General features: G+C 54.9%; 2 protein-coding genes and 2 long non-coding RNA genes across 5 annotated transcripts; 3 read left to right on the top strand and 1 right to left on the bottom strand.

The window, feature by feature from the left end:
• Positions 1-19,565: 19,565 nt before the first annotated feature.
• Positions 19,566-35,755, top strand: LOC103352097 (uncharacterized). 2 transcript variants are annotated; one of them, XR_011379288.1, is made up of 4 exons: positions 19,566-21,672; positions 23,076-23,242; positions 28,467-28,584; positions 35,540-35,755. It is a non-coding gene; the product is annotated as an uncharacterized lncRNA (long non-coding RNA). The 2 variants fall into 2 exon arrangements; XR_519630.4 differs by lacking the exon at positions 35,540-35,755 and having other exon boundaries at positions 28,467-28,712.
• Positions 35,756-42,916: 7,161 nt separating this feature from the next.
• On the top strand, positions 42,917-92,065 carry ARL8B (ARF like GTPase 8B). The gene is made up of 7 exons (XM_051831924.2): positions 42,917-43,679; positions 81,260-81,340; positions 84,210-84,283; positions 85,035-85,128; positions 87,434-87,501; positions 87,785-87,855; positions 89,975-92,065. The coding sequence occupies exons 1-7, from the start codon at positions 43,557-43,559 to the stop codon at positions 90,022-90,024; spliced, it is 561 nt and encodes a 186-aa protein (XP_051687884.1). The 5' UTR covers positions 42,917-43,556; the 3' UTR covers positions 90,025-92,065.
• LOC138843994 (uncharacterized) lies at positions 90,496-96,622 on the bottom strand. The gene is made up of 2 exons (XR_011379289.1): positions 95,164-96,622; positions 90,496-94,803 (listed from the first exon to the last, which is right to left on the bottom strand). It is a non-coding gene; the product is annotated as an uncharacterized lncRNA (long non-coding RNA).
• A 93-nt stretch (positions 96,623-96,715) lies between these two features.
• Positions 96,716-117,620, top strand: EDEM1 (ER degradation enhancing alpha-mannosidase like protein 1). Its single transcript, XM_008273591.4, has 12 exons — positions 96,716-97,264; positions 99,753-99,825; positions 102,118-102,221; positions 103,171-103,342; positions 104,761-104,944; positions 106,339-106,513; positions 107,098-107,218; positions 107,555-107,725; positions 109,221-109,294; positions 110,613-110,709; positions 113,171-113,374; positions 114,492-117,620. The coding sequence occupies exons 1-12, from the start codon at positions 96,792-96,794 to the stop codon at positions 114,579-114,581; spliced, it is 1,938 nt and encodes a 645-aa protein (XP_008271813.4). The 5' UTR covers positions 96,716-96,791; the 3' UTR covers positions 114,582-117,620.
• The last annotated feature ends 21,334 nt before the right edge of the window (positions 117,621-138,954 follow it).

The following is a 138,954-nucleotide window of genomic DNA, read 5'->3' as shown; positions in this document are numbered from 1 at the left end:
CAGTGGAAAAATGAATTTCTAACCAGGTCTTTCCACTCACAGAAGGGCAGAAGGGGGGCTGACGTCCCGCCTGGGCCACAGAAGGGAGCGCAGACTCAAACGCCAGTGGCCTCTGGTGGCAGGAGCTGCCTTGCCCGGCTCAGTGGGGCCCTGGTTCTGCACTTGAACGTGTGGCCGCCACACCGGACTGAACGCCCGTGTTGTGCATCTGGGGAAGGTTGTGCGTGAGGAACGGCTGTGTTGTCAGCCACAGGTTCAAAGGAGCAGGCAGTGAGAGACGTTTGGGAAACAGGGTCAGAACACGGGCCCTGGAGGTGGGCGGCGGGAACCTGGGAAGAGGCTGGGGCCTGAGGAAGGGGGACAGGAAGTAGCTTCTGGCTACTGAGGCAGGGGTGGGGGCAGGGACTGCCCCTCCTGGAGGCCAGGGAGTTTGTGCAGGCGCTGAGGGAGCAGCAGAGGAGGCTGTGTTCCAGCACCTGGCGTGGGAGCCCAGCAGTCGGAGGCTGCCAGCCCCCTGCAGGGAGGGGCAGGGGGCACTCGGGACGGGCATAAGACCCTGCCATTGGCTAGGACGACACCACCACAACCCAGCCACTGCCTGGGGAGGTCAGTGCGGCCTTCGGGGATTTTGACATTTCCAGGGGGTAGGCAAGACCCCAGCAGAGACCCCAGGGTGAGGTGCTGAGCCGTTGTGCAGGGCTGCCCCAAGGCCACTGCTTCATGGCTTCACTTGAGGTTTGCATGGGGCGCAGCGGGGTAAGCCACCGCCTGCCATGCCAGCACGCCACCTGTCCGCTCAGCATCATGTTTAAGTTGGTGGTGACCCTGCGGCCTCTGCACACTGGGACACTGCCGAGGCAGAGGTGCAGAGAGAGCCCCACAGGCAGGGGCGCGGGCCAGCGGTGCGCCGGCAGCAGCAGCAGCTGTGGCTGCGCACTACGGCGAGCTGGGAGTGCGGCAGCACACTCTGACGGAGTCCTCACAGCGGTGATGGAATCCTGCCAGCCCCACCAGGCAGAGAGGAAAACGCGGTCAGACAAAGGACTTTGCCCAAGGTTGCTTGGCTGTGCCTGGACGACCGTGCACAGCGCAGCCTGCGATGCTTTGCGCTGTGTTGTTTGAGCACTCACTCTGAGCATGGTTCTGGCTGCAGAGTGGAGAACGTGCCTCCCTTGTGCTTCACAGAATCGTGGTGGGCTGGGATACAGCAGCCGGGCTTACGCTCCAGGGCTGGACAGTTCCGTCTGGGTCCTCGTGAAGGGCTCACTCTGTGTGGCAAAAAGGACAGAACTCAGAGGAGGACCTCAGGGAGCACCCTGAGCCCACGCCCTCATGCAAGTGACAGCGTAGGGACAGAGGGAAAGCGCCGTCAGCGACAGTCCCAGGGGTCTGGAGATGCACCCTGGGCTCTTGTCTGAGGCCCCAGGGTGCCCAGGGAAGGAGAGAGAGTTCCAGACAGGGGCTAAGCAGCAAGGGAGAAGGCCAGGAGTGGGAGAGGGCGTGCGAGGGGAAGGAGAAGCGATACTTCATGGTCCCCTGAGAGATTGGGGGCAGTGGCGAGCAGGCACCCTGGGGTGGGGAGACGCTAAGAACACATCTCACAGGGCTGAGGGTGGTGGTCAGAGGCCTACACACGTGCTTACTGTACACACTATATGCTAATCGTATGACAGGACCGTTCCCTACATGCAGCTACATGAGAATGCACTGTGTGTATGTGTATTTATATGCACATACCAGGTACTTCAAAACATCTAGAAAAATGGAACGAAAGTGAATTTATTTTGGTACGAAAAATCTTTTTCATAATCTGAAAAATACGTGTTCCTGAAAAATTCAAAGATTTAAAAAAGTTTGGCAGCACTGGGGTAGGCACTTGGTCCAGCAGTTAAGATTCCACCTCTTACTTCAGAGTCCATGGTTCAAGTGCCAGCTCTGATTCCTGTCTCCAGCTCCTGCTAATGGGGACCCTGGGAAGCAGCCGTGGTGGCTCAAGTGGTTGGGTTCCAGGCTCCTTGTTTTGGGCTGGCACAGCCCTGGCAGTTGTGAGCATTGGGAGAATGAACCAGCAGATGGGGGCTTTCTCTCTGTGTCTATCACTTCTTCTCGGTCCCTCTGCCTCTCAAACAAACAAACATTTTTAAAGATGTGCCAGTGGGGCCAGTGTGGTGGTATAGTGGGTATAGCTGTCATTTGCAAAGCCAGCATCCCATAGCAGTGTGCTGATCTGAGACCTGGCTGCTCCACTTCTGGTACAGCTCCCTGCTAATGTGCCTGGGAAAGCTGCACACGATAGACCAAGTTCTTCGGCTTCTGCCACCCACGTGGGAGGCGTGGAAGGAGCTCCAGGCTCCTGGCTTTGGCTTGGCCCAGCCCTGGTCATAGTGGCCATTTGAAAAGTGAACCAGTAGATGGAAGATTAATCTCTTTCTCTGTCTCTATCTCTGTCACTCTGCCTTTCAAGTTAAATAAGTAAATCTTTAAAAATTTTTTTGCACCAAAATAAACTCATACTCTTAATCTCATTTTCCCACAAGCTATTTAAAGTTCCCTCATGTATCTACCCATGTGTGGATACAGATGAGTAAATTTTTCCTTAAAAACTACACCACAATCATACAAAATAGTATTGTTTTATAAAAAAAATTTAGTGAGATACAATCATGATATAGCAACTGGCATTTACACACTCTGATGAGTTTTTACGACCATAAGTACCCATGATACCATCCCCACAATCCAGACAAGTGGCCCAGGGCTGGAGCTGTGGTGTGGCGCTCTGAGCCTCAGCCTGCAGCGCCGGCATCCTGTATGGGCACTGGTTCATGTCCTGGCTGCCCCTCTTCCAATCCAGCTCTCTGCTATGGCCTGGGAAAGCAGTGGAAGATGGCCCACGTGCTTGGGCCCTTACACGCATCGGGGAGACCTGGAAAAAGGCCCTGGCTCCTGGCTTCAGATCGGCCCAACTCAGGCCATTGTGGCCATCTGGGGCATGAACAAACATATGAACGGATGGAATATCTCTTTCTCTGTTTCTCCCTCTCTCTCCCTCTATAACTGTCTCTCAAATTTTTAAAAAATTTTTAAAAAGACAAGTGGCCTTCACCTGGGAGGTTAACTCATGCCCTCCGGGCACCCCTCCCCCAACAACCACTGCCCTGCCCTCCGTCCCACTTTCTCGAGTGGCGCTGGCGTTTTCTGGAACCGTGCAGCTGTGTTCTGTAAGCCACCTCATACAGTCTGCCCACTTCCATCTCGCCTCTCTCTGCACCCAGCACCGTGGTTTCTCCCTTTTCCTGGCTGAGTACCGCTCCACGCTGTTCTGAGGCCTGGCTTTTATGCGTAGTGCGTTGAGGTAGCTGGGCTCTGGGTCATACCGCGGCAGCTGGAAGAGCAGCTGTGACCACGGGCAAGAAGCCACACGCCGTGACCCAGTTTCCCAGCCCTCAGTGACCACGTCTGTAGAAATGGGTTAGCAGTGTGGCAGTCTGCGGGGTCAGCGTTGCACAGGCTGAGAGCGAGACAGTTGCTCGCTGCAGGTTACCTGCAGTGTCACTGCCGTTAGCACCATGACAGCTCAGACCTGGACACTTTGAAAGACCCACCCCCCACCCCATCAGACCCAAGGCTCGGAAGCAGAGACCAAGGGCTGCATCCCGCCTGGTGGCCGATTCACCCCCTGGCTCCCCAGATGTCCTCTGGCGTGACGGCACCCAGAACAGGGCTGAAGCGGGCAGCCTGCAGGCAGCTGCGGCACGCAGACCCTCGGACCGCCCGCTCCAGCAGCCAATGGCAGCGCCTGCCCCACGCAGCGGCCCGTTGGGCTCACGCAGGAGCTTCTGCGAGGCCTCATCCGGAGGGAGAGGCCTGTCTGAGGCCCGCAGAGATGAGCCTGCGAGAATTATCTGCGTGATGCTATCTGTCCCAGCTCCGTTTTATCGGCTTCCAGGCCAGACGGTCAGTCGCCAGGAGAGCTGTGTCTTCTGCTGGCCCCTGAGGCCCCGGCTTGCCTGCGGCCCCTCTGGCATCACCTGGTTGCAGTCTTTGTTTTTTTGTGTTTTTCAGGGGGGCAGGCCAGCGACTCAAGTGGGTCTCGCCGTGGGTAAGAGAGACTGGACTCAATGCCCTGTCAGCTTTTCTTTTTCTAAATCAAGTTTTACTTATTTACTTCTTTGTTTGAAGGAAGAGTGGCAGAGAGAGAGAGAGGAGAGAGGAGAGAGAGAGAGAGAGAGAGAGAGAGAGAGAGATCATCTGTTTGTTTACTCCCCCAGATGCCCGCCATAGCTGGTGCAGGGCCAGGCCATAGCCAGGAGCCTGGAACTTCACCACATCTCACACCAGTGGCAGAGGCCCAAGCACTTGGGCTGTCCTCTGCTGCCTTCCCAGGTCCATTAGCTGGGAGCTGCATTGGAAGTGGAGTAGCCGGGACTTGAACTGGCACCACATGCTGGCCCCCCTTGTCATCTTTCTCATGGAGGGAAAGAGTTCTCACTGGCCCACGTGCTGTGAGGGCTGAGGGCCGGATGGGCCCAGCTGGGCTGCACTGCTGGGCTGGTGTCACCAGAGCTGTGCTGTGCCGATTTCAGGCGTCTCACCTGCTGGCGGGGCTTGCCCCCTTAGCCAGGCCCTGAGTCAGCCGTGGAAATCAATCCTTGTGTTGAATTCGCTGCATTTCACATCAGAGCACAGGACTCCCCTCCCCGCCCCAGCAGAGAAGTGTGGAAAAGCAGGGGAACTGCCCAGGGTGCGGGTGGGCATCACAGCTGTGAACTGGGCTGAGGTCAGGGGAGGTGGGAGCAGAGGCCTGGCTCCCAGGAGCATAGGATGGGGCCCAGGGGCTGCCCTCTCTCCCAGCTGTAACAGCTCTGCCTCTTGCCTGTTCTGCACCTTTAGGCTCCTGGAGACTGAAGCAGGTGCTCACTATCTAAAGAAAAATGTCTGTCTTTCCTGTCCAGTTGCTGACCTGGATAACCCTTTGAGACCTCTTTAAACTCTGGGGCTGGGTGCAGATGATTCAGAACTGTGCCCTTGTATCTGTCGGGACTCTTTTGGGTTGCAGGTGTCAAAACCCGTCTCGGTTTGGCCAAGGTGAGAAGTTTGCAGGGCTGCTGAGGTGGGAACTACAGAGGAGCTGTGACAGCCGCAGCCTTGGGGACTAGGGCTGCTAACCGAGGCTGCCCCCACCTGCACATGGGGCTCCAGGCCCTGCTTTCCTCGCCCCACTGTGGGTGGGCCCTGGTGGTACTCGGCGGTCTGCAGTCCCAGTTCTGGGAAAGGGACCACTGCTAGCTCTTAGCATCTGTGTCAGCCCCAAGCGAGGGCCAGAATTGGCCCACATCCTCCTGGGGATGGGGTTCCAGGATTGGCCTGGGTCCTGCTTACCTTCCGGTAGCCAGGGACCAGCCGTCTTCCCCAGACCAGAGAGGGCAGGATGGACAGAGGAGAGCTCTGGTTTATCAAGTGTTGATTTTAGCCCCACACCCAATGTGCGTTACCACTGTGAACTTTAGTAACGACAAGCACTCATGAGGCTTCGCTGCTGTTCCACAGATGAGAAACGAAGGCTCAGAGATGCTGATGACCCTGACCTTGACCTCACGGCCAGACCTAGGAGAGCAGGGCCTGGGCCCAGGTGTGACAGCGTAGAGGATGGCAACGCGAGTAAAGGGTTTGGCACAAGGACTCGGGCCCAGCAAACCCTACTGTGAGGACCAGGGCAGGTGTGGACACGAGAGACACAGTGTTGAAGCTCACCTCTGCCTCTCTGCTGGTTGACTTAAGCCAGTGTGGTCTTTTAAAAATGTAGATCTGGGGCCAGCACTGTGGCACAGGGGTAAAGCCGTCACCTGCCACACTGGCATCCCATGTGGCCGCTCGTTCAAGTCCTAGCTGCTCCACTTCCGATCCAGCCCCCTGGCTAATGGCTTGGGACAGCAGTGGAGAATGGACCAAGTGCTTGGGCCCCTGCCTGGGAGACCGGATGAAGGTCCTGGCTTCTGCCTGGCCCAACCCTGGTCGATGCAGGAGTAAACTTCCAATAAATACCAATAAATATAGCTTTCACTATAACTACTGTTGTTAATAATTACTTTTCTTAAAAAAAAGATTTATTTATTTATTTATTTGAAAGGCAGAGTTACAGATAAAGAGAAGTCCTCCATCTGCTGGTTCACTCCCCAAATGGATGCAACAGCCAGAAGTGTGCCAATTAGATGCCAGGAGCCAGGAGCTTCTTCTGGGTCTCCCACGTGGGTGCAGGGGCCCAAGGACTTGTGCCATCTTCCACTGCTTTTCCAGGCCATAGCAGAGAGCTGGATCAGAAGTGGAACAGCCAGGACTCAAACCAGTGCCCACATGGGATGCCGACACTGCAGGCGGCGGCTCCACCCACCACACCACAGTGCTGGCCGCAATAATTAGTTTCCTTGAATCAGCAAATAACTACTGACTTATCCACCATGCACAGTGCCAGGCACTGAGACTTCTGAGCCATGTGAGAGATGCTTTGCATTTTAGAAAACCGCCAAGGTGGGCAGGTAACTGCACAATGTTTGGGGGCATGGGGCTGCCGCCTCTTCCTTGCCACATGGCTGGTGCCCCAGCTGGTTAGCCCAGGTGAAGAAGCACCTAGGCAGGGGTTGGGGCATGGGGCAGGTGATGTCTGAGGATCGAGAACCCAGGCAGAGCAAAAATGGAAGCATTTCCAATGAAGCTATGGCTGGGTGTGCCTGCCGGGGAAGGGCTGGCCGTTCAAGGTGTGGGAAGGCAGAGCTAGCAGGGTGGGGCAGGTGAGTGGCAGGTTATAAAGAGCTGTGTATCTCTCTTTAGAAAATGATGCTCATGGCAACCCACCAGGCCTCTCCTGACCTGTGGGCTTCACAGTCCTGCACAAGTAGGACCCACCGAGGAGTGAGGAGCAGATGTGGAGAGTTGGTGCTCACCCATGCTGTCGAGTACAAAGAAGGCTGAAAGATGAAGTCATGCCTTTAGTACATGGAAAGTTTCTCTCTCTCTCTCTCTCTCTCTCTCTCTCTCTCTCTCTCTTTAAAGACATTTATTTATTTGAAAGACAGAGTTACAGATAGGGAGAGGCGGGGTGGGGGGAGAGGGAGGGAGGGAGGGAGAGAGAGAGAGAGAATGAATAAATAAATCTTCCATCTGCTGGGTCACTCCCCAAATGGCTGTGATGGCTGGAGCTGGGCTAGTCTGAAACCAGGAGCCAGGAGCTTCTTCTGGGTTTCTCATGTGGGTGCAGGGGCCCAAGCACTTGGGCCATCTTCCACTGCTTTCCCAGGCCATAGCAGAGGTCTGGATCAGAAGTGGAGCAGCCAGATCTCAAACTGGCGCCCATATGAGATGTCGGCACTGCAGGCAGCAACTTTATCCACTATGCTACAATACCAGTCCCATATAGAAAGTTCTCTGACAGATTTGTGAACAGAGAAAGCCAAATGCGAAAGACTCCTGTCCGATTTGTGTGTGTGTGTGTGTGTGAACATAGGTTTTGAAGACTGCCTCACTGCATCCGAGTGCCTTCGTTTACCAGCTGTGTGGTCTCCCGCCAGTCCCCTGACTTTTCTGCATCTCAGGTTCCCACGCCGCAGATTAGGGCACCCGAAGCCACTACTTCACTTCACCCTGTACAGTGCTGAGGCCAGCACTTGGCTTCAGTGAGACCCCCAGCGCACAACACCTCGTTCCCTCGTTGCAGAGGGAAGGGGCTGGGTCAGCAAACAACAAACCGCTCGGCTGCAGGCAGGGCGCTGCCTTAGGGATGATTTCGGTCTACTCTGCACGTCTGCCACAGTGCACGCCAGTTACTCACAGATGAAAGAAGGTGGACCTTGCTCACTGCCCTGCCCCCGGCAGCACCGGGCACGTGGCAGGTGCACAGGAGCTGTTTTGGCAGAATAACTGAGTGGACATTCATGTGCCCAGGTCACACAATTCAAAGGGCTTGATTCACGTCAAAATACAGTTCTTCAATTTAGCAAGGATCACTGCCCCTGAAGTTTTAACAGTAACAGTTCCCTAAATGTTTTCCAAGTCACTTAGAACAGAGATTTTCAAATTGAGAAGCAAAAAGATCACATTTTATCTATATCTACCTATCTATTTATTTATTTATTTGACAGATAGAGTTAGACAGTGAGAGAGAGAGAGACAGAGAGGTCTTCCTTCCATTGGTTCACCCCCCAAATGGCTGCTATGGCCAGCGCTGCACCGATCTGAAGCCAGGAGCCAGGTGCTTCCTCCTGGTCTCCCGTGCAGGTGCAGGGGCCCAAGCACCTGGGCCATCCTCCACTGCCCTCCTGGGCCACAGCAGAGAGCTGGACTGGAAGAGGAGCAACCGGGACTAGAACCTGGCACCCACCGCAGGTGGAGGATTAACCAAGTGAGCCATGGCGCCAGCCCCGCAAAAAGATCACATTTTAAAGATAAGGCTTCCCATTGATGTGTGTTGCATTAGTCAGGACTCAGGCATTCAGACAAAACTGACAAAAGCCAAAAAACAAAATGGTTTATTTCAGTCTCATAAGTGAGAATCCCTAGGTGAGGGGACTTTTGAGGGGGTCCATGTGACTGCGTCATGCTTTCCCCTTTCTAGGCAGTAAATGAGGTAGATGTTGTCCCCTCACATACGCACATACCCTGTTGCAATCTGCAAGAAAGTGTTTGGTTCCCAGGCCTCTGGCAAAAGTCCCAAGGAAGTCTCTGATTGGTTAAACCTGGGTCCTATGACTACCCCTAGGTGGAGGCTGGAGGCAACAGACTGAGCATATTCCTATGGGATGAGGTGAGGGGTGGAGCCCAAAGAAGATGCTGCCAATCAGACCGAACCACAGCAGTCACTATCAATAAGCAACCAGGCCTCTCACTCCCAAGCAAGATTCCTTGTGAGGATCTTGGGCTTCCTTGGAAGACACTGTGATACGACATGCAATACATTGTGAGAGATCTCAAGCTTGCCAAGTCCCAGCCTTTCTGGATCACAGGGAGAACCAGTGTAGAAGATCTGAGCTGAAATAATGCCTCGTGGTTGGACACCAAACGTGTGTGGCCACAGAAAACCCGGCCCTTGGCTCCGTTCTGCCACCTACGGATGTCCGCAGGCCCCAGGGGCTGGTTGGTAAAGTGAGGGAGTCGCCGTGGGTCCTTGTAACATCTCTTTCTGTTTCAGGAAGCTCTGATTGTACCATCGCTACGCAAAAACAAATTCTGCCTAAATTTCAAAGTAATTCTCATTTATACAGACCTAAAAAAAAGTCTCAGTGGCCTTGACCTTCCGGGAGTAACTTCAAAGAATGACTTTGATTATTTAACTCAGTGGTAGAGGCGGCTGCTGTCTGTCGCTTATTTGCTGTGCCAGACACTGCCCTACACCAGCGCGTTTGGGCTTCACAACTCTGAGGCAGGATGGGAGGCACGATAGGTCTCCCCTCCCCCAGTGACGGGCAGGCACACCCCATTCCCTGGAGCGCATGTGCGTGTGTGTTAGGGTACCTGGCAAAGAGGAACTAATGCTGCAGATGGAGTTCAGTTGCCCTGAGAAGCGGAGAGTGTCCTGGGTGACTGAAATGGAATCTCCAGCCCCCTGTAATGGGGAGACGGAGGGAGAGAAGTGAGGACAACAGCAGAAGTCCCGCAGGGTCGCTGTGGGATGGCAGCGGGCAGGGGCCTCCCCGGGGCAGGTGGCCACAGCCCTTGCCCATACCCTCGTCAGACTCACGTTGGGCCAGACTTCCAGCACTGCAGGGTAACACAGGTGTGCTGGCACTTGCATTCGTGGCCCTGTGTTGCAACAGCAAGAAGAGCCTGATAGCTGTGTAGGGGCTAGCCGCGTAGGTGACCGCCATAAACCTGGCTGACTGAGGAGAGCAGGTTTGTGGAACACAGAGTGACCCAGCTGAGGTGACACAATAGGTCCCAGGGCGGTCAGAGCCTGAGTTGGGGTGGATCTGGCTTTCCCAGCCCAAGCCCTCTGCCCCGGGGCTGAGTTTTCTCAGAGCTGTGTGTGCGTGACAGTCGGGCTGTGCAGGACACCAAGACGCCCAGACGCACAGCCCCTCGCCTCGGGTGCTCTGGGAACCTGGAGCAGGTCCAGCTGTGCCTCAGCATCCGCTTCCTTATATGGGAACTCCTGGGTGCCAGGCCCTTCCCACAGGTACTTGGAGCACCTGGAGGGATCAGAAGAGTTTGTGGCAAATGGAATGAAAAGATAAGCTTATCTTGGTGCCAAAAAATAGAAGGAAACTGAAATCCATGCATAGTTTTTCATCATACACATCTTTCTGGGGCTGGTGTCACGGTGCGGTGGGTTAAATCACCACCTGCAGCGCCAGCATCCCGTGCGCGCCGGCTAAGTCCCTGCTGCTCCTTTCCTGATCCCGCTTCTTACTACTGCGCCTGGGAGAGCAGCAGGAGACGGCCCAGGTGCTTGGGCCCCTGCGCCCACGTGGGAGACCCGGATGCAGTTCCTGGCTCCTGGCTTTTGGCCTTTTCAGCCATTGCAGAGTGAGCTAGCAGATGCAAGATCGATCTCCCTCCCCCTGTCCCTCTCCCTGTCCCTCTCCCTCTTCCCTCTCCCTGTCCCTCCCCCTCCCCCTCCCCTCCCCCTCCCTCTTTGTGGGGGGCACAGGAATTCGGGGCCCAGGGCCTGGTCTGGCCCTGTCAGTGGTTTCCCTCCTGCCCCGGCTGTGTCCCTGGGTCGGTTTGGTCTCCTGAGCTCGCTCCCAGCTTTTCCACCCTTTGAGGCTCTCCATCAAGTTCCACCTCTGGACGGGGCCTGAGTCAGGGCAGGACGGAGCAGGCTGGGGATACCGCGCAGTGCTCTGGCCGTCCAGGGGACCAGGGAGAAAGGAAGCAGGCGGCTCAGGTCTTGAGCACCAGCCTTTTGGTGGCACGTTTCTCAGCGCTCCGTGTCCTCTGCCGGTCTCCTCCGCCGGGTGATGGGTTCCCCAGTGTGCACCGGGCAGCACGGGCTGGGACTTGCTGCCGTAACAGGCGACTTCTGCTTCCCAGTGGCTTCCCACAACCAAGCCCGTCGCTCGCCGTGCTGCAGGTGTAATGCGGCTCCAGTTGCACTTCCTGGTGGCTCAGGCAGGGAGCGAGGGTGTGGACCGTCATGAGGGCAGGAACAAGCTGTCACCTGCGAGCGGCAGGCACCACTCCCACACGTGTTTCATCTGCCGAACGAAGCGTGATCCTGGCACCTTCCTTCAAAGGAGGCAGGGGTGTGTGCGCTCCAAGCACGGGCCCAGACAAAGCATGACAATATTTGCAGACAGCCCCAGCAGCCACTGTGGGGGTGCCTCTGGCTACACGTAGTGACAGATCTTTCTAGAAGGGCTTTCACCAGCTCGGTCTGTTTCCTGGGCTGTGCACGGCATGGAGTACCCGGTTTCCTCCCGGTTCTGCCCTCCCTCCCTTGACTGCTCTGCTCGTGGTCCCAAGACGACTGCCTTCCTCCGCATGTCACACACACACAGGACAGCACCCAGGAACGCAAAGGGAAGCACGCCTGTCTCCTTTCTCCTTTTTAAAGCAATGAGGACTGTCCCAGCCAGAGCTGTGTCACGTGCTCGTGTTAAATCCAGAAATCAGGCCTCTGGGATTGGGCTTTATTCTGGGGGCCCGGCTTCCTGCTCCCCAACATGAAGGCTGTGGTTGCTTAAAGGAAGGTTAATGAAATGAGGATCCTGTCTGTCTCCAAGACAAGAGTCTATGTTGTAGCTGAGCAGAAAACTGACAGTGTCTGCCGCTCCCAGCCCCAGCCCCGCCCTAGCCCCAGCACTGTGAGGGGTGAGCCCCGTGAATCACAGATAAGCGCTGAGGTATAGGACACATCTGACGCCAGGGTCCCCCTGCTGCCTTGCCCTGGCTGTCTGGCTGACCACAGAGCCGACATCCGAATTAATCATTTCTAAAACGCCTTTGGGGAAGGCAGGGGAGGAAGAGGTGGCTCCCAGCCTTGAGCTCATCAACAGTCAGCGCTGGTGAAAACAGGAGTTCAGAGATTAGACAGCTCAATCCCCGGCTCCCCCGCTGACATCAGCCGCAAGGTGCTTTGAACAACGGACAGCGGCTGCTCGGAGGCAGCGTGATAAAGGGACCGCTCTGTGCAGGACTGAACAAGCCTGGCAAGGGAAGGCAGTCAGGCTGTCTGCTGCGACCCTCCAGGCTCAAGGCGAGCATCTCCCAGGACTCTCCTACCACCCCCTCCTTCCTCGGCCACACTTGGCATAAGAAAGGCACTCAGAACTCAGGCCTGCCCTCAGCCTTTGATGACAGAGGCACTGACCAATGGGAGGGTCAGAGCTGAACATGATTTGGTGGGTGGAGAGGGGGGGCAAGCGTCTCCCGGAAGGGAAGAAACACCCACCAGCCAAGGACCCTGGCAGCAGGCAGACCCTGGCCCGTGTCCAGAGGCTGCTGCCCACTTGCAGAGGGCACTTGATGTCAGACCTCAGACCACATCAAAAGCAGCCCAGAGCCTGGCCTTGCCCAGGTTGGGGGTGCGCCATTACCCTCTGCAAAGACTTTCCATGTGCCAGACACTGGGTGAAGTGCGTTCCTCACCCATCACCGATGGCGCCATCCTCGGGGCAGGTGGTTTTCCAGGGCCAGAAAAATGGAGGCTCCAGGAGGCAGCGTGTCCAAAGCCTCCGGAGGTGGTGTGAGAGGGATTTCCTCTCAGGTCTGACCACAAACGTCATGTACAACCACAGCTGCCCTGAAAGCCTTGGGTTTGTTTTAAAATTCCCAGGAGGAGTCTCCCCAGTGGGGGGGGGGGGCAGTCATGTGGCACAGCAGTGAAGTCACTGCTGGGGACATCCGCGTCCCATCGTCAGAGTGCCTGGTTCCAGGGCTGGTTCCTCCCCTTCCAATCCAGCTTCCTGCTCATCATACTCTGGGAGACAGCAGGTGAGCAGCCAAGTGCTTGGGCTCCTGCTGCCCATGTGGGAAACCCAGATGGGGTTCTGGGTTCCTGGCTCTGGCCTGGCTGAGTTCCCCCTGTTGTGGGCATTTTGGAAGTAAACCAGTGGATGGAAGATCACTCTGCCTGTTTCTCTCTCTTCCCCCCTCTCTATCTTTTAAATAAATAAAATGGAAATGCGTAACTAATTGGTTTGAATTCTTCCAGGTGGATTTGGCTATGGCCACCTTGCCCCAGATCACACACCAGTGCATGGTGGAGGCAGAGGTTGAACCAGGTCTGAATGGCCCCATGCCCAGAGCTGCGTCTGACCCCACACTGCTCCCCAGTATGCGGGCTGCTGGCCCTCGTGTCCCTGGTTTCTGAGGGGACTTGTGGCTGGCTAGCCTGCTTCTGTCTGATGCTGAAAGAGGCAGGTGGGAGAAGGTTCTGGTTGCCGTTACAAGTACGCGCGTCTGCGTTTTGTTCCCTGTCTCGGCGTCTCAGAAACAGCTCCGGGTTTTCCAGAGGAGACGTCTGCTGGGGAACACGCCCCGCCCACGTCCCCGAGGGCACTTCAGGTCGGCAAGTTTAAAAACAGAAAGACTTGCACTTGCCACTCGGCTCTGGGATGGTGTGCGTCACGCTAGAGTCTGGTGGGGAAACAGGCTTGTTCCAGGAATCGGTCACAGAAGGTGGCATTTGTCACCTTCCCAGCTGCACTTTAAACCCCACGCGGGTGCTTGCTGGAGACCCATGTGATGGTGCATCATTGACCTGGGGAGAACAGAGGCTTTGGGCGGTGACTGTGTCCGCACACAGGTGCCCACGTCACCGACCGAAGCAGCTGTCTCTGACGGTCCCCCAGGCGGAAGCTTCTTCCTGAGCTGGAGACAAAAATGAGGACTTAGGCAGGAGCAGCAAACGTTTCTGCTGACCGCCCTGCTGTCCTGTTCTCACGCTGTCACTGCGTGAATTGTCACACACACACACACCCCACAGGTAGCAGTCGCCCCCGCCACCGGGGGAGGCACCAGCCTGTGGAGGCAGAGGCCTGGGCTTTGCGCATGCTGGTGCCTCTTGCTGGCAGAGGGAATTTTGCCAGGCCTCAGTTTTGCTCATCTGTGAAATGGAGGCACTCGCGCTGCATATTCTGCAGAGTTGCTGTGAGGGTTTTTTGGGTCGTGACAGCAGAGCTCTCGGCTCTTAGGCTCAGGGCTGGGCAGTGGTCGGCAGCTGTTACTAGTGAGGCCCTGGGCAACTCACACCAGCTCTGCCGCATTTCTCCTCTGCCTGCTCCCTGCGAGGACCTCAGAGGAGTGAGCTTCCCATCGTAGGTGGTGTGGAAGGAAAACCAAAGGCTGAAGTGACCTCCAGAAACAAGCTAAGATTCCTGGCGTATGACCCAGAAAATGGGGCTCAGATGTCTTGCTTGGCAGATTTTGGTTTGGCCGGGGGTGGGATCTGGTTTTCCGCTTTCATTTCTGCCTGGGACTCTCACCAGCAGGACAAGCAGAAGGGGGAACGGTCAGGGGCACGGCACAGCTCACGACGCCTGCTGGATGGCAGAGGAGGGGACGGCGGCCCTGGAGGGCAGCGTCCGTCTGTGCTGTGAGCTGGTGGCCTGGTGTGCTCCGCTGTAGAGCTTGTCTAGGGATCCGAGGAGCTTTTAGGGCAAGCCTCGCAGCCCTGCTCCGTGCCTGGGCCCCTCTGCCTCCCGCCTGCCTCCCTCCTAGTGAGGCTGACCCTGGCCAGGCCCTGGGCGGCACCGCAGAGGGCAGGGCTCCGGCACGGGACACCGTACCCTGCACCTGCTGCTGCCGCACCCTCTGAACCGAGAGCCGGAGGTGGGCAGGAAGCAGCGGGGCGGAGTGCTGGCGGGTGTGGGTGGGAAGCTCAGCATTTCTGAGAGGTAGGGAAATGGCCATTGTGGCCAGCGGAGGGGACCAAGCGGGGCTGGGGGTGGGAGGGCGCCAGGCTGGCTCCCGCTGGGTGGGACGCGTCTGCCCTGAGGAGGGGCGGAGGCAGGCCCGCCGGTGGGGGCCTCGGGGCTCAGCAGAGGCAGCTCTTCTGAGGCTCCTGTCACCAGCGAGGGGGGCGTGGGGTGGGGCTTGCTGAGACCCCGTCCTGGCTGTGAAACCTCAGGTGCTTTCCCAGCGACTCCGGGGTTCCGGCTTCCTCTTGTGTCCTAATAAAGAAGCCAGGTGCCCACGTCCTGTGCCAGCTCCTGGAACCAGTTCCCGCCCTCCTGGGGCCACACTGAGTCCTGATCTACAGCAGCGCACAGGTCACCCACGCCAGACCCATGCCAGGCACCTGTGACCTCCCTGGGTCCTCCGTCTCCCTGTGCCCTGGGGACTATGATTCATGCCCATTTCACAGAAAGGTGAGCCAAGGACAGGTTGAACAATGGGCCAAAGGGCTGGGAGACTGGCTCTTCCACCACTGGGGCCTGTCCTGGGGGTGCAGCCCTCCACTCGCTCCCGGGGGGCCACGGGGCACTCTTCTGCTCTCGCGTGCCCTGCTGGTCTCACAGCAGCCATTTCCTGCCCAGATTCTCCTCGTCACCGGGTCTTTCCCCGCTGCTGCTGGGCTCAGCTTCGCCCAGTGCCCAGGGTGCACCCCCTACTCAAAGATGAGGGCTCAGTTCTCTCCTGCAGGTGCCAGCACCTCCCGCCCCAACCACCCATGCATGCCACTGGCCCCCGACTCCCAGCTGGGCGGCAGGTGGCCAGCCTCAGACCTGAGGTGACGCCCCCTTAGGGGTGTGTGCTTCTGGTGGTCACAGGACTGTGGGGGTGGGGCCGGGGAGGGGAAGTCTCAGGTCCTCCTGTGGAAGAACTGAAACGTCCCACCAGACAGTGGGGCCGGGAAACTGACTTTTCCTTGTCTGAACTGTTTGTTTCTATGTCGGCACAAACACTGGGCTTCCCAGAAATGCTACCACCGTGTGAGCCCAACCAGGGCCCGGGGCTTGACAAGGACGCCTCGGACCTGGAGCCGGCTGGGCCACGCGGTCTTTCTGTAGTCATCCGTGGTTACTTCATTCATGGAACACTTCTGAAGTTTTATTGATCTATTTTTATTTATCTGAAAAGCCAACTGAAAGAGAGACCAAGAGACAGACTAACAGAGAAAGTGAGCTTCCATCTGCTGGTTCACTCCCAAAATGCCCACAACAGCCAAGTCTGGGCCAGGCCGAAGCCAGGAGCCAGGACAGGTCTCCCATGTGGGTGGCAGGGCCCAACCCCAGGAGCCACCAGCAGCTGCCTCCCCGGCTGTGCAGGGGCAGGAAGCCGGATGGGAAGCAGAGCCAGGACTTGAACCAGGCACTCTCGTCGGGAACTTAGGCGTCCCAGGTGGTGACTTAACAGGGCCCCAAGCCTGGCCCCATGATTTTACGTGTACCTGTAAGTATTATTTAAAAGCAGGAAACTTCAAGGAAGAGGGTCCACGTCGCTCGGCTGCAGCCTGACTCACTGCTGGGATCCCCAGATGTGCTCGTGAAAAGTAGGTGGCAAGCGTGTGACCCGTTTCGCCATCTCCTGTACAGTCATCGTCACGCCTGAACGCTTCCGGTGAGAGCCACGCTGCGCTGCAGACTGGCGTTGCCCTCTGGGTGACAGCTGGGATGCACCCTGACTTGGAAATCACCGTGTGGGCAGGTTCCACCAGCTATGAAGACAGCGTTCCCAAAGCGTATCTTCTACGAGACGAAGACTGTCATGGAGCTCAGGATGACAGTGCCGGGGAAAGGAGACCAACGGGGGGTGCATGCTGGACTCACCACAGCCCCATCTTCAAAGGTGAGAGGGGTTTCAGCGTCCCCCGCCCCGCCCCGTGGCCATGTGAGAACTGGCCAGGTTTTTGTTCCCTGAGAGGCTTGCTTCTGTGAGGAGCTTTGCAAACCAAATTCCAGCCTCCCAGCGGGGAGAGCGAGCTGGGTGATGGTGCTCCTGGCCACCACTGGGGAGACCCTCGAGGCAGGGCAGCTGCTTCTGTCTCTGCACTCAGCGCCTGGCACAGTGGATGGCGGGCGGGTGGGCTGGAGGGGGCTGACACACGTGCATCACGCAAGCCTGAGCATGACAGAAGTGTCTACTGCAGCAGACGGGGACACCTCCTCCCCTGCGGGCAGTCAGAGTTGCAAGTCGGTGGGGCATGGGCCCGGAGCACTCAGTGTGGGCCCGGCTAGATGCACAGGTGAGCCCCCTCCAGGCACCCCAGAGTGGACGTGGCTGGACGGGCCAGCGAGCCCACACTGATTTCTCTGGTTGAACATTCCCCATCCCTCCCATCCCTCCCACCCCGCCCTGGAAGTCCAGTGTGCTGGCGTGACTGTTAGCCGTGACCATGGGTTTCCTTACACCAGACGCCGTGAACCATGTACCTGGCAGGTGTGTGCGGCAGGGTGGGGCGCGGGCTCACGAGCGTGTGACAAACTTCGGCGCATTTATTAAGCGTATGAAAGGAGGCCTGAGTCCCATCACTGCTCGGGAAGCCACTTGACCGTGTGAGCAGGTGTGGCACCGGCACGGCTCTGAAGGAGCCCGAGGCAAGAACATGGGGATGGGCAAGGAGAGGGACACGCACCTTCAGGTCTGCTTGTCTGCTTCGTGGCTGTGTATTTCCCTCCCAGACCTGCCTCCACAGTGCAGCGGGGAACAAGAGCTGCTACTGGGGCATGAGGGACCAACAGTGGGCAAGCAGAGCAGGAGGAAGCAGTGCCGGTGCCACCTGCAGTCCAGGACGAGTGAGAACTGGAAGGATGGAGTCAGGGTGCAGGCTTAGGCTAGGAGGCATAGGCCAGGGAGGGCCGTTCTGTGCACGTGACCCCTGGACCGGCTCCTGGATCCTGCAAAGGCCCTGGGGCAGGAGATGGCATTGACAGAGCCACCAAGACTCCAGGGCTTAGTGACTGGCCAGAGAGGCCTCAGGTGCCAGTCAGATCTGGCAGGGCCAGGCCTCCTAGGGTCCTGTGGGCCACCATAAGAAGGTCGGATTTCATTCCAAGGGGAAGGAGTTGCTCTCGTTGGGTTTCAAATGTTCTCTCTGTGGCTACAGTGAAGCGGTGATAAAGGGACAAAGGTCGAAGCGTGGAGACCAGACAGGGAGGAGCAGTGAACGACCGCGATGTCTCCAGGAGGTCGAGCCTGCAGGACGTGGCGGTGGGGTGACGGGGAATCCAGGAGGGCACCCACAGGTATGCGTGGTCACGGCCACGGGAGCTGGCAGCAGAAGGGGCTGTCTTCTCCAGGGGCAACACCCTCATCTGAGCGGTCGGAAAGAGAACCCAGAGGCGGGCCAAGGGAGAGAAGAGAGAGCACAGTTCCTGTCTTGCCGTAAAATCCCTTTCCTGGAGCCCGCGAGGAGACGCCAGCTGCGGACCCGTGGGACCTGCACGCCACCTGCTGGCCACTTCTTAGCATTGTCCAGCGCGCCCCGACAGCAGGAAGACGTTTCTAGGTGACCCAGAGCAGACAGCCCTGGACACACTATGCTTAGACGAGATGTTCAGCTTCACGGTGGCGTGAAAGCAGGAACACATTCGGCGGAACCCACGCTTGACGTTTGAATCTGGACCTTTCCCAAGCCAACAACACGCGGGCCGAACCCCCTCCTACGCCAGGCAGACAACCGGTGAGGCCCTGCGCTGTGCAGCACGGCTGAGCTGGGGCGTTCCGGCTTCGCGCATTTTCAGAGTAACTCGGTCCTAAGTCGAGGAGCTGGGAGTGAAGTGCCACGGAAACACCACGGACACAAGGGCCAGGGCTGACCTGCAACCAGAGATGCCGTGGGCGTGGCAGGAGCGTGGGCCGAGCCTGGCTTTGGAGCAGAGAGCCAGCTGGACTGGAATTCCCTCTTGCTGGAGTGGCTGGTGCTCTCCCAGTCTAGACGGTACAGCAGCGTGTCCAGTGAAATTTCTGCAGCAGCCTCCAGCCACGCGTGGCTGCTGAACGGTGGAAATGCAGCTGGCACGACTAAGTTTAAGCTCAAACCATTCACCCCCGGCTAGGGGCTTCTATGACAAAACACAGTTCCAAGGACTCACTTCCTCACCTGTGCAGCGGGGATGAGAACGCCACCTACAGTCTGCGAGCGACCACCTGGGAAAACAGCTCGCACCACCCACAGCTTGTACTAGGGAGCCAAGAAACGGGTGCTGGGGTCCACAACGCTCCCCCCGCCCAGAATTGTTCGTTACGCTTCTGCTGTGAGTGCAAAAGGGAAGACAGAGGAGACGCGGGGGCCTGGCGTGCTCCCTGCTTGCCGAGAGGGAAAGTCAAAGGCAGAGCGAGCTGGTGGGGATCGCGGCTCCGTCCCGGAAGCCACCCGCAAGCAGAGTGGAATCAACGAGCCCAGGCCCGGCAGGTGCTCACAAACCCTCGGATTGGTGAACTGGACCCTACGCTCCGCTTCACCCCTGCGAGGGTGACTGTGTCTTTCCAGGGAGCAGGAAAGGCCGGTCTGCTCTCTGCCCTCCACGCCTTCCCCAGGAGGCTGCCTCCTGCTCTGAGACAGCCACAGGACACCAGGCGGTCAGACCCAGCGCTCCGTGAGCGTCTCACATAGTGCCCCGAGGGGCTGTGGAGCAAACAAAAAGCAGCCAGAGCACACAGCACGGGGGACACCAGAGTGCTGCTTTTTTTTTTTTTTTTTTTTTTTTTTAGATTTTGTGTATTTATTTGAGAGGCAGAGTTACAGAGAGGGAGAGCCAGGGAGAAAGGTCTTCCATCTGCTGGTTCGTTCCCCAAATGACTGCAATGGCTGGAGCTGGGCTGATCCATAGCTGGGAGCCAGGACTTCTTCCAGGTCTCCCATGCAGGTGCAGGGCCCAAGCACTGGGCCAACTTCCACTGCTCAGGGGAGAGCTGGATTCGAAGAGGGGCAGCCGGGATTCGATGGATGCCCATGTCGGATGCCAGCACCACAGGCGGAGGCCTCACCTACTACGCCGTAGCGCTGCCCCGCCCCAGCAACTGCCCCGTATGAGAGTATCATCACTGTGGGAGGGATGAGGGGGTCAGCTGGGCACAGCACTGTCTCGGGCAGATCTGAGAAGGCTGAGAAACCCGGAATACTAAGTTCTGCCTTGAATGGCTGCCTTTAAGGGCTGAAGTTCCTGAATAAATAACGCAGGTCTCTCCTCCTCCTAACTCCTCTCCCTAGCAGTGGGGTTGTAGAGAACACAGCAGGAGCAACGGAAAGCCAGGAAAGGCCAGGCACCTCAAACGCAGGGTGGAGGGGACATGCCCGGAGCGTCCACGCTGCCCGTCCACGCTGCCTTGCCTGGTGGCAGTGGGAATGGTGGCCTCGCGTCTGCCTTTCAGACAGGAGCATCTTGAGATTTAGGGGCAGGAGATGGCATTGACAGAGCCACCAAGACTCCAGGGCTTAGTGACTGGCCCCCTGCTCCTATCCGGTTCCTTCCCTGTCCACCAGCTCAGGCACAAACCGGGGCACGGCCGAAGCCCCTACTCCACCCCCTCCATACCCGGACCCACCCCTCAGGCCTGTGCTCCGGACACTAGGAAGAACAGGAGACCCCAGAAGAGGGAGAGAGGTGAGTGCCGCGTTGGAAGGAGTGCGTGGGCGGAGGGTCCGCCCGTGTCCCTTTAGGGCACCAGGAAGAACCTGCAGCACCGCGCCATGGAGACGCACACTCAGCCCAGACCACGTCTGCCCTGACGTGAAAGAGGAGACCCATTCCAGGGGAGATCCGCGGCAAGGAAGGCAAGCAGAGGGAGAGGCCGGGGTGCGCAGACGGGAGATGGATTTAGGCTTCGCGGGAAGAATGTGCAGAGGTGCTGCGCCTGCGTGACAGCTGCCTGCCCTGAGTGTGTGCGTGCACGTGTGCGAGTGTGCATGCGTGTGTCCGCATGTGCACGTGTGTGGTGGGCACGCCTGTGTTTGCACACGCGTGTGTATGTGTGCATACATGTGTGGGCGTGCACGTATGCAGTGCCCACGCCTATGTGTTCACACGCGCGTGTGTGCTTGTGTGTGCATACGTGTGTGGGTGTGCACGTGTGCAGTGCCCACGCCTATGTGACCGCACGCGCGTGTGCTTGTGCATGTGTGCATACGTGTGGGGGTGTGTGTGCCGTGGGAAGCCTCTCCTGCGCTCAGCACATTTGCCTCCTGGTGGTCAGCCTAGAGTCCGCGCACAAGGGAAACACAAGACACCCTCTGCCGCACCCTGAAGAGTCCCCCGCCCCGCTTCCTCTTTGTGTCGGGAGGGGTCCATCCTCGCTTTGGGAGTGAGGGCGGGATCTGGAGACATTTTCTGGGTTGAGGCGATCGACTCTGACGTCAACCCTTGGAAGTCAGGGCAGACGGGAGCACAGCGCGCGGAGAGGGCCTCCGGGCCGCGACTCCCGGCCATGCGCCTCTCCCGGGGGCGGCTCCGGCCCGACACTGCCGCGTTAGCCTTTCCGAACCTCGGCGTGTGGACAAAGGAGGGGGCGCCCCGGACTCGCGCCGGCGGCCGAGGACAGCCCCGACGGAAGCGGGGGCGCCTGGCGGCGGGCGGCGGCGGACTCAGCAGAAATCGTCACGGGTGGGGAAGGAGCCGGCCAGGCAGGCGCGCAGGCGCTGGACCGGAAACCGGAAGCCGGCGTGGCGGCTCGGGGCAGGCGGACTTCCGGCCCCGCCCCGCCGGCTTAATTCGGGGCCGAACGTTCTCCCAGGTCCTGAGGCGTTCGCGTCGTCGTCTCCTTGGCAGCGGGGGGCTTCGCTGCCTGGCCGAGAGCCAGGTGGGGGACCCAGAGCACTCCCACCGCGCTCTGCCCCCGTGCGCCTTGGAGACCGCGGCTCCCGCCCATGGGCGCCAGGCGCGGCCGAGGCGAGGGACACTGCCCTCGCCCTCCCCGGGATCCTGTATCCAGCGGGGACCCTGGGTGTGGGCACCTGATGGAGCGTCGTCCTGGCCCCTCAGGCCCTCCCGCCTGGGCAGTGGCTGGGTGACGGCACTGTCAGTGTGGTGACGTCACCACACGGGTCGGGCGATGGCCGTTCTCTTTCCGCGCCCATTCTACAGGCGGGGAAAGCAAGGCCCGCAGAAGGCCTACTGGCGATCCCTGCTCTGGGCCGCTGCTTGTTGGTGGTGCCCGCTGCCCGTCTCCCAGCAGGCAGGAGAGAGGCGTTCCGAAGAGGGCCCCAACACTGGAGGGAGTTAGGGGGCGAGAGCTGGCCTCTGGGTCAGTTAGGGACGTGCTGGTCAATACCAGGATTGACCCCCAATTCTTTTTTCTTTTTTTATGTTTGTTTATTTGGAAGGCAGAGTTGAAAGAGGAGAGACAAAGAGATCTTCCATTGGCTGGTTCACTCCCCACATGGCCACAATGCCCAGGCAGGAGCCAGGAGCTTCCTCCGGGTCTCCGGTGTGGTCAAGGGGCCACAGGGGCTTGGGCCATCAGCAGGACCAGAAGTGGAGCAGCTGAGACTCGAACCAGCGCCCATCTGGGATGCCGGCATTGCAGGCAGTGGCTTTACGCCTGGGCCACAGTGCCAGCCCAGGCTCCCAATCTCGATGGTTCAGTGCAGTAGAAATGACTGTAGGAGTCCCCAGTTACCTAAGGAGAGGGGTTCCTGCACCAGCCCCACCCCATCCCCTGTGGATGCCAACTCTGAGGAAGCTCCAGTCCCTTCTGTAAAGGGCGTGATGTTTTCATAGAACCCATACCTGGCCGGCGCCGCGGCTCAACAGGCTAATCCTCCGCCTTGTGGCGCCAGCACACCGGGTTCTAATCCCGGTCGGGGCACCAGATTCTGTCCCGGTTGCTCCTCTTCCAGTCCAGCTCTCTGCTGTGGCCCGGGAGTGCAGTGGAGGATGGCCCAAGTGCTTGGGCCCTGCACCCCATGGGAGACCAGGAGAAGCACCTGGCTCCTGGCTTCAGATCAGCGCGGTGCACCGGCCGCAGCGCGCCGGCCACGGTGGCCATTGGAGGGTGAACCAACGGCAAAAAGGAAGACCTTTCTCTCTGTCTCTCTCTCTCACTGTCCACTCTGCCTGTCAAAAAAAAAAAAAAAAAAAAAAAAAAAAAAAAAAAAGAACCCATACCCTCTGGCTTACAACAGTGGGAGATTTTCCAACTTTATGATGGTGCAGAAGCAATCCGCACTGCATAGGTGCCGAACTTTGTTTGACCTTTTCCAGGGCCAGCCCTGTGTGGTACGCTGCCTTCTCGCGGTGCTGAGTGGTGGTGGCTGGGCACGTCTCCCTGTCAGCCCCACTGCCGGTCGTGTGCTGCCTTCAGCATGACAGGTTGAGTGCTGTTACAAGGTGGCCTGTGTGTTAGGTGATTCTGTCCACTGCAGACCAGGGTGAGTGTTCTGAGCATGTTTAAGGTAAGCGGGGCTCCGCCACGTGTTCACTAGGTGAGGCGTAGTAAATCTTTTTTTAAAAAGATTTATTTGTTTGAGAGGGTTACAGAAAGAGAGAGATCTGCCATCCACTAGTTCAGGCCCCAAATGACCATAATGACGAGAGCTGGGCCAGGCCAAAGCCAGGAGCTCCTCGTGGGTCCCCCACATAGGTGGTAGGGGCCTAAGTACCACTTAGGGCATCTTCTACTGCTTTCCCAGGTGCATCAGCAGGGAACTGGTTTGGAAGTGGAGCAGCTGGGACATGAACTGGTGCCCACATGGGATGCCAGTATTGTAGGCAGCAGCTTAACCTGCTATGTCATAATGGCAGCCCCTAAATGTATTCTCAGTTTAGGACGTTTTGAACGTATGTTGGGTTTGTTGGGTTGTAATCACATTGCATATACAGGAGCGTCTATACTTTAGTTTCTAGGTTACTTATAATACTTAATGCAATGTAAATACATACTATGTGAAGAGTTGTTGGACCCTACTTCTTAGAGCAGGGGTGGGGAACATCCAGCCCGACGGTTGTATGAGGCCCACAGAGTCACTTGGTCTGGCCCCACCAAGTCAACCATTGACAGGACTCAAGATTCAAAAAATTATGGGTGGATGATTTCTAAGTTGATAATTTTCTATTGCCCCCAAATGGTGTTAACAAATACTCAATGGCTTTTGGCAGAAGAAAGATTCCCCACCCCTGAGCTAGGGAGTAATGACCAGAAAAAATGTGCATGTTTAGTAGAGAGGCAATTTTGAAAACAATTTTACTTTAATCATTTTCATTTTATATACAAATACATATATATACACATACAGAGAGAGAGAGAGTGAGAGAGAGAGAGAGATTCTCCATCCACTGGTTCACTCTCCAGTTGCCCACAATAGCTGGTGCCAGGTCAGTCTGAAGTCAAAAACCCTGAACCCAACCCAGGTTCCCCGTGTGGGTGGCAAGGACTCAGTACTGAGCCGCCACCTGCTGCCCCCAGGGCGCACATCAGCAGGAAGCTGGGTTGGAAGCAGAACGGTGTGGGATGCAGGTAGCCCAGGTGGCTGCTCACCTGTTGGACCACATGGCGCCCAGGTGCAGTGCTGCTTCCCCCTGTATTTCGGGTGCGTGGTTGGCTGTATGAGTGGGTGTGGCACCCCGGATCTGGACAGCGCCTGTGTCTGTCCTGCAGCACTCGGATGAGGCCGTGCCACTGCAGTCCCATCAGTGCCTCCAGGTCCCAGACTTGTCTCCGATCATGGCTCTGCCATCGACTTCTGCTTCCAGGGGAAGGGGAGAGGGGACATGGCACAGGCTCCCCTTCATGGCCTTGATCTGGGTATGACACAGTCACTTCTGCTCCCACTCCATTGGCCTCCATGGGTCACATGGGCTTGCCTAGCCAAAGTGAGGAGGGATGTGTTCCCACCGTGGGCAGCTGCTGCTCAGGATGCTGCGTCCTCACAGCTGCTCCTCAGGGCTGCATCCTCACAGCTGTTCTTCAGTGCTGTGTTCTCACAGCTGCTCCTCAGCACTCAGCTACTCCTCAGTGGTCAGCTGCTCCTCAGAGTGCTATGTCCTCACAGCTGCTCCTCAGCACTCAGCTACTCCGCAGTGCCATGTCCTCACAGATACTCTTCAGTGCTCAGCTACTCCTCAGTGATGTGTCCTCACGGCTTCTCCTCAGCACTCAGCTACTCCTCAGTGCTCAGCTACTCCTCAGTGATGTGTCCTCACGGCTTCTCCTCAGCACTCAGCTACTCTTCTCTGCTGTGTCCTCACAGCTACTCCTCAGGGCTGCATCCTCTCATTTGTTCTTCAGTGCTGTGTTCTCACAGCTGCTCCTCAGCACTCAGCTACTCCGCAGTGCCACTTCCTCACAGCCACCTTCAGCGTGTAAGATGTTGGGGCATTACTTGTCTCTACTGCAGCTTCAGTGACTTCTTGTTCCTTTCTACCCCGTGACTTTTAAGTTTTCGTAATTCTGCTCCAGCTTGGCCGTGGCCCTGTGGGGGATGTACCAGCCCGAGGACGGCTGCGGGGGCACACCCTAGCCTGGCGTTATCAGCACTTGCAGGACGCCCCAGCCTTTTCTTAGGTCCTGGCTGGTACGGTCCTTGACCGCGTTCCCGCGGTGGGGAGGGGCTGCGGGGCAGAAGCCAGAGGGCAGAGGAGGTTCTCCAGCGCACGGTGTGTGCGCGACGTTCAGGAGAAGCCTCTCCGCCCGTGCCGGCCTCATCTGCACCTGCCGGCTTCATGATGAGGCTGTCCGTGCACAGAGCCAGCCTCTCTGGCCATCCCCGGGACACCTCTGCCGCTGGCGCAGCCCAGAAGCGCGCTGTGGTGGTTCACGGCGCTGCCGAGGCGCAGCGCCTCTGAACCGTGGGAGCCGCTTGCTCTGCAGGGATGCTGAAGTGTGTCGTGTGGACGCGGGTGATTTGTGAGTCCACGTGGGTGCGCACTCCTCTCCCTCTCTCCCGTCTCATACTCAGTGTCTCTTGTTAAACCCCGAGAAATGCTGTGTGTGAGGACGTCACGCACCGTCTCTCCCACATGCGAGACCGTGCCGGCCCCTCCCTGGCGGGGCTCTCCCACACAGGTGGAAGCACACCCCCTTTCTTCCCAGTGCGGCTCTCTCGTTCGTGTGAGGGGCCCCCGAGTTCTGTGTGCACGCCTGGGGACTGTCTGGTCCGAGTGAGTCACACTGCCTTTCCTGCTCTGTAACCGGAACCCTGACAGGGATAACACAGGCGGTGTTAAGGCATCTTGGGTGAGATGGAAGGGTGACGGGGAAGGGGAAGAAGCTGGTGCCCGTGTAAGCCAGTGCGTTTGTGTGAGATCAGCAGGAGGAATTGGTAGCTGCCTCAGGCCCGCGTCTACACCCGGCCCTATGCCCTGAGCTGACCTTTGCAGCCGGCCCTGCCCACCCCATCCACGTCCCCCTGCCCGGGGCGAGTGCATGGGGTTGGGGTTCCTTGCCAGAGCCCAGACTTCTTCTGTGTCACCCAGACAGTGGTCAGCTTTGTGCAGAGCCTGGAGCTCGTGAGAGTTGTGACAGGCCCACACTGCTTGGAGCTGCTGAAAGGCCCCTGCAGGAGAACCACTGCAGAGAAACCCGGCCCTTGGGAGCGCTGCGTGTTGTCCCTCGGAGATGAGTCGCCCCTCTCCGGCAAGTGGGTTTTGATTTGTTGCGGACCTCAGAGGAGACCGAATGCCCCCCTCCCCCGCCGTAGCCCTGTTCCCACGACGCCTGAGCTGTCCACCGCGAGCGGGCGCAGAGCTCGCTTGTGCTTCGTTGGTTGTGAGATAGCAGCACAGAACACCTGGGCTGCCAGACCAGACGATGTCGTCACAGAGATTTCTGCAAAGCTTTTAGGGAGACCTGAGTTACGGTCCTCACGGCCATGGCCAGGTGACTGCGGTGTGCGTTCCCTTGTGTGCAAAGCGCAGCTGTCTCTGAAGAGTGCTGGGCGGGCCCAAGCCAGGGCAGCGTTCAGTCAGCTGGGATCCCCAGCTGTCGGCCTGCTCGTGGTTCCCCACAGAGGGCCTGTGGGCAGGCAGGTTGCTGCATGTGCTGTGCCTGTGCTGTCTTGTGTACCTGCCTGCATCTCAGTTCGGATGTGCGTGGGGGGTAAGAGGGTCCTGGGGAGGGGTTTAGGTGTGTTGTGCCCCAGCTCCTGAACAGTGTAAATAGAGTTGCAGGCATTTATAAAATTGGGGCTGGCAGTGGGTCTGGTGCTTAGGCCACTGCTTAGGGTGCCCACATCCCTTACCTGAGTGTGCCTGGGTGGAACTCCCGGCTGCACTGGAGATGCCAGCTTCCAGCTAGCGTGCACCCTGGGAGGCAGCTGTGATGGTTGTGGTCACTGGGTCCTTGCCTGCCATGTGGGAGACCAGGACTGGGTGTCCGGCTCCTGCCTTTGCCTCCCCACCCCCACTGTTGTTCAACCTTTCAAATGAAATGATAAGTAGGTACGGATTTTAAGAGAAACATAAGCTATTTTTAGTGCAGACACCTGTGAACATCATCTGGAGCCAGGCGTCCAGCTAAGGAGGTTCTAAGTACTTGGTACTGAATTGAAGTGCTCCCTAAAGAGAACAGGCAGGAGTGAGGACGGCACAGTCCTACGTCTGGGTTTTAATGTCCACAGAAAACAGACGTAAGTGAAAGAGCCAAAGATGACATTACATGTGTGTCGATGACAGCCATGGAAAGTTGCATATGGTTCCTCTGAGGAGGAGAGACAGTGGGGAGTCGGTAGTGTCTGAGCACTGTGGAATTGTTTTTCTGCTATTGAGGTTGGTGGTTAGAAGTTTCATAAACCGTCAGGTGAGTGTTGGCCTGGGTGGAGGGTTGAGGTGTGCGCCCCGGGTGGCCTGGGTGAGGCCGTGGTTAGCGAGGGAGAGCCGGGCACCAGGGTCTGCCTTCGGCTCCACCGGAACAACCGGCTTTCATCTCAAGATGGAGACTCACACAGAGACTCCCACAGCATTGAGTTTGAGTCTGCTTCCCACAGGTGTCATGTTGCCTGGTGTCTCCCTGACCTTCCACACTTCCTCTGTAAGATGGAGAAAGTAGGAAGCTCCCGGGAGGGTGGGCAGGAGGCAGTGAGACCATCCAGGTCAGCTGCCAAGCCCTGCACCAGGCCCATGGCATCCACAGAAGAAATGTGGGCTCTTGGTGAAATCCTGCCAGGCACGGGCTTGCACCTGAGTGTGCAGCCCACAGAGCAGGGGTTCCGAGGAACCAGGATTTGAGTCTGCATGTGTGTGTGTGTGTGTGTGTGTGTGTTGACAGGTGAAATAACACACACACACACACAATTCCCAAAAGCCCACAATGGCCTCTAACTGGGGCCGAAGCTGAGGGCAGGGCACTGGATCCAGGTCTCCCACGTGGGCGTCAGGGACCCACTTGCTAGCAGGTGGCTGAATCAGGAGCCGAGCTGGGCCCATCTGCGACACGGGCATCTCAACTGCAAGCCATGCTCAGCCTTCACTCCAGGTGTTCTCCTTTCTGAGGTCTGTTTTCGTCTCTGATCCGGCTGAGTGACAATTGCCCGGTGACAGAAAGTGGCCCTGTCCTACCCACTGGGTGTCACTTCCTGTCAGGGGAAGAACGCCCTCGTTGTGTAGGCACCCCCTCGTTCCTCGGTTTTACTCGTGTGCGTTTCTAGGCCCTTCTTCTAGAGAGGGGCCATCAGACGGTCACTCAGAGACGTCCACTCTTGATTAGTCGCCTCGGGGAACAGACCAGGCAGCTTGCGTCTTCACTGGAGAAGTTGTTCACTCCAAAGCAACATTTACCGTAAGCTGTCTGCGTCTAAGAATGGTACTGGGATGGAGGGCTTCCTCCTTGGCCAACCAGTCATTCTCATAAAGTGAATCAACTCTCAGGCCATCGTGCTGAGTGAAATAAACCAGGCCCGGAAAGACGCACAAGCGTGACCTCACTGTCATGTGGAAAGCAAGAGGCTGAGCCCAGGGAAGCAGGGAGGGGAGAAGAGGCCACCAGGGTCTGCAAAGGGCAGAGGAGGCGAGGTCAGGTGCAGAGACACCGTGAGGTGGGAGGAATGGGTCCTGGGTTCCACAGGGTGACTTCAGCGGCCAGTAATGCACTCTGCAGAATGGCCGGAAGAGGATTTGAGCATTCCCCTCACCAGGAAGTGGTACGTGTTTGAGGTGATGGGTCTGCTAATTACCCTGCTGTGATCGTCACACCATATACACCCTGAAACGCCTCCCCGTGCTCTGTAAATGTGTATAAGTTTTACAGTTTCTGATGTATGGATAGAAACGCAGGGAGAGAGAAGAATCTTCCATCTACTGGTTCACGCAACAAATGCACATAGCAGCCGGGTCTGGGCCAGGCTGAAGCCAGGAGCCTGGAACTCCATCTAGGTCTCCCACATGGGTGGCAGGGACCCAGACACTCGAGCCATCGCCCGCTGCCTCCTGGGGTCCACGTGAGCAGGAAGCTGGATTAGAAGTGGAGCAAGGGAGACCAGCATTTGTGGTACAGTGGGTTCAGCCGCTGCCTATGTTGCCAGCCTGCCATGTTGCAGGGCTAGCCTGGTCCTGGGTGCTCTGCTTCTGATCCAGCTCCCTCCTCAAGTGCCTAGGAAGGCAGAGGAAGGTCCAGACACTTGGACCCCTGCCACCCGTGTGGGAGACCCGCGTGGAGTTCCTGGCTCCTGGCTCCTGCCTGATGCAGCCCCTAGCATCACAGCCAGTTGGGGAGTGAACCAGTGGATAGAAGATCTCTTTCCCTCTCTCTCTCTGTTACTCTGCTTTTCAAATAAAATAAATCTTGACAAAGAAACGAAAAGAAGTGGAGCTGGGTCTGATACCCAAGTGCTTCAATATGGGATGTGAGCATTCAGACCTGTAACTTCATTGCTGTACCAGAAGCCTGCCCCAGAATGTCAGATGTCAATCAGAATAAAAAGAAAACGGTTTTCAGTGGTGAACCAATTGTGACTGTGCTTATGGGAGCTGGAAATGCCCATCATTCAGTGTCCTGTCCACCCCCAGCTCTCTCCACCCTCCTGGGTCCTACCCTGCACGGGGGAAGCTGACCTCCTTGGACCGGTCCCTGAGTCCCCTCCCCACAGGAGGCCAGAGGGTGGAAGAAGGGTCTGTGTGTATCTTCCCCTGTCCCTCCATCACTCAGCCTGGCGTGGCAGTGGCTGCCTCCCGCTGTGACATCAGCCTCGCAGACAGCCCCTGTCCCTGGTGCCATGTCCCACTGGGCGCCCTTGGGGTAGTCATGGCTGTTCTGGCTGGCAGTCCCAGGGTACTCTGCCCACACCTCGGCACAGTCACTCACCGGGTGGGGAGTGGGAGGGCATTCTGCCTTCTGGCTAAGACACTGGCTAGGGGAACGTGTCCCCTATTTGAGTCCCCACCCTGGCTCTCTACTCCAGCTTCCTGCTAATGTGCACCCTGGAAGGTAGTGGTGATGGCTTAAGAAGTCAGGTAGAGTTCACAGCTTCCAGCTTTCAACGCCCCCTCCATCCACTGCGGGCGTTTTGTGGGGAGTGAGACAGTAGATAGGGCTCAGTCTTGGGCAGGCTTTCTAAGAAATAGCAAACTGTTTTAAAAGTTCATGGGGGCCGGCACCGCGGCTCACTAGGCTAATCCTCTGCCTGCGGCGCTGGCACCCCGGGTTCTAGTCCCTGTCAGGGTGCCGGATTCTGTCCTGGTTGCTCCTCTTCCAGTCCAGCTCTCTGCTGTGGCCCAGGAGTGCAGTGGAGGATGGCCCAAGTGCTTGGGCCCTGCACCTGCATGGGATAAGCACCTGGTTCCTGGCTTCAGATCAGCGCGGTGCACCAGCCGCAGTGGCCATTGTGGGGTGAACCAACGGCAAAGGAAGACCTTTCTCTCTGTCTCTCTCTCACTGTCCACTTCCCCACTTCATGGGAAGTGCATATTACAGGAGCTGCACACGGAAGCCTCCTTTGAAGTCCCAGCTGATGATCCCACTGCCGTGACCGTCTGAAAAATGGGATGGTGAAGGGGGGCAGTGGGTTCCCGGGGCTGTGGAGAGGGATGTGCAGGTGGAGCAGCAGAGGTTTTTAGGGCAGAAAAACTGTTCTGCCTGCTTCTAGCACCATGGGTGACAGGCACACACACCTGCCCAGGTGCACAGCACCGTGGGTGACAGGCACACACACCTGCCCAGCTGCACAGCACCGTGGGTGACGGGCACACACACCTGCCCAGCTGCACAGCACCGTGGGTGACGGGCACACACACCTGCCCAGCTGCACGGCACCGTGGGTGACGGGCACACACACCTGCCCAGCTGCACGGCACCGTGGGTGACGGGCACACACACCTGCCCAGCTGACAGCACCGTGGGTGACAGGCACACACACCTGCCCAGCTGCACAACACCGTGGGTGACAGGCACACCCACCTGCCCAGCTGACAGCACCGTGGGTGACGGGCACACCACCTGCCCAGGTGCACAGCACCGTGGGTGACGGGCACACACACCTGCCCAGCTGCACAACACCGTGGGTGACAGGCACACCCACCTGCCCAGCTGACAGCACTGTGGGTGACGTGCACACCACCTGCCCAGGTGCACAGCACCGTGGGTGCCGGGCACACACGCCTGCCCAGGTGCACGGCACCGTGGATGACGGGCACACCCACCTGCCCAGGTGCACGGCACCGTGGGTGACGGGCGCACCCACCTGCCCGGCTGCACGGCACCGTGGGTGACGGGCGCACCCACCTGCCCGGCTGCACGGCACCGTGGGTGACGGGTGCACCCACCGGCCCAGGTGCACAGCACCGTGGGTGACAGGCACACCCCAGGTGCACAGCACGCACAACTGCAGGGTGAAGCTCATGCTAACCGTGGCCGTGGTAATCTTGGTGTCAGCCTAGCTTCCTCCCTCATGGCAATGGACCACTCTGGTTGGAGTATTCTTCTTTGAAAATTTTTTTTTTAAGATTTATTTTTTTAGTTGAAAGATGTACAGAGCGAGCGGGAGAGGCCTTCCATCCACTGGTTCATGCCCAAGATTGGTGCAATGGCCAGGCCTGGGCCAGGGTTAAGCCAGGAGCCATGAGCTTCATCTGGGTCTCCCATGTGGGTGCAGGGCGCCAACACGTGGGCCGATTGATGCTTTTTTTCCCAGGCCGTTAGCAGGGAGCTGGCGCAGCTGGGACTTGAATGGGCGCCCATATGGGATGCCAGTGTTGTGAGTGGCAGCTTTATCTGCTGTGCTACAGCACTTGGTGCTGGGGGTGCTCTTGACCAGGGAGGTGGTTTGTGTGGGGGAGCAGATATGCAGAACTCTGTACTTTCCCCTCTGTTTTGCTGTGAGCCTCACCATGAAAAACCAAGTCCGTTAATTAGAAGTCCTCGCTGCACGACGACCACAGAGGGGGAGACAGGCCCGGCCCACAGAACAAGCTGGCCGGCGGCCGTGTCAGGTGGTGGGAAGTTTCCCTGTGCCACAGAGACCTGAGAAGGAGGTGGCTTCCACAGGAGCGGGGTGAAGGCCTGCCTGCACTTGTCCCTGCAGTGCTGCCGATTACTGTGCGGCCCTGTTGTCCCTGGGGTGAGATGAGCGGCTGCGTGAGTGGCTGCATCCTGGTCAGGGCTGCAGGCAGGGCAGGGCTCGGTCGGAGAGGAAGCAGGTACCAGGAAAATGAAGTCTCGCCTGAGACTTGCAGGCTGCCATGACGGTGAGAGGTTTTAGGAAGTGTTGGAAGTTGCTCACGTCTTCTGGGTGCTCTGCCCCACGCTAAGAGTGCCATTGAGGGATTCCCCCAACTCACACTACAGGCCTGCCCCGCACTACGCACTCCTGCTTCGCAGGACAAGAGGCCGCTGGCGAGTGAGGGCCAGATGTCCGATCTGAGCTCACCACCGTGAGCACATTTTGCTGTCCACCATGGTGAATTTTAATGGATCTTTGCTTTTCCAAGTAGATGATAGCAGATGAGGGCAGGAATGTGTCTAATTCCTCTTTTTTTTTTTTTTTTTTTTTTTGACAGGCAGAGTGGACAGTGAGAGAGAGAGACAGAGAGAAAGGTCTTCCTTTGCCATTGGTTCACCCTCCAATGGCCGCCGCGGCCGGCGCGCTGCGGCCGGCGCACCGTGCTGATCCCGTGGCAGGAGCCAAGAGCCAGGTGCTTTTCCTGGTCTCCCATGGGGTGCAGGGCCCAAGCACCTGGGCCATCCTCCACTGTACTCCCTGGCCACAGCAGAGAGCTGGCCTGGAAGAGGGGCAACCGGGACAGAATCCGGCGCCCCAACCGGGACTAGAACCCGGTGTGCTGGCGCCGCTAGACGGAGGATTAGCCTAGTGAGCCGCGGCGCCGGCTAATTCCTCTTTTGAAAGTTCTTGGGAATAATCACCCAAATCAAGATGTTTAGAATATGTAGCTTCAAAGAGTCTCCCCTTGAGCTCCCTCTGAGTCAAAATGTCCCAAAGATAAGCACTGGTCTTGTTTCTGTCACCATGGAGCAGTTTTTCCTCTTCTTGAATGTCATATAAATGGACTCATACAAACAAATGAACGATTCCTTGCATGCCTGGGCACACAACCATCTGCATTTAGCTAATATACTCAGTAGTGTTAAGTAAATGTTCAAGGAATGCTTAAAGGACTGTGGCTACTGATGGCATGCAAAGCTATTCATAAATATAAATCCATATTTCAATCTGTGAATATATAATATAAATATGAAGATGATTAAAAAAACACCGTGGATGGGCAGGCATTGTGGTGCGCTGGTTGAGCCACCACTTGGGACATGCCCCATCAGAGTTTGGTTCAAGTACTGACTGCCAGCTTCCAATTCAGCTTTCTGCTAGGTACCTGGGAGGCCTCAGGATGATGGCCCACGTGCTTGGGTTCCTGCCACTCCAAGGGAGACACAGGTGGAGTTCCTGGCTCCTGGCTTCAGCCCGGCTCAGCCCTGCTCTTGCATGTGGGGAGTGAACCTGCAGATGAAAGACTTTCCTCTGTCTCTTCTTGTCATTCTACCTTTCATATAAATAAATCAATAAAGCTTTTGTTTTTTTTTTGCAAAAAGTTGTTGAAAAATGGAATTAAAAGGTGAGTTTATTTGGTGCAGAAAAACTTTGAAATCCCTGAACAGTGTTTTCATAGTATGCATCTTCCTCGGGCTTTTTGAAGACTCCTCATACATGTGCATGTGTATGCACGTGCGTGTTTATGCAACATGTGTGTGCACACGTGTGTGTGTTTGTGTCTGTGAAAAGCTACCCAGTGGTCTCTCTCCATGGTAGCACCCATCACACTGCATTTCAGTCTGCAGCCATAATGACCTCAGGAGCACAGTGTTCGTTCTCCTGACCTGGCACATATTTAAAATTCATGGGATATTTGCAGAATCAATGAATAGAGCCTTCTTATTTACTTACTTTTAGTTTTTTGAAAGGCAGAGTCAGAGATGCAGAGACAGAGCTCATCCGTCTTCTGGTTCATCCCCCAGATGCCCACACCCAGTGCCCCAGCTGGCTGTCTTCTGATTGGCCGGCACCTGTGCTGCACCCACAGTTAGAAATCTCGGGTCATCCCTGTGGTGAGTGACTCACTTACGGCCATGATGACAACAGCTGTTGGAGCATTAGGACCCCTCCTGGTGGGAGCTGAGACTGCCAGGGTCCTGCGGTCCCCCCAGGATTCCTGATGTACCCAGCTAGAGAGAGTGCAACAAGTGCGTGCCAGATGCCCTTCTCATGCTGACGTGTGGGGCTGTGAGCAGGTTCTAACTCAATTTCAGAAATGCAGACGTAAAATCGCTTCTAACTCACATCATGAGGCAATTCGTATTGGTTAAGCAAGCATAAGGAATTGCTATTTTTATTGTTATTAAATTACTGTGTATGCCATAGAAAGGTTGCTCTGCTCCAAAAACAGATCATCAGCAACGTGGCTTTTTCCACAGGAAGTAGAAACTCCAAGGGCTTTTTCTCTTCTTTTGATTTTCTTCACCGCTGTCCCAAGAACCTCGGACAGTACCTGGCACGTGCTGTGTACTTGATAAATGTTTGTTAACTCAAGCTCCAACTGCAAGATTCTGAGGTCATTGCTTAGTTTCAGGGGGATAAGAAGAAACTACCAGGAGACGGCACATCCATTTCTACATGGAAACACCCAGAATCTCTGACCCTTTGAACAATGAGAACCTGTGTAGCAGCTTAAAGATCAGTGGCTTCAGTTTGCAGTCTGTACCGCTGGAGCAAACGGCACTTCACTGGTTCATAAAGCAGGAGCACCGCGGGGGGCTGTCGGGGGACTACAGGTGTCCGCATGGCTCTCGTGCTGCTCGGTGGACCTCTGTGAACCCAGCAGGGGTCTCCAGAGCTGTGTGCATCGGGCAGAGCCTTCTCTCTGCATCTTCTGTGGTCAGGTTGACTCTTGGTTTCACTTGTTTTGCATTGTCTCTGCCTCTCTGAGCCTCATTATAGTCCCTTAAACATCCATTCCCAGCTGTGTATTTTTTCCTTTGTCTCTTGGAGCCCACAACAGCCAAGCCCTCAGAGCAGAACACCCAGAGACAGCTGGCAGGCAGCTTGAACGTGGCAGGTTTTTTTTTTTTTTAATTCATTTATTTATTTGAAAGGCAGAGTTACAGAGAGGCAGAGGCAGAGGGAGGGATAGAGTGGTCTTCCATCCTCTGGTTCGCTCCACAGATGGCCGCAGTGGTTGGAGCTGTGCCAATCCAAAGCCAGGAGCTGGGAGCTTTCTCTGGGTTTCTCATGCAGGTGCAGCAGCCCAAGCACTTGGGCCATCTTCCAGTGCTTTCCCAGGCCGTAGCAGAGCTGGATCGGAAGTAGAGCATCTGGGAATCGAACTGGAGCCCATATGGGATGCCAGAACTTCAGGTGGCAGCTTCACCCGCTGCACCACAGCGCTGGACCCACACGGCAGGTTTTAGTTGCTTTAGGACAACCACATTAAATTAAAACAAACAAAATGCAACTCCTCTCATGGCAAACCCGTGTGCATCTTAATTAGTGATAGCTGATTGTGACAGCAACAGTTGTGATTTCTTGAGGACCTACTGAGTGCTAACCAGGTGCTTTGCATATAGAGATTAACTTTGCGTGTTGATAACAGAGAAACTGAGGTTTATAGAGACTGTTTTGGTCCATGGAATGAGGCAGAATCATAAATCCTGACACAAGTGTGCTTACACTATTGCCAGTGCCAAAGGGCGACTTTCAGGGTAGCGCGTTGTACTTTGCGTCACTTTAGAAAACCCCCTTAACAGAAAATACATATAAACACATGTGCATGCACTCAGACAACATGTTTGTAAACCAACGCAAAATCCTACAGAAAACTGTGACTGGGGGCAGCTGCTCGGCCACCGGGGACACCCACATCCGTATCAGAGTGCCTGGGCTGAAGGCTGGGCTCAGCTCCCAGTGCCTAGGAACATACACCCTGGGAGGCAGCAGATGATGGCTCTAGGACCTGGATTCCTGCCCCCCAGGAAGACCCGGATGGAGGTCCTTGCTTCTGGCTTTGACCTGGCCCAGGCCCGCCTGTTGCAGGCATTTAGGGCATGAGCCAGAAGAGAGGAGATGTGTGCGTCTCTGTCTCTGGCTGTTTGCCTGTAATAATGACAATAAGTGTTTGAAATGGAAAACTGAACTGCAACAGTGGGTGAGTTAGCTGGCTTCCTGGGCCCTGGCTGGCATCTGGAACTCGGGAGTATTCCATCCCTCTCCAGATAGGCGGGGTGAGGGCTCTAGGACGTGGACTGGAGTGCTCAGCCCAGAGACTCGCGCTAATGAGAGCCTGATCCAGGTGCCCGATCCTAGTGCCGCCGCTGCCGAGGAAGGACAATGCACGGGTCACCCACAGCCATTGCCGCGGGGGCAGCTGTGCTGAGGGTGGCGCTGGCTACCTGCCTTAGGCCCGTCTGGGCTGTTCCCAGCCTCCACACCCATCAGGCTCTTCAGGATATAAGCTGCTTAAAAAAAAATTTTTTTTAAGATTTTTATTTATTTGTTTGAAAGGCAGAGTTACAGAGAGGCAAGGGCAGAGAGAGGTCTTCCATTCACTGATTCACTCCCCAGATGGCCGCAATGACCAGAGCTGAGCCCATCTGAAGGCAGGAGCCAGGAGCTTTTCCCAGGTCCTCCATGTGTATGCTGGGACCCAAAGACTTGCGTCATCTTCTGCTGCTTTCCCAGGTGCATCAGCAGAGAGCTGGATCAGAAGAGGAGCAGCCAGGACTCGAACCAGTGCCCATACAGGATGCCAGTGCTGCAGGGGAGGCTTAGTCCACTGTGCCACAATGCAGGTCTTTTTTTTTTTAATGGAATGTGTGTATTATCTTTTTGATCCTTTCTTTCCTTCCTTCTTTGATTTTCTTTTCTCTCAGATTTATTTATTTGAAAGTTGGAGTCAGAGAGAGAGCAAGTGGGCTTCCATTGACTTGGTCACTTGGATATGAGGTGGGGGCTGGGCCTGAGGAACCCAGGGCCTGGGGCTCCATGCCAGTTTCCCACGTGGGTGGCAGGAATCCAGGGACTGGGGCCATTCCTGGGCGCAGCAGCAAGGAGCTGGATGGGAAGTGGGCCAGCCTGATATAAATGGCTTTATAAAAATACCTCTCAGGCCAGCACTTATGTCTGGAATGTGAGTATCTTCCGCTGCAGGCGGGCTTCCATGCCTCAGATTATTTTAGGCCACAGCTCAGTGGGAGGTGCGGCGCCATTCTCATGACTTCTGTGGCCTGCCCTGTGCACCTGCACAGGGGGTTTTTATGCTAATGGCTTTGAAGCTGACTTGGCAGCAGATTAAACTCTGCAGGGTCCTCCACATGCTGCCCGGGTCCGGCCTCCCCCTGCGGGCACAGTGAGTGGGGTTTCATCTGCTGCGGGATGGGGTGGGGTGGGGGGACTCACCTGCAGGCAGGCTCACCTGCTGGCGGACTCCCTGTGACACCTTCGGGGGGATGGGCGGATGAGCTGTTAGATCACCCCTTTCCAGACCTGCCTCTGGGTTCTGCCGTCAAAGGTCACTTTAGGGCTTCAACAAAATACAGGCAAACGTTGTCCAAGGAGAAGATATGAAAGGCAGAGGGTGCGGGCAGTGGGGGTGGGCGGGCAGGGCGGCCTGGTTGCAGGAGACCTCTGCCTGCGTGCTGCGGGGGGAGGGTGTGCATGTTGCCCGCAGTTCCCGGCACGGCTGCTGTGCCTGGCGTTGTCCCCTTGTCACAGACCCTGGGCAGGAAACTACAGGAAAGCCAGCATCTGAAAGGGCTCTGGGGAGGTGTCCAGCCCTCCCCCTCCCCCCACGCTGCATGATTTGGGGTAGGGAGCTCTTGTCTGCAGGCTAAACCCAGGGAGAGAGCTTTCCCCTGGACCCTGGGAGGCTGGGGGCCCAGGGGACTGCTGCCTGAGACATCTGAGCGTGTGTGCCCAGCTTCAGGCCGAGTCACAGGAAGGGGACCTGCTCATCAGATGCTGGGCTCTGGAAGGGCATTCTCTGGGGGCCAGCAGAGGGCTGGCCATACCTGTGGGCACCAGGAGAGGTAGACACTGCTACTCCCACTGGAGGGAAGCAGCTGAGCCCAGGCAAGACGTGGGAGGAGAAAGTGGCTTGGCCCTACCACACACACCGTGCCAGCCTCCCTGACTGGCCGCCTAGTCCTTAGAACCCCCCCAACCCCGCAGCGGTGTCCACCATCTCCGAGGAAACCTGAGGTGTCTCCCAGCGTTGGAGGTCTCTATCCTTGGCTGGGCATGCTTCTCTTTTGTTTCACTTTGCTTTTGATTCTTCTTTATTATTTGAAAGGAAGAGTGAGCGAGAGAGGAGGGAGAGAATCTCCCATCTGCTGATTTACTCCCCAGATGGACACAACAGTCAGGCCTGGCCCAACTGAGGCCAGGAGCCTGGAACTGTGTCTGGGTCTCCCATGTGGGGGCAGGGTTGTGGGGATCGAGAGCTCTGGCTGGCTTGGAGGACCCCCTCAGCTAGACAGCCGAGGTTCTTATCTTCCGGGTGTGGGAACACCACCTAAAGACAGAGGCAGAGGTGATGGAAGAGCAAGATTTACTGGAAGGCAGAAGGGTGGCCCACGCCGTGCAGGCTGGGGTCGTCCTCTTAGAGGGTGGGGACATGCTCGGGGCCTGATTGAAGACCCCAAAGAGACAGGATTTGGGGTAGGGCTGCAGTGCCTGGGGTGGTCTCCAGGAAGGTGTTCTGGCACCTGGAGTCTGACCTGAGGCTCAGCTGAGCTGTGCCGTGACGAGTGGGTGTGCCTCACCTTCAGCCCTGTTGGGTCCAAAGGGAGGTGATGAGATTTGAGCAATGCACATGGTGTGGGTGCTGGCCGTCCTCAGATTTCTTTTTTCTTTTTTAATGATATATTTATTTTGAAAGCCAGAGAGGGAAAGCCAGAAAGAGAGAGAGAGAGAGATCTTCCATCTGTTTGTTCATTCTCCAGATGGGCTCAATGGCCAATGCTGGGCCAGGCCAAAGCCAGGAGCCAGGATCTTCATCCAGGTCTCGCACGTGGATGTCAGGGACCTAAACACTTGGACCATCCTCTGCTGCTCCCCACAGGCCACCAGCAGGGAGCTGGATTAGAAGTGGAGCAGCCGGGACACCCACTATGCCACAACATCAGCTCTGTCAGCTCTTCATCCCTTCCTGACTCCCGGTCTTGTGTACATCCTCAGGGTCCCAAGCACTAGGGCTGTCATCTGTTGCTCTCCCAGGCATATTAGTCGGGAGCTGGATTGGAAAAGGAGCAGCTGGGACTTGAACCTTTGCCCCAGTATGGGATACTGGTGTCACAGGTGGTGCCTTAACCCTCCGTGCCACACACCTGTTTTGATTTCTCTGTCATAGACAGGTTTATCACAGAGCACCTGACAGTAACCCAGTTAATGAGTGGGTTACAGAGAAGAGAGACTGCGACACAAACAAGGACACTTGCAACAAGTTCCTGGGACACGATTCAGTCTTTCAGTGCAGAAACTTTTTGAAATCCATGCATTTCCCGGGTCTTGAAACAATTCATAGTTTGGAAAATGCATGGATGGAAAACCTATGAATGGATCTCAAAATGTTTTGCACCAAACATCACTTGTCAGTTAGGTCCATTTCCCCACAAACACTTTGGGGTGTTCTCCTGGGAGTGCACTATTCAGCCCCAGGCCTGGCTCTGTCAAACCCTCTGACTCTCTTCACCTGCAAGCTGGTCAGGTGGTTGTCTCCTTGTTCCGTTCACGATCCTTGTCTTAGCGAACATCGAATGTCTTAGCATTCGATCACTGTTTCCTGTAGATACTCAAACCATAAACCTTATGGTTGATGTCACACACTACTGTCACTGCTGCACGTCACTGTGATGGTGGTGCCTGACATTATGCGTCTGTCCAGAGCCACAGGACACACGGCACCGAGGTGAGCCTCGTGTAACCTGTAGGCCATGTTGGCTGACAGCTGTCACACACGTGGCTGGGAAAGGACAAGGGGAAACTGCATTCTTCTGTTTCCTGCAAACCTGAAACTTCTCTAAAAATTGCCCCCCCAGATTGATTTATTTGAAAGGCAGTGTTATGGGGGGGGGGAGGGGAGGAGAGGCAGATTGAGACAATGAGAGAGAGAGGTCTTCCATTTGCTGGTTCACTTCCCAAATGCTGCCATGCCTGGGGCTGGGTCAGGCCAGAGCCAGGACCCAGGAGCTTCTTCCAGGTCTCCCACATGGTGGCAGGGGCCCAAACACTTGGGCCATCTTCCGCTGCTTCTCCCAGGCACATTAGCAAGGAGCTGGATCCAAAGTGGGGCTCCCAGGACTCAAACTGCCACCCACACAGGATGCTGGCACTGTAGGTGGCCGCTTAATCCGAGGAGCCATAGTGCCAGCCCCAAAACGGCTATTTTTCAGAAGAATTATCCGTTACTGCACAGGAACTCCTTTCTAACTTTGCAGCCGGGCTGCTGTGGAATCCTCAGACTCTAGAAAAGGAGGTTCTCATCCAAACCTCTGTGCATCACGTGGGCATGGCAGGCGGGCAGGCAGGGAAGGGAGCCGAGGACGACCTACACCCTCGCTGCGTGCACCCCTCCAATCCAGTCACCTTCCCTGCAGACTCCCTGGCTGCAGGCGGCACGCCCACTCCTCACTCCTCGAAGCTCCAGGACACCTGTGGAGAGCGCCGCCTGCAGCCCCACCCCATGCCTGGCCTCCTCGGAGGTCTCACTCGGGCCCTGCGCTGAGCACTGCGCTGTCCTGTCTGTCGTGAGGCTGCCCACAGTCACTGCTAAGCGTCAGCTGTCCCTCTACCTGTGTCTCGTGGCTGTATTCTCACCAGTGAAGACAGGACCTGTGCAGAGTCTAGCTGGGGGTCTCTCCAAGGATCCCCATCCCTGCTACACCCAGAGAGGGGAGGTGACTGGCCCAGGGCCACCCAGCTGTTTAGCGTCCAGAGCCCAGAGGAGGCCTGTGTGATCCCAGAAGCGTTTCTCTCCTGCAGGCTCTGGGACTGCACCCTGGGGCCCTTCCTCCCGCCCCACACCCCCAGGCTCTGCCTTCTGTCTGCGAATCTGTCATGATTGGGTTTTCATGGAATGGGGTTGGCTCCTCTTAGAAACAGCCAGGAGTGCTCCTTTCAAAGAGGACTTCCTGGCTGGCTGTTGATCCAGCTTCCTGGACACCCGGAGCGGACACCCCGCCCCTGGCAGCCCTGCAAGGACGCCCAGGGCCGGTGGAGAATTCTGGCTCCTTGACTTGGCCAGCTGTCCTGTGGATGAGGCTTCTCTGCTGTCCCTCACGTGGCCAGTAGAAACTTACCGTGTGGCACACCAGTCTCATTCTTCGGCCAAACCTCTTATCTCCTGGGAGAAAGGGGAAGCTAATAAAACAGACCCCCGAGAGGCGGGGTTGCATGGCCCCTGAGCTGCGCGGCTCCTCCCTCACGACGATGTAGGCAGAGCTGCTCCCTGCCCTGAGGGAGATGATCATTCTACAGTCCGTCCCCCCCAAGCCTCAGCTTTCCGGTGGTAAGAGGGTTCCGCCAGCCCTGCCTGATGTCGCACGTGTGAGCGGGTGATCCTGCGTCCCCGTTCTCTCAGCGCTGCTCCAGACCAAGGTCCGGGGGTCTTAGTGTGCGTCAGGAGGACGCTGGAGCAGGAGCGGGGCTGCGGCTGGACGCCAGGGCCCCGAGGGGTGTGCGCAGCACCGTGCCAGGTGCCCACTGCTGCTTGGTTGTTGCTGAAGGTACTGAACTGCCAGCGAGCCATGGAGGCTACACAGCCCTGAACACAAGAGGAAGCGCCCCACTCCACGTGTGTGCAGGTGCTGGTGACCGGTTACTCAAGAGCGGCCCGAAGGCGCGTGCCGACTCCTTCCTTAGTCCACCCCGTCATTGGTTTTAAATAACCATCGTGTTGCGGTTTAGGGCAAAAATAGATTTGTTAAGTGCGGGTTCAGAACTCGGAAGCGTCGGCCACTGCGGCCACCGAGGCACTCCCAGCTCCGCCCTCTGCACCCCACCCACCTAAGCCCCCAGCCCCCGCCCGGCTCCGTCCCTGCACCCCACCCACCTCGCCCCCTGCCCCCGCCCGGCTCCGCCCCTGCCCCGCCTCCACCCACCTCGGCCCCCAGCTCCCGCCCGGCTCCGCCCCTGCCCCCGCCCACCTAAGCCCCCTGCCCCCGCCCGGCTCCGCCCCTGCCCCTGCCCGGCTCCGCCCCTGCCCCTGCCCACCTCGCCCCCTGCCCCCGCCCCCGCCCACCTGGCCCCCTGCCCCCGCCCGGCTCCGCCCCCTGCCCCCGCCCGGCTCCGCCCCTGCCCCTGCCCACCTCGCCCCCTGCCCCCGCCCCAGCCCACCTGGCCCCCTGCCCCCGCCCGGCTCCGCCCCCGCCCCTGCCTCCACCCACCTCGACCCCCAGCTCCCGCCCGGCTCCGCCCCTGCCCCGCCCACCTCGTCCCCTGTCCCCGCCGGACTCGGTCCGCCGCGCCCACCCGCCTCAGATGAAGCCCCGCTTCATCCTCCCCCGCTTCATCTCGGGAGCGCGGTCCCCGGCAGTGCCCGAGGCTGCCGGCCTCTTGATGACGTCACCCCACGTCAGCACCCTCAGTGACTCCAAGCACGACAGGTCCGGGGCTCGGGGCCGCCGCCTGCCGCTCGTTAAGGGGTGTGGGCAGGCACGAGACCCCCGGAATCCCCTCCACGGCCGCTCCCGCACGTATCCGCCTGTGCGAGCTTCGACGCACGAACGGGGCGGCTCTCCCCGCTCCCCCGCTGCCCAAGCCCACCCGGGGCCCAGTCCCCGCCAGTGCGCAGAGCCCTCGCAGGCCCGCCGGGCTCTCGGGTCCTGGGGTCTAAGCTGCCCCTCAGGGTGCTGGGGGTCTCCTCAGCTTCCCGCTGCACCGGTGCGTGGGTCGTCTCGCACACAGGAGACGGACAGCGAGCACGCGAAGCCCGGCACCGACGGCTCGGGGAACGGAGCCGCCCCGAGCGAGGAGCGCGGCGCGCGGCCCGCTGCCAGGAGGCCCCGGCAGGAGGCGCTGCAGGCGGCGGCCGCCCTGGTCGCGCAACTGCGCCGCTCTTGCCGTGGGCGGCGGCGGCCGCGCGGAGCCCGCTGGGGCGGGGCGGGTCACATGACCGCTCGGCTTCCCGGCTCGGCCGCCGCCGCCCGTCTCCGCCCGCGTTGCGCCGGGCCCCGAGCAGCCGTTGGGGTCCGGGCCGAGGCCCGCCCGTGTGGAAGCCGCCTCCGCCGCCGCGCCCCGGGTCGTCGCTCCGGCCGCCGCCATGCTGGCGCTCATCTCCCGCCTGCTGGACTGGTTCCGCTCGCTCTTCTGGAAGGAGGAGATGGAGCTCACGCTCGTGGGGCTGCAGTACTCGGGCAAGACCACCTTCGTCAATGTCATCGCGGTGAGCAGCCGGCCGGCGGCGCGGCGGGGCCGGGGTCGCGGGGTGGGGCGGCGGGGCCCGGCGCCTCCCGCGTCCGCGGCGGCCCAGCTCGGCGTCGTGGCCTGCGCGGGGCTCGGCGAGGGTCCACCCGCGCTCGCGGTGCTTGGGGGCCGCGGTCGGCCTCGGGTGCCCCGTGGGGGCCAGCTGGAGGCCGTGGTTTTCCCGCGGCCGCGGTCTGGCGAGCTGGTCCGCCCGCCTCCCGCGTCGTGCGCACCGCGGCGGAGTTCGGGGCCGGGTCGCTCGGGCCGCGGGGCCGCCCTCGGTGTTCGTTGGCCGGGGGCCCCGGGCTGGGCGGCTTGCGGACCGTGATCGCCGCCTCGCGCTGGGGCGACTGCGCCGAGGACGACGTGGGTATGGCCCGCGCTGGCGGGGCGGCCGGCCTGGGTCGCACGCCCCGGGGAGACGGGGCGGCGCCCACCCCCAGATGGCTGTGCAGATCCTCGGACTGGACGCAAGCCGTCCGACCGGTCTGGCGACAGGAGTGACTCAGAGGCCGCCGGAGGGCGAGCCTCTGCCGTGGCGGGTAGAGCGTCGGGGGTCCCGCCGGGGGTGCGCGCGGCTGGCGGGTGCGGCGTGGAGCTCGTGCCCTCGGAGCTGATAACAAAAGCGTGCGTGTGTGCTGGGTGCGGCCTTCCCCCGCGGCTGTCCGGCAGCGCCGTGGGCAGCGGAGTGGCGGCTGTGGCGGCCAGCCTCGGCGGACCTGTTGTTGGAGGTGGTGGCCTCGCACGTCGCGCCTGGCGCGGCTCGTTGCTCCGACGCCGGGCGAGCCGGGTCTGAAGTGCGGCCCCGCCGCCTGGCAGCCCTTGCCTGCAGCCCTTGCCTGCTCCGCTGTTACATGATAGGTTTCCTGCGGGCTGGCGCCGAGGAGTGGGGAGGGGAGAGGCGAGGGACGGGTCGCCCGTTTCAGGAGGAAGCCTGGAGGGGCCGCCCTGGACCCTCCCCTGTTCCCCCGGACCGCGTCGCAGTCTGGATTGTGGGAAGTGAGCACGCCAGAGGCGGTTGGCCTTCCCCCTTTTTTCCCCCATGAGATTATTTTAAGAAGAGCAGTTTCTGCAAAACTGTCGGGCTCGAAAGTGGGCTAGTTCGATTATTAACGTTAGACTGCTCTTTTTGGTTAGAATGGTGTGGACAGATTCTGTTACTAGATCTATTACCGTAAAAATGTGAGTGACAAATGTGTTAATTAGCTTGATTTAATCGTTTTCTTTTTTAAAAATTTTTAATATTTATTTATTTGAAAGGTAGAGTTACAGACAGTGAGAGGGACAGACAGAGAGGTCTTGCATCCACTGTTCACTCCACAAATGACCTCAACAGCCGGAGCTGTGCTGATCTGAAGCCAGGAGCCAGGAGCTTCTTCCAGGTCTCCCACGTGGGTGCAGGGGCCCAAGGACCTGGACCATCTTCCACTGCTTTCCCAGGCCACAGCAGAGAGCTGGACTGGAAGAGGAGCAGCTGGGACTAGAACTGGCGCCCATATGGGATGCTGGCGCTGCAGGTGGAGGATTAACCTGTGCCTCGGCGCCGGCCCCTAATAGCTTTCTGTTGTGTGTGTCCACACACCACACTATCACCATAAATACGTAAATTACAATTTGTCAAGTAAAAAGATTAGTTTTAAGAAAAATCATACTTGACTGTGGCCTTTAAGATGCTGAAAAAAGTTTCTTTTAAAGATTTGTTTAGAGTTTGAGAGATAAGGAGATCTTCCATCCACTGGTTTGCTCACCATGAGACACCCCCCCCCCCCAGGGGAGGGCACCTGGGCTAGCGGCGAGCCAGGAGCTGCTTCCCAGTCTCCCTTGTGGGTACCAGGTGCCCGGGTACTTGGGCCGTCTTCCACTGCTTTCCCAGGTGCATTAGCAGGGAGCTGGAGCAGAAGTGGAGCAGCTGGGACTTGAACTGGCGCCCACATGGGAATGATGGCACCACAGGCCGCTGCTTTACTGTCTACATCACAGCGCTCACCTCAGAAAAAAAAGTTTAAATGCTAACTTGATCTATTTTTGTTTTTCCTTGTAAGCTCTATTTAGACATCAAGAGCCAGAGAGTGACTGAGACCGAGAGGGAGGCTGAGAGAGCTCCCACCCCCTAGTGTACTCCCCAGATGGCCACAGAGGCTGGGACTGGGGGAGCCTGAGAAGTGAACCCAGGTTTCCCTGGTGGGTGGTGGCAGGAGTCTGGTTAGCCCTCAGTGCGGCCTCCAGGGTCTGCGTCAGCTCCTCGGGAGCCGGAGCCAGAGCAGCTGGAGCCAGGCTGGGACTCCAGGCGCTTGGATGTGGGGTACTGCTGGACCACATGCTTGCCCGTGGTCAGGGATTCTCACAGAACCTGTTAAGAGGAGGAACAAGGCAGCTTAAAGATGATTTTAGATTTTTACATGGAAACAGTGTCCAAAAAATCAATTTAGCCTTACCTTTAAAAAAAAAAAAAAGACTACAGTAGTCTCTGTAAAGTGCTTGCCTTACAGAATCAGAAATGGAGGTGGTTTGTGTGTCACTCGGAAAGCTGGCTGGTTGTTCAGAGTCAACACGTAACTTCCCAGCTGTGGAAGGCTTGTAGGTAAAGTCAGTTTTCCTTTTGTAAGCAGCATTTTTTTTTTTTATAAACATCAAATTGAAACATCCCCACATCGGCCTTAAAAGTTAAGAAGGAGTTAATAGATGTTTAACTTATTCAGAAGGTTTGTGAGGTTGAGTTAGCGTGTGTGTCTGATTTATTCCAGTTCTAAAGATTAGGATGCTGAGCTACAGAGAAGTTCAGTCTTGAACAGAACAGTGCAACTCTTAGGGTTGCCTGTAGAGACACTGGATGTACATAGTGTTCTTTTATTTGGGACATTTCAACAACAGATGTTACCAGTGTCTAATTTTCTGTTTGGTGTTAGAATGAAATGCTGCACATCTCTCCTCTCTGGCGGGGATTGTGTAATGAGTCATGTGTCATGTGCGATGTATATTGAGTAATACTTATTTTTAACTGGGCTTCTTGGTTAGGTTATGATATGGTTATTAAGAAATATTTAATAGCATTTGCCAGTGTGACAGGATAAATTTCATAGACATTATGTCCTTTAAAATGAATAATATAAATGCTCATCTGTAGTTTTGCAAATTGTTACTACCTGAAAGGTTAATTCAAAGAAAACTTTTTGCTGAGAATTAGGAAAAGAGCATACTTGGTATGTAGGAGTCTAAACCTAGAGTAAGTTTGTTAAGTGTGTGTAGGAGCTGTAATTAGTACGACCTTACCCTCTTACAGGTGCAGTTAGGAGATCTGAGGCTCAGGGAAAATCCTGGAGCTGAAAAGTAGCAGAGGTAGAATCCCGAACTCGTGCCTGTGTTACTTTTCCTGTCTGCCTCTCTATTTTTTATGATTTAAATCTTCCTTATTACTTCTAAAGTTACTTATGTATTCATTTGTTTTCATTTTATTTGAGAGAGAGACAGACCTTCCATTCACTGGTGTATGCCCGTGATAGCCCGGGCTGGCCAGGTTGAGTACAGGAGTGAAGAGCTGGCTCCAGTCTCCTACTTAGGAGGCAGGGACGCGGGCACTTGAGCTGGCACCTGCTGTCTCCCGTGGAAACTGGAGTAGGAAGTGGAGCAGGAACATGGCTGTAGGCGCTGCAGGTACGATGTGGTGTCTTAACACCTGTGCCACACGACCACCTTCACCTGCCTCTTGAGGTCCAGCTGAGCTTAGAGCCATAGTGCTGTGAATTGGGAGATCTTAATCCTTCAGACATATTTTTTGTAGTAAGTTCTTCTTTGAAAAGATTTATTTTATTTATTTGAAAGGCAGAGTTTCAGAGAGAGAGGGAGAGACAGAACCATCTTCCATCTGCTAGTTCACTCCCCAAATGGCTGCAATGGTCGGGGCTGGGCCAGGCCAAAGCCAGGAGCTTCTTCCAGATCTCCCACATGGGTGCAGGGACCCAAGCACATGTGCCATCTTCTGCTGCTTTCCTAGGTGCATAAGCAGGGAGCTGGATCGGAAGTGGAGCAGCTGGGACACAAACTGGCACCCACATGGGATGTCAGTGCTGTAGGCGGTGGCTTACCCCACCACACAACAGTGCTGCCCCCAGTAAGTTCCTTTCTGAATTTCTATGAATAACGTTGCAAATCCAGGCCTTGTCAGCATGTTCTTTCACATTATATATGGACATGAATAATGTGTCCATGTATTATATACGTGTTAGCATACACATGGAGATGAATTTAGGGATGGAGTGGTCCTGTGGAAAGCAGGAGTAATGGGATGTGTTTAGACATAAAATCACTGTGCAACAGGCATTGTTGTTGCTGAACCACCCTCAGTATATTTAAAAATCAAATATTATTTTATCAGTAACATATTTAAAAGTCAGAAATAGTTTTTGATTATATGGCTTATTTCTAAATTACTTCTGGATATGAATTGCAAACAAGTTTTTTTTTTTTTTTTTAAAGATTTTTTTATTTGAAAGGCAGAGTTTCCGAGAGAGAGACACACACACAGAGATCTTCCATCCTCTGGTTCACTGGATCGGAAGTGGAGCCGCCGTTGCCCCTGTGGGATGCTGGCGATGCAGGCAGCAGCTCAGTCCCCCAAAACAGTTTCTAAAGAAAATACACTGTGGGTCAAGTTTAGGTGTTGAACGTTTCTTTTTTTTAAATTTTTAAAAAATTTTTTATTTATTTTTATTTTTTTTATTTGCTGACAGGCAGAGTGGACAGTGAGAGAGAGAGAGACAGAGAGAAAGGTCTTCCTTTGCCGTTGGTTCACCCTCCAATGGCCGCCGCGGCCGGTGCACCGCGCTGATCCGGTGGCAGGAGCCAGGAGCCAGGTGTTTCTCCTGGTCTCCCATGGGGTGCAGGGCCCAAGCACCTGGGCCATCCTCCACTGCACTCCCTGGCCACAGCAGAGAGCTGGCCTGGAAGAGGGGCAACCGGGACAGAATCCGGCGCCCCGACCGGGACTAGAACCCGGTGTGCCGGCGCCGCAAGGTGGAGGATTAGCCTAGTGAGCCGCGGTGCCGGCATGAACGTTTCTAAAACTGGACTGCCAGAGCCATTGCTACCTTGAGGTGGTGTCTTCATCTGGGTCCAGGTGTGGCCTGGGAGGTGCCCTGCCATGTTTACCCCTCCCCCACCCAGCGTGTTTTTCATGTGGACCGAGAGTCTTAAGGCCAAGTGCTCTCATTATGAAGATGACCCTGTACAGTAATGCATTTCAAAGGCCTGTCTTAGAGGATGCCTCACCACTTACTGGACTTTTAAAGTTTCTCATACCCTAAATGGATGCTCACTTACATGCATACAAAATGCTCTATGCCTGCAGAGAGAGAGACTATTTTTAGAAGACTTTTCCCACTGATTATCCTCGCAAAGCAGGCCTGCTAGTGAAATACTGAAAAAAATAGTATGAAGTAGGAAGAACCACTTGTCTGTTCTAGCATTTCTCCTTTTACAAGGTTTGGCTTGAGACTTTTTTTTTTTAAAGATTTTTATTTATTTACTGGAGAAGTGGAATTACAGACAGAGGGCGAGAGAGAAAGGTTTTCCATCTGCTGGTTCACTTCCAGGTGGCTGTTGTGTCTGGAGCTGGGCCAATCCATCCCAGGAGTTAGGAGCTCTGGGTCTCAGGTGCAGGGACCCAAATACTTGGGCCACCTTCCACTGGTTTCCCAGGCGCGTTAGCAGGGAGCTGGAGCAGACGCGGAGCAGCTGGGACTTGAACTGGTGCCCATATGGTATGCTGGCATTGCAGGCAGCAGCCTAAGCTACTGCGACACAGAGCCCACCCCCATCATGAGTTTCTCTGTGGCTACAACCCCTTTAGATACCTTTGCGGTTATTCCCTTAGGATATGTCTTATGGATATACCATAATATAGTTGGTTGTTCCTTGTTGGGCACTGGAGTGGTTTCCAGGGTTTTGCTGTATCATTTTAATCTGCATTTCCTGAGGATGAGTTCTGGAGTTGGCTTTACTGGGTCAAAAGATCTGAACACATTTCAAGTCTCAAGGCCAAATCGCTTTCCAGAAAGTGCACGCCCACTGAGAGGGTCTGTGGACAGACTTCACAGGCATGTTGAACTTTGGGGAATCACTTTGTTCCTTGGTGTTTTTAACTTTATTGGTAAAGAACAGTTGCAGGGGTTTTAAGCTGAAGTTAGATACTGCTCTGATTCTGTGTCCACTGTGTTTAAGATATTCTTACCATTTCGGTCACTCCCAAGACTGAAACTGCAGAGAAAGTATTTTTTCAGTTTTCTTTTCATTGGCTTTTGCAGGCAGATAGTATAACATAGGTACAACTCACCCCCTTTAGCTGTCATGGTCCTGATTTACTGAAGTCTTAATGACGGGTTGCATGTTCCAGAATCCCACCCATTTCCATGTAGTCCTTCCTTAACCGCGGACCCGTTTAAGTGGGGCACTGCTTACTGAAGTTTGAATTTTTTGCTTAGAAATCACCTTTTGTAAACAAGATGCGTCGTAAAGATTTATTTTATTTATTTGAAAGAGTTACAGAGAGAGGTAGAGACTGAGAGAGAGGTCTTCCATCCGCTGGTTCACTCCCCCATCGGCTGCAACCGCCAGAGCTGCGCTGATCCGAAGCCAGGAGCCAGGAGCTTCCTCCGGGTCTCCTACATGGGTGCAGGGGCCCAAAGACATAGGCCATCTTCTACTGCTTTCCCAGGCCATAGCAGAGAGCTGGATCCGAACTGGAGCAGCTGGTTCTCGAATGGGATGCCGGCGCTTCAGGCCAGGGCTTTAACCTGCTGTGCCACAGGGCTGGCCCCTGTTAGTGTTTTTCTTAAAAAATAATTACAAACACAGGCCTTATCTTTTGTGGTATTTATTAAAGGTTACACTGTTTGTTAAATAGATTTTGAATCTAATTTCATAGTTTTCCCTGTTTGATATACTACAATGATAGCCTTATTTCATATCCTGAAAGGAACTTTTTTTTTTTTTTTAAGTTGAAAAAATCAACAAAGCTTTAGGGCTTACTTAAAAATAGTTTCTAAGAATGAGAGTCTTTTTTAAAATTGTAATACTGGCAACATAAGTTTAGGTTTCAGGTTTCTTAGTAGTGACATTGCTGCTTGGAAATTGAGTCCTTTTGGGGCTGACACTGTGGCGTAGTGGGCTAAGACTCTGCCTGCACCGCTGGCATCCCATATGGGCACTAGTCTAGTTCTAGTCCTGAGTGCGTGTCTTCCTTTTTTTTTTTTTTTTTTTTTTTTTTTTTTTTTTTTGACAGGCAGAGTGGACAGTGAGAGAGAGAGACAGAGAGAGAAAGGTCTTCCTTTGCCGCTGGTTCACCCTCCAATGGCCGCCGCTGCAGCCGGCGCACCGCGCTGATCCTGGCAGGAGCCAGGAGCCAGGTGCTTTTCCTGGTCTCCCATGGGGTGCAGGGCCCAAGCACCTGGGCCATCCTCCACTGCACTCCCTGGCCATAGCAGAGAGCTGGCCTGGAAGAGGGGCAACCGGGACAGAATCCGGCGCCCCAACCGGGACTAGAACCCTGTGTGCCGGCGCCGCAAGGTGGAGGATTAGCCTATTGAGCCACGGCGCCGGCTCTAATGTCTTCCAATCTAGCTCTGGGCTATGGCCTGGGAAAGCAGTAGAAGATGGCCCAAGTGCTTCGGCCCCTGCATCCACGTGAGAGATCTGAAAGAAGCTCCTGGCTCCTGGCTCCGGCTGTTGGGGCCGTTTGGGGAGTGAACCAGAGGGCAGAAGATCTTTCTCTGTCTCTCCCTCTCTGTACCTCTGCCTCTCTAAATAAAGAAACAAAATCTTAAAAAAGAAAAGAAATCGATGCCTTTCCTCCTTAGCTGGGTTTTAGAAAGGTGATCACTGGTGAGGAACTTAGGGGGCAGAACAGTACTGAAGTATGTCTGTACAGTTTACTTGTAACAGTTACTTAGCGTCTCAGCAAGTATGGGAATCTATTTGGAGCCCGCGTTTGTTGGCGTATGAATGTGTTGGGTTTGGGTTTTTGTGGAGGATGTTTAAGTTAGGTGCCTTGGCAGTCAGCCGCGGCCTGGAGATGGAGAGCCGAGCGCCAGGCTCGTCACGTCCAGGATGCCGACTCCCTGGCTTGTGTTTTTTTTTTTTGTCAGGATTTTCAGCTTCTCAGTGTTTGTTTCCTTATTTGTAAAGTGAGAATGAAATGGTGTCTGCCTTCCAGAGTTTTTGCAAGTAATATGTGTGATACCCTGGGAACATTTTTGAAAACAAGACACAAGAGAAGTGCTTCTGGAGAGTCCTCGCTCGGGACAGGGATTTCTATCTGTTTGGCTTGCTGATGTATTATTTGCAGTACCTGGAAAAATGCTTGGCACATGCTGGGTGCTTAAGTACATCTCCAAATTGAAAATACTTTTCAGAATACAAAATTATGGAGCCTGCATTTTGGTGCAGTGGGTTAACCCTCCGCTGCTGAAGTCGGCATCCTATATCAGAGTGTCGGTTTGAGTCTTGTGACTTGGCTTTCGATCCAGCTTCCTATTAGTGCATCTAGTAAGGCAGTAGATGGCCCATGTACCTGGGCCTCTGCCACCCACGTGGGAGTCTGCAGTGGAGTTCCTGGCTCCTGGCTTCCGCTTGGCCCAGAGTTAGCTGTTGCCATTTGGGGAGTGATCCAGAGGATGGAAGATGGCTGTCTCTCTCTTCCTCTGTCATTTTATGTTGCTCTGGCTTTGAACTAAATGAATCTTAAAAAAGCAAGCAAAAATTTATCTTCTTATGACCCCGTATTTGTGTTTCAGTGTGGAAGTGCAACCTGATGGTCAGAGTGAGGGTCTGGAGTGTGCCGTCATGGATTTGGGCATAGACCTGGCCGTGTCTCCCTCTCATAAATCTCTGCTTCCTCTGGTCCTCCGGGAAGTGGAGTGATCACAGCACGGCCTCCTGCAGTGGTCCTGAGGTTGGGTAGAGGGAGGTCCGCACCGTGCTTGGGCCCTGCTGGCGTGGAGTGAGCGCTCAGCAGAGGACGGCGCTCAGTCGTGCTCGACGCGGTTAGTAGCTTTCATGTGCAGTTCTTGCTTACATTTTGCTTAATTCTGCTTTGACTATTGGTAGCTTCTGTTTAGGAAGTAAGCTTTTTATTTGTTTAAATCTCGGGAAACGTTTGAACGTGTTTTCTCACGTTGCATTCGATAGCACAGATGGACTGATAGAATAAATGTTGCAGCCGCCGCAGGCAGGCCAATAATTTTTGGTGGCCTACTATTAGAGCACTTCCTTTTAGAAGACAGCATTAGATCTGATATATGAGAGTACTTTAAAAGTTCATGGAAAAGTGGAGTTAAAATTTAAGTTTATTTTGTTGCAAAAAATATTGAAATCCATTGTAGTTTTTTATAATATGCATTCTGCATGAACCTTTTGAAGTTAGTTTTTCTTCATCCTCCTCTTTTTTTTTTTTTTTTCTCTAAGACGTACTATTTTATTTGAAAGGGAGAGAGGAAGAGAGGCAGAGAGGGAGGGACGTCTTCCATCCACTGTTTGTTCCCTGAATGGCAGGAGCCAGGAACTTCATCCTGGTCTCTTATGTGGGTGGCAGAGGCCCAAGGTAGAGGCCCTCTACCTTCCCAGGTGTGTTAGCTTGAAGCTGCGTCGGAAGCAGAGCAGCCGGGATTTGAACCAGCACGCTGATGTGGGATGCCGGTATTGCAAATGGCTCCTTAATCTGCTCCCGTGCCTCCTGCTGCTTCTTGGGCATGGTGTGATTAGGGTCTGTTGTAGGAGCCGTTGTGAACAGAGAGTTGGGAATAATGAGTCCTGCTTTTCCCTGTCACTGTTTCCACCGGCAGGGTGGTAGTCAGGTACCCTATCTGCTCTGTTCTTCAGGTTGCTGTAAGTCGTGGTGGTAACCTTAGGTCTTGCTGTTCAAGAGCGGTGCCTTCTCATACCTCGAGTTAGAACTCTTGGGCGTGCATCAGCGACATCAGTGTATAAGGAGTGCAGTATTAGGTGTTGGTTATAAATTCTCATCTTTGACCAGAATGCAGACAGACGATTTGCAGCTTTATGACGGGGAGGTGTAAAGGCAGACTGACTGCAGCAGGAAGAAATGAATGGCCTTTGGCATCGCTCCTGCCCTCCAGATCTCAGATGATCTGTGGGTGCATGTGCTCAGTTTGCAGCTTTAAGTTTGATAAGATTGTGATACTGGTGTCTGTGTGCACTGCAATTTTTTACCTAGGGCATAAGATTAGAGTGGGCTTGAACTCTGTTGACAGCCCTGGGCAGGCTGTGTGCGTGAGCCTGGTGGCCCTGGCTGGCAGGGCCTCCGAAGACTGGCCTGAGAGAGCCGCCTCCTTCCCAGTGGCTCACCCTGGGATTGTCAGTCAAAGCTAGGCCTTCTTTTCCTGTTTCTTTTGTTGGAGAATGTTGTAATGGCAACACACATTTTATTTCTAAGTAGTTCTTACCAGATGAAAACCTAGGAAAACTGTTTGTTTTCCTCCATAATTTAGTTCTTTCACTCCAATAGCTGTTGGTTTCCTTTATGGATATTATTTCTTTGTTCAGTAGCTGACTTAAAAATTAGAAAAATGAAATATTTGTTTCTTAAAAAATAAAATCTCTATTCATGGTTAAAATAGTAGTGCAGGTGTCCAAATTAGGAAAATCATCTCAGTAACACTAAAATGGAATCACTGCTACTGAAGCTGATTTTAGATGCTTTTATACCCAGATATACAAGTACATGTTTTCTTGGTGATAGTGAGATGACCTTGGTGTGTAGATTCCAGGTGAGCTTGTCTAGTCTGCTTGGTTTATCCTCTAGGATGGCTCCTAAGCACCTCAAGTTCGTCCGTCCCTCCCTCCCTTCCTTCCTTCCTTCCTTCCTTCCTTCCTTCCTTTCTTTCTTTCTTTCTTTCTTTCTTTCTTTCTTTCTTTTATTTTTTGACAGGCAGAGTGGACAGTGAGAGAGAGAGAGAAAGACAGAGAGAAAGGTCTTTCTTTGCCATTGGTTCACCCTCTAATGGCCGCCGTGCTGTGGCCGGCGCACCGCGCTGATCCAATGGCAGGAGCCAGGTACTTCTCCTGGTCTCCCATGGGGTGCAGGACCCAAGCACTTGGGCCATCCTCCACTGCACTCCCTGGCCACAGCAGAGAGCTGGCCTGGAAGAGGGGCAACCGGGACAGAATCCGGTGCCCCGACCGGGACTAGAACCCGGTGTGCTGGCGCCACAAGGCGGAGGATTAGCCTAGTGAGCCCCGGCGCCGGCTAAGTTCATTCACTTTCAAATAGAACTCCTGATCCCCACCTCCCCTAACCCAAGGGCTGACACCTACCCATATTTGGAAAACATTAAATCAATATGCTGTTTAAGGCTTTAATTTAAGGGTGGGGAACTTTTATTCTGCCAGGTGACATTTGGATATTTATAACATTCATGTACCATACACAGTTATCAGCTTAAGAATTAGCCGGCTATAGAATTGGATTTTGAGTCCCCCCCCTGCAGCTGGGTAGGCAGGGCCAGCAGAGAGGTAGAGACAGAGACAGAGAGAGAGAGAGAGAGAGAGAGAGGTCTTCTATCCACTGGTTCACTCCCCAAATATTGTAATGGCCAGAGCTGAGCCCATCTGGAGCCAGGAGCTTCCTCCGGATGCCCCGTGTGGGTGCAGGGTCCCAAGGAGTAGGGGCATCTACTGCTGCCTTCCCAGGCGCATCAGCAGGGAGCTGGATCAGAAGTGGAGCAGCCGGGACTGGAACCAGCACTGCAGGCTGGGGCTTTAACCCACTGCGCCACAGCACTGGTCCCTGTGGTTAGACTTTTGGTATTTGTGATTTTCTTTGGAGTTCTGTAAATGAAATCAGTGAGCCAAGTGGCTTAACCAGTTTTTTTTTTTTTTTTTCCGTTTAAAGATTTATTTACTTATTTATTTGAGAGGTAGAGTTACAGACAGAGGGAAAGACAGAGAGAAAGGTCTTCCATCTACCGGTTCACTACCCAAATGGCTACAATGGCTGGAGCCAGGCCATTCTGAAGCTAGGAGCCAGGAACTTCCTGTGGGTCTCCCATGTGGGTGCAGGGGCCCAACCATTTGGGCCCTTTTCGCCTGTTTTCCCAGGCCACAGCAGAGAGCTGGATCAGAAGAGGAGCAGTTGGAACACAATCCCATATGGGATGCTGGTGCTGCAGGCAGAAGCTTAACCTACTGTGCCACAGTGCCTGCCCCAGTTTGACCACTTTTATTAACCTTTGAATTTTCCTATCTTACTGTTTTAGATTATCATTTTAAAGGTTGTTTATTTCAAAAACAGTGAGGGAGAGAGAGGAAGAGACAGATGAGGAGAGAGAGATCTTCTATCTGCTGTCTACTCCCCTGAACACCTGCAACAGTCAGGGTTGGACCAGGCTGAACAAGGAGCTAGGCACTCATCCTGCTCTCCCTGTACCTGGGAGGATCCCTAGTACTTGAGCCGTCATTTGCTGCCTTTTATTGTGCACATCAGCAGGAAGCTGGATAGGAGGCAGATGCAGGGCTTCAACCTTGGAATTTGGCTGTCCCAAGCAGTGGCCCAGCCTGTGGTCCACTTGTACCATAAGTCCTCGCCCATAGCAGATGATCTTCCTAAATTGGAGTTGATCATACTGGGGCAGGCATTTGGCACAGCAGTTAAGATGCTGCTTGGGGCGTCCTCATTCCACGTGGGAGAACCTGGCCTTTCCGCTTAGATCCAGCCTGCTAATGCACACGCTTCCTGACTGCTAATGCACACGCTTCCTTCCTGCTAATGCACACGCTTCCTTCCTGCTAATGCACACGCTTCCTCCTGCTAATGCACACGCTTCCTTCCTGCTAATGCACACACTTCCTTCCTCCTAATGCACACGCTTCCTGACTGCTAATGCACACACTTCCTTCCTGCTAATGCACACACTTCCTTCCTGCTAATGCACACGCGTCCTTCCTGCTAATGCACACGCTTCCTGACTGCCTGATGCACACACTTCCTGACTGCCAAGGCTGCAGATCATGACTCGAGAACTTGGATCCTTGCCACCTGTGTTGGAGATCTAAGTTGAGTTCTGGGCTCCCGACTTCATCATGGCCCAGCCGTGGCTGTTGGGGGCATTTGGGGAGAGAACCAGCCAATTGAAGATTTTTGTCTGACTCTCTTTCAAATAAAATGAAAGTAAATAAATCAGCATTTTGAAAATGACTGATCTTTTCACACCTGTTGTTTGCATTGTATTTACCATAATCAGAAATTGCCCTGTTTCCTTGATGATTATCTTTGTCCTTATTATAAATAGCTTTTTCCTTTTTAAAGATTTATTTACTTGAAAGGCAGAGTAAGAGAGGAGAGTGAATGAGCGAGTGCTTGCTTGCTTCCATCTGCTGCTTCACTCTCCCAGTGGCTGCAATGGCCAGGGCAGACCAGGACGAGCCCGGGAGCCGGGAGCTTCCTCTGGGTCTCCCGCACAGGTGGCATCTCTGCTTTCCCTGGCACACTGGCAGGGAGCTGGATTGGCAGTGCAGCACCTGGCACTGAAGCGGTACTCCGTCTGAAAGCTGGAATCACAGAGGTCATCTTAACCCTCTGTACCACAGAGCTGGCCCTGGCTTTGGCATTTTTCACTGCTGTGTGTCAGGTGAGAAGAGTGTCTGGCACAGTCAGCTCTCCCAGTGCTGACCTTGTGAATGAACAAATGTATCAACAAAGTATATCCATGCCATTGCAGGGCATTATGGTGGATTATTCATAAATGTATACCTGACAGGAACATTTATGGCGGGGTGTATGCCCCAGAGGAGCTATGTTTTAGACCTTAAGAGTGGTCCAGGATGCTCTGGGAATTCCCGCATCCCCTCCAAGACGTGGGGAAGTTCTCTGTAGTAGCGCTGTTTGCCGCCTGACGGTGGTACCATGGCAGCAAGCATTGTTGAGTTGGGTTTAGGAAGCAGAATGGAGTTCACGCATTTGACGACATATGCCAAGCACTGTTCTCTGGGCAGCAGGAGCAGACCTGGTTTCTGTCCTGTGGGCTTCCATTGTCAGGGAAAGGTGGGAGGGAGACGTTCAGGAAGGCACAGAGGAGCAGCAGAGACACAGCTGGGGGCAGCAAGCGTTGTAGAGTTGAGTATATTCTACACAAGGGAAAAAGGAAAAAGGCTGGAAAAGTAGATGGATTCGTTCTCCCAAGGCCTTCCTTGAGTGAGTTTGACTCTGCAGGCATGGGGAGCCATCAAAGGTTTTTTGCTTTTTTTTTTTTTTTAATAGATTTATTTATTTGAAATGTAGAGTTACAGAGGCAGAGAGAGAGAGAGAGAGCGTCCATCTGCTGATTTACTCCCCAAATAGCTGCAATGGCCGGAGCTGGGCTGATCCAAAGCCAGGAGCCAGGAGCTTCTTCTGGGTCTCCCATGTGGGTGCAGGGACCCAAGCGTTTGGGCCATCTTCTGCTTTCCCAGGACATAGCAGAGAGCTGGATTAGAAAGTGGAGCAGCCAAGACTTGAACTGGTGCCCTTATGAGATGCTGGCGCTGCAGGTGGCGGCTTTGCCACGGTGCCGGCCCTGATGGAAGGTTTTTTCAGGGAAAAAGTGTGACCTGTGTTTCTGATGGCTTAGTTTAGTTACAGTGCATAGACCATCCATAGATGAGGAAATCGGTTGCAGTGAAGTGGCTGAAGGAATGCAGAGAGCAGTTGGGGAGAGTGGGATCATGGGCGTTGTTAGGGAAGTAGAGTGCATACGGCGTGGTGGTTCGGTGGGATGAGCAGGACAAGGGGGTTCACAGTGGAAGGTCCGTTAAAGAACTGGAGTCGGGTGGGGAATGTGGTTGTCCTGTCAGCAGAAGGCCGTTGTGGAGAAAGGTGGGTGCAGGAGAAGAGGGAGTGAGCCGAGTATGGAGTGCATGTAGTTAATGATGCGAGGGTGCTGCTGCCACGGACAGCCGTGTTCACAGTGGGAGCAGAATTGAGCATTACACTGCAGTCCACTTTATAGCTTTGTCTTGAGGATTCGTGAGAGACGTGAAAGTGGTTGAGACTCCAACCCTGGGTTCTCGTCAAGAAAGTTATTTGTAGAGTGTTTTCTTCCTAGTGATAGGTGTCGTTTATCCTGCTCCGCTCATTGCTTGTTCTGCCCATGTTATGTACAAGGACCAAGCAGAAGGTTCTCCATTCCTGCAGAGTTGCACTTGGGTTGTCTAGATGTATGAGGGATCTTGTACACCTTCATCTGTGGCCAGAATGCAGGCTACCCCGAGAAGGGCCTGACGCTGGCCTCCTGGAGCTGGGCTAAAGGCTGCAGCCACATCAGCCATGCTAGAGGGGCTGGGATTCAGCCGCGGGCTTGGAAGCCTTTTCTTAGCTAGCTTGAAGAAGATACTTCTTTCCTCGGGTAGTGACTGGCTTCAGTTTGGGTAGTGTGTTTGTACAGAAGGATAATTTTGTATGTGTAATTTGTGGATTTTGAACTTAAAGAATATCTGATCTTTTGGGGTTTGGGCTGGGGTTTTTCTTTTTCTTTTCTCTCTCTTTCTTTCTTTTTTTTCTTTTCTTTTTTTTTTTTGACAGGCAGAGTGGACAGTGAGAGAGAGACAGAGAGAAAGGTCTTCCTTTGCTGTTGGTTCACCCTCCAATGGCTGCCTGCAGCCGGCGCATTGCGCTGATCCGATGGCAGGAGCCAGTTACTTATCCTGGTCTCCCATGGGGTGCAGGGCCCAAGCACTTGGGCCATCCTCCACTGCACTCCCTGGCCACAGCAGAGAGCTGGCCTGGAAGAGGGGCAACCGGGACAGAATCTGGCGCCCCGACCGGGACTAGAACCCGGTGTGCCGGCGCCATAGGAGGATTAGCCTAGTGAGCCGCGGCGCTGGCCTGCGGTTTTTCTTAAGTGTCAGGTACACATGTAGATGATGTTAGGTTCAGAATGTCATTTTTCTTGTGTTCAGATGACTGAGTGGATTATACTGTAGTGGAAGAGGCAGTTTATCCTCAGCCTTATACCCAGGGTAGGCTGTTTGAGCTCTGCTTGGAGACTTGCCGATTGGATTTGGAGTGCTCAGACCTGCCAGTTCGTTTTGCAGCTGGTGCACATTACTGTGTTTTGTGTCCAGAGATGGATGTCGCAGCTTCACTGTGCTGTTCTTTAGGGTAGTTAGTGCGGAGTTCTCGCCTAGGTCAAACATAGTGCCTTTCTCCTGTCGTGACCACTGAGGGGCATGAAGTAGAAATTCTTTTTTTTTTTTTTTTTTTTTTTAAGATTTTATTTATTTATTTGAGAGGCAGGGTTATAGATGAGGCGGGGGGGGGTCCGTCTGTTGGTTCACTTCCCAAATGACCTCAATGCCCAGAGCTGGGCTGATCTGAAGCCAGGAGCCAGGAGCTTCTGCCAGCTCTCCCACATGGATGCAGGGGCCCAGTATTTGGGCCATCTTCCACTGCCTTCTCAGGCCATTAGTAGGGAGCTGGATCAGAAGAGGAGCAGCCAGGACATGAACCGGTGCCCATATGGGATGCTGGCACTGCAGGTGGAGCCTTGGCTTACTACTGCACAGCGCCAGCCCTTCATCTGTTTTCTTAATGAAACACACTTGACTGTCTTATAAAATGGTTTCAGACAATGCGTTGTAGAATTCTTTTGGTCCCCTTGTTAAGCATACATTCGTTGGGTTAGGTAAGATGACGAAAGTTGTGACGTAGTTATCAGGTGGGTTTGGAGTGGAGCTCTCAGCCTGCAGTTCTCTTCCATGAAGTAGATGAGCTGGGAGGAATCTGGGCGCCATCTTTTTCTATTTGAAGATTTATTTATTTATGTGAAAGATTACAGAGATGTTCCATTCACTGGTTCACTCTTCAAATGTCTGCACCGACCCAGGCTGGGCCAGGCCGAAGCTAGGAACCGGGGGTTCATTTAGGTGTCTCATGGGAGTGGCAGGGTCCCAAGCACTTGGCCCGTCCTCTGCTGCTTTCCCAGGTGCATTACCGTGATTGGAAGTGGAGCAGCTATTTGGGGAGTGAACCCGCAGATGGAAGATATCTCTCTCTCTGCCTCTGCCTCTCTGTAACTCTGCCTTTCAAATAAATAAATACATCTTATAAAAAAAGAAACAGCAGAAGGCTTTGAGGCCTTGAGGTATACACTATTTTCAGAGAATTTAGTAAAAGTTTAGCACTTTAAAAATAAATAATAGGCCGGCGCCGCGGCTCACTAGGCTAATCCTCCGCCTTGCGGTGCCGGCACACCGGGTTCTAGTCCCGGTCGGGGCGCCGGATTCTGTCCCGGTTGCCCCTCTTCCAGGCCAGCTCTCTGCTGTGGCCAGGGAGTGCAGTGGAGGATGGCCCAGGTGCTTGGGCCCTGCACCCCATGGGAGACCAGGAAAAGCACCTGGCTCCTGGCTCCTGCCATTGGATCAGCGCGGTGCGCCTGCCGCAGCGCGCCAACCGCGGCGGCCATTGGAGGGTGAACCAACGGCAAAGGAAGACCTTTCTCTCTGTCTCTCTCTCTCACTGTCCACTCTGCCTGTCCAAAAAAAAAAAATAATAATAATAATAGTACTGCATATTTTACAGAAGGAGAAAACACAAAGGAGTACTATTAGTGGAAGAGGTAAAGTTGTACATGTATGAGGCACAAAAATGTTAAAAGTCAGCAATCAAGAACTATTAAGGGCCAGCGCTGCGGCTCAATAGGCTAATCCTCCACCTGTGGCGCTGGCACACTGGGTTCTAGCCCTGTCGGGGCGCTGGATTCTGTCCCGGTTGCCTTTCTTCCAGGCCAGCTCTCTGCTATGGCCCAGGAGTGCAGTGGAGGATGGCCCAAGGCCTTGGGCCCTGCACCCGCATGGGAGACCAGGAGAAGCACCTGGCTTCTGGCTTTGGATCAGCGTGATGTGCTGGCTGCAGTGCGCCGGCCACAGTGGCCATTGGAGGGTGAACCAATGGCAAAAGGAAGACCTTTCTCTCTGTCTCTCTCTCACTGTCCACTCTGCCTGTCAGTCCTGACACCATTAAGTTATTAGAGAACATTGGAGAAACCCTTCAAGATATTGGCACAGGCAAAGAATTTCTGGAAAAGACCCGGGAGGCACAGACAGTCAAAGCCAAAATCAACTATTGGGATTGCATCAAATTGAGAAGTTTCTTTACTGCAAAAGAAACAGTCAGGAGAGTGAAGAGACAACCGACAGAATGGGAAAAAATATTTGCAAACTATGCAACAGATAAAGGGTTAATAACCAGAATCTACAAAGAGATCAAGAAACTCCACAAAAACAAAACCAACAACCCACTTAAGAGGTGGGCCAAGGACTTCAATAGACATTTTTCAAAAGAGGAAATCCAAATGGCCAACAGGCACATGAAAAAATGTTCAAGGTCACTAGCAATCAGGGAAATGCAAATCAAAAGCACAATGAGGTTTCACCTCACCCCGGTTAGAATGGCTCACATACAGAAATCTACCAACAACAGATGCTGGCGAGGATGTGGGGAAAAAGGGACACTAACCCACTGTTGGTGGGAATGCAAACTGGTTAAGCCACTATGGAAATCAGTCTGGAGATTCCTCAGAAACCTGAATATAACCCTACCGTTCGACCCAGCCATCCCACTCCTTGGAATTTACCCAAAGGAGTTTAAATTGATAAAGAAAAAAGCGGTCTGCACCCTAATGTTTATTGCAGCACAATTCACAATAGCCAAGACCTGGAACCAACCTAAATGCCCATCAATGGTAGACTGGATAAAGAAATTATGGGATATGTATTCTTTAGAATACTATACCGCAGTAAGAAACAACAAAATCCAGTCATTTGCAACAAAATGGAGGAATCTGGAACACATCATGCTGAGTGAAGTAAGCCAGTCCCAAAGGGACAAATACCATATGTTCTCCCTGATCGGTGACAACTGACTGAACACCAAAAAGGAAACCTCCTGAAGTGAAATGGACACTATGAGAAATGGTGACTTGATCAGCATAGCCCTGACTGCTAATGGACAACTTAATACATTATCCCTCATAGTATTTTTTTTTGTCTGTTCTACTTAATATGACTGGTTTAATTCTGTAATTATCACACAGTTATTCTTAAGTGTTGAAAATTAACTGAAATGTGATCCCTGTTAAACATAAAAGTGGGAATAAGAGAGGGAAGAGATGTATAATTTGGGGCATGCTCGGGCTGACTTGCCCCAATTGGTAGAGTTGGAAACATACTAGGGGATTCCAATTCAATCCCATCAAGGTGGCATATGCCAATGCCATCTCACTATTCCAAGTGATCAATTTCAGTTCACAATTGATCATAATGAAAGGACTAAGAGTCAAAGGGAGCACATAAACAAGTCTAGTATCTGCTAACACTAACCGATAGAATAAATAAAGGGGAGAGTGATCCAACATGGGAAGTGAGATACTCAGCAGACTCATAGAATGGCAGATGTCCTAAATAGCACTCTGGCCTCAGAATCAGCCCTAAAGGCACTCGGATCTGGCTGAAAAGCCCCTGAGAGTATTTCAGGCATGGAAAGCCAAGACACTCTGGCAAAAAGATCTCTGTGAGTGAGATCCCAGTGGAAAGAACAGGTCTTCAAAGAGGGAGGTGCCTTTCTCTGAAGGGAGGAGAGAACCTCCACTTTGACTATGACCTTGTCTAAACAAGATAAGAGTCGGAGAACTCAAGGGGCTTCCATAGCCTTGGAAACTCATGACTGGTGCATAGGGAGATTACTGATGCCATAAACAGGAGTGTCAATTTGTAAAGTCAACAACAGGAGTCACTGTGCACTTACTCCTCATGTAGGATCTCTGTCCTTAATGTGCTGTACACTGAGGCTTAATGCTATAACGAGTACTCAAACAGTATATTTCACTTTGTGTTTCTATGGGGGTGCAAACTGTTGAAATCTTTACTTAATGTACACTAAACTGATCTTCTGTTAAAAAAAAAAAAAAAGAAAAGAAACTATCAATTCCCAACTTGACTCTCACTGGGATTAAACATGACAATAGGTCTGATCTGATTTCATCATCATTTAAAAAAAAATCATCTATTATTTTTCACTTTATGTTTCTGTGTGGGAACAAACTGTTGAAATCCTTACTTAAGGTATACTAAGCTGATCTTCTGTATACTAAGATAATCGAAAATGAATCTTGATGTGAATGGAAGGGGAGAGGGAGTGGGAAAGGGGAGGGTGGTGGGTGGGAGGGACGGTATGGGGGGGAAAGCCATTGTAACCCATGAGACGTACTTTGGAAATTTATATTCATTAAATAAAAGATAAAAAAAAAAAAAAGAACTATTAAGTTAACAGTGCTAGCGCTATGGCACAGTAGGTTAATCCTCTGCCTGTGGCGCTGGTTCTAGTCCCAGGTGCTCCTATTCCAATCCAGCTCCCTACTTTGGCCTGGGAAAGTAGTGGAGGATGGCCTAGGTGGTTGGGCCCCTGCACCCACGTTGGAGACCTGGAAGAACTTCCTGGCTCCTGGCTTCGGATTGGCTTAGCTCAGGCCATTGTGGCCATTGGGGAGTGAACCAATGGATGGAAGACCTTTCTCTCTGTCTATCCCTCTCTCTGTAAAAACTAGTAAGTTAGAAACCAGGTTTTCCTGTGTTTCGATGACAGATTGTTTCATCCAGAGTCTGACGCCTTCTGCCTTGTTTCCTTGGCTCTCCTGCTGCTGTCAGGCTCTTCACTAAAGGTGAGAAAGGGAAGGATGCTATTCATTGCTGGCACACCTGCTGTGCCTGTAGCTTCCAGGTGTAAGAGAGCTGATAAGAACTGGGGCAGGGGTGGAGAGGGCACCTTGCAATCCTGATTGTATTTAGAGGCTTTCTCATTCTAATATGTAGTTGAAGGGTGAGTGGCAGTAGGTGCCACAGGTTACACTGTAACCTAGGAGACGACTTCTGCATAGCTGCTCAGTGATGTCTCTGACTTGTTTCTTTGCGGACCAGACTCCTGCTCAGGTGGTTGCAGTTTCACACTGGGGAAGCTGGTTTCTCTGCCAGGGGAGTGAGGCTGGCTGAGAACACTGTGTCTGTCAGGTGTGTGCCACCAGCTGGACGTCTTCATGGCCAGGAAGCTTCCTGCAAAGCTTCTGTGAAGGCATGGAGCTGGACAGGACTCTGTAGATAATGGACCACGTCGGGCATGGGGATTGTGAAAGCGTCGGTGTTCCAGCAGGTGTCCAGTCCATGCCGTGCATGGTCTGCTGGCCTCACCACGCTGTCGTCCTGCTGCTTGTTCTTCTCAGGTGGCTCCAGTCACGGCCGCCTCGCTCCACCAAGATGGGATCACTCACGCTGCTCACTTGGTCAACTTTAAAAATTAGCACTTTGCTCTAAGTTCATCAGGAACAAAGTCTTCCTCCACTGCTTTTTAGGCTAAATTCCAACACCTTTGACATCATTAATTTTCTTTTGAAGTTGGGGCAGATTTCCACACTGCTTACAGTGAGCTATGGTTATATTCAGATGGAAAAAGAGCCAGAGGGACACACTTCTGTATTCACGTCTGTAGAGTGTGACTCGCGCAGTATTCTGAAAATGCTAGGCTGCAGCGCTGGTTCCTGCTTGTGGCCTCCTGATGCCAAGGTGGTGCACCCCTCAACCCCAGCAGCACCTGGCTGGACAAAATGGACAGTCCAGGCCATTGAGCAAGTGATTGCTACCTCTTGGTCAAGGGCTGTATTAACTCTGGTCACCCATGCTTGTTAGTGTATAGAATTTTCTGTGGATCGGTGTTACTATCTTAACATCTTTGTCCTGTTTTTAATATTGTGAACTACTTTGTGGTATCCAGGTAGTGTGTTGGGTTCATAAAATGAGTTGGGAAATAGTCTTGCCTCTTCTGTTAGAAGAGATTTTGTGTTATTCCTTCTTACGTGCATGGTGGAATTTGTGCCTTGGGATTTCTTTAAGGAGGTTTTAAACTACTCATTCCATTTCTTTAGCACAGGACTCCTCAGAGTGTTTGGTCATTTGTGGCATTCAAAGACTGAGTCCATTTCATCAAAATTGTTGGATTTCTGAGCATAAAATGTACGATTACCTTAATTCTTTAATGTTTGTGCGGTCTTTTTCAAAGACTTTCTAATTTACCACGAGACTTTATTTTCTCCCCTATAAGTTGGAACATATATTTTAATAAATTTTTTAAAAGATTTTATTTATTTGAGAGGTAGAGTTACAGACAGTGAGAGAGAGACAGAGAGAAAGGTCTTCCTTCCATTGGTTCACTCCCCAGATGCCCACAGTGACCAAGGTTGAGCCAGGTGCCAGGGCCCAAATGCTTGGGCCGCCTTCCCTTGCCTTCTCAGGCACATTAGCAGGAAGCTGAATTGAAGTGAAGCAGACGAGACAAGAACTGGCACCCATGTGAGATGGCGGCATTGCAGGTGGCGCTTTTACTTGCTGTGCCACAATGCCAGTCCCATATTACTCCACCTTCAGTCACAGGTACTCACTCACGCCAATAAAGAACAACTCTGTGTTCTCTGTGTGTTACTGATGTTCTTAAGCCTTCTATGAACTGACTCATTTAAGCTTCCCAAGAACCCTGTGATGTAAGTACTGTTAGTTTTCCAGAATCATAAACTGAGGCACATGACCTTGAAAGAACCTCCTCAGGGTCACATGCCTAGTAAGGAAACTGGGATTTTGACTTCATTAGTCTTAATTTCAACGTTGGTTCTTATCTGAAAGGTGAAGAAACAGATTCAGAGAGAGAGAGAGCTGCCGTCTGCGGTTCATCCCCAGATGCCTGCAGTGGCAGGGCCTGGGCAGTGCTGAAGCTGGAAGCCAGGAGCTGCATCCAGGTCTCGTGTGTGAGTGACAGGGCCCCAAGTACTCGAGGCCTCACGGCTGTCTTCCAGGATGCATTAACAAAGCTGGCATCTGGAGCAGAGCCTAGACTTGAACCCAGACACCTGATATGGGATGTGGGTATCTTAGCTGACCTCTTAACCTCCCAGGCCAAACCCCTATCGCTGGACCTTTTAATAATACTAAGCAGGCCAGTGCTGTGGCTCACTTGGCTAATCCTCCGCCTGCGGCACTGGCACCCCGGGTCTGGTCCCGGTTGGGGCGTCGTTTCTGTCCCAGTTGCTCCTCTTCCAGTCCAGCTCTCTGCCACTGCCTGGGAAGGCAGTGGAGGATGGCCCAAGTGCTTGGGCCCTGCACCCGCATGGGAGACCAGGAGGAAGCACCTGGCTCCTGGCTTCAGATTGACGCAGCGCACAGGCTGTGGCAGCCCTTTGGAGGGTGAACCAATGGAAGGAAGACCTTTCTCTCTGTCTCTCTCTCTCTCTCACTGTCTAACTCTGCCTGCCAAATAATAATAATAATAATAATACTAAGTAGTCCAGTCCGTGAACATGGAAGTCTTTCCTGGGCAGCCAGAACACAAAACTGGTGCCCTTATAGGATGCACACATCGCAGGCAGCAGCTTAACCCACTTGCCGCACGCCAGCCCTGGGAATAAACTTGGCATGACTTTAATCCTTGAGAATTTATCCAGCCGCTGCTTTATGACCTAGGGTGTGATTTATTATTCTTAAGGCAGTGCTTTCTGAGCACTTGAAAAGAATATGTATTCTGTTTGAGAGTGAAGGGTTCTGTAAGTGTTAATTAGATCCAGTTAGTGGTGTTAAATTGTGCATCCTTGCTGGTTTTCTGATTATTCTGTAATTAAGTTATAGAAGTGTTGACATCTCTAAGCGTAATTGAGGGTTTGTGGGTTTGTTTATTTCACTTCATCTGTCTTTGCCTTTTGTATTTTGAAGGTTGTTAGGTGCACATGCACTTCAGGTGTTCTGTTCTTACTGAGCTGATGCTTTCATAAGTAGGAAAGGGCTTCCTTTATCTTTGGCGAGTGTCTTTGTGCCGACTTCTACTTTTTCTCCTGTGAATGCAGTCACGTTGTTTTGACTGGTTGAGGTAGTGTTACTCTGCTTTTCCTGTAGCTTCTCTCCATACTCTTTAAGGAGGGTACCTGTGAATGCATGCAGTCGGGGCTTTTGTAGACAGTCTTTCAGAGTGTGCTTAGACCATTTAACCTCAGTTTCATTACTGAGCATTTTAAGTCACTGAAGAGGAGAATAGTTTCTTATATTTACTCAGATGTTAACATTTCTGTTGTTTTCTCCTCATTCCCAGATCCATGTTTCCCTCTGGTAATTTCTGTTATGCCTGAAGAATTTCTTCTGATAATTCTTCTAGTGCAAATATACTGGTTACAGATTCTTTTACTTTTCGTTTGCCTGAGACTATCTATCATTTTCATTCCTAAAAGGAATTATTACTGGCTGTAGAATTCTAGGTTGTCAGGTTTTCTTCCCTTAGCAATTTAGAAAATGCCTTTACTGCTTCTGTGAGAAATTTATAATCTCTCAAGTTAATATTACATCGTTTCTGGCTGCCTCTGAAAGCGTTTCTTGTCTTTGGTTACAGCAGTCTAATTGCAGTGAATCTGGGTGTGAGAGCTCTTGACCTTGACGTCCTCTGAGCACGTGGTACTTCTTGAATCTGTTGTTTTGTGTTTCATACAGTTTCGGAAGTTTCAGGGTTTTTTTTTTTTTATTACTTTTTTAATTAGGTGTCACTTTTTTGCTTTTATTCTGGGAGCATAATGACTGTTGGTTTTTTTTTTTTTTATTGTCCCATTGTTCATTTTCAACATGTTGAAACTGGACTCTTCTGTGATATCAAATCCATTCATATTGCTTTGAACCTGTCACCACCATCCACCTGTAGAATTCTTTCTCATCTCACAACACTGAGATCTTAAATCTATTAAATGGAAACGCTGGCCCACTCCTGACAGCCATTCTACTTTGTCTCCACGTCCTTGACTGCTCTAGGTCTTTTGTACAGGTGGGATCACTTATTGTCTCTTTGTGACTGTCTTAGTTCACTTAGCATGACTTAAAGGCTCATCTGTGTTGTATGGTAGTGTGTCAAAATTCCCTTTTTAAGGCTGAATATTAATTATTTGTGATTCTCATGGTTGGTTTATCCAGAAATCTGTGAACGGACACTGGTTACTTCCATAATGTGATAATGTTGCTGTGAGCATAGGTGTCCAAGTAAATATATCTGAGACTTTCTTTTGGGTATATTCTAGAATGGAGTTTCTGGGTCATGGCAATTCTGTTTTTAACTTTTCTAAAGGAGCACTTATTTTTGTTTATTTGAAAGGAACGGAGGCAGGTTCTTTATCTGCCGGTTCATTCTTCAAGTGCCTATCACAGCCAGGATTGGGCCAAAGCCAAGAGCCTGCAACTTAGTCTGTCATTTTGGGTGGCAGAGACCCAAGTATGGGGCCATCACCTGCTGCCACCCAGGGTGTGCCTTAGTAGGAAGCTGGAATCAGAAGTGGGCTGGGACCTGGACCCCAGGCACTCTGACATGGGTCGCAAACATCTCAAGTGGTGTCTCAGTGGTTTTACCAAGTGCTCATCACTATTTTTAATTTTTGAGAAACTGCCATGCTGTTTTTCACAGTAGCTGGAGCATTTTACTTTCCCAACAAAAGTGAATAAGAGCTCTCATTTCTAAATATCTTCATCTGTATTTGCAGCTGCCCCCCCCCCCCCAAAAAAAAACTTTTAGTTAAGGTATACAAACTTCATGCATTTCATAAATACAACTTAGGAACACAGTGGTAGTGATTCTTTCCATCATACCCACCCCCTCCCAACCTTCTTCTTCCTCCCTCTCTTATTCCCATTCTTACTTTTTTTTTTTTACTAAGATCTATTTTCAATTAACTTTTTTACACAGAAGATTAACTCTCTCCTAAGTAAAGATTTCAACAAATACTATGAAAAACCATTCCTCAACACTGTTTTGTTTTGTTCTTAAAGATTTATTTATTTATTTGAAAGGCAGAGTTACAGGGAGACAGAGAGAGAGAAAGGTCTTCCACCCGCTGGTTTGCTCCTCAAATGGCCACAATGGCCAGAGCTGTGCCGATCTGAAGCCAGGGGTGAGGAGCTTCTTCCAGGTCTCCCATGCAGGTGCAGGGGCCTAAGGATTGGGCCATCTTCTACTGCTTTCCCAGGCCGTAGCAGAGAGCTGCATTGGAAGTGGAGCATCTGGGACTTGAAACGGCACCCTTATGGGATGCTGGCACTGCAGGCGGCAGCTTTACCTGTTATGCCAGAGTGCAGGCCCCCCTCAACAGTTTTTTAATTTCTCTTTTGATTTGTTCTGTGATCCACTGTTCACTCTCCATGTGTTTGCATATGTTGTAGAGACTCTAAAGTTTCTGATCTCCACTGTCATCCCATTGTGGTCAGAGAAGATGCATGGTATAATTTTGATTCCTTCAGATTTGCTTAGACTTGTTTTATGGCCTGGCCTGTGTTCTATTTTAGAAAGTTCAACGCACTGGTAAGAAGAATTTGTATTCTGAAACTGTAGGATGAAAAGTTCTGTAGATATGTGTTAGGTCTAGTTGGTCTATAGTGTCAATTAACTGCTGTTCCTTGCTGATTGTCTGTCTGGTTGATCTGTCCATTGCTGAAAGTGGGGTATTGAAAGTCCTCCATTTTCTGATTGTTTGTTTGTTTGATAGCAGCCATCCTGACTGATGGGAGGAGGTTATTTCTGCTTTTGATGTGAGTTTCCCTGTGATCAGCCTTGCTGCGGAGCTTTTCATGTGTTTATTAGCTGTTCAGATGTTGTCTTTAGAGAATTGTCTGTTCAAATCCCTTGTCCATCTTTGTTGTTGAATTCTAAGAATCCTATAATCTGGATTATTGATCCTTTATCAGATATGCTTATGTGTACATATTTTTCTTGCATTCTCTAGGTTACTTTTTCATTCTCCTAATGTATCCACTGATGTATAGCACTTTCATATTTTTATGAAGTCCAGTTTGCCTGATCGGTCTTCTGTCTGCTGGTTCACTCCCAAACGTCTGCAACAGTGGAGGTTGGGTCAGGCTGGAGCCAGGAGCTTCTTCCAGCTTTTTCCACGTGGGGCCCAAAGACTTAAGCTGTCTTGAGCTGCTTTCCCAGGTGCGTTAGCAGGGAGCTGGATAGCAAGTAGAGCGGCCAGGTCCTGAACTTGTGCCCATATAGAGTGCTAGCGTCTCAGATTTCACTTTAACATGTGTGCCATGGTGCCAGCCCCGTCTCTGTCTTTAATATCATATCCTCAAAAAAAAAAAAAAATCATATCCTCAAAACCATTGCCAGATCTAGTATCATAAAACTTTTTCCTTATGTTTTCTTCTAAGAGTTTTCTAGAATTGTACCGTGTGCTTAGGTCTTTTATCCATTTTCAGCTGATTTTTGTATGTAGCATAAAGTAAGGGTCCAACCTCATTCTTTTGCATCTCGTTGTTCAGTTCCCCAACACTTTTGTTGAAGGACTTGTTTCTTTATTTGATGTCTGTGGTGCCCGTATTAAAAATCACCTTACCACACATGGGAGACGTTACTCTGGACCGCTGGTTCACTCCCCAAATGCTGCCATAGCCAGAGTTGGGCCAGGCTGAAGCCAGGAGTAGGTACCGCATCTGGGTGTCCCGGGTATGCGGTTAAAACCATCATAGGTTGCCTGTCAGAAGGAAGCTGGAATGACAAGTTGAGGTGGCCACTCGGATAAATCCAAGATCAGGACGTGCCAGACTGTCTCTGTTTTGATTGGAGAGTTTAATTCATTTACATTTTAAAAAAGATTTATTTATTTATTTAAGAGAGTTACAGAGAGAGAGATCTTCCATCCACTGGTTTACTCCCCAGATGGCCGCAATGGCCAGAGCTGAGCCGATCCAAAGCCGGGAGCCAGGAGCTTCTTCCGGGTCTCCCAAGTGGGTGCAGGGGCCCAAACACTTTGGGCCATCCTCTACTGCTTTCCCAGGCCATAGCAGAGAGCTGGATTGGAAGAGGAGCAGCCAGGACTAGAACCGGTGCCCTTTAGGCCGGGGCTTTAACCTGCTGCGCCATAGCTCTGGCCTCTGATTCATTTACATTTGAAGTGATTATGGGTAAGAAGAGACTTCTGTCTTTATGCTATTTCTTTTCTGTATGCCTCACAGCTTTTGGTCTCATTTCCTGTATTAGTATTTCTTTTGCACTTAGTTGATTTTGTTTTGTTGTGAAATGGTTAAATTTCATTCTCATTCGCTTTTGAGTATATCCTTTAACTATTTTCACTGTGGTTACAATGGGGGGTATGTTTAACAAGCTGAATTTATAACACTAACACTGTTTTATAAGAGTATGGGTGTTCATCTACCACTTTGTATGGTGTCTGATCTCTAGTTCATTTCTGACATTTCCTGTCACTGGGTTACTGGGTCCCTTCTCCCTCCTCCTCCCCACTTTCTGTGTAGAAAGCTTGTGGCGGGGGCTACAGTTGGCTCAATTTGCTGGGTGTTTTTTCAGTTAAGTCTTAGGGACCGGTCTGGGTGCATTGGCAGGGGAGGGGAAGAAAATCTGGGAGACTGTCCCACTTTGTCCAGGACTGCCTGCGTTCCATCCAGACCAGAGACAGGAGGCTCTCCTGGGAGCGTTTGGTGGTGCCTGGTGTAGATTTCTGGCAATCAGGCTGCCTTTGAATCCAAGGTCAGGAGACTGGGAACAGAGGAACAAACAGCTAAGTAGGAATCAGTTGAGGGTTGACTTTGTTTCAGTTTCTTTTTTTTTTTTTTTTAAGTAAAGATTTATTTATTTATTTGAGAGGTAGAGTTACAGAGAGAAGCAGAGACTTAGATCTTCGAACTGCTGGTTTACCCCTTAACAGGGCTGTGCCAGGCTGATGCCAGGAGTTTCTTCTGGATCTCCCACATGCGTGCAAGGGCCCGGGGACTTGGGCCATCTTTCACTGCTTTCCTGGGTGCGTTAGCAGGGGGCGGGATTGGAAGTAGAATAGCCGGGAATTGAACTGGCTCTCTTAAGAGGTGCCAGCACCACAAGCAGTGTTTAGTCTGCTGAGCCATAGCGCTGGCCCTCATTTCCTTCCCTGAGCTCCCTCCCATGCCTCATTTTGCAGTCTGGGACTTCTTCCTTCAGTGGAGGAACTGTCACACTGCATCTCTAAGTGCCTGGAAATAGTGGCAGCAGATAATTCATGTTATTTTTAAACTCTGAGGCAGGGGGCGGTGGGATCTGCATGTTCTCCATTCGGAAAAGCCAGACTAGAGACTGGAAAGGACTGCACAGGCTGCAGCCGGGCAGGTGGTAAGGGCGGGGCTGTTGCCCCTGAGAGTGTCTCCAGTGCTCCAGGTTGAGCCCCAGTCTAGCTCTACCTTTATACTTCTTGTTTTGTTTTAAGTTTATTGATGTATTTGAAAGGCTGAGTTACAGAGAGAGAGGTATCCTCCTATCTGCCAGTCATGCTCCAAGTGGCTGCAACGTCCGGGACCGAGCCAGGAAGAATCCAGGAAGCACGAACTTCTGGTCTCCCACACAGGTGCAGGAGCCCAAGCTGTTGGGCCACCCCCGACTGTTTTCCTCGGCCATTAGCAGGGAGCTGGATCAAAAGTGGAGCAGCCAGGACCCAAGCCTGCAGCCATGTGGCATGCTGGCGTCACAGGTGGTGGCTTTACCTGCTATAACACTACGCCGCTTGCCCCAACCTTTGTGCTCTGACATCTGTTTACTAAGAACATGTACACGGCCTCTTAAAGTAATTCCAGTCACTGAGATGCTTCATACTGAAATGGTCATTTATTAACTAGGTGATTTTTACTTTCTGTCCAGTAGGATAGACCTCATAAGTGACCAAATTGTTTTTTTTTTTTTTCTTTTTAATTAACTACTCTGGCTTACCTTTCTAAGTCTTGAAAAAGACTAGGCTTTCAGAATTTGTTTTAATGAGAATGAAATTTATTTTACTGTTTGTAGGTTAAATTTTTGTGTAGCTGAGGGCTGGCGTTGTGGTGCAGTAGGTTAAACTACTGCTTGTGATACCAGCATCTTCTATCAGATGGCTGATATGAGTCCTGGCTGCTCCACTTTGCAAACAGATCCCTGCTAATGCGCCTTGGAAGGTGCAGAAGATGGCCCAGGTACTTGGACCCTTGCCATGTATGTGGGAGACCAGGTGGAGCTCCTGGTTCCTGGTTCCTGGCTTTGGCTTAGCCTAGACTGAGGAATGACTGTTGCAGTCATTTGGGGAATGAGCCAGTGTTTAGGAATAGAAACCTAGAAAGGGATTTGGAAGAAGGCCTTTCTCTTTTAACAGTTTTATAGTTTTTATATATCTATGTACATATTTATATGAAAGGCAAAATGGCAGTGAGAGAGAGCAAGCGAGCTTTTATCTGCTGGTGTATTCCCCAGCCTGCGACAGCTGAGGCTAGGCCAGACCAAAAACAGAAGCCGGTAACTCCATCTGGGTGTGGTCTCAAGACACCAAGTGCCCCTGCTTCCCAAGTACATTAGCAGAAGCCTGGGTCAGAAGTGCAGGAGCCGGGTCTTGAACCTGGCACTCTTGAAGGGGATGCGGGCACCGAAGTGGTGGCTTAACCTGCTGGACCACAGCAGCCACTCCTCTTTCTTAAATATGCAGTTCTTCTCAGATAAGAGGAAAGAAGTTTCTGAGTAAAGAATGTTGCTTTAAAAATTTTAAAAGTACTTGTATTAGAAAGTAAAAGTAAAAACATACTAGAAATAGAGAGCAGCTTGGTGAGCAGTGTTGGGACCTGCAGATGTGTTCTGTCCATTACTCCCTGCACACTCAGTGGCTCCGTGTGGCCCGCTGCAGCCCCTGTGTGAGCATGAGCAGGCTGTCGTGTAAGGATGCAGGTGCTGATTAAAGGTGACAGCCCCTCGATGTTCATGGGAAGTCCGTGCAGGCACTGTACTTGACGGTTTGACAGCCACTGTATTTGCTATGATCCGCAGTCTTCATGTTTTTTTCAGAGTCGGCGGCATTGCTGTGGCCACTGCAGGACTTAGGACATCCAGTGGAGATGTCACACTGGGAGTGGGTTGCTGGGTGAGTGACGTGGGATGCCCCTAGCAGATAATTTGCAGAGAAGCAGTGGAGGTTTTCTTCAGCAGGTTTTAGATACAGATTTAGTAAAACCATTATTGGAGCTCCTTATGAAGTATTGTGAACACGGGAAATACTAGAAACCTTTTGAACAGTGAATACTCTTCAGGAATAGAGGTTAACTGGCGTGTTTCCGGGTTCCTGATTTGAAACTTGGCTTGGAGAACCTTTTAATCCTCAGGAGTTGTCTTTGTAAGGGAGGTTGCTGCTGGTGCTGTTAGCAGGCAGAGAGGATTAATTAGTTTGAATTGGAATGACAGGAATTTAGTTAGTAGTTGGAGAATTCCTGTACTATTAGGTTTTTTAAAAAAATGTTTTTTTAAGATTTTATTTATTTATTTGAGAGGCAGAGTTACTGAGAGGCGGAGAGAGAGAGACAGACAGACAGTCATCCATCCTCAGATGGCTGCAATGGCCAGAACTGCGCCAGTCCGAAGCCGGGATCCAGGAGCTTCTTCTAGGTCTCCCGTGAGGCTGCAGGGGCCCAAGGACTTGGGCCATCTTCTGCTGCTTTCCCAGGCCATAGCAGAGAGCCAGGTCAGAAATGGAGCAGCCTGGTCTTGAACCAGTGCCCATATGGGATGCTGGCACTAGGGGTGGCGGCTTTACCCGCTACACCACAGCGCCGGCCCGTGTACTATTACGTTTTACAGTTATCTAGACAGTTATCTGATTCAGTTTTCTAGTATGATGCCAAAGAATATCTAAGGAGTTTTCCACTCAGTTTCAGTGTTTTGTTACTGTAAACCATATTGTTACTGTTTGGGCAAAAACATACCACTGGTGACCTTGAAAAATAAGCTGTCAGCCTTTGTCCCCCAGAGCAAACCCAGATGCTTCTAGATTACCATAAACTTAACGCCATCAAAAAGGGCCGAACAGAAACCCTGTGGCAATTCCAGGGCTGCATTTTGGAGCCTTGCCTTCTGGCCCCGGCAGTTTCCGTGTATCCGGAGCCTCCCTGGGGGCCGGCGCAGCAGTTGGCGCTGCTGTCACATCTGGGCGTGGGAGGTCTGCCTGCCTCCCAGATGACGTGGGCGTGCTGCTTCCTGTGTGTGATGGCCTCTGAGACTGAGCAGAGCAGCCAAGCCAGGGAAAGAGCGCCGGGGCCTGAGCTGCTGGAGGAAGTGAGCTGGTGTGGGCTGCGAGCATCCCGAGTGGGGCCCCTCGGCTCTGTGTCGTCAGTGACAGGTCGGCCCTCTAATGCAGATTTCCTCACTGTTTTTCAGGTCACTTGGCAGGTTGATATTCTGCAGAAAATGACCTCTTGTGCTGTTGAGATTTTCACTCACCATTAGGCTTAAATGTCACAAGTGCAGAGCAGTGCTCTGAACGCGCAGCCGTGCTGTGCCCCCGCCGTCTTGCGCGACGTGTATTTGTTGAACGAGTCTGTGTGTGTTCTAGCTTCTTCTGTGTCTGTTGAGTAACTGGGTGACCGAGTGAGTGAATGTGTAAAGGCAGAGGTAGCTTTGTGGGGCTCCTGATGGGGTCCCGTCATGGCACACAGGCACTGCCTGAGTTGGGTGCCCCTCAGTGGGTGGGCTCTCAAGCAGCTCTGGGGTCAGCCTGCCCAGATCCGCAGTCAGAAGCGCTTAGCACGAGGGCCGCGGCCGCTTTCGCAGCATCTCGGAACTGCAGGCCGTGTCTCTTCAGCTGCCTTCAGGGGGCACCAGCCCCACCCTCAAACAGTTTTCCTTCTTGTGAGTTTGGTGTCATTCTTAGAGTGTGTCTCTATCCTTGGGACACTGTGTGGAGGCACATGATGACCTTGGTCACATAGTTGAGGTCTGGTGTGATTTCTCCGTTCCGCATAATTACTCATTAACCCCCCCCTCATACAGTGAGCACTTACTAGAGGGAGGGATATGCCACAAGACCACGCAAATCCTGCTCCCACTCCAGCTTCCCCCTAGACTGCGTGTCTGGTTACCTTTCATTTCAAGTCCTTCATCAGCAAGATTGGTTTTCATGCCCTGTCTTTAGTGCACATGGAAGCATCGGAGTCATTACCAGTTTCGTCACTTACTAGAGGAGTTAAGTAATGGGGAAAATGAGGACTGATCGTCATACTGGATTAAATGTTTTTGGAAGAGATCTGACTGATTTCACCTGTTGAGGGTGTGAATTTTGGCAGATAAACAGTTGAGTCATAGTTTGTTTTGGCAAAAAAAGAAGAGAGAAGAGCTCACATTACATAGTATGTAAAATAGTTTATTTTGGCCAGCTTTAAAACACTGGAACCTATGAGGATTTCCCGGTGTTGTCGCCAGTGTCAGCGCCGCCATCTCTAAGCAGCCTGACAGTCCACTTCTCCATCCCCATGCCTCTGGTCTCAGGGTATTTTCAGTGAAGTGTTTTTCACAAATAAATTTTTTTTAAAAATCATCCTTATGTCTCCGGTGTTAACTTTGACCTGGGTTCTTGTCTGTCTTCCAGTTCTGAGCTCTTTCATGGTAAACAGGTGAGCTCCACAGGATGGGGCTGGCACTAGGGGCCAGGCCTGCTTTAGCCCTGCCGGTGCTAATGGATTTGCGGTGAAGGCTGCGTTTCCTGCCGCTGGAGCCACTCAGATGCCTACTCAGCTGTGCTCTAGACGACAGGCCTGTAAACCATGTAGAAACCGTGTGTGTGGGAGCTGTGTGAGTTTCCCTGAGTGCTGGGTCCTCTTGTAGACAGGGAAGCTGGACTCGAGGTCAGATGACCTGCGTGTGCTTGCTGAGTAGCACAAGGGCTCATCGGAGTTCCTTGGATCTGAAGATAGGCTTCACCATTTTATTTTTTAAAGTTGTTAAGAGGATTAAATGAATTAATGCTGGTTTAAATCCTTACAACGGTGCTTGGTAAGCTTGTTGAAATGCGTAAAATGATACCCAGTGAAGGAGTATTTTCTAATCATGTGCTTGTTTCCCGAAGTGCTGGTTGCAGTTATGTGGCTCCGGAGCAGGAGAAACCAACCCTGAGCTGCCCTGAGCGCAGCTGCCAGCCTTGGGCTTAGCTTTGTGACAGGAGCTTTGTCTTTTTATTTTATTTTATTTTTTAAAAAGGTTTTTCTTTATTATTTATTTAAAAGGTAGAGTTATAGGAGGAGAAAGAGATCTTCCATCTGCTGGTTTACTTTCCAAATGGCTGCAACGGGTATGGCTGGGCCAGGCCGAAGCCAGGAGCTTCCTCCAGGTCTTCTACATGGCCCAAGTACTTGGGCATCCTCTGCTGCCTTCCCAGGCGCTTCGGCAGGGAGCTGGATCAGAAGTCGAGCAGCCACACAGAACTGGTGCCCACATGCGATGCCAGCCCTAAGTTTATTTTTTTCTTACTTTTATTTATTTTAAAGGCTGCATTAGAGAGACCTAAACCTTTCATCCACTGATTTACTCCCCAGATACATAAAACAACTGGGGCTTAGCTGGACCAAAGCCAGGAGCCAGGAACGTCATCTGGGGCTCCCTCATGGGTGCTGAGGACAGAAGTACTTGAGCCATCACCTGCTGCCTCCCAGGTGTGCATTAGCAGGAGCTGGAGAGGAGCTGGAAACCTGGCACTTTGAAAAGCCGTAATGAAGAAAGAAGCAGGAGACACTACTGGGTCCACAGAGTGGTCATGCCATGTGACCCATGCATCACAGCAGGCTCCTGTTGATAGAAGAGTTCCAGCATTTTCCTCTTTTGTGGTCTAGTAATTCTTACTTTGTTCAAGAAATACTGATTGACCATCTTGCTGTAGTGAGCTGTTCTGGAATGAAACCCACGGACTTGATTACCTGATTTCCAGTTGTTGCAGATGAGCAACAACATGGCGTCTGTTTACTGTGAGACATCACTGGGAAAAGTGAATGAACCTTGAAGAAAATCCAGGTGCACCCTGCAGACATTACCTGTGTATGATTTTATCACAGTGATGTGCCATCATTGATGTTTATAATCACAGAATTTTACTTCTAGAAAAATTTCCTTCCAAGAAGTAGGGAAAATGACCCTGAAATACTGACAGTATTAAATCGCATGTAAAATGGTGTTTGAGAAGTTAGCCAAGTGTATTGTGTTTTAGAAAGCTCTCCTTGCAGGCTGGGTACAAAGTTTGGTACCTAAATGTGTCAATGTTTTTAGCTGCTTCATTGTGCAAAACACCTGTTGTACACTCAGTGGGATGCTATACCCAGAGGTGGAATAGTTGGATCATGTGGTTATTCTAATTTTAGTTTTTGAGGAACCATCATTCTGTTTTTCATAGCAACTAGGTCATTTTCTATTTCTACCATCGTTGCCAATAATGCACAAGAATTCCAGTTTCTCTACGTCCTTGCCAACACTTACCTTTGTTTTTATAAGTATTCGCTCCAGTGGGTGTGCAGTGGTGTCTCTGAGGTTCTGAGCCACCTTTCTCTAGTGATGAGTGATGCTGCCATCTCTACATGTGCTGCTTCTGTTTATCTCCTATCACAACTAGTGTTGATGTGTCTCATTTTTATATCATGACTAGATTTTCACAAATGAATTGTGTATCTGAGAATTCCGTCTAATGAAAGTGAAAGTAGTGATTGTGAGTGAGTTAACATTAAAAAAATTAACCCAAACTCCACTGAACTTGGAAAAAGAAAAAGGACTTTTGGAGTTCTGTAGAGGAAATTAACTTGTGAAATTGGTATTGAGTGTGCTCAGGACTTTTGGACCATTGGGGAATGGATTTGTGGGGCATAAGGGCACAGCAAGGCTGTGTTAGGGCCTGGAAAACAGTCTTGTTTGTTTAACTAGTCCTGTTTTGAGGTTAATCTTAGGATGTTTGCCCAAAATGTAAGATTCACATCAACTGAAGAGTTAGTGTTGGTAAAGTGGATAGACAATAAATACATAAACTCAGATTTAACTGTGGCTCATTAAGATGAGTTTCACAGTAACTGCCAAAATGAAGACTAAGCTGAGATGTGTGAAGACTCTTGTGAGTTAGGATACTTTGCTTTATGGAAGAGTGGATTGGCCAGCACCGTGGCTCACTAGGCTAATTCTCCGCCTTGCGGCGCCAGCACACCGGATTCTGTCCCGGTTGCTCCTCTTCCAGGCCAGCTCTCTGCTGTGGCCCGGGAGTGCAGTGGAGGATGGCCCAAGTGCTTGGGCCCTGCACCCCATGGGAGACCAGGAGGAAGCACCTGGCTCCTACCATTGGATCAGCGCAGTGCGCCGGCCGCAGCGGCCATTGGAGGGTGAACCAACGGCAAAAGGAAGACCTTTCTCTCTCTCTCTCTCTCTCTTTCACTGTCCACTCTGCCTGTCCAAAAAAAAAAAAAAAAAAAGAAAAAAGAAAAGAAAAAAGAGTGGATTGATGGCGCACACAAACTTTGTGCCTGTGTGGAGAAACTGGGTAGTACTTAAGTCCTGGGAGTCTGCAAAGGGCTGTTCTCACGTTAATAAACACAGTGGAATTCCAGTCAACAGTTTAACACAGATACTAGTTTTAAAAGTTTATTTGGCATGTGTGGAATGAATTAAGACATGAATTCTTGATTGGATTTACTGAATGATACCTGTTTTAAGCTGTAGTTGTAAACCTGATGTTTAGTTAGGAACCAGCAGACTAGTGGAAGAAATTGTCAGTGCTTGGTGTCTCACCTATCACTGCTGGCTAGCTGGGAGAAGGTGGCTTTGAGATGAGTGGTCTAACTGATTTTTTTTTTTAATATTTTTTATTTATTTGAAAAGAGTTACAGAGGGAGGTAGAGACACAGAGAGAGAAATCTTCCATCTGCTGGTTCACTCCCCAGATGGCCTCAATGGCCGGAGCTCAGCCGATACAAAGCCAGCAGCCAGGAGCTTCTTCCAAGTCTCCCACCCATATGGATGAAGGGGCCCAAGGACTTGGCTCATATGGGCGCCAGTTAGAGTCCCAGCTGCTCCGCTTCCGGTCCTGCTCCCTGCTCATGTGTCTGGGAAAGCAGTGAAGGGTGGCCCAGGTCCTTAGACCCCTGCACCCACGTGGAGACTTGGAAGAGCTCCTGGCTCCTGGCTTCAGATCCGTTCAGCTCCAGCTGTTGCAGTCAGTTGGGGAGTTAACCAGTGGATGGAAGACACCCCTCTCTCTCTCTCTCTCTCGCTGTCTCTGTCTCTGCCTCTCTTTGTAACTCTTTCAGATAAATAAAGTAAATCTTAAAAAAAAAAGAGAGAAACTTGGAAAAGCTGTTCAACAGTGAATTTTTAAGTTACTGTTAAAGTAACATAAATATTGAAAATAGAAAATTGATTTGACTTCACTTTTCTACCTTTATAGGTGGAAGAATTTATAAATTTTCATGTTTAATGCAAAAGTTTTTGAAATTTAAGAGTATCTAAAATTTTGTTCACAAGTGTCTTTGAAATAATAGAGTATATTTTTGTGTGAGCATAATTTTGTAGTTCCTTGAGTCCTGTGGCTGTAAGGAACATTTCCTTAGATTGTTAGCACCACTGAAAAGGACTTGTTTACAGCGTGAGTGTGAATGCAGAATTGCTTAGAAGGGTGGGCTGCCTTGTTTTGTTGCAAATGCTGATTGATCTAACCTCAGATGCTTTGTTTCTTTCAGTCAGGTCAGTTCAGTGAAGACATGATACCCACTGTGGGCTTCAACATGAGGAAAGTCACGAAAGGTAACGTCACCATAAAGGTACGTGTGTCAGTTTCTCGTCACGCTCCCTGTAGAGTGTTTGCACGCTCGGCTCCAGGTTGTCCTCTGTGCTGCTCTGCTTTTACCGGAGTATTTGCAGTTCACAGGCAGTGAATTGGCATGTCCTGAGTGAAAACCGATTGCTTGTTTTCTATTCCAAATGGAAAAAAGTTGAAATACTGTTAAGTACCCACAAAAAAAAAAAATAAAATAAAATAAAAACAGCAGATGGAGTAGCAGACGTAATACTTGGGATTTAGATGTTCCTAGGAAATAAAGTCTCATCTTCAGAGTGTTTGGAGTATGGTATTATTATTTCGTGGATGCTATTTTATATTGAAAGATAGTTTATTATTTATGATATTGTAGTTCAGTGTGATACTTGTAGTAGCAAACACTGTAACCTTGTTTTTCCTTTAACTTTGTTTTTCCTACTCAGCCCTATCACTGAGTCTGTAGCCTCTGCTTCCAATCCATTTTCTTGCTGATGTGCTTGGGGTAGCAGATGGCGGCCCAAGTGCTTAAGTTCATGCCACTGCCTCTGGAGACCTGAGTGGAATTCTAGCTCCTGGGTCAGCCTCGGTTGTTGTGGACACTGGGGGAGTGAACCAGTGAATGGAAGAGCTTCCTCTCTGTCTCTGTCCCGTCCCCTTTTCACTTTCACTTTGCATTTTAAATACATGAGCAAGTCTTTTTTTTTTCTTCTTAGAGATTGAAAATATAAAATAGTAAAATGTTGTTGAACATAATTTTTTAAGAAGATTTATTTATTTATTTGAAAGGCAGAGATAGAGAGAGAGGAAGAGAGAGATTGACCTTCCATCTGCTGGTTCACTCTCCAGATGGCCACCATGGTCAGACCTGGTCCAGGCAGGAGCCAGGAGCTTCTGGGTCTCCTCTGTGGGTGCGGGGGCCAAGCACTTGGACCATCTTCCCCTGCTTTCCCAGGCCCATTAGCAGGGAGCTAGATTGGAAGTGGGGCAACCGAGACTCGAACAGGTGCCCATGTGGGATGCCGGCGCCAGGGCAACCACAACACCGACCCCAAACATAATTTTTTGGAAGATGAGTTTGGCAGGTTTAAATCATGGACTGTTGGACTCTTTATTAGGGGTGATGTTTTAGCTTTTTTGTTTGTTTGTTTTGACTTTTTGGTTCAGGAGTTGGTGAGGGTTTATTTCTTTGGCCTGGACCTTTATGGCCATTTTGGCATATCTTGTCACGGAATCTGTTCCTGAACTCTTTGTAATGACACCCTGGAGTGGTATGTGTCCCTTCATGCACAGCACATGTGTCATAGCTGGGTTGGACCCCTCTTAAAGATGAGTGCCAAGACTTAAGATGTGTGTAGCCAAGTGTCCAAGCATAGTACTTAGATAGTAGACAGAGCAAATAAATTCTCCCCCCAGTTCTTAAAGATTTATTTTTTTATTAGAAAGGTAGAATTATAGAGAGAGAGAGAGAGAGAGAGAGAGAGCGCCAGAAATCCTCCTTCTGCTGGCCCACCTCCCACATGGCTGCAACAGCGATGGCTGGGCTAGGCTGATGCTAGGAGCCAGAAGATTCTTCCAGGTCTCCCACAGGGATGATAGAGGCTAGGGCATGAGCTGGTGCCGGTATTAAAATTCACCCACTGCATCACAACATCAGCCCCAACAGAGCTCTTACAGGTAGTGGCTTGCACATGGAGTAAAGAATTTTATGCAAGTGAAACACCTGTGTAGGGATGTTGGCTGTTTTGTTTACAGGACAATTTAACAAGATTGGACACTGATGTCTACTGAATGACACAGTTAGACAGTAACCGATTTCCAGCTGTTTCCTTTCTTGGTATTCAGATTTGGGTGGTGCATGGTTCTGTAGGTAGGTTTTATAAGTGTAAGCTTTTTTTTCTTTTTAAAGATTTATTTATTTATTTATTTGAAAGAGTTACATGGAGAGAGGAGAGGCAGAGAGAGAGAGAGAGAGAGAATGAGAGAGAGGTCTTCCATCCGCTGGTTCACTCCCCAGTTGGCTGCAATGGCTGGATGTGCGTCCATCCGAAGCCAGGAGCCAGGAGCTTCCTCCGGGTCTCCCACATGGGTGCAGGGGCCCAAGGACCTGGGCCATCTTCTGCTTTCCCAGGCCATAGCAGAGAGCTGGACTGGAAGAGGAGCAGCTGGGATTTGAACCAGAGCCCATATGGGATGCCAGCGCTTCAGGCCAGGTTTTTAACCTGCTGTGCCATAGCGCTGGCCCGCTGTTTATTTTATTTGAAAGACAGAGTTTATAGATAGCCAGAGGTAGACACGGAGAGAGGTCTTTCATCTGCTGGTTCACTCCCCAAATGGCTACAGTGGCCAGAGCTGAGCCGATCTGAAGCCAGGAGCCAGGAATTTTTCCCAGGGTGCAGGGGCCCTAGGACTTGGGCCAACTTGGGCCATCTTCCACTGCTTTCTCAGGCCATTAGTAGAGCTGGATTGAAAGTGGAGCAGCCGGGACTTGAACCGGTACCCGTATGGGATACTGGCACTGCAGGTTGCGGCTTTACCTGCTGTGCCACAGTGCCAGCCCAAGGTGTAATCTTAAAAATATGTACTTTTGACATTACAAATGTATTGGTTAGCTGATGAAGAAAATTTTGCACATGAACCAAATCTTTGTTCAAGTAGAGCTCTAGATCAGGTGTGAACACGAGAAGTGAGATTTCGGTTTCATAGCAGCGCCAGGACTTCCCAGACGTGGCTTGAACTCATGCCCCTAAGGAGAGTGCTGGCTCTGGTGTGTGCGAGTGAGTGTGTCTCCCTCCTTTTCCCCTCTGCTGCTGCTTCTCCCTCCAGTGAAGTGTGTTAAATACCTGTGTTAAGAATTGTCTTGTCTTGATTTAAAGATCTGGGACATAGGAGGACAGCCCCGCTTCCGGAGCATGTGGGAACGATACTGCAGGGGAGTCAACGCTATTGTGTAAGCTTTGTTTTTCTAAAAGTCAATTTAGGCTTCAGAGAAGAAAGTTGTTTTCAATACTTTCAAAGACTCAGTTTTTCTTAGGCAATGCAGATCTTTTTTTTTTTTTTTTTTTTTTTTTTTTTTTTTTACAGGCAGAGTGGACAGTGAGAGAGAGAGACAGAGAGAAAGGTCTTCCTTTGCCGTTGGTTCACCCTCCAATGGCCGCCGCGGCCGGCGCGCTGCGGCCGGCACACCACGCTGATCCGATGGCAGGAGCCAGGATCCAGGTGCTTTTCCTGGTCTCCCATGGGGTGCAGGGCCCAAGCACTTGGGCCATCCTCCACTGCACTCCCTGGCCACAGCAGAGAGCTGGCCTGGAAGAGGGGCAACCGGGACAGAATCCGGCGCCCCAACCGGGACTAGAACCCGGTGTGCCGGCGCCGCTAGGCGGAGGATTAGCCTAGTGAGCCGCGGCGCCGGCCAGCAATGCAGATCTTTGTTAGCTCATTTCTTGAGCAGTTCCATTTACTTGTGATTTAAAGAATTAATCATAGAATGAGCTTTGTGTTTTGTTTGGGGTATAAATGTTTTCCTGCCACATATTGGCCGCGGGACAGTCTAGATAAGTGTGTGAGTGCCGAGGTTTCTTCATGTAGGACTTGCCTTTGGTGAACAGTGTCAGGTGCATACATCTCCAGAGAGCTGAGTCTGTAACCCTGGTGCCGTCACAGCATGTCGAGGCACACTGAGAGCACCTCTTTTTTTTAAGTTATATGATAGATGCTGCAGATCGTGAGAAGATAGAGGCCTCCCGCAACGAGCTACACAATCTTCTAGACAAACCCCAGTTACAAGGAATCCCAGTAAGTGTCGGGGTGCTGGTCATTCTGGTTTTTATATTGTGTGTGTGTGTGTGTGTGTGTGCAAGTCATGGAAATCTTTACTTAATATAGAGTTGGTCTTCTATGTATACAGTTGATTGAAAATAAATCTCAATGGAGAATGGAACTGGGAATGGGAGAGGGAGTGGGGATGGGATGGCAGGTGTGGTGGGAACAGTCACTGTGTTCCTAAAGACGTACTTTTGAAATTTGTACTCATTAAGTAAAAGATTTCTTTAAAAAATTATGTTTGAGGTTGGTAAGATATAAGTACTGAGTGTCTACAGTATATTGTAGATTTTATGAGTATCTGCCCATTCCGAAGTACTGTGCAGTAGGAGCACTGCTCGGCCCGGCGTGGTGGTGAGGAGAAAGGACCACGGGTACATTAGCGGGGAGAGCTGACCTAGTGGGAGAAGGGGGAAGGTGTCCCTGATGAGGGGAGGCAGGAACTGAGACCCAAAGCTGTGAACTCCGGAAGCGGAGAGCTGTGGGTACAGACCCTGGAGGCGGGTCTCTCGAGCTGAGAGCCGGGGGAGCTGCGGCGAGTTGGTGTGCCTTGGGTAGCCATGTCGCCAGAGTGGCCTCCGTGGGCAGGACTTGCTGTTAGGGAGAGTGCTCTGATTACACTTCACGGACGCCCTGAGCTGGAGGGATGACGAGGGTGGAGGGAGGAGGCTGTTTGTTTCTCCTGCAGAGGATGGTGCTGTGGGCTAGGATGGTAGAGCAGACGGGGTGGGGGGACGGATTCCAGAGGAGTCCTGGAGCACAGACCACCAGGCTTGTTGACGGATTGAGTGTGTGAGAGCGGTGGTACTGGTTCCTGCCTCTTGCAGCTGGAAAGAAGGCAGTATCGGTTGTTGACCTGTTGAGCTCAGGAACACTGGCAGAGGGGTGGTCATTAAAGTCAGAGCCTGGAGCTGTGTGGTCTCAGTGACTCGTCACAGCATGTCGAGTCTGGTAGTGGTCCTTGTTGATAGTGGCCTGGTGGCCATTGGTAAGCCTCAACAGTCAGGGTTTACGTCCTGTCCATCTGACCTGAAAGCTTATTCTTCGATTTTTTCTATGAATTCAGTTGTTTTGTCTCAGTTGCAAACCATGGAGAGCTGATTTAAGCAGAAAGGAATTCACTGAAAGGACACTGAGTCTCTGGGCAGGCTGCACGTCCCAGGCTTAGAAAGCAGCTGGCACAGGAGGAGCGCAGCGGCTGCCAGCATCAGACGCAAGCATGACCACCCTGCACGGCCGCCCCGGGTCGCGGCACAGTGGCTTTGATGGGAGCGCTTGTGCATGCTACTCCGGTGTGTCACCAGGGGTCCTCTGTCCTTGCTTTCCAAGTATAGAGTGTGTGATCTAGTGGAGAGGAAAGCTGGGACAGAAATGATCTCATCTATGAAAGCAAGTTGTTTTATTAAGTGGAAGGAGCATAGGAGATTCCAGGCAGCCACAAAACTGACAGCTGATCCCAGATGTCCGTGATGTATGATTAGAGACTTAGCCAGGTGGTGGCCAGGTAGGGAAGGTGAGCCGACCAAGAGTGTTCAGGTTTGCTTCCTGGCTTCCCAGCTCACTCCTGTCAGAGCTCCCAGCACCCCTGGCTGTCTGTGCCTCTGCCCTCTGTATGAAATGGAAATGACAGTCTAAGGCATGAGTGGCACTGGTCACAATGTCTGGAGTTGGGGCAGGAAATAGGACACAGATGGGGTGTGTACTTGGTTAGCTAGGGTGGGTCAGAGCTACAGATTCCGACTCTGTTGTTGTGCCTGGGAAAGGTGGTATGGTGACGGCAAGGGCCCTTGGCAGCTTTTATTCTCTCGGCTGTGGCTCCTGGGGCACAGTCAGCCCAAGGCCCTCAGCCGTCCACCTAGCAGCCTGCCAGCAAGTGGCGCTCTGTGGGATGGGTCTCGAATGTGAAGGATTTAGCTGCTAACATGATTAGTGGCTGTTGTGAAAAGTCATTCTTCCACCCCTGCCCTGGTTACTTAAGATCCTAGTTGCATTTTGGCAGCAATTTATTAGAAATAGCATGTATAACATAGACTTGGCTGGTTTGAAATAGAAGTTGTCAGCTACATTCTCAGTTAGGGGTGTCTGCCTGGTAGGAGTTAAGTGAATGTCAGTAGGAATAATTAAATGAATGAAATAGGCCACCAGATACACAAACATGCCTTAGTATTATAGCGTGTGTTAACATCTGGATGCTAACGTTGTCAGCCATCAAGCTGGTATACCTAGGTGATATTTCTTGCATAAAAGCTTATTCCCGGTATTTTTTTCCTTTTTAAAGGTGCTAGTACTTGGAAACAAGAGAGATCTCCCCAATGCCTTGGATGAGAAACAGCTAATTGAAAAAATGTAAGTCTTGAGAATGATGGTGCGGTTTGGAAACTGAGTACAATTGAGTACACTCTGGCCCGCTGTTTTGCTGACTGAGCATTGTTAACATTATTCAGTTGTGATCAGAGCCATGGTTTTAGGTGGACCAACTCAGTCTACCAGAGAGGTGAATCCCTAAAATTTCAGTAGTAGTGAAATAATTTCTTTGGCTTACTAATAAATAACGAGTAGAATTAAGTGGAAGTGCTATGTGTGACAGCTGTTGTATGCACGGACTTACTCTCAGTTCTGCTTCTCGCAGGAATCTGTCTGCTATTCAGGACAGAGAAATCTGCTGCTATTCAATTTCTTGCAAAGAAAAGGATAACATAGGTAAGGGGAGGGGCTGCCGACGCGCTCTGCTGCTTGTCATCGTCATTTCTGTCCAAGTGACTTTCTTTGTAGGGCACTGTGGATTTGGCCCCATGAAAAAAGTGCTGGCATTCTCCTTTGACAACGGATGAAGAATCCTGAATCTTCTTTTTAAATACGTAAAAGCTGTGAAGTGGTTAGCTTGAGCATTATGTAATACTAAATTTATTATATTGATTTTTGAAGAACTATTAGCCAGTTGTGCTTTAAAATAAAAAACAATGTTTTGGAAGTCGGACTTGACATAGATGGTCTTGAGGCACTCCTGCCATTCATGGAACCCTGAGTTGTTAGGATAGAATGTTAGTGTTTTATGGGAAGCAAAAGCCTGTAAATTGTGTTAATTTCTTAGAACTGCAACAAGAAAGTACCCTGAGCTCAGTGACTTAAAACAGCAGAAACCGATTTTCCTGGCTCGAGGGGCTGGTAGTCTGTGTGGGCAGGTGGCAGAGGGGCCTGCCTTGCCTCTCTGTAGCCTGGGTGGTGTCCAGCACCCTCTAGAGACCATGCTGCATCGCTGCCTCCCATCCGGCTTCACGTGGTGTTCTCCCCGTCTGTGTCTGTGGACTCTTCCCAGGATGACCACAGAGATGCAGTTTCCAAGTGAAGTCCTTTGGAGCGTGTGGATGGATGTGCACTTTTAGGGGACACTATTCAGTGCAGTACAGTATTCTGTTAGAACCTCTTTTTCAGTGCTCGGTGGCAGCACTGGTTAGACTTCAATGCAGACCCCGCGAGAGCACTGCTTTCCACAGCAGTGCTTCTCAAGAGGAATCTCTGGTAGTTGTAATGACACCACAGCCGAGAACCTGCCCGTGTGCCCTCGGTGGCATCGGATAGAGGCCCCCACGGGCCACAGTGTGCCGCTGCGCTGACCCCTTTGTTACTCCTTAGGCCTTCCCTGCCGTTCCCTGAAATAGAGGCAGAGTAGCCAGCTGAGAAAGTCGCTCGGGCTCGTTTCCGCAGGTGGTGTGGAGAGCTGGTGGGAGCTTCTGTGTTGGAGGCTGGCCCTCGTGGTTGCTCTGCGGGCCAGCAGCTGCCGGCTTTGACTTCAGAACACCTGGTTGAGTGACAGTGTTACCAAGCCAAGGAGTGTGACCCACTCTGGATTCAAACTGGTGGTTTGTGAATGGAATGCCTGTTTATCTGGAGCAGGGAATGAATTCCAAGTGCAATGGGTTAGACGTGGCCAACACGACATTCTAGTCATGTTCAAGTCCCAGCTGCTCCACTTCTGATCCAGCTCCCTGCTCACGGGCCCAGTCAGGGTGTTGTCCTCGGTCAGACGGAGGCACGTGCTTTGGTGGCAGGTTTGTGACTTCAGTATGCTAGCCCAGGAAGGATTCTGACACAGGACGTATGCTGTGCTTTCAGCTGCCTGAGGTACAAGAATACCTTAATTTCCGTAGTAAAGCACCTTCAAATCACACACAGAACAGGTGGGGTTCTGGGGAGATGATCTGCAAAGATTGCCGCTACCTGTGACCCAGAAACCCAGATGACGACTTAGCCTTTTCCGTCATAAGGAGTCCCTGATGTTGTCCACAGTAGAAGCATGATGGTGCCGTGCTGCACACGTGTTTGTCAGAAGACTCTCATCCTGCCAATTCCTCGTGTTCTCCTATTTTTTTTTAATTCATTTATTTGACAGGTAGAGTTATAGACAGTGAGAGAGAGAAAGGTCTTCCTTCTATTGGTTCACTCCCCTAATGACCACCATGGCCGGCACTGCACCAATTTGAAGCCAGGAGCCAGGTGCTTCCTCCTGGTCTCCCATGTGGGTGCAGGGCCCAAGCACTTGGGCCATCCTCCATTTCCATCCCAGGCCACAGCAGAGAGCTGGACTGGAAGAGGAGCAACTGGGACTAGAACCCTGCGCCCATATGGGATGCCGGTGCCGCAGGCAGAGGATTAACCAAGTGAGCCATGGCGCCGGCCCCCATGTTCTCCTCTTGACACTCAGGTGGTGGTGTGCAGTAGCACGGGGCAGGCCCAGCTGTGCCTGGAGTTAGCTGCATTGTGTGAGTACTGACTGTCTTACGGTGTTGTAATACTTTTCCCTTTTGCCCTGTGTCTCTAGATATCACACTTCAGTGGCTTATTCAACATTCAAAATCGAGAAGAAGCTGAAGAACCTCCGGAAGTCTTCCGTCCTTGGCTGTAGCCCTAGAATTACTGTCCGTTCCTCTGAAGTACTTCCCAGAACATGGTCCTTCCTAAACCTGAGAGATTGCCTTTTTCAGAGTTCCTTTCTCATGTGCACCGCTGCAGATGTGTCTCCCTAACCCTCACACAGAATCAGCTAGAGTTGTCGTGATAAAGTCAGCACACACAAAGGCTTCTTACACATGCTTAAACAATGTGTAGAGCTCTTTCTTTTCTTTTCTAAAACAAAACCAGACCCACACTTTTGACCATCTTAAATCAAGAAAATTGCGTATTTCTATTCTGGCCTTTCTGGGCCAGATTTTTATATTGGTTATCAGTTAATGACTATAATATTTTATTATAGAATCTGGTAGCTTACTAGGAGCCTGACTTGGTACAGCATGCGGGTTCTAGTGCCACACAGTGTTTAGGAATCCTTCAAGCCTGACTCACGGGGACACGAACTCGGTGCCTCGCCTCCCTCCTGATGCATGTGAAGGGCGTGACCACACCTTAGGAGCCGAGACGCCGTCCGCAGAGCAGGCCGATGCCGCTGCCTGAGGGGTTCCACGACACTGTGCTGAGACCCCTCTGCTGTGGACGGGCCGAGCTAGAGCATGCCGATTCCTAGCTGTCCCTGGTCTCACACACCTTCTGAAGGGGTTGGGAATTGAAGATTTCCTCCAAAGCTTTCATGAATTTAGAGCATTCCAGCCAATATAATAAAACCTGTTCCGAACGCCAGACTTTGTTCCAACACCTGTTTGTTCTGTCTGCGGTCATTCTGTCAGGGCCGCTGCATGACGCTGGAACGTCTCACTTTTATATCCGGGCGTGGCGTCGACTCAGCACAAACGGCACTTACACGCAGGTTCTCTTTCTCTTACTGCCGTGAGGTTTGGCACTCTGGTGTCTGATGCTGTCAGACATCTTGACTGTTGTGACAACTCTAGCCCTGCCTGCTTTATCTGTGTAATCGTGCGTGGCGTCCACAGGTTGTTTAAGAATCGCACGGAGAGCCCAGGACCTGCGGCTGGCACCTGCTGGCTCTGTGGCACAGAGGTGGATGGAAACTTAGCGTGAGCCTGGTTTGTAGTTGGTGATCTCCACGTCCATAAAGGGACTCCTGACCCTGGCTCATCTGTACAGGGTTGTCACAGTAGACCGCTGTAGCAGGAAAGCCGGTGGGACACCTGCTTCCACGTTGCCTCGCACTGTGTATTTTGTTTCTTGTGTTAAACAGCACTTTGTAGACTGTGCATCTCCTCATGTGTTGAGCACTCACAGTGTAGTCAACAGCAGGTTCTTTAAGGAATCCAGTTTAATTTATAGACTGCCATGGCCTTAAACATATTCTGTAAAAGTACCGCACCGTGTTGCACAAACACTACTTGTTTTTCTCTGTTCACATTTTTAACGAGCAGAACTGGGGCTTTTCACGTTCCCCTTCTCAGAAGTGTACCTCCCCGATGGGTAGATGGTCCTGTGTGTGACGGGGCGTCCAGATGTGGCGCTGCAGCTGGACACCACCGGTGGTCACTGGAACCACTACACAGGATACAGCAACGTGCTTGTGCCTGCAAGGAGGAACCGGAGCTGGACGGTGCGACTCTGTAGGGACTGCATAGGTTTGTTAGTTGGCCTAGAGCTGAACCTTGATGTGTTTGTGTCTGTTCACCGCTTTTAGCATTTCAAGATCTCTCAAGATACTACCAACCTTCTCCTGTGCATAACCCCTGCATGTGAAAACAGTTACCGAACTTTGTAAATACGTACATTTTTTATTTAGGTGGATGCGTTTTTTGTCTGTTTGCTGCTCTTCTCAGCGTTATTCAATAAACTTGCATTTTGAGGGTTGTATTGGCAACTTGAACTTCGGATGTCCGTCCTGATGGAAGGTGTGGGGGTGGAAGGAACATTACAAGGAGGTGCAGAGACTGCGCTACAACGAAATCAGCTCAGTCCTCAGAGAGCTGGGTCTGTGAGCTGGCTAAAACAGAAATAAACTTTTACAGTATCCAGAGTGCTGGTGTTGTGATGTGTGATGGCGGTGGAGGGGACGTTCGGGACGTTCCTGGTGGGCTTGGGACACGGCCAGGGTCGTGCTCCGGTGGGAGCCAGGGATGCAGGTTATAATCCCGTTTTAAAAATCCAAGTACAGTCGAATGAACTGAACTCACAAGGCATACGTTTACTGACTTCAGAATGAAGATCTGAGTACATCCGTGCGGGTTATTCCACAAACACGCATTTTTAGAATCTGGCATTTGGCTTGTTTTTGGTTAATGTGCTATTTTCTGCACCGTAAGTTGTTACTGTACCTCCTCACAGCTCTCTGAGAAGTGATTTTACATGTTTTTACTCAGAAAAGTTCCTTTGGGTTTCTGTGTCTGTACATTCTGCACTCTTCCCACTGATGGGATGTGTGAGTCAGTGCTTCTGCTGTCCCTGGGATCCCACCATTGGATTCTCACTGAACCGGTGCAGCCATTTAGTCCATTAGTCACTGGGTGGCCTGCTCACCACTCTGCTACCAGAGCAGGGCTGCAGGGGGCAGGGAGGAGGGGGCACTGAACTTGACATGTAGCTTAACATTTGACGTTTCTTAAGTTTGCGTCTTCACCGAGTCCCTGGGTGTGGTGGGCCGCGGCTGCTCCAGTGTGTGCCGTTTTGACTGAGGAGCTAGTGGTCTGGTCTTCTCCCCCGGGATCTGGTCATTCCAGCGCTCTTCAGGCCTGGTGGGTTGGGACTGGAGAGGGCACGTTAACATGGCAGACACCGTACTCTACCTGTGCTCCAACGTGACGCCATCGTGGAGAAACCACCCTGGGGTGCGTGGTAAAGGTGCAGGTCCCAGTGTCGGCACCACGTGTGCTGGTGGAGGGACTCAGGAAGTCTCACAGATCCCCCGGAAGTTTGCTCCACCAAGTGGCTGGGCCCACTGCAGGTGTTTCCTGCTGGTGGGCAGAAACCCTCCACAGTTTGTTCAAAATCCAGCTATTAATAGAGCCGGGCCCCTTGTCCTTCCTGTCTCTTGGGCATTCTCAGGGAAGCACAGCAGGTCGCTGGCACTGCTGGACTGCACAGGGAGTTTGTTCGTATTGATTACTCCGGTCGTTAACGAGTCCCATCTTAAATAATCTCAGTCTGTTTAAAAATCCCAAGACAGCTGGTCGTTTGATAATGCATTCACAGCAGAAATCAGGAGCTGGGGGGAGCTACCGTAGCCCCAAGAAAGGGATGTAGGGACCGAATCGTAAGTGTGGTGCCTTGAGGAGTGTCTGGGAGAATGGGTTCAGCTGAAGGGTGAGTTGTGCGAACCTCTGTGGCTCCTTGGTTTTCCTGTCTGTCTCCCCAACCCCCACTGCAGTTCCAGCAGCCCAGAGAGAGCAGTGGGAACGCCCACAGGGGAGACCTGGACGCAGTTACAGGCTCCTGGCTTCGGCCTGGCTCAGTCCTGGTGGCTGGGGCCATCTGGCGAATGATCCAGTGGATATAAGATTCTACCCCTCAACACTCTGCCTTTTAAGCAAATTAAAAATATTTATTTGAAAGAGTGATAGAGGGAGACAAAAATCTTCAATCTGCTGGTTCGCTCCCCAAATAGCTGCTGCAGGCAAGGCTGGGCCAGGCCCAAGTGAGGAGCCTGGGACGCCATCTGGGTCTCTCCATGTGGTCAGCAGGGGCCAAAGCAGTTGGGCCGTCTGCTGCTGCTTTCGCAGGGCACAGCCGGGTGTTCCAGCTGGTGTGCACGTGGGATGTAGGCATTGCAGGTGGTGGCTTAACGGCTGGTGCCACAACGCCAGCCCCATAACTTTTTTTTAGAAAGTACCCACTTATTGTGAAGATGTTAGTGTATGTTCCTTCCACTTGAAAATAATCCAAAACTAGCAACACATTTTGTAACTTAGACACACTGAAGGAGCGGGGATCACAGACGTTTTACGGGATGAAACACTGGGTTTTATTTGAGGGACATGCTGTCAGTCACAAATTTCAAGGCTTTTTTTTTTTTTAATTGTTTTATCTGAAAGGCAGAGTTACAGAGAGGAGGAAGACAGTGTTTCCATGGGCTTGGCTCACTCCTCAAATGGCAGCAACAGCCAGGGCCAGGGCTGAAGGCAGGAGCCGGGGGCTTCATCCAGGTGTCCCACGTGGGTGCAGGGGTCCAAGCTGGGCCATACTCTGCTGCTTTCCTGGGCCCGCGAGCAGGGAGCTGGATCAAAAGTGGAGCAGCTGGGACTGGAACATGACTAGAATGTCTCCTTCCACAGGTGTCATGGCCTGATGTGCTGTGCTGCCCCCGGCCGTGCCAAACAACTCCAGGCTCGCCCTGCTGTTCTAGAAGGTGGCGAGTCTCCTGTTCAGTGCTGCCTTGTGTTCGGTTTTCTGAGGCATGGCCTCCGTCTCAAACAGTTCTCTGCACAGAGGAGAAGCTTAGCTGTCCAGTTCACTCAGCAGATCTTGGGTGTGTACATGCCCGGGGTTGTGCCTAGCCCCTCTGAAAGGGCCAGGGCTGGGCTGTGTGTCGGCGTTGTATGTCACATGTCCACTGAGTGCTTTAATTCTCACAGCTGTGCCAAGTGCTGTTTTTATCACTGTGCCACGGATAAAGAAACTTGCCACCAAACCTTCGAGGCCAGCACTGTCATCAGAATACCTGCCTGTCGCACTTCCGACCCCGGGTCTTAGCTGTCATCTCTGGCGGTCCCCACAACAAGGCCATTTCCCCCCCAGGCAGGTGCTGTGGCAGCTGGTTCTCTGGTTACTAGATTTTTTTTTTTTTTTTTTGACAGAGTGGACAGTGAGAGAGAGAGACAGAGAGAAAGGTCTTCCTTTGCCGTTGGTTCACCCTCCAATGGCCGCCGCGGCCGGCGCGCTGCGGCCGGCGCACCGCGCTGATCCGATGGCAGGAGCCAGGAGCCAGGTGCTTCTCCTGGTCTCCCATGGGGTGCAGGGCCCAAGCACCTGGGCCATCCTCCACTGCACTCCCTGGCCACAGCAGAGAGCTGGCCTGGAAGAGGGGCAACCGGGACAGAATCTGGCGCCCCGACCGGGACTAGAACCCGGTGTGCCGGCGCCGCAAGGCGGAGGATTAGCCTAGTGAGCCGCGGCGCCGGCCTGGTTACTAGACTTTATTAGAGTTTTTCCCTAATGGAAGGCAGGGGCTCCACCCACGTGATGCAAGATCAAACCTGAGCTCAAACGTCATGAAGCAGCTGAGAAAGCGAATGCACACGTGCGAATCAATACAGCCAGTTCACAAGCTCTGGGGAGACGGGGGCTGGAAGTCCAGGCTGGGGCCCCCGAGGCACCCTTCACGGGGGGGACACTGTCGGAAGACCTTGCTCAAGCTGTTCCCTCTCCTCTGCTTGGGCCTGCCTTTTGCTCAGTTTTGGGCAAGAGCAACGCTCAGCCAGCACAAAGGGTCTCACTGAAGCCAGCGACAGGAGGACCGCGTGACAGGGACCCCTCTGGTCTTCCTGGAGCTCCCATCGGCTTGCTTCCCAAGCTCCTAGGGAACAGGTGCGCCGTCTCCGCGGAGGGAGGCAGACCTGATAGGCATTCCAAGTGCAGCAGAGGTCAGCACACCTCCCGAACGCGAATGTCATGGGCTCGGAGTTGAGGTTTGCCTTGTTCTCAGCATCCTAGGAGCAGGTGCAGGGGGCCAAGCCCGCAGACCCAGGGTCCCTCCCACCGCATCCCAGGTGTAGTGCACGGGGCCAAGCCCGCAGACCCAGGGTCCCTCCCACCGCGTCCTAGGTGTAGTGCACGGGGCCAAGCCCACAGAGTCCCTCCCACGGCCCCCACCTCACACTGCTAGGAGCAGGTGCAGGGGGCCAAGCCCGCAGACCCAGGGTCCCTCCCACCGCGTCCCAGGTGTAGTGCACGGGGCCAAGCCCGCAGAGTCCCTCCCACGGCCCCCACCTCACACTGCTAGGAGCAGGTGCACGAGGCGAAGCCCGCAGACCCACGGTTCCTCCCACGGCCCCCTCCTCACACTCCTACGAGCAGGTGCAGGGGTCCCGCCCTGATCGCCAAGCGGGGTCCTCTCCGCGAGGACGTCAGCCCCGGTCTGCGAAAGTCGCGGGGCAGGGCAGCCACGGCCGCACCTCCTCCACAGGGGCGCGCGGTCCCGCGTCACGCAGCGCCTGGGCTACGGGACGTGGGGCGCCGACAGGGGGCGCCCCGCCTCGCCACATTCGACACTGGAGCCAAGGCGCCTCCCGGGGCCGCCGACGCTCCCGAGTCAAGCCCGCCACGGCCCCGTCCGAGCCCGGCGGGGACCGACGCGCTGCCCAGGGCCGCTCGGCCACGTCTCTGCGAGGCCCGGCGCGCGCTCCCGGGCCGCGCTCCCATTGGCTGGAAGTTCGCTCGCCCAGCGCCGGAGGCACCCCTGCTCGCCACGCCAGCGCGTCCGGACTCGGCCCGCCCAGGGGCGGGGCCTGCCGACTGGGCGTGGCCGGGGCGGGCCCGGCGGGAGGGCGGGGCCTCGGGCGCCGCCAGCCTCCCGCGGCCTATGGCGCTAGGGGGCGTTCCCGGCTGGGCCCCGCCCACCCCGGGCTGGCCAACGCGCGGCCGGCCCGGCCGGGCCGCGGGGCTGGGGGCGGGGGACAATGGGCAGTTCCTGGTGCGTCACCGGGAAGTTCCTTAAAGGGGCCGCGCGCGGCGCGCGGGCGGGCGGCGGCGGCGGCGGCGGGCAGCGGGCGGCCCCGCGCTGAGATAATGCCCGCGGCGCCCGCGCCACCATGCAGTGGCGAGCGCTCGTGCTGGGGCTGCTGCTGCTGCGGCTCGGCCTGCACGCCGTGCTGTGGCTCGTCTTCGGCCTGGGGCCCAGCCTGGGCTTCTACCAGCGCTTCCCGCTCGGCTTCGGCTTCCCGCGCCTGAGCGGCCCCGGCGCCGCGCCGCCGCCCGCCCCGGAGCCCGGCGCTGCGGGCGCGCCGTCGTGGCTGCGGCCGGCGGCGCGGCGCGGGGCGGCGCGGCCCGGGCGCGGCGTGTGCGGCGCGGCGCACTGGGGCTACGCGCGCGGCGGCCGCGGCGGCCCGGACGAGTACGAGCGGCGCTACAGCGGAGCCTTCCCGCCGCAGCTGCGGGCCCGCATGCGCGACCTGGCGCGGGGCATGTTCGTCTTCGGCTACGACAACTACATGGCGCACGCCTTCCCGCAGGACGAGCTCAACCCCATCCACTGCCGCGGCCGCGGCCCGGACCGCGGGGACCCGTGAGTGCGGGCCGGCTGAGGGCCGCGCGGTTCTCCCGCGTCGCGGTGCGGCCGACGTCGGCTCACCGAGTCGCGAGCGCGGGGTCTGCGCTCACTTCTGAGACGCAGAGAGCCCGGCCACGCTGCGGGTTTCCGGGCGGGAGGAGCGAGCCGGGCCCGGGGGTGGCCCCGCTCGGGCGCACCTGACGCCGGGACGCCGGTGCCTGTGCGGTCCCGGCCTTTCGTGCGCGGAGAGTAAAGTTCCGGAGCTTTAAGCCTCCCGCCAGTGTCACTGCCAGCTGTGGCGGCGGCGGGAGTGCGCGCGCGGGGCGCTCGCGGTGTGGACCGGCCGAGCCCGCCTCCCGCCCTCTCCTCCTGTGTAGGATGGATCGATGTGTTTGGAAGGCAGCGAGGCCCGCCGTCCGCTGGCTCACCCCCAGGTGGCCGCCGCAGCTGACAGTGACAGCGGCGGGAGCCTCGTGCTGGTTTCCCACGCAGGTGGCAGGGACCGCATGCCTGGGCCTTTGCCCCGGCGCACCCACAGGACGCCGACTCGCAAGCAGAGCGGCTGGGAGCGGCCCGGTCCCCGCCCTCGGGGATGCTGGCCTCACCCTGCACCGCCTGGTTGCTTTACTCGTTTTGTTAGTGACCAGACGTGTTCTGGTGAGCACCTTGCACGGCTGCTGCCAGTCCTTTCCTGTACCCCGGGCAGCTGTTGGCCGTTTTGGTGACTGCCTGGGCCTGGCGCAGGAAGTGTTGCGCCGGGGCCATTTCAGGGAGCGAGCCTGGAGAGCGGTGAGGTGCTCACAGTCGGCTGGCCACTCCCTCGCCGGGCCTGTGCGGCCAGCGAGGGCTCTTGCTTGGTCACCGCCCGGCCGAGGGGCTGCTGGACCCTGCTCTTGTTTCTGGGCTGCAGGGCGTTGTGGTTAAATATTTAAACTCAGCAGCGGAAGTGAGCAGGGAGCACCTTCTTGTGGCCTTTGACCCCGCCTCCCTCCTCCTGCTTTTCCTGGGTCCTGTCTGGCTGGCGCTGCCCCGAGAGGCGTCCAGCGTCCACGGCTCTTGTCTTGAGGGCACCTTTTGCCGTTCTGTGACTCGATCCGGAAGAACCCAGGCCACGCAGGTGGCACAGCTTGTGGGACCAGGATAGCCCTGGTTCCCACACAGCCCCATCTCTGTAGCTTGTTTTAAAAAGTACAGCTAAGGTTTCGCCGTGAATGCCGTGTCCTGCATTGGCTGGTGGCACGGCTTCCCGCAGGGCGCTCTCAGAGGAGAGCCGCGAGCAGCTGGGTGTGCTGAGGCTGGTGGGGGGGAGGCCTTGGCCAGTGCGGAGTGGCCAGACCTGCTGGGAGGTCTGTCCGGCAGGGGCTTCCCCCGGGAGGTCGGGCAGGACCCTCAGGCTGTCCTGGGGGCCCCGTGCAGAGCTGTGGGGTGTGAGAGCAGGTGGCAGATGCCAGCGTAGCTGTTGCTGGCAGGGAGACGGGGCCTTCTCGCTCTGGAGTCTGGTAAATGAGGTCTCCTTCTGTAGTCTTGGCGAGCTCCGGCCGGAGGGCTGGGCCTGAGCGGCACATGCGGCCCCCAGAACTCCCCCTCCCGGCAGAGGTATCAGTAGTGTTGGTGGTCGTCGCGGTCCTCAGCACTTAGAGCCACAGAAAGACTTGTCCCTTGGCGTGTGTGGGCTGTGGGGTGCAGGGCAGAAGGGGGAGGCTGCCTTTCTGCTGTGGCTGTGTGTGGATGCCATCTCGGGGTTTGTGGGAATGAGGGGCAGTGAGTGAAGAAGTGCAGACAGAAGTGAATTCACTCGGCAGCCACGGGACAGGTGAGCAGCCTGCAGCGGGAGGTGTGTGCTTGTCGGAGTTTGATTGGCTGGGAGTGTGGTCTGTATTCAGATATCACACTGGTTCCTGTGACAAGCTGTCCCTCTCCTTCTGACAGTCCTGAGAGCAAAGCTGTGCAAGGGTGCACGCGGTCACACATTGCTGATGGTGATAAGACTGTCACGGAGGGCACGTGACAGGGCCAGGTCTCTTCCCGCTGCGGGACTGTCCACGCCTGTGTCTCTGGTTCTGCAACATGGCTGTCCCCACAGGCCCAGTGGGAGCTGCAGCTCATGACGTACACCTCCCCCAGTACGAGGACTTGGCCAGTGATGGGTTTGGGGTTTGTCCTTTTTCTCTTTTGAAATGAGGTGCCTGGAGCCAGCATTGTGGGTGAAAATACCCTGCGGCTTGTGACAGCAGCGTCTCGTAGTGGAGCCCTGGTCCAGTCCTAGCTGCTGCACTTCCCGTCCAGCTCCCTGCTCCCTGGGAAGGCAGCCAGCTGGTCATGGCCCACCTGCGTGGGCCCCTGCACGCGCATGGGAGATGCGGGTGGAGTCCTGGCTCCTCTTCAGCCTGGCCTAGCCCTGGCCATTGTAGCTCTTTGTGGAGGGAACCAGCGGATGGAAGACCTGTCTGTCACTGTCGTTCAGAAGTTCCCGTGTTTGATTGGACTTTTGCTTCTTTCTCAGTTCGAACCTGAACATCAACGATGTGCTGGGGAACTACTCGCTGACGCTGGTGGATGCCCTGGATACGCTTGCAGTGAGTGTCCGCCCTCCCCCAGTTCATTTGGATGCTGGGGAATGGTGACCCCGGTCCCCCCGCGACGCGAGTTCCGGGGACCCTGGCACACAGAACCTGCTGGTAGTTCTGATCGCTTGTGTTTGTTTCTTGGCGACTGTGTTAAGAGTGGGAGAAGCGCAGATGGTTCAGTGAGGGGAGGGGCACGTGGTTCTCCTACAGCAATGGAGAAGGCAGGTGTGACTCTCCCCGGGGGGGCGCTGTGTGCCCCGGGCCTCCCTGTCTCATTCCCAGAGGGCCCCGCCGAGAATCTGCGACTACTCCAGGTGCTATGGCTGGCTCGGGAGTAAGGCACAGAAGCTCCGGGTGGGTGGGCACCCTGAGCACGTTTGGTGCCAGCCACGTGTGAACAGCCCCCCTGCTGCCACTGCCCTCGTTCCCTGGACACTGAGCGTGGCCGTGGGCTGCCAGGGTGGGTGCTTGCCTTGTCTCTCCTTGCCTTGTGGTTTGCCTGCGTCCTTGCTGCTGGGCCAGGGCGTGGCACCCGTCCTCAGGCTGGGTGTGCGCAGCTGTTGATCCAGGTTCTCCTCGGTCTTGGTGGCTCTGGGGCCTCTGCTGCTTTGGGTCCCGCCCAGCAGACCTCTGCCTGTCCTGGGTTTAATAATTGACTCAGCTTCCCCGGCATCCCGTGGAGGTCAGAGCTGAGTCCCATTAGCCAAGCCTGTGTGACAGCCAGTGGGGTCTTGCTGGCGGCAGCAGGCGCTTGGAGAGAGCCGGAGGGGCTGCTGCACAGCCGCGTTGGTGAGCAGCAGAGGCAGGAAGTCCAGGGTGCTGGCCTCGGCCAGGTGAGGCTGCGGTGGCAGCGCGGTTGAGTTTCCTTCCCACTCTGCACAGCAGCCGTCGGGACGTGCCCAGACAGCTGTGTGCGGCCTGAGTCACAGATGACAGTGAGGCTGTCTCAGCCTGCAGGCAGAGGTCCCGAGACACCCGTGGCTGCGGGCAGCTCGCCCCTCTGAGCCGGTCCTCGCCTGCATCGGCCCCGCTCCTGATGTATGGAGACCGGAGCTGTTACTGCGCTCTCTGTGCTGCCGGGGACGTGGGGGAGGTGCAGGCGTGTGTGTCAAGGAGGAACTAATGCCGGCCCAGCGTTTCCTGGCAGGATCCCAAGGGTGTGTTCCTTGAGGGGAGAGTTCTCTTCCCAGCTGAACCTTGCGGATTCTGCCTGGCCCATGAAGGGAGGGCCACGGTGCGCGTCAGCATGTGGGGACAGCAGACCAGTCCTGTGGTCGGGACACCCCTGACTGCTCCGTCCCCCCAGCTGGCCCCCTGGGCTCTGTAGCCAATTCTTCAGATCCTCCGTGGGATCTGCGCTCCTTGGGCCCACGGCACCTGCGGCAGCGGGCCTCTGTGCTGAGCCGCCCGTGGCTGTGGCCGTCTTCAGGCTGGCTTTCCAGGGGTTCCTAGGTTGAGCCTTAAGCTTTGCTCTGGCTCACGTTTTGAACAGGCTTGGGCAGACTTGCTGTGCAAACACAAGAACGCAGTCTCCTGACCGCCGCATGCAACTTGTGGCGTTGTTGCGTCATCTTCTCAGAAGGAGGAAGTGAGGCGCATGCAGAGCAGAGCCGCCTGTGCTTGTTCTGTCTGGCACAGCCCGGCAGACGCCGGAGAATAAGGCGTCCCTGGGAGGACTCGGGTCTGCTTGATTTCTGCACGTGATATCACTCTGCTCCCGGAAGTCTGCAGTGGATCCGTTAGTTCAGGTTATCCCGTGAAATCTCGGGCCCGTTTTGCTCCTCATTGAGAAGAGGGTAGCTTAGGGTGACATCGTGCCTGCACACCCAGCAGAGGCAGTGTAGCTCTCGTCCTGTGTTTTGAAGGACGTCAGGCTGATCGTGTATTCTGTGTGTTCAGTGTCACTGGTTCCAAGCTCTAAAAGGTGTCGCCGCTGTTTCTCAGAACGGACGGACGTCTGGGTCTCGGGCATCAAGTCGAGCAGGAAGAGGGGAGCAAAGTCGTGTTCCTGTTCCCTGGGTTTCCTGGGCCACTCCTGCCGTGGCTGTGTGGCGTCTGCAGCCAGGGTGCTGTTCCTCTCCCATGATCGCCTGCTGCGGCGGGCGGGCCCCTGCACGGGGAAGTGAGGCAGCCACAGAGTGACTTCTGGTTTTGCTGTTTGGAGACGGCCTCCTGAGAACTCACCCGTCGGCCTGCCGTGTCTCCTCCCCCGGCATCCAGCCCGCAGGCGGCGCAGACCTGGGAGGCGAAGCCGCGAGCGCTCCTGGCGTTGCTCTGAGCGTTTCTGTCCCTCTTCTGCAGATTATGGGAAACACGTCCGAATTCCAGAAGGCGGTCAAGCTCGTCATCGACACGGTGTCGTTCGACAAAGACTCCACCGTGCAAGTCTTCGAGGCCACCATAAGGTACAGCGGCTCGTGAGGTGGGCTGGGGTGTCTCGGAGCATGGGGGGAGGCCAGGAGGGTCCGCCCAGGCCGCCTGCGCGCAGTGCGCCCCTGGCTCCCTCTTAGTCCCCACCCTGGCCACAACAGTTGCTGTTTCGGAGCGGCTGTACTGGGCCTGCTCAGAAAGACAGGCGTGTGGCAGGAGCGCGTGTCCCCTGCCCCGTGTCCTCTCTTTCCTCCCGCCCTCGGGCGCGGGAAAAGCCCTGCGCATCTCCAGAGCCGTAAGCTTGTCCCGCGTGCCCGCCTGCCGGGTGGGCTGTCGCCTGTCAGTGTCTGTCGCTGCCTCCCTCCAGCCACTCCTCTCTGTGTGATGGGTTGGGCCAGGGCCATGAGCTCCCTGCCCCTCTTTGTATCTTGCACTCTGTAGTCTGATACATTGTGGCAGTTCCCCTGTTTAATTTGAATGCTTTGGAAATTTCATTAGCTTGTAACAGTCCAGGTGATGGAATTGTTAGCCTTGTGGGACAATTGGGGAAGGGGTCACAGTCACTTCGGAGCCCTGGACCAGTACAGCCAGGGGCCCCGGGGCGCAGTCTAATCCTTTGGAATGTGCCCCGAGCGGGTCATCTTCTGCCCTTTGTCCGTCCTTGCGGCCTCTCCCAGGCAGGAGCCCAGTGGCCTGGTGTCGGCCCTCTGTTGCTTTCTGTGTGTCACCTGCCGGCCCCCACGTGAGGGCCGTCCGTAGTGGGTTATGAATCCCTGAGGCCCGTGAACAGTCCCTTGGGAGCGCCCTGCCCCTCAGTCACTTGGGTTTTGCTCGGCCTTGCCCTCGGTCCTTGGGCAAGCCGTCTTCTCCCCCCGGCCCTGGCCCCGGCCCCGCGAGGAAGGAGGATCGTCTTCTCCCGTTTTGGACCGGAGTGTGTGCGCTCCCAGGGGCGTGGCTTCACCGTTCTGTTCCTCCCGCCATCAGGGTCCTGGGCAGCCTGCTGTCTGCTCACAGAATCATCACCGACTCCAAGCAGCCCTTTGGGGACATGGCGATCAAGGACTACGACAATGAACTGCTGCACATGGCCCACGACCTGGCCGTGCGGCTGCTCCCCGCCTTTGAAAACACCAAGACGGGGATCCCCTACCCGCGGGTAGGTAGATGGCTGCCCCTCCTTTCTGCCCTGATGGGTTTCTCTCGTGGTGGGGGAAGCGGGGCTGGCGTAGAACGGGACATTGCGGGGAATTAAATGTGCTGGAATGCACACAGCATTTACAGAGCGCCTACTGTGTACTGGGCACACAGTGGCTTCACTATCTTTTTTTTTTTTTTTTTTTGACAGGCAGAGTGGACAGTGAGAGAGAGAGACAGAGAGAAAGGTCTTCCTTTGCCGTTGGTTCACCCTCCAATGGCCGCTGCGGCTGGCGCGCTGCGGCCGGCGCACCGCGCTGATCCGATGGCAGGAGCCAGGTGCTTATCCTGGTCTCCCATGGGGTGCAGGGCCCAAGCACCTGGGCCATCCTCCACTGCACTCCCTGGCCACATCAGAGAGCTGGCCTGGAAGAGGGGCAACCGGGACAGAATCTGGCGCCCCGACCGGGACTAGAACCCGGTGTGCCGGCGCCGCTAGGCGGAGGATTAGCCTAGTGAGCCGCGGCGCCGGCCCGGCTTCGCTGTCTTGACACTGCCCTGCTGGAACTTGTGTTCCTGTGTGACTCGGGCCCCTGCTGCAGAACCGCCTGGGGCATTTGCCCTCACTTCTGACTCGGGTCTGCTTCCCCAGCGGCCTGTGCTGCCCCGCGGGCTGGCTGTTGACTGAACGGGAGCTCTGTGATGCGCCTGTATCTCGGTGGCGTCCCTGAGCCCACAGTTCCGCCGGGGACCCAGCCAGCCTGCTGCACTCGATCCTGGCCCTGCCTTCTGCCCTGCCCCTGTCTGAGACGAGTTCTTGTTTGCTGAGCTCACTTTTAAGATGGATAAGCGATTCCGTTGCTTGCTTTTGTCTCCATCCCCAAATCCTGGGGCCTGTGTAACCATGGAAACCTGCAGGCGAGAGATGGCCTGGTGCGTCCTATTGGAATCTTTCCCCATAGGCAGCTCTTAAGAGCCAGACACTCGGGGCGCCGGATTCTGTCCCGGTTGCCCCTCTTCCAGGCCAGCTCTCTGCTGTGGCCAGGGAGTGCAGTGGAAGATGGCCCAAGTGCTTGGGCCCTGCACCCCATGGGAGACCAGGATAAGTACCTGGCTCCTGCCATCGGATCAGCGCGGTGTGCCGGCTGCGGCGCGCCGGCCGTGGCGGCCATTGGAGGGTGAACCAACGGCAAAGGAAGACCTTTCTCTCTGTCTCTCTCTCTCACTGTCCACTCTGCCTGTCAAAAAAAAAAAAAAAAAAAAAAAAAAAAGAGAGAGAGAGCGCCAGACACGCCCTGGGGTTGGCGGCGTCTCACTTGTGTCCTGTGGACGCCCGTATTCGCTGTGATGTGGCGAGCGTGGCTTAGAAGCCAAGTGTGCTGTCTCTGCCTTGGATTCCAGCCCTGGGCTGCCACGGATCCCTTGTCTCTGCTGTTCCAGGTGAATCTGAAGACGGGTGTTCCTCCTGACAGCAACAACGAGACGTGCACGGCGGGAGCCGGCTCCCTCCTGGTGGAGTTCGGGATTCTGAGCCGGCTGCTGGGGGATTCCACGTTCGAGTGGGTGGCCAGGCGCGCCGTGAAAGCCCTGTGGAACCTCCGCAGCCACGACACGGGACTGTTGGGTGCGTGGGGCTGGTGCCGGCGGGGTCTGCCCTGGAACACACAGAGAACGGCTCGCGGTGCCTGCCACCTTCACCTTTCGCTTAGAGCAAGACTGCAGTTTCTTCTTTTTTTTTAATTGAAAGAGTGACAGATGCAAAGTGAGAGAGAGTTCTTTCATCTGCTGGTTTACTCCCCAAATGGCTGCAGTGGCCAGGGCTGGACCAGGCGGAAGCCGGGAGCTTAGGACTCCAGTGGGTCTCCCACATGGGTGGCAGTGGCCCAAGTATTTGAGCCATCGTCTGCTGCCTTCCCAGGCGCATTAGCAGGGGGCTGGACTGGAAGTGGAGCAGCTGGGACCTGAAACTGGCGCTCTCATGGTTATGCCGGAGTGTAGCTCAGCCTGCTGCGCCATGGCGCTGGCCCTGAGGCTGTGAGCCCTGGCAGGAGAGAATCACGTTATTGGCTCAGGACTCGCTCGGCTTTGCGTCCGCTGGGCATACTCCACTAAGGATGATTGACTGCCTCTGGGGCAAGTCTTGTTGCCTCATTCCAGTATTCTGTTAGAGTCGTCTGGGGTGAGCCGTGGAGCGCCTTTTCCCTCGGAGAAAGTCTAGGCGTGTGCTATGGGAGGGAACCTGTCGGGAGAGTTGGATTTTCTGCCCTCTTGAGGGTGTTTGAGCAAACATCTGTTGTTGTTAAGTGGTCATGGGAAATCGGACACGTGTGATAGGGAGGTGTGATGACCCCACATTTTCATCACTCGTATTCAGTAATGAGCAGTTAACCGTTGAGATAACATAAAATGTTACTTTCCAGTGGAGTTTGCTGTCACACTGCCGTGTGCACTGGGACATTTTTGCTTCTGGGCATTGAGAGGTGACGTGACTGCTGCAGACCTACAGGGCGTCCTCACAGGTCTTAAATTCCCAAGTTTTTACAATTGTGCTGTCTTGAACAGCAGTGGAGATAAGGTGTCGCCCGTTCGTGCCGGCGTGTCCCGGTGTAGGACCTGCAGACAGTCACTCGTGGCCGAGTTGTTGCCTTGCTTGCATTATGCTTGCATTACTGTGAAAAGTTACGTAACTGTCCACTGAGGCTGTTCGCGATGTTGCACGCTGAGATGACTTACTGTTTTTTCTTTTTCCTTTTTACGGCAGACAGTGTTATACGTCTTTAAGCGCGTGTTTTTCTCAGCATAGATCCCCCGCAGGGGCGGTGCTGAGTCCAGGGAGGACTGTGGGCCTGGCGGGAGCACTTTCCCTCTGGGGTCAGTGCTGATCCCCACATTGGGTCGGTCGTCCAAGGCCGTGTGTGTGGAGGGGGCTGCCCCACAGGCCCCTCCTCCCGCCCTGCCCTGCCGGGCTGACGGCAGCCAGGGTGGTTGGGAGCTGACGGGGCGTGTTTGTCTCTGCAGGCAACGTCGTGAACATCCAGACGGGCCACTGGGTGGGGAAGCAGAGCGGCCTGGGTGCCGGGCTGGACTCCTTCTACGAGTACCTGCTGAAGTCCTACATTCTGTTTGGGGAGAAGGAAGACCTGGAGATGTTCAATGCCGCCTACCGCAGCATTCAGAGCTACATGCGTCGAGGGTGCGTCCACCGTCCTGCTGGTCCTGGCCCTGCCCCCAGGGGCTGCCGCGCTCTGCCCTGGCCTTGCCGCCCCCGAGCTGTTGTTGGTCTGCCCTGGGGGAAGAGGTGGTAGCCCCGAGCCTCAGGCACAGCCCGCGTGTGTTCAGGGGGCACCCAGGAGTGGCTGAGTGGGTGGTTCCAGCCCAGGGCTTCTCACAGGCTTGGCTGAAGCTCCTGGCTGTCCCGCACTGTGTTGGGGCTCGCCTGTGGCTTGGGGCCCTCTCCAGGTCACCCGCTCGGTTAGACTCTGCAGCCACAGCTGGCGTTCCCTGCCAGTTCACTTCAAGGGCAGCAGGGCTGCAGGGCCCTTCAGCTCACCAGCTGGTGCTGTCTGGGAGGCACTGTGAGGTCCTGCCGTGTCACTGGCTGGGCTGAGAGCTGGGTGCCCATGGCGGGGGTTCTGGCCCACGGGGGCCCCATGTCCCTGCAGAGGCAGCTGTGGAGGGGTCAGGAGTGGGTGAGAGGCGGAGTTGATGCCGTGTGGGCACCGCTGCCGGTGTGGCTGTGCACGGCTCCTCACCTCCGTGTGCTCCTTGACTTTGCAGGCGGGAAGCCTGTAACGAAGGAGAGGGGGACCCCCCACTGTACGTCAACGTGAACATGTTCAACGGGCAGCTCGTGAACACCTGGATCGACTCCCTGCAGGCCTTCTTCCCCGGGCTGCAGGTGGGTGACAGGTTCCACGTCAGGGGGCTTGCTGGCTGCTTTGGGGAGGTCCAGAGGGCAGCGTGTCCCTGTTGTGCACTGAGTGAAGTCGCCGTCCTCCCGGTGCTGGGCAGAGACAGGCCGGACCCGGCTGGAGGAGTGGCTGCGACTGTCCTGGGTCGTGGGTCTCTGGGCTTTGGGCTCTGCTGGTTGAACCATGGAGCTGGACCTGTGTGTGCAGCTCCCGTCAGTTTGGCGTTGATGGGCTGGAAGCCAGGGCCCCTGGTCGTCCGGGTTGTCTCCTGGGGTGGTTTGTCCGTGTCCTGCCTGTCACTGTGGGTGACCTGTGTCGCCTAGGTTCTCATAGGGGACGTGGAAGACGCCATCTGTCTGCACGCCTTCTACTACGCCATCTGGAGGCGGTACGGCGCCCTCCCCGAGAGGTACAACTGGCAGCTGCAGGCCCCGGACGTGCTTTTCTACCCGCTGCGGCCGGAGCTGGTGGAGTCCACGTATCTCCTCTACCAGGTGCGGGGCCTGCTCGTGGTGCCTGTCTCTGAGCACCAGCTGGATTTGGTGAACGTTTGCTGGCTGCTGTGGGACGAAGCTGTTTCCTAGATGCTCGGAGTCTGCACCTGTACGCGGTCTTGTTAGTCGTGGTTCCACAGGGTGGAATCTGCATCTGTAGGCAGATGCTATCTTTCTTATTTATTTTCATTTTGTTTGAAAGGCAGAGAGACAGTTGGAGGGATACCATTCATCTGCTGGACTTCCCAGTGCCTGCGACAGCCAGGGCTGGGCCAGGTGAAGCCAGAGTCCCAGAACCCCGTTCTTGTCTCCTGCACGTTGCCTCCCAGAGGGCATCAGCTGCACCAGAAGTGGAGGAGCCGGGTCTTGAACCCAGCACTCGAGTGCAGGAGTTGAACAGGGGCTTAACCACTGTGCCAAATGCCTGCCCCTCACCCGGGTGTTTTCTTCACATTTGCAAGGACTTATTTTTCTGTCTGTACTGAAGAGGGAGATAGTGCGCTCACTGTGTTTCAGACTGATTTGACCATAACAGCCCTTTGTGTGCGGTGATTCTGCACCGGCGTCCTGGTCGTCAGACAGCAAGGAAATTCCTCCTCGTGGGGTTGGTGTCAGTGCCCCTTGGCTTCACGTGGGAACAGTGGGCAGCGCTCTTCTTGACCTTCGGTGCGTGCCTTAGCACGCAGTCTGCAGGAGCCCTGGTCTGTTCCCGGGGCTGCCACCTGAGCCCTCGGCTTCCTGGGAAGTGGCCGTGGTGTGGGTCAGCAGGCCAGGCCTTGGCAGGTGCCCCGGGCCTGCGTGCTCTGGTAGTGGGGTGAATGCCGAGGTTTGGAGTTTGCCTCTAGGCAGGGAAAGGGGAAATCCTGGGAATGAGGTGCGGCACGTGTGAGAGTTGGACGCCTGGTCTCCCGAGAGGGCAGAGGGGAGAGCCCCTTTCTCAGGGGGCTCCTGCTGTTAACTCTTTTCTCCTCTTCTTCTTCCTGTGGCCGTGGGCCTGCCCTCCTGGTTTCTGTCACTGCCTCCTTCAGTTGTCACCACCTGTGTGCACCAGGGAGCAGCGCCTCGGCTCTGAGGCTGCACCTGGGGGCCCTGACTCCAGGGACGCTGACCCTGCAGTTGTTGGCTTTCAGCTGGCCGCCCGAGTTCCTGAGAGCTTTGCCCTAAGAGAGCCCTCCGGCGGCGGAGGAAGCGCTGAGCGCTGGTTTCTTAAGGGCCGCTGCTGGCCCTTCCTCACATGCAGCGAGTGGAGTGGGGCCAGGGCCTGTTTGCCCATCTGTGTTGAGTTTCTAGAGAAACCTGAGGCAGGATAGACCCTGGAGTCGTTCTCAGCCGCTGTCAGGTCACCCTCACCTGGCTAAAGTGAAGCAGGTCACAGGTGTGCTGTGAGGAGAACCACAGGGCGCCGTGGGCCTTGGCTGCCAGTGACCCCTCGGTGCGGTGAGCGGGCGCCTCGTCTCCTGTGCTCGCCAAGTCACGCGCTCTCGTGCTCCCCCAGGCAACCAAGAACCCCTTCTACCTCCACGTGGGAATGGACATCCTGCAGAGTCTGGAGAAGCACACGAAAGTCAAGTGAGTCTCCCGCTCCCTGCGTGCTGCGCTGGTCCCTCGTGGCCCGTGCTTGTGGGTCGCTGGGCAGATCCCGGACACGGGCCCTGTGGGGAAGCTGGCCCGTCGGGAGTGGCACTTGCTTTTCAGGGCCCGTCTTTGCTGTGAGTGCCCAGCAAGACTGTGTCCCCTGGTTGCACAGGTAATGCACACACACCTCAGGAGGACGGAGAATGGGAAGTTGCAGCCTGTTGTCCGACAGCCCAGCTGTGGAGATGCCCACAGTCTTCCCTGCTTAAACAGATGGGTGTGTGCACATGTGTGCAAAAACTGTATTTCCGTCTTGTGACCTTTTTTGTTGTTGTTTTTAAACCAACTGGAGTGTCATAAATATTTCCTTCCAAAATACTGTTTTAGGCTCTCCTATAAAGTCAGCGCTACAAGTCCTGTCTTCCGTAAATACAAGCTTTAAACTGGGGCGCGGGGTTGTGCCGCAGAGGACTAAGCCAGTTTGGGTCCCAGTTGCTCTGCTTACTATCCAGCTCCCTGCTAATACGCCTGGGAAAGCAGTAGAAGATGGCCCAAGTCCTTGAGCCCCTGCACCCACGTGGGAGACCCAGATGAAGCTCCAGGTTCCTGGCTTGGACATGGGCCAGCACCAGCCATTGTGGCCATTTGGGGTATGAACCAGTGGATGGAAGATAGATCTCTCTGTCTCTGACCCTCCCTCTATCTCTCTCTCGCTAACTCTGCCTTTCAAATAAAATAAGTAAATCTTCAAACAGAACAAAACAAAAAGCTTTAAATCAGGGTTTATAAATTTCTTTAATTTTATGAAAGATTTGTTTATTTTAAAGGCAGATTCAGAGGTCTTCCATCTGCTGGTTCACTCCTCAGATGGCTGCCACACCCATAGTCAGGCCAGGCCAAAGCCAGGAGCCTGGGGCTTCATCCCAGTCTCTCACATGGGTGTCAGGGGCCCGGGTACTTGGGCCATCTTCCACTGCCTTCCCAGGTGCATTGGCAGGGAGCTGGATCTGAAATGGAGCAGCTGGGACTTGAACCAGCTTTCCCCGCTGTGCTACAATGCCAGCCCCGTCCGCGTAAACCTCTTGCCGGTAATCTCAATGTTGTTACCTTTCGGGAACCACCCACTGCTGTCATTCCCTGCAGCCCACAACTAACCTGGTCACTGAGCAGCGAAGCCACCGTAGAGGTGGATTGGCAACGCGCAGGCTGAAGCAGGTTGGCCTTGGCGGCCCTGGCCCTGCTCAGTCTGTGCTGGCTGGCTTGGCTGGTGGCTGTCCGCGCAGGCTGCACTGACTGGACGCCTGTTTTGCAGATGTGGGTACGCCACCCTGCACCACGTCATAGACAAGTCCAAGGAGGACCGGATGGAGAGCTTCTTTCTCAGCGAGACCTGCAAGTACCTGTATCTGGTATGTGTGAGGCGGGAGGAGCCTGGGGCGGCCGGTGCCACGAGGCGAGGCGGGTGTGCCCTGTGCTCTCCGGCAGACACTGCCGGGCCCTGCTGCAGTGCTGGGGACACTGCTGCCTCCTCCCTGGTTGCTGGCCTCTCGGTGACGGCAGATGAGAACCTGTGGTGGCAGAGTGGGAGGTGCTGATGGTGTGTGGGGTGTCTCTGAGGAGGGGACAGCGTCCATGGCTCTGGGCGCCTCTGATGTGCGTGGTCTTGGCTAAGACCCAAGTCCAGCCATCTGTCTAGACATACGTTGCTGGGTATACACTGTGTCTCTCTGGACAGGAGAGAGTTCCTGGGATAGCTGGTTGGCACACATCCTTCCCATCTTGGGATCCATAGCCTGTGGGGACAGGCAGGGACCTGGCATCGCGGGTGACCGCAGCCGAGCCAGCACCTGCCTCTGCACACCAGTACGTGTCCAGCGCATGTGTGGTCACTGCGTGGCTGCTCTGCCCACTCTGCCTCTGCACACAGGTTGGCCATGGACGCCAGCACACCTGTGAAGGTGTAGGGGCTGGGAGCTGAGGCGCAGGGGTGGCAGCCACAGGGCTGGGTGGGGTCTTCCAGTACTGTGACTCCCGTACCAGGATTCGGCCGGGGTGATCGGGCTCCGAGAGGCCCAGCAGTGGTTCCTGTGTGAAGCCAGGCTGTGGAGCTGCTGTTCTGATCCTGGACAGCCACTCCCCTCTGGGGCCATGCTTTGCAGGAGCCTGTGGAGGGGTGTGTGCCTGTGGGTGGGAGGGCAGCCCAGCATGGCAGGTGATCTGGGTGTGGGCAGCCAGCCTGGCCATGAGGGGGAGGAGGAAGCTCACAGTGAGTGTGGAGACCAGGGTGTGTGCGGGGGAACTCGGCTCCGGGGGAGATTGGGGCTCACTGAGGACACCTGGGAGGGGCGCACTTGGCTCCTTCTCGGTTCCTAGCTGTGCTGGGTCCCATTTTTCTCCCGTGGAGTTGTGACAGCGATGGGCCAGGCTCCTGCTGTGTCTGAGTCTCGTCCTCTCTTATCCACTGTTTGGCTCCCTTCAGTTCGTTACCTGTCGTCAACCTTGGTCCAGAAATGCTGAATGGGAAATGCCGGTGTGAACGGCCTCTGTGTTTCTGACGATTTGTATTGTAGGATAGGGTTGGGACCCGTCTTGCTCTTAATTTCCTGGTGTGCCTCAGTTACAGGTTACGTGGGAGAAAACCTGGTAGCTGGGGGCTCTGTGCCCCCCAGGGCTCCAGGCGTCCCTGCAGATCTTGGAACACAGCCCTATGGGAAACAGGGTGAGGTGGGGGCTCCTGATCCAGTCATCACTGACCAAACGCCTGCCCTGCCCCAGACTCGCCTGTATTGGGTTGGGTGTTCTTGCTGCACCCTCTCCTGTACCACACCCGCTGTTGCAGGAAAGGGCTCAGCCATGAGGGCTGCCATCTTTTTTTTTTTTTTTTTTTTTTTTATTTGACAGATAGAGTTAGACAGTGAGAGAGAGACAGAGAGAAAGATCTTCCTTCCGTTGGTTCACTCCCCAAATGGCCGCTACTGCCGGAGCTACGCTGGTCCGCAGCCAGGAGCCAGGTGCTTCCTCCTGGTCTCCCATGCGGGTGCAGGGCCCAAGCACTTGGGCCATCCTCCACTGCACTCCCGGGCCACAGCAGAGAGCTGGACTGGAAGAGGAGCAACTGGGACTAGAACCCTGCGCCCAAATGGGATGCCAGTGCCGCAGGTGGAGGATTAATCAAGTGAGCCATGGCGCCGGCCCCTTGCCATTTTTTTTTTTTTTATTTTATTATTTGAGAGGTAGAGTTACAGACAGAGAGAGACAGTTAGAGAGGTCTTTGACAGAGAGAGACAGTTAGAGAGGTCTTCATCTGCTGGTTCATTCCCCTAAATGGCTGCAGTGGCCAGAGCTGGACTGATCTGAGGCCAGGAGCTTCTTCTGGGTCTCCCACGTGGGTGCAGGGGCCCAAGGACTTGGACCATCTTCCACTGCTTTCCCAGGCCACAGCAGAGAGCTGCGTCAGCAAAGGAGCAGCCAGGACACAAACTGGCGTCCATATGGGATGTTGGCACTGCAGGTGGAGGCTTAGCCTGCTATGCCACAGTGTCAGCCCCGGTGTTGTTCTGATGGAAGAAACGAGTGGTGTGTTAGGGGCAGGGGTGCAGGTTCTGTCCGGATCCTTGGACGGGGTCCTGACATTTGCCGTGTTTTGTCTGGGTGTCCGTGGAGCACCTGGGAACATCCAGGGAGCTCCAGGGGCCCCGTGCTTGGTTCCTGGCCTAGTTGGTGGATCTCTGGGCTGCGCTGGGTGTGGGCAGGGCGGGGCTGGGTGTGTGCCCTGTCCTGGCTTCGGATGGAGCAGGTGAGCAGCCGGGAGCCCCTGTGGGGGGGTGTGACAGGTGCCAGCTGTGCCTTTTCCTGTTTCCTCCCCTGGAGCTGTTTGATGAGGAGAACCCGGTGCACAAGTCTGGCACGAGGTACATGTTCACCACGGAGGGCCACATCGTGTCCGTGGACAAGCATCTCCGGGAGCTGCCGTGGAAGGAGTTCTTCTCTGAAGAGGGAAGTCCCGCCTCAGGGAGGAGGTCGGGGCCCAGGCCCAAGTCCCAGGAGCTCAGGGTCATCAACTCCAGCTCCAACGTGAGTGGCAGCTTCTGGGCTGGGTGTGGGAGGAGGGGAAGGGGGGCCCTGACAGGAGAGGGAGGGCATGCCGGCCTGCGAGCCTGGGCAGTTTCCCGGAGAGATGGCGTGTTGTGGGGAGGGCACCTGGAGGACGTGTGGGGGTGGCCCAGCTAGCGCCAGGCACCTCGCCCGTCCCATGCTGGGCACCTCCCTGGCTGTCCTGTTCAGAAGTAGGAGGTCCAGGGAGCCTGCTGGCCTGGTTCTTCAGGGTGTCTTCCTGGGGCTGCAGCAGGTGGCGTGGGTGGAGATGGGGTCCCAGGGGCATTGAGTGCAACCCCTGCCCGCCATGGGGGCCTGGTTCCACCGGGAGCTGGCGGCCTCTGCTCTCCTGGTCCGCAGTGGGAGAGCCTACAGGTCTGAAGTGGGGGTCGGGGAGGGGCTGCATCGGTGAGGTCTCAAGCCTCTGTTCCCACAGTCTGTGCTGTGGCCTTGTGTCCCCTCAGGCTGGGGCGTGCTGGGGCCCCTGGTGGCTCAGACGGTAGGTCTCTGATTACCCTTCACTGTCAGCCTGGGCTAACTTGACAGGCCGGTTTCCCTTGGCCCTGGAGTGTGGGGAAGGAGAGAGAAGGGGCGTGAGGCAGGTGTGGCCCCCAGGGAAACAGGCTGGCTGCTGTCAGAGCGCTGCGGAGCCCTGCGGGGCGGCTGGGTTTTGGGCCCCTGCGGAGTCCTCCAGAGACGCTCCTCTGGGTGCTGGCTGCGTGGAGGGGCCTGGCCCTGGACGTGTTGGGTTGTCCCACAGAGAGCAGGAGTCACGGTGCAGGCTGCTTGGTGGTGGGTTGTGGAGCAGCGAGGGGCATGGCCCAGGCTGGGGCCTTTGGGCAGCAGGGATGGGGAAAGCATGGGGACCAGTGTTGCTGGGCTGCGCAGGGCTCCGTGAGCTGGGGCTTGCCGGCTGCAGAGAGTCTGAACTGTGGGGAGCTCCACGCTCTGTCTGCGGGGTTTTGTCGTTGCCGCTTGGCCAAGGGCAGGAGTTGCCTCGGTCCCCGGAGGCAGGGGCTGTGCTGACGACCTGCTGGGAGCCCTGGGTTGGGGGCGCCCTCACCCATGCTGCGTTCCCGTGCCCCTTGTCTTGCAGTGCAACCGCGTGCCAGACGAGCGCAGGTACGCGCTGCCCCTGAAGAGCGTGTACATGCGGCAGATCGACCAGATGGTTGGCCTCGTGTGACCCTGCCAGCGTCTGGGCCTGGGATGATGAACACCAGCCTGGCGCCCGTGGAGGCGCGGGCCGGGACGATGAGCGCGAGCCTGGCGTCCGTGGTGGTATGGGAAGCGCTGTTCGGCTCCTCGGCCGTGCCTGGTTGATTCTCGTTGATTCTCGCACAGCTCGGTGTCTCCCTTCTGTTCAATAAAATGCCCTGTTTGTCGCGAGGGTGTAGTCCGAGGTGAGGAGTGCAGGGCACGGGCTTCGACTGTGTGCTCTCGCGGCACTCGCGCTGCAGGAGCCGGAGCCGCTGTGCCTGCATCTCGGCCCCGTGCGCTCAGGCCAGGCCCGTGCGCCACAGTGAGACTGCCCAGCCCGGGCCCGTGGGCACCTGCGGTCCCGCCCACCACACGGCCAGCACTGGCCTCTTCCCTGCTGGGCTCGTTCCCAGGGGTCCCACCTTGATTTGGGGTCACCCAGGGGAAACGTCACAGCGTCACTCCCTTGTGCCCGAAGCTTCGAGGTGCCGCAGGCTCCTGCCTTGGTCAGCGGCGTTGGCCTTGCTCGCAGTTGCCCTCCCTGGCTGGGCCGTGCCGGAGTGTGTCGGGCGGGGCTGGGTGGTGGCCTGCCCTTCCTGACCTCCTGCAGTCCCCAAACCCAGTCAGTGCCTTCAGAGAGCCAGCGGCGCCCGAGCACAACCTTGTGCTGTGCTGACTGGAGTCCGCTTGAGCCGGCTGTGGGCTTGGGTTCCAGTTGGGTGTCTCATCCCTGGGTTGTGCCAGGTGGGTGCGCGAGTGCCCCAGAGGCGCCCTGAGCCGTCTCCGTCGCATCCCCCCTCCGCCAGGGCTGTGGGTGGGTTTGGGCCCTGGCGGCTGCAGCTTCTGTGCAGTGTAGCAGGCTTGTCAGTGTTGGGCCCTCAGGGAGAGGGGTCTGGGGGGGTTTGGGTTAGGAACATTCTGGAAATGGCTTGGCAGTCTGCTTTGCAGCCAGGTGCTGCAGGCTGGCAGGGGAGGAGGAAGTTGTGCTCAAAGTGGAGCCTTGGATCTTTGGTTTCTGTTCTCGCAGCTGGAGCTGCAGCTGTCTCTGCTGTGTGTCTGCACTAGACGGGTGTCAATCAGGGCAGGCTGGCGCTGGCCCCGCCCTGGCCCCGTATGGCTCCTGCACCGTGTGTCCTGCCGGCCTGCCTGTGTGCCCACTCTGTCTGGGGCTGGCGGTGGGCGCCCCCAGTTCCTCGTGTTTTGGGCGGAGGGGAGGCAGCCTCTCCCGTCTTGAACACTGAGGAGTTTCTGTTTTGAAAATCCACGCGTGCGTCGTGTGGTCCTCTGAGATCCCGCGGGAGGGCTAGCATAGTCGGTGCGGCTGTTGACTTCTGGGTGTTTGCTGGGGGAGTGAACTGAGTGCTTCGGTTTTGCCTTTTTTCTTCGTTTCCAAAGCACTGCCCTGGTTCCAGCAGCGTTTGGTCTCCTGGGTAGAAAACTGATCACCTGCTGTACACACTTGTATTGGCCTGAGAGAAACGTCACACACGCGTCTCCGCACCTTTGCTGCCGGCGGATCGACGTGGGGTGGGTTACTAAGGACCCTTGTGGGGGAGGGGCTGCCCCTGTGCCTGCATTCCCTGCTCTGGGTGCCCTGGCTCCCGGGCTTGGGCCCAGCTCTTGGGCTGGGCAGCGCCATTGTGGTTGTGCCTGGGGTGTGGCCTGTGCGTCCTGGGCCTGGGTGGCGCGACACGTGTTGCGTGTTAGGTGTCAGTCAGGCCCCCTTGACTGTCGGGTGCTGGGTTCACAGAGACAGGAGAGGCGGTGCTGGTTGTTCTGTGCGTCAGTCCTGCTCCCCCGGATTGCCCGGTGTCCAGTGGTGGGTGCCAGGGTTCTTGGAGCCAAGTCAGCAATGCTTGTTGCTCTCTGAGGATCAGAACCTCAGCAGCTGTGGGAACCCTGCAGGGCTGGGGCAGGAGAGGGAGTGGCCCGGAAATTGCCTGGGGACGCCAGTGTCTGGCAGGGCCGCGTCCTTGCGGGAGCCGTGAGCCAGGGCCACCCTCGTGTCCCCACTTGCGGCTGAGTGGCTCGGCTGCTGTCCCTGAGCCGCGCGGGGCGCTCTGTTCCCCCGGCAGGGAGGGGGCCGAGGAGGAGTGTGCTGGCTCTGGTGGGGCCTGCCTTTGTGAAGCCGCCTCTGTTTGCAGGCCTCTCCTTGTGTCCTTGCGGCTCTTCCACCAGAGCTTGCTCTTTGTAACCAAGGCCGCGGGATCTGATGATGCCCTGGGCCTTTCTGGCCCTGGACTGGAGACTGCACTTGCCATGTTGGATCTGGGGACAGAGGGTCCAGGGCGGCATCTGTGGCTGGGCAGCCGCCCCCTCCCCCACCCCTGATGACAGGTGTCCGTCCTCTCTGTGGCTCTTGCGGACTGCACGTCAGACAATTCCCCCTTCCTTCTGGGGGCTCCAGGGGTCTTCCTTGCTTGTGCTCCGAGTGGGGGCTGACCGATTCCCTCAGCCTCAGGGTTGCTTTGGAAGAGAATCCTGACCGTCACTGTCCGGTCCCCATGCCCAGCTCTTGTCGCAGTGCCTCTACCTGCAGGGCAGGGAGTGTGCTTGTGGGAGGGTCCTGGGAGTCGCGGGTGTCCCCGGCTGGGGTCCTGCTCCCGCTGGGCTCTGGCTGGAACCCGGCCTGTCCCCAGCGCCCTGTGCTCTTCCTCTCTCTCCGAGGCAGGAGAATGATACTTCCAGAGGTATTTAGTTTTAGTTTTAATTAACAAACACAAGCTGCATTGTTATTTATTGTGCACAAGAAAGGCGAATCTTTCCGCAGAAACAGTGGCGAGCCGGGAACTCTGGGAGAACTCGCTGAAATACTAACGGCTTCTCTCCGTAATGTGCAATATGCTTTGCAAATATAGATGAAACTTGATGTTTATTCTGTAAATAAGGAATGTATTTAAATTAAAAGGGAGCTTTTTGTAAAAGGACCAAATGTTCTTTTATAAATGTATTACAGAATTTCTTGCTCTTTGAAATTTGTTAGCCTTTTTATGAGTAATTTTTATTAAAAGATTCTTTTCTTTGAGTCGTGTTTCCCTTCCTGTGCTCCCAGACCTGCGGGACAGATGACAGACGGACAGCGTCAGCGCAGAGCTGTCAGGGGGGCGGGACACCTGTTGTTTTTGCCCAGGGCCGTTTGGGTTTCACAGCTTTGCTTGCAGGCCATGCAAAATGATCCACCTAAAACTCAGCCTGCCCTGCGGATTCCCCAGGTCTCCAGGTCTCCAGCCCCGCCCGCGGTCGCCCTGACAGCCCCAGATCGGGCGACCCCCACCCTGTAGCCAGGCCCATGAGAACCTGGCTTCGTGGTTTCCAGCTGGCTCCCGGGTCTTGTCCGCCCCATCCTGTGGCTCGGGCACTCTCCTGTGGGCCAGGTTCCCCTCGGGATCTGGGTCCCACCCATGCCCCCCAGCGTCTTGCCTCTGGGTGCTGTCTCATGCCAGTCCTATTGCAGTCTGTCCCGGCTGCCCAGTGCTGTCCCAAGTGAGCCACTTCCTGTCTGCTCCCCTCTGTGAGGGTGATGGGAGCTGAGCCTGTGCTAATCTCCCAGGAGAGCCAGTCCCGCCCATGACCGCTCTGGGGAGTGAGGCAGGACGCAGAAGCGTGTTGGTCCCTCCGACTGGGGAGCCCTGCCGGGCGGGCGAAGTCTGTGTCGACATTGCCCTCCTCGCGAGAGTGTTCCCACCTGTCCGTGGTGATCCCACCTTGGGGAGGAGCAGTCTGCAGTCCTGGGGGTGCAGCCTGAGAGCCGTGCCTGCAGGCAGGGTGACTGCCCGGGAATGTTGCACACAGAGGCGTGGGTGCCGCTGAGGTGTCTGCGCCTGGGGTGGGGCAAGTCTTTGTAGGGGGCGTGGCCTCCTCATGGGGGTGTGGCCTCCTCATGGGGGATGGCTGGAAGATTTCTCCTCCCACCCCAGCGGCTTGATCCCTGGAATCTCGCCTATATGGTGCTAAGAGGGTGGAAGCAACCCTGTTAGGGTACCGAGTGAGGGTGGGGCCTGTGGGAGGGGATTGGGATGCTAGGGTGGAGCCCCCAGTGACTGACTGTTGGGGGCTTCCTAGGAGACCGTGAGGGCCAAGGCAGACCCCTGCATGCTGCCTTTCTCTGGCCGCCTGCTGCAGTTTGCACCTCAGAACTCCACCAGCGGGCAGCCGGCACCTGGAGCTGGACCAGCCGGGCAGCCCCGCCCTACACTCAACCTCCAGAACCTGAGCCCAGGTGGATCCCTTCTCAGGGAAGCAGACGAGGGCACAGAATGAGAGCTGGCGGGTTGGCTGCTGCTGCGGCCCGGGTGGTAAGGATCAGACCTGCAGCTGGACTCCCTGCCCTGGGCTGTCCCGTGTCCCCGGGTCCCACCCGTACGTCTGCCTTGGTCTCTCCTGTTTTTGCACCTGTATTGCCAGTGAGTTTGCAGGGGAAGCTGGTTCTGCCCGGGACCATGCCGAGGGCCGGCCCGCCCGGTGTGAGGCAAAATTGGAAATGTGAGAATGGCTATTTAGGATGAGAAAAATCACAACGAGTTACAAGTGCTGAAAAGCTGACAAATGCAATAACACAAAGCGTGTACATACAGCAATGCTCTAATGAAAATTACCGGTGCACCCCTTTTACTGCTGTGCCATGGGGTCCTTGACTACTGGCAGTGTCTGTGCTGATAGGATATGCATCTGTTTTGTGGATTGCATCGCATGCACCCCCAAGCGTCTAGGTCAGGACCAGCTCCCTGGCAGCCAGAGCAAAGAGGGAGAGCAGGGTTGGTGAGCTTTCCAGTGTGGCTCAGCCGTGTCTGTTGCTTCTACGGGAGGTGAGTGGTTCTGAGGCAGAAGAGTTCTCTGTAGGCTTATAAGGGACTTTGCATCTTATCCCTGGAGATGCTGCTAAGACACCAAAAGCCAGCATTTACTGCAAACTTACATGCCTGAGGCTTAGCCTATCCAGTGTAGTTAAACCCATTTTTGTGCCCATTGACCACCTGGGCTGAGCCAACAAGGGAGGCCCCTGCATTGCCCCCTCTGTGTGCATGAGGGAGTGAGAAGGGGAAGAGTGAGCTAAGGACCCCCAGGCTGAGGTGCCACAGCCGGGGTTTGAACTCGCTGTGCAGCTGCAGCACCTGCTCTAAGCCTCACTGCGTGTGGGGTGGTCTGACTCTGATTGATCGACGGCTTACGGTCTTTTTACAGACCTTGGAAACCTGCAGGTGAAGTTCCAAGAGGGGATAGATGCCGACACAGACACGACATCCCCACTGGTAGCTGTGGTGGGAAGCGAGTCTGCCCTTGGCACGCCCGGCGCTGTCCTGGGCCCCGAAGCCAGGCCTGTGCCTCCGTGTCTGGAGCCCCCCAGGCTGTTCTCTGCATGCCAAGGCTGTCATTCTTGGGCTTTAACAGCCGCCCAGCTTGTCTCCAGTGTGTCAGAAATGTGTCCGGGCCCACTAGGTGCCCCCTACACCTCAGCAGTGCTGATGGTATGCGCCCCGGCCACCCCATCCCCAGAGGGTGCTGGCAGCAAAAGGGACCCCGGGCTCAGCTCCACAGGGCGCGCAAATGACTGCACACGACTGAGTCTGCAGAGACCCCCGGGGTGCAGCCGCTTCGTGGGAGTTTGGCCCTGCCCTGGGACCCCTGCTGGGCTGTGCTCACCGCGGTGGGCAGGGGCTGGGAGGCCTGGCTGGCAGCTTCGCTTTTTCAGGTTTTGTTGATGCACGCTCCTGCTCATGTGTTTACCTGAAGTCTATGGTTGCAGTGGCAGAGAGAGAGGCCCTTTGCCCAGAAGATTCTTGGACCCCTGGTCTGCGTGGCCCCCTGTGAGAACTGGGTGGCACGGGGCTGCTCACGGCAGAACTGCTCATCAAGGCAGGAGCCGCGACCTGGCCAGCCAGGCCAGCAACCCGATGGGAGGTGTGGGGAACGGAGGGGAGTACAGGTCTGTATGGGAGGGCATTTCTGCAAGTCTGGGAAGACGGAATTTAGAAAGTTGATTTGGGTACAAAAATAGCTTGAGGTCCACGTGGATTTTTCATGACAGCCACTTTCCACGAGTGTTTTGAAGACGCCCTGAGCGAGTGTTTCGTGTGCATCCTGCTCGCCCTGCACGGATTCTCGGCATGAGCGCTTTGCCGCGGGATACCGGGGAAGGCGGCTGAGGTGGCAGCCCACGTCACGGTGGCCTGGGGCGCGCTCGGCTTCTTCGTCCAGAAGGGGGGGCTCAACGGCTCCTGTCTGCCCAGCATCCCTGGGCCCGGCCAGGCTGGGGGTCGGGATGCAGAGCCTCGGGGGGTGCACGCCCCTCCCCTGACCGCCAAGGCCCCTGACTCCGCCCTGCTGGGACCTGGGAGTGACTCTCCTGGGGCCTTCTGGGCTTTGTGTCGGGTGTGGACCAAGCCAGTGTGTGGCGGATTCCGTCACTCAACGGACGTCAATGTGGAGTGTGACCTGAGCCATCACTCGGTTTGTCCAGGCTCAGTGTGTACAGTAAATGGTCCTCCAAACAGGGAGAATCGGAGCCACGTGTGGGGACGTCTTCCCAGTGGCCGCCCCGCCCCCACCCTCCTGCTCACCTTAGTCCTATGTCTGCCTGGCTAGGACTCACGCTCAGAGAAGGGTCTGTCGCTGGCCGCATGTGGACCGTGGGACTTGGAGATGGCCATGTGACGTGCACGCACGGTGCCCTGGGACTCCAGGGACCGCGTGCCGCTCCAACTCAGGGTGCCCTGGAAACACAGAACCTTCCGTGGCCCCAAGGGAGGCCCCTAATGACGGCCTCGGGTTTTAGGCTGTGCTGTGAAAATGCGTGCACTGTGGAACACGGCACCACAAACAGCCTGCATTTTATTTTCCAGTACACAATTGCTGCAGATACCCTCATGTCCACAAGAGACCGCTCTTGCTGCACTTTTCTGAGGGTGCCTGTGACAAGCAGCTTCCAGGACCCAGGGTGCACCAAACACTGCCTTGCAGCTTCTCCACGGCCCTCCCCCTCCGGGGTCTCCTATGGGATTTGGGGTGCCTGCTGCTCTCGGGGCCGTGAGTGTGTGACGATGACGACACTGGGGGACAGTGACGATCCTGTGTGCACGTGACAACCCTGTATGTGTGTGACAGGGAGGACCTGTGTGTGTGCGCAGGTCTTGGTCCCAAGAGCAGAGCCGTGTGGTGCACACAGGGGCCTCACACAGCTGTGCGCCCGGGAATCGGGTGAAGCTGGGTGTCAGGGAGGCCCCGGCTGTGACGGGGGCGGTGGGATCTCAGTGCCGGGGTTCCCAGGCTGAGGGGCAGCTGTGGCCCTGCTCCTGGCAGGGCCTGGCCTTGCCCTGCTCCCACTGCGAAATGGTATCACCGCAAACTCCCAGATGTAGCCAGGGCGGCTGCCCAGCAGAGTCTCTCACCCGGGAGCTGCCTGCCTGTGGGACCTGCTGGCTCTGCCCCCTGCTGTTCGCATAGCTGAGCTGCAGACAGAAGGCAGGGCTTGGAGGCAGCGCTGTGAGGGAGTCACTGAACCTGTCAGAGAGCCTGAGTTTGCTCATCTGTAAAATGGGCCACGGTGTGCCCATCTCAGGGTCTTGCAGGGATCCGAGCAGCGCTGTGGCCCAGGGCCTGGAGTGCAGGTGCCCCACCCTCGGAACTGCTGCTCCTTGTCTGAGGGCTGCGCTGGACTTGCGGCCTACTTTCTGTTCCTTTTTTTTTTTTTAAATTTATTTTATTTGACAGATAGTGAGAGAGAGAGACAGAGAGAAAGGTCTTCCTTCCGCCTGTTCATCCCACAAATGCCCGCTACGGCCAGAGCTACGCCGATCTGAAGCCAGGAGCGAGGTCTCCCATGGTCTCCCATGGGGGTGCAGGGCCCAAGCACCTGGGCCATCCTCCACTGCCCTCCTGGGCCACAGCAGAGAGCTGAACTGGAAGAGGAGCAACCGGAACTAGAACCGGCGCTCATATGGGATGCTGTCACCGCAGGTGGAGCATTAACCAAGTGAGCCATGGCGCCGGCCCCCTACTTTCTGTTCTAGCACAACTTAGGGTCCCCGAGGCAGTGGGTCCCAATCTGAAGGAGTCCCTGAAGTGATAGCTGCACATCCCCCGGAGGGCAAGAAGCGAGAGAGAGAGAGGTTTTCTATCAGCTGGTTCACTGCCCAGATGGCCACAGTGGCCAGAGCTGGGTGGATTTGAAGCCAGGAGCCAGGAACTTCATCTGGGTCCCCCATGTGGGTGCAGGGGCCCAAGCATTTGGGGCTGCCCTCTGCTGCTTTCCCAGGCCATTGGCAGGCAGCTGGATCAGAAGTGGAGCAGCTAGGACTTGAACCGGTGCCCATATGGGCTGCCAGCACCACAGGCAGTAACTACCCACTACGCCACAGTGCTGGCCCCAGCAGGCTAACGTAAGTTGCTGAGTTGGTTAGGCCCGAAAATGAGGCTGTAAATATCCAAAGCCCTTGTCAGGAGGGAGGTTTGCACCCCTGCAGCCTGGCCGCGCGGCAGGTGCGCTCCCAGCGGTAGAATGAGTGGCTGCTTGAGCCTCCTCTCCCGTGGTCCACAGGGCACAGCGTGACATGCGCGATGAGATAGCCCGCGGGATCATGCCCCCGGTGACACGTCGTCAGAGGTGGCCGCGATTCCCGGCACTGGTGCGGGAGGCATACAGCAGGTTGCCGCTGAGGGTCTCCCTCTAGGTCAGGCTACGTGCAGGTTGATGGCCTCTTCTCAGAGCAGCGCTGTCTGTCCCCAGCATCCCATTCGGGCCCCACTGGCCTTGCATGTGGTTCCTCCCCCAGCCGTGTGCATCAATTCCACAGCAGATTTCAATGAGGAAAGTAGTAAAATCCTCTGAGCCCAGATGGCCAACGGTTTGGTTTTGGTAATACGCAATGCAGGGGTAGAAGTGGGGAGCAGCCCATTTCCTACCGCTGGGGCAGGGGCTGTTCTGGAGATGGCCTCTGAGACCTTGACCTTGACCGGCACCTGCTGCGTGTGCCAGCCCCAGTGGCGCCCGTGGTCTCTGTCTCCACCCCTGCTGGCATCTGCCCTGGGGGGTTATTGCTTTTGAGAATTCTGCCCCTGCTCCTCCTGACGGTGTCTGGTGGAGTCACGGCGGCACCTGCTGCCAAGTGCCTTCCGTGTGCACCTGGGCTCTCTTCCTGTGACATTTCAGCCTCCAGGACCCTGTTTTCACCAGCTCGGCAGCATTGCCTGCAGGAGGGGCCCCCGACCCCCATCGATTGGGTGCTGGCCCCCCATGTGGCAGGTGCTCTGCTCGGTGCCGACTCTAGCAGCTCCCGGTGTCGCCGCCATCAGCTGTCCCCAGTTCATGCTGGTTGGCAGCCAGGCACAGAGACATGATGCGTCCACGGCTGCAGGGCTGGCGGGTGGCGGCGGGTTGACAGAGTTGCACTTTCTGCCCGAGACTTCCCTCATCCTTGACACCCAAGAGGAGGCAACGTGGCCAAAGCAAAGTCAAACGGAGCAGTCCTGGGAGCCGGGACTTCCCGGGGTCCTGGGGCTGCCCCAAGTCCTTCCTGCTCTGGGGCATGTGTGTCCCAGGGGCAGCATGCAGAGTGCCAGCCCGAGGAAGGGACGCCCTGGGCGGAGCCTGGAAGAGCCCAGACGTGGCGCTGCTGTTGTTTGGTTGAGCTCCTTCGTCGCCCTGCTGGCGGCCGTGCCGGAGCCGAGGACGCCCAGCCATGCTTTGGCGTCTACAGTCCACTGAGGCGTCATCCCGCAGCCTGGCTGGCAGCTGGATGAACCCCCTGGGGGAAGGCCTGCCCTGAATTCCAAGGCCAGCCTCTGCTGTGTCTGGCCTCCCAGGAGCCGAGCAGAGGCCAGGGCTCTGCCTGGTCAAGGCCAAGTGCAGACAGCGTGGCAGGAGGGCCAGGGGCTGTGCTTCGCAGGCTCCAGTTGCTCGTGCGGGGAGGCAGGCGCGGCCGTGGCACAGGGGAACACATGCGGCGCAGGCAGCTCAGCAAGTGCCCCAGACACCTGGTCCCAACCCAGAGCTGCTGTTCTGCGCTGTCGGGGTTGCGCGTGAGGATGCGTGTGCACTGCCCTTGACCAGGGGGGTGGACCTCTGACCTGGTCACCCTAGGAAATGCGTGCACTGAGATGGGGACCGTGAATGTTTGCACAAGGCCTTGAGCCTTGCACCGTTGTTCTAGAACATGTCAACAGAGACCTCCACACTGCATGGCCTGGGTCTTGGGTGCGGTCCAGGGATGGCTGCAGCCCGGCCTTCACTCCTGGGCTGAGATCACCGAGGAGGGCTGACAGATCCCAGCGGTTGGGTCAGGGTGCGGCCGTGCCCAGGCAGGGAGGGCTGGAGCAGGGCTTTCCTGGCCACTGAGGCAGCTGGAGGAGCGGCCCCACTTGGGCTGTTCTCATCCTCTTGTCCAGACCTGAGTTTGCAATGCTGGCTCCGTGGGAACAGACATTCCTCATGGGACCACCCATCTATAGCCCTAGCCCCGCCCCTGCACTGTGTGATTGGAGAGATGGATTTGCCTTGGCCACCAGTTAGCCTCCCTGCACCTGCAAAGCTTGGCCCACACCTGGCACCTGTGCCTGCCCTCCCTCCCTCCCAGGTGTGCTGGCTCACAGCACAGCCTGAGCCCGGGTCTGGACCCTCGTGATTTCCTGAAAGAGAAAGACACCTGTTAGGGAGGGAGGGCTGGAAGGAGGAAGGGAAGTGGCTGAGCGAGGATGGGCCTGGGTCCGGCCTGGCTGGGGCTGCATTAGCAGCTGCCCATCTGCGGGTGTTCTCTGGAGAGGGGCCCAGTGTGCACCGCGGTGTCCGACGCTCCCCGAGGGCAACATGGGGCCGGGGGCACGGGCGTCCTCCCAGGCAGCCAGGCCAGGCAGGGGCCACGTGCCCAGAGTCTGGCGTTCTGTGGGGAAGTCTGTGAGGAGGTCCCTTGTGGCCATGGCTGGGGCCCTGCTTCTGGGCGCTTTAACCTCAGACCCGGGAGCCGCCCCTCCTGCGGTTGCTGCTGTTCTCTGATGCTCGCTCTCCGTGGCCAGGGATCTTTCCCGGTCTGTGAGGGTCCTTTTCCTGTTTGCATCAGCTGCCCACATCATCTCACTAGCCCCTGGCTCAGGAAACCCAGCAGGTGCACAAAGTCAGCTCTTACCAGTGCTGAGGGCGGCCAGAGGCCAGGCGAACTTCTGGAGGTAGCTGCCCCCACGTGTTGGTTCTCCGCTCTGTGGGACCCCTCCCCCATGTGTGGGCTCCGTTTAGGGGTATCTGCAGACTCACGGGGATCCTCAGTGGAATCTGTTGGCAGGGCTGTCTCCTGGGGCTAAAGGGCGCCCCCTGAGGCACAGGAAGGACAACCGGACAGAGGAACGGATGTGCTGTCCAAGTGCAGGCTGTAGCAGCCTGGGGCTTCCATCATGCTACCCAGTGTGCACCGCCCTGGGGAGATGGGGACGGGAAGGAGGCCTCCAGCCAGCAGCCACCAGACAGAGTCTTCGGATGACAATGGCTTGGGGAGAGAAGTGGACCAGGGGCCCAGCTAAGCTAAGCCCGACTTCCTGCCACACGGCTTGGGGTGTGCTGAGCTACTGGGTTAGAGGGACACTTCTCACACAGCAGGAGACAGCTGACACGGAGTCTCGGGAGGTGGAAACGGAGGCACAGTCTGCCTTGTGCGTCCATGAACTCCGTGCAGGGTGGTGGCCACCCTTCCCCGAGTCATTGCTGACGGCCCACTCAGGAGTCACGGTTGGTTTGGTCATTCTCGGGTTGATGGCCGTTGCGATGGCCTTCGTGGTGCCTGCACGGTCTGCTGACGTACTCTGAGCCTCTCTTCACTTCCTAGGAGTCGTTTTCCAGGAGCAGAGTTGTGAGGGCACCGACGTTCGCGTGATGTTGGTGCACGCCGCCCGACCACGCCCTGGAAAGCTGCCCAGCGACAGAGCCAGCAGGTTTCCCCAGCTCCTGCAGAGCAAGGAGGTCTTAGTCGGCTTTGTGTTGAGCCTGGGGCCTCACACCTGCTGGCCATCCTCAGTGATTACTGAACCGGGGGGAGGGGCTCTAGAAAAGCTGCCGAGTCACCACTTTGCTGCTGAGTAAGCAGTAAGCTGGCCGAGGGAGGACGCCACTGTGGCATGAGCTACGACGCCGAGCTTGTGAGTTTGTGAGCTCCTGGGGACCCGAAGTGTCACCTGCTGTCCTGTGGCCCGTGTGCTCCCGTCGTGCCCGGGAGGGCGTGACCGGGCAGCCCAGCTGGCAGAGGTCTTCACAGGCACCGGGCACACTCAGCCCCCAGGCTCTGCCAGGCTTGCTGGAGCGGTCCCTGTGCACACGGGGGGCCTCTGCTCCTTGACTGGGCAGAGCCTTTGATTCTGCAGCTGCAAGGGTGTGGGGACTTCATGGAAAAGGGTGGGACGTGATCACTGCCAGGGTTTGCTGGAGGAAGGGGCAGGGGACAGAGGGCGGTGGGACTGAGGCAGAGCTGTTTGCTGCGACACGGACACGGTCTGTGCCCTGCGCCGTTCTAGCCCCTCGTAATCCGTCCCTCCCGCCTCCCAGCTCTTTCCCCGCTGTGAACTCGCTTCCTCCATGCCGGGTCTCACTGGCCCACTCCTGCCTGTGCTGAACTCTTGCTGAGATGGTCAGTGCCTGACCTTGTGCTGGAGGAAGCGCCGGGGTAGGCTGGTGAGGATTTGCAGCCTACAGGAAGAGAGGGCTTTAATCACATTAGCCCTGAATGCGTGATTGCAGACTCCCGCAGGGGTGAGAACCAGCGTCTCCACCAGCACTGAGCCCCCTGCCGTCAGGAGAAGCCTCAGCTCTGGGCGGTGCCTCCCCCGGACTCAGGACAGCCTGGTCCACCTCTGAAGCTGCCAGCGGCCGAGCAGTGCGGGGAGCCTCGTTTATCCACGCTGGGCTCGCTCTCATTAGGGTGCCCAGCCCCGTCCAAGGACAGCAGGTGCCGCAGGAAGGCTCATCAAATGCGTTTCCAAGGTGCTGCCGACCCTGCCACGCCGTCACCCCCGTCTTAACTGAGTGGGGACTTCGCCCCAGCCTCCCCAACCTGGCCCTGCAGAACCACCGCATCCAGTGCCCCCTGGTGTCCTCTAATGTCCAGCTGTGCCCTCCCCACTGAGACACTGCTGAGGTTCAGACAAGGCTGTGCTTGGTTCTCAGGGGAGCAGTGACCTTGGCTTTGGCAGACAATGGCACCTGGCAGCTTCCCTGGAGAAGTGCAGTGCCCTTGAGCTGGATTCTGAAGGTGTGAAGGAGGGGCCATGGCTGGCAGAGAGCGTGGAGCAAGGGAAGGCTGTGCAAAGGCCCTGGGGCAGGGGAAGGCCAGGGAGGGTGGAGCCCAGACAGTGAGAGCGGAGGGTGCCGAGGGCCCTGACCACTCACACGGGGCCTCGTGAGCTGACCGCGTCGGCAGCTGAGCTGTTTGTGAGAGCGCGGAGAAGCCTGGAGGGATTTTAAACCAGCCGTTATGTTGTAGGCGCTCAGCATTCGCGGCCGCAGAGGGAGTTGCTTGGGAGGCTTTGTGGCTGCTGAGGGCAGAGACCGTCTGCGTGGCTGGGCGCAGGGGCTCTGGGGGTCAGGGTGCTGGCAGGGAGGAGAGATGCAGGTGGACTTGGGAGATCTGTGGGACGTAAAACCGGAGTCACACAGTGGCCGTTTGAACTTACAGGAGTCAAAACGGCACAGAATTAAAAATCTCTGCTTCCCGGGGCCAGCCGCTGCTCCCCTGCGCCTGTGTGCTCCCCTGCGCCTGTGTGCTCCCCTGCGCCTGTGGGGTCCGCAGGGCGTGCCCAGTGGTGGGATCCTTCCACTGTGCTGGGGGTGGGGCACGGCTTAGAGCCAGGTTTCCTGTCGTTCCTTCCTTGTAAGTGGCTGGATTTCTGGTCCCCTGGCTCTGCTTGGAGGCTCTGAGTGTTTGGAGGCAGAGGTCAGAGCTGTAGCCTGTGCTTGGTCCCGGGGGTGCCCCAAGCCCCACAGGTGCAACAGGGCCAGGGGAGCCCCATGATTCCTGCCCCCTTCCCTGGGACTGGGGCCCAAGCCTTCAGAGGTCCCCGCCGCCTGCACTCACATGGCATCAATTGCGGGGCTGGGCACGGATCCCACCCCACGGGCGCCAGCTCCCAGGCACTTGGCCAGCTTCTGGAGGTCCTGGTGTGAGACCCTGGATTCCACAGCTGGGATTGCCCATCTCTGAATCAGATAAAAGATGTCAGAGGAATGATGAAGTTGCTCATGGCAAGTGCCTGTTATCTGTACGTCAGTCCTCCGTCTCTGCAGTTTATTAACTCTGACCCCCTCTCGAATCAGTAGCCGGATCTGGGAGTGTAATGCATGGACTCATTGCTCACGGCTTTTTTTTTTTTTTTTTTTCTTGAGGGCTGGTGGTGTGGGAAGAATGGTATTGAAAAGCCATCCTCAGTGTCTGTTAGATTTCCCAGCCCGATCTTCGCAGCAGCAGCAGCCGTTTTGCTGTGGTTGGCCGCCTGCGCCGCCTTGGCTTGGTTCAGAGCCAGGACCGCGGGTACATGGCCTGCACCTGTGCTGCCCGATCCCCGGCAGACCTCACTCATCACACAACACTTCTTTAAGAAATTATTTCCATTTTGTCTAAATGCTGGTTTACTGCACAGGTGTCCATAGCAGTTAGGGCTCACCACGCCACAGCCAGAGCCTGGAACTCAGTACAAACCTCCCAGGCACTCAAGTATCCGAGCCCTCATCTGCCACCTGTGAGGGTGAGTGTTAGCAGGACCCTGGCATCAGAAGGGGCCGTGGGATGTGAGCCCAGGGACTTGGATAGGGGCTGTGGGTGTCCTGAGCAGGTGTTACCTGCTATGCCAAACGCCCGCTCCTCAATCCCAGAGCTCTTTGCTAGGGACCCTGTTCATGGCCTTGGAATCCCTTTCTCTCCAGGGGCCCAACAGCGTGGAGAGTGGGTCAGAAACCTGGCTAACGTGCTCGGATTAGGAACAGGCATTTTATCTAAAGTGCAGCCAATCAGTGTGTTCTGAGAATGGCACTGTTTAGCACAGCCTGCTTGTGGGAAGGAGGTGCCATTCTTGCTGTTCTGGGGGCTGTGAGGGAGGAATGGGTTACCCTGGAGGGCCAGGCAGGGCAGCGGAGGCTGCAGACCCCTGGAGAATAGTAGGAACTGCTGGCAAGATTCTCTGTGCGTCTATTTGGGAACTACTGCCCCAGTTCCCTGCTCGCGAGAGCTGGGGCTTGCCCTTGGCTGGATTTGGCTGACAGCACACGGAGCTGTGGCTGGGTTCTGATTTTACTGGTTGTTTGTGGTCCACTTGGCAGGTGTTCCAGTTGAACAAGCCGAGGTGGAGGGGAGGAACTGTGGAGTCAGGGGGAGATGATGACAATGAGGGCTGCTGGAAGCAAGGGTGGCTAAACAGACTGAGCTCTGCATCTGTATACCCTTCCCCACCCCCACCCCTGCGAGTGTCATGGGTCCTTCTGAAAAGCCCTTAGCCGGGCCTCGACACCCGCAATGACACCGTGCAGTGACTTCCTCATTTTATGGACAGTCAGTGGGATTAACGGAGCAGGGCCGTTACTGTTTCTGTGGGGTCTGCCAAGGTTGCCGTGCCGTTCCTCAGAGCTGGGAAACACATGTTTGCACGCCCAGGAGCAGCGTGTGAGCCCGTGCCACGCCTCCTGCTTGCTGTTACCCCTGCACTTAGCCGCACTGGGGAGAAGCTTGTACCTGGAATCCCACAAGGGAACCAGCCGTGGTGGGCTAGCCCCCCGGTGGCACCGAGTCTGCTCAGACAAAGCATTAGCAGGCTGAGAGCACCTCTCTGCTTGGGAGTAGGGAGCCCGGGTGCACCTGCCAGAGTTCCAGTCCTGTCCCTAATGCCGACAGGGCAGTGCAGTTGCTGAGCCTCAGGAGCGCTCAGACCACCGCCGGACCCGAGTGTCCCAGAGGGCGGGAGCAGGGCAGAGTCCTGATCCAGCTCAGCACTGCTGTGAGAGCTCCCGGCCGGCGGAGGCTCATTCTGCAGTCTGTCTTGCTGTGATCAGGTGGGCTCAGGCACTGGAGGACAGCCCTAGCCTAGCTTATACTACTCTGCCCTTCAGTGCAGCATAGAGATTGATACAATGTGTTGCCTTTCACCACTCTCGCAGGTCAAGTTCTAGCCTCAAACTGGTCCGTGTAAGAAGTGACTTCAGCAGACCCTGGGAGGCAGCAGGTGATGGCTCTAGTAGTTCTCTTCTTGCTGCTAGCACTGGAGACATGGACTGGGCTCTGGGCTCCTGGCTTCAACCTGGCCCAACCCTGGCTGTTTTTGGCATTTGGGGAGTGAACCAGTGCACAGCATTTTTCTCTCTCTTTCTGACATGACTAAAAATGAGTAAAACAAAGTTAAAAAAAAAATGGGAGGAGCAGATTCCTTCAGTATTTAGCTTTCTGTAAGAATCGGGTTATTTTCACTGGACGTGCCCAGGCTGATGATAACACAGGCTGATGATTACAGTCATTGATCTTCTCAGTACGGCTGTTTGTTGGTAGAGTTTTCCAAAGAAGATTTTATAATAGAAGCACATAAGAAAAATTTTAAAAATCCAACAGGACAGATGGTCCTACATAAGAACCTTAACAAGCTATCTGACGTCTCTGTGTTCTGACCCTTTCATGCTAACGAGATGTCAAACTGTCCCCTTTCATATTTTCTTTCCTTATCTCTGATTGATTGCCTGCTGCCTGCTTGGGCTTGGGGCAGGGCTCGGGATGCCTGGGGGTGAGAAATGTTGGCTGCTGTTAACTTTTTCTACATCTCGCTTATTGAAATCCATAATTTGAACGTGGGTGTTCTTCAAAATACTCCATCTGTCTGAGTTCAACCAATTTCTTGACCGCGGAACAACAGGAGGAGCCACTGGAAAAAGACGCGGGCTCTGGGAATCACGTGTTCCCTTTCTCGGGGCACAAAGTGCGGAGCCCAGCGCCTCTTGGCCCAATCTCATCTGAGTGGCTTGGGGGAGGCAAAAAGAATTTTTGAATGAGAGGAGAGAGAATCAGAAATGATAATTGTTGGGTAAACAATAACAGAAATCAGTATCAACAGCACACACCAAAGGCAAATTACAGTATGCACATCGATCGCTCTTTCTCCCTCTTTTTCCAAATGATGTATTATCCTCTGATGTTGCAGTCAGTCGCCTCGCGTGCTGCAGCATAAATGCTTGGTGGCGGAGCGATGTTTTCCACAACTGCTTCTTGCTGGGCCGTGCATCCCTGCTTTCCTTGTAGAAAGTGAGGGGGGGATGTGAGGCGGGCAGAGTGAGAACAACCTGCAGCTCATCAGAGTGAGCAGAAGCCCTGGGGCCACACAAAACATCCACAGGGACAGCCTGCTGAGCGGTCGCCGGGGGTGGCACTGGCTGCTTCCTCTTTCCCGCTGTTGCCTTGTGTCTGTGCAGGGACGGTCAGGGGACCACGGGTTCGTGGGTTTTGCTCTCGGGTTATTTTTCAGGGAGCTGTGTCAGTAGTGATGCAGTTTTCCGATGCTCCTTGTACATGTCGAAGTTCAGGTGCAGTAATGTGCTGGACGGAACCGGCATTCAGTGGCTTCATGCTGGTCCCTTGTGCAAACAGAGGCTCCTGGTTCGGGAGAGGGTGTGGTGACAAGAAGCCCTCCCGGCGCCTTGGCAATGAGATGATGGTTTTGAGAAGGAGGGGCTCGGGCACAGCACCCACTACCTCTGCTGCACCCAGTGATGCAGTTAGGTTTTTTGAGCCCGGCTTCTGTAAGACACAAGCCTTCTGGGTGCTTCTACGCCCCTGTTGGCTGTGCTCTGCACTTCTCCAGGTTAAACTTCCCGCGTGTCGTGGTTCAAAGCTTTGCAGTCACCCTCCTCACGTTGCTTAGGAATCAGTGTTCCAGATGTGGATTTTGGCAGGTCTGTGTGACATGGTGGAGGAGAGAAGGGACCATGGGGAAGGGGTTTGTAGCCCCTCTCTTCACCTGGGAAGCTGGAGGGGAGCATTGGTGGGGTAGCCTAGGGGCACACAGATGGTGCTTGGGAGGGCAGGGCTTGGTGCTCGGGGCGCAGGGCTCGGCTCTTATGCATCCATCACGCAGCTGGTGGCCTTGCCATTGGCCTGCAAGCCTCGTCCTTTGGTACTCAGCTTCTGGTCCATTCCCTGACCTTGACCTTGGGCTGCCAGAATGAGGCCACGTGCTGTGTGACCTCGGATCAGTCAGGGGGCGATGTACTTCATCTCTCCAGGCCTCGGTTGCCCCCTGCCTGCAGAGTTGGGGCTGGCTCTGACATCGCAGGTCCCCTGAGTGCAGCGGGACACAGGGACTGATTGCGGTCACTCCTGTCCAGGCCCCCTGTTGGCCCTGCCCCCACTCTGGGCTTGACTAGTTTGGTCTCATCCCCAGATCTCAGTTCAGACGTCACCATCTCGGGAGGCCATCTCTGATCGCCGTGTTTGGGGCAGGTCCTTCCAGAATCACTGACGTGAGTTATGCACGTGTGTGTGAGCTGACCTCCCTGTCAGACTTGAGGAGTTTCTGTGGCTGCAGGGCTGAGGTGGGGCTGCAGTGTCCAGAATCTTTTCTACATAGACAGGATGCTTAATTTCTGTCTAATACCTGAGTCTCCTCTCCTACCAGCTCTCTGGCTTATTTTTTTTAATAAGATTTATTTATTTTATTTGAAAGGCAGAGTTAGAGGGAGAGAAGGAAAGAGAGAGACAGAGAGATCTTCCATCTGCTGGTTTACTCCCTAGATGGCTGCAATGGCCAGTGCTGGGCCAGTCCAAAGCCATGAACCAGGAGCTTCATCCCAGTCTCCCACGTGGGTGCACATGGGAATTAGTCCCAGGGACTTAGGCCACCTTCTGCTGCTTTCCCAGGCTGTCAGCAGGGAGCTGGATTAGAAGTGGAGTGGCTGGGGCTTGAACTGGCATCCATGTGGGATGCTGACGCTTCGGGCAGGATATCTACCTGCTGTGCCACAGTGCTGGCACCTCTCTCTGACTCTGGTCCTTGCCTTTCCCCACTCCTCACCAGCTTTCCTCTTGAACATGGCTACTTTGTATCCAGCTGTTTGCCAGGGCTCCCTGTGTGTTCTGTTGGGATTCATCCTAGGCACCCTCTGAGACTCAGTCGTGTTTCTCTTTAACAGAAGACATATCAGAAAGTGACCCTGAGTGAGTGAGTGAGTGAGTGAGTTTGTGTGTGTGTGTGTGTGTGTGTGTGTGTGTGTGTGTGTGTGAGAGAGAGAGAGAGAGAGAGAGAGAGAGAGAGAGAGAGATGGGGGGGCAGTGGAGAGGAGAAAGCAGATACTGGCAAGAATAGAAATGGGCACAGGGGGAGGCTCCAGGAGCAGAGGAGCCGCCATAAACTGGCCGCTGGGAAAAAGCTGATTAGAAAGAAGTCACAGAAGCTCAGTTCTGCAACTCCACCCATCCCAAGGCCACGAAGATCAGCCAGGCGCCGCGGGGACCAGGATCAAAGAGGAGCCAGGGCCATGGCTGCGGGCTCCCTGTTGGTCTTGAGGCCCTCAGGTTACTTCCTGCTGGGTGGCTGCCCACTGCGGAGAGGCAGCCAGATCTGAGCGGACCCTGCCGGAGCTCGGAGCTCGGAGCCCTGCCCGGGAGGACCCAGCGGCAAAGGCCTCCGCAGACACAAAGCAGACTTTCCAAGGCCTCTTCTCCCCCGGGGCTGCTCTGAGAGTGGGGCACAAACCCCTCAAATGTCAGCACAGAGGCTTCTGCCAGCGCAGCAGGGTGCCTGGGACTGCACGTGGGGATTCTTATCACAAAGTGTGCAGCGTGCTGGGGCTGGGTTGAATTAAACCCAAGGTGTTTCTGACCCGGGGAGTGGGTGGCAGGCTCTGCCTCTGTCTCTGTGGCTGTGACTCTCTCAGGGGGCATCCCAGGGGCTCCTCGGTCAACTCGCCAAACCTCCCTCCCTCTGGGAGATAGATTCTGGCAAAGCCCCCTGTTGCCAACTCAAGTGCCCTGAGTCTGCCCATGAGCCGTCCCATTCCCAGCCACAGCTGATGGTCAGGCTGGGTCACTCATTCATTGTTTGGCTTTGGGAGGTGCCCAGGCGGGTTCTGCAGAGCAGGTGCAGGTGAGAGGGGGCCGTGTTTGCTTGAAGCCCCTTTGTACTGGCAGCGGGAGGCACTGTTGAATTCCAGCTGCCCGCCCTGACCTCCCCGGATGGCTCCGTGCTTCCTGGTAAGCTGCCTGCATTTCTTTAATGCTGTGCATGACCTCCATCTATCAGCCTCACTGCTGTTCTCCACGGGGGGGGGGCGGGGGGGGAGCAACTTCCTGTGAATGTTTCAAGGATGTATTTATTTATTTGAAAGGCAGAGTTACAGAGAGGTAGAGGCAGAGAGAGAGAGAGAATTCTTACATCCGCTAGTTCAGTCTCCAGGTGGCCGTGACAACTGGAGCTGCGCTCACCCAAAACCAAGAGCAGGAACTTCCTCCAGGTGTTCAGCATGGGTGCAGGGGCCCAAGCACTTGGGCCATCTTCTACTGCTTTCCCAGGCCATAGCAGAGAGCTGGATCGGGAGTGGAGCAGCCGGGACCCAAAATGGTACCCACATTGGATGCTGGCATTGCAGGTGGTGGCCTTACCCACCACACCACAGCGCCGGCGCCCTTGTGAATATTTAATAATCTTCTACTTGCCTGTGCCACTGGAGGTCACAGCTGTGTCCCTCAGTGGAGCTGTTGCCCTGGGCACCTGTTCAGCTGGCCGGGCTGATCACCCAGGGGCACGCCAGGGCTGTGTTTTCTCTGCTCACACTGACACGGGATTCACGCTGACACGCGACTCTCTGCTCACACGGACACGTGGTGCGATCTGGCTGGGGCCGTCTCTGCTTCATCCCAGCAACCCCCTCTCGTGTTGTCCACTCCGGTGTGTCGGCTCCCTGCCGTGCCCGTCTGTTTCCTGGGCTGCCTTATTGGTTACTGCAAGAAGCCTCTGACAGCGCCCACTTGTTGTGACATTGCTGGCTGAAAGGGTGGGCGGCCACGTGGGCTCTGAGAGGAGTGCTGAGGCCGGGGCTGGTCTGGCCTCTATCTGGAGGTGAAAGACCAAGGCCACGGTCACCAGGGTGTTGGCAGAACTCGCTTCTCTGTGGCTGGCACGCGCCTGAGGCCCTCCCAGCTCCTGGCAGCCACTCCCACCCCTTACCCCGCAGCGCCTGCATCTTGAAGCCTGCGAGGAAGCGTGAGGGCCTCAAACTGTCTGCCTTTCCCTTGCCAAATAAACTCTCTGTTTTTAAAGCACTCATGTGCTTAGCTGAGCATTCCTGCCTAACGGGCGCCTGGTTGGCAGTCCTAATGAGAGCTGCCAAGTTGCTTTTTCCACGTAGCTATGGGGGTTACACCACGGGCTGGGAGTTCAGGCCCTCCTTAGCATGGTGCCATCAGTAGCTGGAATCCCCCTGGCCTTCGCAGGGGTCCTAGGGCTTATGGCTCTGCTCCAGGTCCTCACCACAGTCACCACTGACCAACGAGAGCCTTGGTGCCCGCTGCCCTCCTGCCCTACCTTCTCCCCACCGACACCCAGCTGTGCACCTGCGGCCAGAGGGCAGAGCCCTCAGCAGACGCCGGCCCTGCGGATGCCTTGCCTGTGGGTTTCAGCTGCAGTACTGTGAGGAACGAGTGAGGAAGGCTCCCAGTCGGCGGTGTTTCTTGTTAGCGGCCTGAGCTAAGATGGAGACTGGGCTGATCAGAGCTGCGCTACCCTTCTTAGAACCGCGCCAGTGCTGTGGGCTTAGGGCCCTGCCTCAGAGACTTCACTCACTTTTTTTTCTTTAAAAGAGATATCGGTTGGGGCTGGTGCTGTGGCATAGTAGGCTAAGCCTCCACCTGGGGTGCCCGTGTCCCATATGGGTGCTGGTTTGAGTCCTGGCTTCTCCACTTCTGATCCAGCTCTCTGCTGTGGCCTGGGAAAGCAGAAGAAGATGGTCCAAGTGCTTGGGGGCCCTGCACCCACCTGGGAGACCCAGAAGAAGCTCCTGGCTCCTGGCTTTGGATCAGCCCAGCTCCAGCCTTTGTGGCCATCTGGGGGAGTGAACCAGTGAATGCAAGACCTCTCTTTCTCTCCCTCTCTCTGTAATTCTGCTTCTCAAATAAAATCTTTAAAAAAGACATATTTATTTGAAAGTCAGTTAATAAACAGAGGGGGGCAGGAGAGAGAGAGAGAGAGAGAAAGAGAGAATCTTTTATCTGCTGGTTTACTCCCAAGATTGCCACAATGGCAGGGGCTGGACAAACAAAGCCAGGAGCCAGGAGCTTCTTTCGGGTCTCCCATGTGGGTGCAGGGCCCAAGCACTTGGGCCATCTTCTGCTTTCCCAGGTGCATTAGCAGGGAGCTGGATTGGAAGTGGAGCAGCCAGGACTGGAACCTGCACCTGTGTTGAAAATTGGTGTCTGGTACTCCTCCCCCCTAGCAAATTCACATCCTCCTTTCATGTCTACTCCATCGTTCAGCCGCCACTGCCCCCCCCCCCCCCCCCAAGTCTCAACGCCATCAGCATCAGTGCTGAGTCTGATCTGGTGTTCCCTAAGTCAGCACTGTTGTGAACCTGTGAATCCAGACAACTCATCTGTGTCCAAGATGCCATGGTGAGTAGGGTCTGGGACACACACTCTCACTGCAATGGACACACAGTGTAATGGACACACTGTAATCGACACATACTCTCACTGTAATGGGCACACACATTAGGACACACACAGTGTAATGTTTTACTTTTTTTTTATTTGAAAGAGTTATACAGAGAGAGTGGAGGCAGAAAGAGAGGAGAGATCTTCCATCCACTGGTTCACTCTCCAAGTGGTCACAATGGCTGGAGCTGTGCCAATCTGAAGCCAGGAGCCAGGAGCTGCTTCCGGGTCTCCCAAGTGGCTGCAGGGGTCCAAGGACTTGGGCCATCTTCTACTGCTTTCCCAGGCCATAGCAGAGAGCTGGATAGGAAGTGGAGCAGCCGGGACTCCAACCGGTGCCCATATGGAATGCTGGCACTGCAGGTGGCGGCTTTACCCACTTTGCCACAGTGTCGCCCCCCCCCCCCAGTGTAATGACACATACTCTGACTAAAATGGACATACACTCATTGTAATGGACACACATTTGCTGTAATGGACACACACACTCATTATATTGGGACACACATTCTCACTGTAATTCCATGCACACTTGTTATACTGGGACACAGACTCTCATCGTCAGTGGGATTTCTGGAAATAGAACAGGTGGCTGGGTCCCCAGGAAGCCCAAACCCTAGGAAGACACGTTCTGTTGGTCACTAAGGCTGCCTGCTGCTCGGCCCTGCACTCCCACCGCAGTGGCTGTGTCACACCCAGAGCTCAGGTGGTGCCTTGGCCGTGCCCTTGACCCACTGGACAGTGCCGTCCTGCCCTCTGGACCTGAGGGGCGGCGTGGCCCCTGGCCCCTGGTGGAGGTGGCATTCTTGGTCCTCCTCCTCTTCCTCTCTTCTTGACGGTTCACTGTGTTGATTGCTGAGTTGTCCTATTAGTCCCTTTCTGTAGAATGCCACCAGCCCATTTTCCTTCATTTTGTCTCATTTTCTCGGGCTCTGTAGCTCCAGCTGGCCGTGTTTCTGCAGATGTGTCTGCCCTCCTCCACAGCTTGCTGCCTTGTATCTTTTTGTTGTTGTTGTTGTTTTAAGATTTACTCATTTATTTGAGAGGCAGAGTTATAGACAGAGAGAGGGAGAAACAGAGAGCCAGCATTTTACTCACCCAAATGCCTGCAGCAGCTGGAACTGGGCCCGGCTGAAGCCAGGAGCTTCTTCCAGGTGTACTGCGTGGGTGCAGGGACCCAAGCACTTGGGCCATCCTCCACTGCTTCCCAGGAGCTGGATTAGAAGTGGAGCAGTGGGGCTGGCGCCATGACTCACTTGGTTAATCCTCTGCCTGCGGTGCCAGCATCCCATATGGGCGCTGAGTTCTAGTCCCAGTTGCTCCTCTTCCAGTTCAGCTCTCTGCTGTGGCCGGGGAGGTCAGTGGAGGATGGCCCAAGTCCTTGGGCCCCTGCACCCGCATGGGGGCCCAGGAGGAAGCACCTGGATCCTGGCTTTGGATCGGCATAGTTCGGCCATAGCGGCCATTTTTGGGGTGAACCAACGGTAGGAAAACCTTTCTGTCTCTCTCTCACTAACTCTGTCAAATAAATTAAAAAAAAAGAAGTGGAGCAGCAGGGACTTGAACCGGTGCCCATATGGGACGCCAGCACCACAGGCAAAGGCTTAGCCTACTACACCACAGCACCAGCCCCCCTTTCTTGTGTGTATATCGTGGATATGGTGAGAATTTTTCAAATATTCAAGCTCTGTTTCTCTTTCTGTATGTTGTCTTAACACTTCC

The sequence above is a fragment of the Oryctolagus cuniculus genome, chromosome 10 (assembly GCF_964237555.1).
Source record: "Oryctolagus cuniculus chromosome 10, mOryCun1.1, whole genome shotgun sequence".
NCBI classification, from domain to species: Eukaryota; Metazoa; Chordata; class Mammalia; order Lagomorpha; family Leporidae; genus Oryctolagus; species Oryctolagus cuniculus.
Note: the sequence above shows the minus strand (reverse complement) of the source record. Positions and strands in the feature narration are given on the sequence as shown.

Excerpts from the sequence above, each read along its gene's own strand:
- EDEM1 (XM_008273591.4), top strand. The coding sequence starts at position 96,792 with ATGCAGTGGCGAGCGCTCGTGCTGGGGCTGCTGCTGCTGCGGCTCGGC. Across the intron at positions 102,222-103,170 it reads GTCTTCGAGGCCACCATAAG|GGTCCTGGGCAGCCTGCTGT; the intron begins GTACAGCGGCTC and ends TCCCGCCATCAG. Across the intron at positions 107,726-109,220 it reads CCACGTATCTCCTCTACCAG|GCAACCAAGAACCCCTTCTA; the intron begins GTGCGGGGCCTG and ends GTGCTCCCCCAG.
- ARL8B (XM_051831924.2), top strand. The coding sequence starts at position 43,557 with ATGCTGGCGCTCATCTCCCGCCTGCTGGACTGGTTCCGCTCGCTCTTC. Across the intron at positions 43,680-81,259 it reads CCTTCGTCAATGTCATCGCG|TCAGGTCAGTTCAGTGAAGA; the intron begins GTGAGCAGCCGG and ends TGTTTCTTTCAG. Across the intron at positions 84,284-85,034 it reads AGGGGAGTCAACGCTATTGT|TTATATGATAGATGCTGCAG; the intron begins GTAAGCTTTGTT and ends CTTTTTTTTAAG.